Here is a 120,231-nt window from a genome sequence, read left to right on the forward strand (position 1 = left end):
TGATTCCCAGGATGCTCCCAGGCCAAGCCCACTGGGGACAGCTGGGGGCCCTAGGGGAGGGAGGCAGGTTTCTACCATGTCTTTCCTGGGGATGGAGTTCTGGAAAAACAGCCCCTTTTCCCATCTCCCTTCCCAACGCCAGCTCTGGGCTGGGATTTACTTTGTCCGGATAGACCGAGCCCATGTGTCGCCAACATACACACGTCCCAGGTCAGACTGGGGTCAGAAAGGTGGGTGGGCTCCTGGGGGTCCCTCCCTGCTCCCCTGCTCCCGGCACCCTTCATATCCAGCCGTCCTACCTCTGCGGGTGGGGTGGCGTGATCCCTCGAGGATACCAAGGGCCAGGCTGGGTCTGCACATCTGCTCCCTCCTGCCCCCTCCTTCTCTGGGGCTCTCAGGACCCTCGCTGGCATTGCCTCCACTCTTCCTTGGGTGTCTTCTTGCTGGGAAGTGAGAGTGCCTGGCCTTGAGCCCACTGGGGGTTGTCTCTGAGGCCAGAAGCAATTTCTGGGGATTTCTGGGAGGGGGCCCCCTCCAAAGGCCTCTGAACTCCCCAGATTCTGCCCCCAGGTCCCTAGAGCAGTTCTATGAGGTAGGTCGACTAAGGAAGCTGCAGGGAAAATGCAGTCTGGGGAATTTATATTTGGCTACACTGAGACGCCATGTTGGATGAACCTTTCCTCGGGCATTGCGCGGTCAGGGATGGGGAGAAGGTGGGGCAAATTCCGGAATATGGGCTCCTGGTTTCTTTCTTCTACCTCCAGGGCTTGGCATTGGATTGCCGATGAGGTTGTACTGGCCTAACGTGTGGTGGGGGTGAAAAGGGGGTTGGAATTGGGGGTGAAGATCCAGACTCCTGGGACCCCACCCTGCTTCTGATGACTGTGAGAATCTGGGTGCATTTCTTCCCCTCTGGGGCCCTGAAGAGTGCAAGTTATCACCTCCCAGGCAGTCTGGCGGTGGGACCCACGGATTTCTCTGCTCATTTGCAGAGTGAGCTGCCTGGAGGCCGTCTCCCCAGCCCCGGAACCCACCACCCAAGCTTGGTCTAAAAGGAGCCGAACTCTGAGGTATTTTTACGCCATACCCAGTCTTTTTATTTTATAAATTTATTTTACTTGAAAGTCGGAGTTACAGAGAGAGGAGAAAAGACAGAGAGAGAGAGAGAGGGAGAGGGAGGGGTAGAGAGAGAGAGAAGGAGAGGGAGAGAGGGAGAGAGAGGTCTCACATCCGCTGGCTCCCTCCCCAAATGGCCACAACAGCCAGGGCTGGGCCAGGCTGAAGCCAGGAGCTTCTTCCAGGTCTCCCACGTGGGTACAGCAGCATAAGCCCTTGGGCCACTTTCCACTGCTTTCCCAGGTGCATTAGCAGTGAGCTGGATTGAAAGTGGAGCAGGTGGGACTTGAGCCAGAGCCCATATGGGATGCTGCTGTCACAGGGTGCGGATGAACCTGTAGCGCCACAGTGAGGCCCCGCCATGCTGTCTTTGGAAGGTGGAAAGCTGTCACTGGTGCACTTTTCCTCACGTCTGGAGCCTTTAGGATGAGCCGTCAAGTTTCCCTGCAGAGATGAGATGTTTTCACTGCCTTCCTTGCATTTTCATGCCCTCACTTTATGTTCATTTCGCTCCCCGCCTTCCCAGAGCGTTCCCTTAACTGTTCCTACCCTCACCACGGCACTCCCTCCCTCACCACTGTGCTCCCTCCCTCACCACTGCGCTCCCTCCCTCACCACTGCACTCCCTCCCTCACCACTGCGCTCCCTCCCTCACCACGGCACTCCCTCCCTCACCCGTGCACTCCCTCCCTCTCCACTGTGCTCATCCCCTCACCACTGCACTCCCTCCCTCACCACTGCGCTCCCTCCCTCACCACTGCACTCACCCCCTCACCACTGGGCTCCCTCCCTCACCACTGCACTCCCTTCCTCACCACTGCACTCCCTCCCTCACCACTGCGCTCCCTCCCTCTCCACTGCGCTCATCCCCTCACCACTGTGCTCCCTCCCTCACCACTGCACTCCCTCCCTCACCACTGCGCTCCCTCCCTCACCACTGCACTCCCTCCCTCACCACTGCACTCATCCCCTCACCACTGCGCTCCCTCCCTCACCACTGCGCTCCCTCCCTCACCACTGCACTCCCTCCCTCACCACTGCGCTCATCCCCTCACCACTGTGCTCCCTCCCTCACCACTGCACTCCCTCCCTCACCACTGCGCTCCCTCCCTCACCACTGCACTCCCTCCCTCACCACTGTGCTCATCCCCTCACCACTGCGCTCCCTCCCTCACCACTGCACTCCCTCCCTCTCCACTGCGCTCATCCCCTCACCACTGTGCTCCCTCCCTCACCACTGCACTCCCTCCCTCACCACTGCGCTCCCTCCCTCACCACTGCGCTCCCTCCCTCACCACTGCACTCCCTCCCTCACCACTGCACTCATCCCCTCACCACTGCGCTCCCTCCCTCACCACTGCGCTCCCTCCCTCACCACTGCACTCCCTCCCTCACCACTGCGCTCCCTCCCTCACCACTGCACTCCCTCCCTCTCCACTGCACTCACCCCCTCACCACTGCGCTCCCTCCCTCACCACTGCACTCCCTCCCTCACCACTGCACTCCCTCCCTCACCACTGTGCTCCCTCCCTCACCACTGCACTCCCTCCCTCTCCACTGCACTCACCCCCTCACCACTGCACTCCCTCCCTCACCACTGCACTCATCCCCTCACCACTGCGCTCCCTCCCTCACCACTGCGCTCCCTCCCTCACCACTGCGCTCCCTCCCTCACCACAGCGCTCCCTCCCTCACCACTGCACTCCCTCCCTCACCACTGCGCTCCCTCCCTCACCACTGCGCTCCCTCCCTCACCACTGCACTCATCCCCTCACCACTGCGCTCCCTCCCTCACCACTGCACTCATCCCCTCACCACTGCGCTCCCTCCCTCACCACTGCGCTCCCTCCCTCACCACTGCACTCCCTCCCTCACCACTGCACTCATCCCCTCACCACTGCGCTCCCTCCCTCACCACTGCACTCCCTCCCTCACCACTGCGCTCCCTCCCTCACCACTGCACTCCCTTCCTCACCACTGCGCTCATCCCCTCACCACTGCACTCCCTCCCTCACCACTGCACTCCCTCCCTTAAAAAAAAAAAAGGAGAAGACACAGAGTGAAGCAAGGGATTGAGGCTCCTGGGGAGGGGTAGCATGGAACGCTTGGACTCTCGAGGGGTGCAGGGGTGGAGAGGGTGAGAATGAGATTTTCTGAAGGTCAAGAGTGTGAGGAGTCAGGATGACAGGATGATTGGCAGATCCATGAACCAATTGGAGCAGCAGGTAGACAGCTGTTTGTAAAAGTCTGGGTAGATCCAGGCTGGAGATGAGGGGCCAGATGAGCTTCTGTGCGGGGGTCCCAAGGTCACCTCACGCCCAGTGACGTGCTAGGATTCAGACCCATCACTTAGACCCACAGCTTTGGCTTGGTTCAGCAGGACAGGGTGAGGGGAAGGGCGCCTGGGGGGAGCCCAGATGCTGGGATGAAGCACTGCCAGCCAGGGAGGCTTGCCCAAGTGTGGGTGCCCAGGGCTTTTCTAGTGGGGAAGTCACATCGGCGTACACCGCCTGCCTGTGTGGTGACCTCAGGAACTGAAGCTGCCCCACCCCACCCCGGGGTTAGTAACACTGATGAGCAGGCGCACGGTGGCTCAGGCACAGGTCTGCAGATGGCCACACCACAGTTCGGTGCTCAGGAGCCTGCCGAGGCTCGGTCATGAAAATAGACCTTTCCTGGGAGCGTGCAGAGTTGGAGCAATGGTGCCCTGCTCCAGGACCTTCAAAGACGGGGTGAAGACAGAGTCGGGGCTGACGGTTGAGTCCTGGGTCCCTCTGACGCTGATGGCAGGGGTCAAGTAAAGGAGCAGGCAGGATGGCAAGACTGTGTCCTTACAGCTGGGAGGCTGTAGTGATGATACTAACGCAGATTTTTAAAGAAGATTTATTTATATATTTGAAAAGTTACACAGATAGAGAAGGAGAGGCAGAGATAGAGAGAGAGAGAGAGAGGTCTTCCATCCACTGGTTCACTCTCCAGTTGGCCGCAATGGCCGGAGCTGCGCTGATCTGAAGCCAGGAGCCAGGATTCTTTTCCAGGTCTTCCACGCGGGTCCAGGGGCCCAAGCACTTGGGCCATCTTCCACTGCTTTCCCAGGTCACAGCAGAGAGCTGGATCGGAAGAGGAGCAGCCAGGACTCGAACTGGCACCCATATGGGATGCCGGCACTGCAGGCAGTGGCTTTACCCGGTATGCCACAGCACTGGCCCCCTAACTCAGATTTAAAGAAAGCAATCAGTATATACGGTGTAGCAGACCAGTGTAAAAATACTTTTTCTTCCCAAACATGGATTTATTTATAAAGAGTTTATTTACAAAGAGTTACAGAGAGAGATCTTCAATCCACTGGTTCACTCCCCACATATGGCTGCATTAGCCAGCACTGGACCAGGTTGAAGCCAAGAGCTTCATCCGGGTCTCCTAGGTGGGTGCAGGGGCCCAAACACTTGGGCCATCTCCTGCTGCTTTTCCCAGGCCATTAGCAGGGAGCTGGATGAGAAGTGGAGCAGCCAGGACATTAACCGGTGCCTATATGGGATGCTGGCATTGTAGGCAGCGGCAGTACCCAAGTCACAACGCCGGCCCCCAGTGTTAAGATCTTAAATGCTGTATTCAACAATGCCCTGAGTCAACACAGTTTATTCCCCAATTTCACTTTCACCTGGGACGAGCGTGGGGTGGGGGTTGGAGGAAACAGGTGCCCTTTGGGCGCCAGGACCCCTGGGCCGGCAGGGCAGGGGAGGAGCAGGGGGCGTTAGGCTGTGCACTCTTCACGTGGTTGAGCACAGCGAGCCAGCTGTCACACATAAATGCGGACGAGGGATGTGCCTCACAAAAAATAAAGCTCAATCTCAACTACGCCCAGCATGGGACCCCTGGGGAGGGACCCCTGAAGGGCTCCTGGCCGTGGATGGGGTACAGATCTGCCTGCCCCGGCAGCCGTAGCCCCTCAGCCAGTCCCACCCTGGCCCGTGCACTTGGCTCTTTACTGCCCTTCCTTCTCCAGGTGGGCAACCTTAGGGCTCCCACAGCTGCCTGCAGGAAGTGAGGCCGCTGAGGCCACAAGCAAGTAGACAGCTGCTCCTGTCTTGGGTCCAGCTGGTCCCGGGAGCCAGGGGAGGGGAGGGGAGGGCCTCCCTCTGTCTGGGAGTGCAGCTCCAGTTCCCCCCTGCCTGGTGCGGGGGGGGGGGGGGCTTGGCCTTGGTTCTCCCTCCCAGGCAGCCTGAACGCCTTGTCCAATGGTTCTTGGGGGCTGGAATGGAAGGAAGGAGGCCCAGGGTCAGGGGAATCAGAAATGGTCATCTCCGACATCACAAGCACCAAAACAAGCAGTCCAGGGGAGGGCGCCATGGCGCATGGGTTAAAGCCCCCGCCTGCAGCGCCCGCATCCCCTTTGGGCGCCGGTTTGAGCCCCGGCTGCTCCACTTCCAGTCCGACTCCCTGTTAATGTGCCTAGGAAAGCAGTGGAGGATGGCCCAAGTCCTTGGTCCTCTGCACCCGCGTGGGAGATGTGGAAGAAGCTCCTGGCTCCTGGCTTCGGATCAGCTCAGCTCGAGCCGCTGCAGCTTATTTGGGGAGTGAACCAGCGGTTGGAAGACCTCCCTCTCTGTAACTCTGCCTTTCAAATAAATAAAATAAATCTTAAAAAAAAAAAAAAAGTGCAATCCAGTCTCTTGGGCTGGGCTGAGTTCTGACGTTTCCAGCTCCCTGGAGGAAAAGCTTTCTTAGAGGGACCAGCACGGCTAGCGGCTAGCGAGGCGGCAGCCCCCCGGCCCAGCCACACCCGCCAGCCTGCACAGCGCAGACCGTGGGGGAAGCTTTATGAATTCCGAGGCCAAGATAGGAAACGCATTGCAGGGGACAGGTCCAGGCTCAACCCTGTGAGGAGGGCGGGGGTGGGCGGTTCTCGTGGCTGCACAGGGGCAGGGGGGAGCGGGGTGACAGTGGTCACTTCCCAGCTGGACAGCGAGCCCAGGAGAGCCACTGCCCGCCACGATCAGGCAGCGGCTGGAGGACTCGCGGCCCTCCCGGCGGTTCCCGCAGACTCCCCCACTGCCACCCCCGCGCAGGTTTCCGATAGCAGTGATTCTCAACCAAGGTCCGCACGCCTGCAGGTCTGAGCCCTGGGGGCGTCCCTCAGACGATCCACCTGCTCCAACATCCTGGGCGCCGCTGCCTCCCGGTTCTGCAGCAAACGGGCTCCCCGCTCCTCTCTCCGATTCGCTGGTGTCAAGCCGGCCTGGGACTGGCCTAGCTCAAGCCGCCAACGCCACGCGTCGCCGCCCCGCCTCGGCCTCGGCTGCTCCTGTCTCCCGGGGCCGGGACACCATCTCTGACAGCTCGCTCCGGCCCGGCGCCCGCCTAAGCGCCGCCGCGCCGCGGAGGCTTCTGGGACTTGTAGTTCTGGCTCGCCGAACTCAGGCCCACTTCCGGGTTCGGCCTGAAGCGCCGCCATTGTCCAGCGCGCCGACGCTCGCTGCCGCCCCGACCCGCGGCCCTTCGTAGTTGGTCCGGAGCAGTGTCGCGGATGCAGACGAGGGGAAGGGACCGGCCTAGCCTAGCCCGAGTCGGTCGTGCTGCAGAGTCCTGGCGGGGCATCTCTTAACCCGGGTTCGTCCTGCTGCAGAGCCGCGCTGGGCACCGCGGCGGGGATAGGCCCAGCCTGGGCTGCGAGCCCAGGGACGCCCAGGTTGGTGGGGCGGGGGGCGGGTGCGCGCATGCGCAGCGTCTGGGCGGGAAGCGGGAAGCGGTGGCCAGCGTGGGTGGGCGACTTGGCTTCGGAGTGGACGGCCTCTTTACCTCGGGTCACCGGGCTCGGTGCACCAGGGAGCTGCGGAGTCCGCGACTGTGCTTTGAGCGCGTGCGCGGATGTCCGGTCCGGTCAGGTCCGGTCGTGCGCTTGCCCGGGGCCTGAGGTTGCTCCACCTTGGCGGAAGACTGGGCACCTGCACGGAGGTGCGGGAGGTCCCGGGAATCCCCCTTCTCCAGGCCCCTTTAGTGGAGGGCTGGGGCCGTGCCACTGTCCCTGCACCGTTGAGCGAGTGCCCCTGGCCGGTGGGGAGACCAGGCTGCAGGTGCAGGGCGTGCCCGAGGGGAGGCGGTTCCCCTTGGAGGCAGGGCGGGCAGGGCTGCAGCTCCCTGCACATCGCTGCCGTCGGGGGAGGAGCGGGTCGCTGTGAACGTGTAGGTGTTTCTAGGGCCTTTGCTTGGGCTCCTGTGATCGCGGGCACGAGCGTGCTCGGGTTGGGAGAGAGAGACAGAGGCTGGGTCTCAGCTCTGGGCCTGAAAGGGGCAAACTCTGGACGCCCAGGGCCTCGTGTCTGGGCAGGAGCGGGTGGAACAGCCCACTTCCCCCAGGGGCGTCTCTGCCATGGGTCTGAGGGCCTGCAGGCTGGGCGTGCCCTGTGCTGAGGTTCCGGTGTTCTGGCTGCAGGCAGGCAGTGGGACAAGCGCCCCTCCCCTCCCGGGCCTGGGCGGAGGCTCGCGGGTGCCTGAGGTGTCCTGGGTAGGTTGATGGGTAGAGTGAGGGCTGCACATTCTTGTCTCAGGAGCAGAGACTGCGCGAGGTGTCCAGGCTGGCAGAGGGCACAGCCCCTGGGTGCAGAATCTGAGCGTGGACTTGGTCTCTATGTGAGCCTGGGCCAGTGGGAGTGGCCAGCCTGGGCAGGTGGCCCCTGGGTAGTGGCTGCTGGCCGAGAGGCCTGGGGGCTCCGATTTGCCCCTGCAGGCTCTGGTCTTAGGAAGCACGGGGTTGTTACAGCCGCGCTCTGCACACGCGCTGGCATCGAGGGGGGTGGAGCATGGCACGGACCATTCTGCGACCTGGATGCCCGGGTGTGTGTGGGGGAGCAGCTGCAGATTCAGGGCTGTGCACACGCCCAGGAGGCTGGGGTGGGCGGGTGTTAGACTGAGGGTGCCGAGGCCTTTGTGTGAGTGTCGCCCAGACCGCAGCCTGATGAGGCCCGGGTTGGTGGAAAGACGGGACGCCTTGAGCCGCAGGTATTCCAGGTGGGGTTAGGCAGGGGTCCGGGCAGGTGCAGCTCAGGTAGGGGCCTGTGCAGGTTCATGGCGGAAGCAGGCTTGGTGCAGGTTCAGTGTACAGCTGCCTTGTGAAGCCCCACTGTGCGCCTTGAGTGAGAATCTGGTTGAGGCAGGGCGGGAGGGAAGAGGGAGAGGGGGCCGCAGAGCGGGAGGTGCATGGGGTGGGCTTTGCCAGGGCCACCCTGCTCGGTGCACAGTCTGCTAAGCGTCGAGGCTCGTGGCAGGCACAGCCTCTGTCTAGCGTCTGCCGGCGTCGTTGGAGGCCCCCAGTCCTGGGCAGCTTCAGGCCTGAGGACAGCCAAGGTGGTCGAAGAACCTGATCCGAGCTACAAACGGAGGGCCCAGGCGGGTGCTGGGGTGGCTCTGGAGGGGGCCAGGAGGCCCCAGGGCCTGGGTACGGTGGCTCTGTGTGTGCTTGGCTCCTGGAGCGGGCTGTGGGAGGCCATCCGTGCTGCGTGGCTGCAGGCGCAGGCCTGGTTGCTGGGAGGGCGGGGTGAGCCAGTCCGTTCCTGGGCGTGCAGTGGGGCAGTCGATGGCTGTGACTGGGGCCCGCTGGCCAGAGCCAGGGAGAGGTCCAGCTTTGGGACTGCAGGTGCAGGCTGGCAGAACGGCCTGTACTGGGGGGCCTCCCTGTGCCGGGGGTTTGTGGGGGTCCCAGGACCCGGTGGAGTAGGGCAGGAGCTGCTAGGTGCTCTGGATTTTGGTGGTAGGCTGAAGGCCTGGTCTGCGGCCCAGGATAGTGGAGGAATGAGGTTGGGGCTGCAGTCTCGGCTGGGGTGGTGGTGGGGAGTGTGGGGCTCTCGGCATGTGCACAGGTGTTTGGGCAGGGGTCTGGGCAGGAAGAGGCATACTTGCCGTGGGCAGTGCATGTTAGGAGCAGAGACTCCTGCAGGGGCTGGGGGCGCAGGCTGGTGGCAGGGCCACTGCAGTGCCTATGGACCTGCCTGAGAGCCGTCCTCGGGGCCTGTCCACTCGGTGCAGCCCGTGGCCCTGCCCGAGAGCTGTCTTTGGGGCCTGTCCCCTCGGTGTAGTCCATGGCCTGCCTGAGAGCCGTCCTCGGGGCCCGTCCCCTTGGTGTAGCCCATGGCCTGCCCGAGAGCCGTCCTCGGGGCCCGTCCCCTTGGTGTAGCCCATGGCCTGCCCGAGAGCCGTCCTCGGGCCCGTGCCCTCAGTGCACCTGTGGACCTGTCTGAGAGCCGTCCTCAGGGCCCGTCCCCTCAGTGCAGCCCGTCCTGCCCGAGAGCCGTCCTCGGCCCGTGCCCTCAGTGCGGCCCGCCCTGCCCGAGAGCCGTCCTCAGGGCCCGTGCCCTCAGTGCATCCTGTCCTGCCCGAGAGCCGTCCTCGGGGCCCGTGCCCTCAGTGCAGCCCGTCCTGCCTGAGAGCCGTCCTCGGGCCCGTCCCCTCGGTGCAGCCCGTCCTGCCCGAGAGCCGTCCTCGGGCCCGTCCCCTCGGTGTAGCCTGTCCTGCCCGAGAGCCGTCCTCGGGGCCCATGCCCTCAGTGCAGCCCGTCCTGCCTGAGAGCCGTCCTCGGGCCCGTCCCCTGAGTGCAGCCCGTCCTGCCCGAGAGCCGTCCTCGGGCCCGTCCCCTCAGTGCAGCCCGTCCTGCCCGAGAGCCGTCCTCGGGCCTGTCCCCTGAGTGCAGTGCAGGCCCTCAGCACCCTGCGTGCCTGGAGGAGAGCATGGAGGAGCAGGATGGGAAGGCCCTGGGCCCCCTAAGGCCTCCGCACAGGTGAGTGGAGCCGCCCTTGCCCCGCGGGAACCCGGGCCTGCTCTCACGCAGCTGCACCACCCGACCCTGGGCCCCGCGCCCAGGCTCTCTGGGTCCTGGCCACAGGACCACATTCTGTGCTGCACACTGCAGGCCCCGGCTGTGTTCCGTCGGGGTTCAGCCCAGGGCGTCGTGGTTCAGGAGGCCTCTGAGTACTGACTCGCTCTTGCCAGCGATCCGCGGCTTGGCTGGGGAACGGACAGTTGGAAATACTGGGAGTGTGCGGTGAATTGGGGCTCGGTAGTGTGCACAGTGCGGCTGAATGAACCGCGGGGAGATCAGGAAGTGGCCACCGAGACTGATCCGCTAATGCATTCTCACTGGCATCAAAAGATCTTCAAGATCTGTGCTGAGGGAGGAGCGTTTAGAAACCCTGGCCTTTGAAAACAGGCACGCAGTTTGTGTGTGTGTAGAAAATTGGTAGGGGACATACCACACATTAACAACGGTTACCTGTGAGTTACGTTATAAATGATTTTTAAAAATTACTTATCCATGGGGCCGGTGCTATGGTGCAGCGGGTTAACGCCCTGGCCTAAGCGCTGGTTCTAGTCCCAGCTGCTCCTCTTCCAATCCAGCTCTCTGCTATGGCCTGGGAAAGCAGTGGAAGATGGCCCAAGTCCTTGGGCCCCTGCACCCATGTGGGAGACCCACAAGAAGCTCCTGACTCCTGGCTTCAGATCGGTGCAGCTCTGGCCGTTGCGCCCAATTGGGGAGTGAACCAGTGGATGGAAGACTTTCTCTGTCTCTACCTCTCTCTGTAACTCTGTTTCTCAAAATGATTAAAATAAATTAAAAAAAAATTATTTACCCAGGGACCAGCGCTGTGGTGTAGTAGGCTAATAAGCCTCTGCCTGCAGTGCTGGCATCCCATATGGGCGCTGGTTCTAGTCCCGGCTGCTCTTCTTCCGATCCAGCTCTCTGCCATGGGAAAGCAGTGGACGATGGCCTGAGTGCTTGGGCCCCTGCACCCACATGGGAGACCCAGAGGAAGCTCCTGGCTCCTGGCTTCGGATCAGCTCAGCTCTGGCCATTGTGGCCATTTGGGGAGTGAACCAGCAGATGCAAGACCTCTCTGTAACTCTACTTCTCAAATAAATAAATAAAATCCCTAAAAAAATAACTTATCCAAATTTTCATATTTTTGTACAGTGCATTTTAAGGTTAAAGAAACCCAACAATTTAAAGCATTTTGCTACAGCAGGTGTTCTTTGAAAGCATTTAATCAGGTAAAAAAATGTGAAATGAGAGCTCTCGTGTCCCCTTCCTGGCCAGTTCAGTCCTGAAGCCAGCAGGTGGGGCTGCCTGCGGTGGGGTCGCGGGCTGGCCAGGGTGAGGAGGACCCCGGGTGGGGGAGTCGGTGTCTGTACAGTGTGGCCGGCGGGCATGAGTGGCAGAGCCCAGGTGGAGTGGAGACGTTACTCGTGCAGGCGGACAGCCTGGACAGCGTTAGAACGCGTCAGGGCCGAGGAGAGGGGCTCAATGAGGTGGTCGCCTGATGTGGGCTGTGGAGGGTGTCTGGAGCCGGAGCCCAGGGCAACGTCCGGTGGTGGAGAGGGTGTGGTCTGAGCGGGTGTCTGGGGAGGGGGTGCCCCAGTGTGGGCAGCCTGAGCGCCAGTGCAGTGAGCGTGGGCTGAGCCAGAGCAGTGAGCCGTGGCCCTGAGGGTGCCCATGCGGCGGGCAGACCTCACGTGGGCTGTCCAGGAGTCAGCCTGGGCCAGGCTAGGAGGGCCCCTGGGCAGAGGAGGCTTCCAGCAAGGGGTGGCCGCGCCCACTTGGGCCGGGAGGAGCGTCTGTGGGGGAGCGGGCGTGGCCGCGGCGCTGAGTCAGCTGTACAGGAGGGCTGGTGGGGCCAGCGGTAGGAAAGGACATCACGGAGCTGGCCGGAGCGAGCAGTTCTTCGTTGCTGTAATGAAATGCCTGAGGCGGCCTAGCTTCCAAAGAAAGGAGGTCTACCAGCGCCGCGGCTCACTAGGCTAATCCTCTGCCTGCGGCACTGGCACCTCGGGTTCTAGTCCCGGTTGGGGCGCCGGATTCTATCCCGGTTGCTCCTCTTCCAGGCCAGCTCTCTGCTGTGGCCTGGGAAGGCAGTGGAGGATGGCCCAGGTCCTTGGGCCCTGCACCCCATGGGAGACCAGGAGAAGCACCTGGCTCCTGCCATCGGATCAGCGCGGCGCGCTGGCCGCAGCGGCCATTGGAGGGTGAACCAACGGCAAAGGAAGACCTTTCTCTCTGTATCTCTCTCACTGTCCACTCTGCCTGTCAAAAAAAAAAAAAAAAAAAACAAACAAACAAAAAGAAAGGAGGTCTAGTTAGCTCACGGTTTCTGAGGCTAACAGCGTGGCGCAGGCTCAGGCAGGGGCCTCCTGGACCGGTCACCTCATGGTGGGTTGCAGTGGCCAGGGTGCGTGTGGGAGGAGGGGTCACGTCTAGATGCCAGAAGCCAGAGAGATTGGGTGACTTTGTAAAAGTCCTCTTGAGAGCTCCCCAGGGTCCAGGAAAGACAGGTGGCCTAAGAACCTCCCACTAGCACCTCTTCAAGGTTCCACATCCTCTCCTAACACCACTGCCCTGGGGACCCAGCACCCAACACTGGAACCGTGGCTGGGGGAGGGCCCACGACGCCCCAACCGTAACACCAGGTGTCTCAGGTCAGAGCAGGGCTGCCGGCGGGGGCCGGGGGAACACTCAGGTGCATGCTGGCAACAGGCCCTTAGGTCGTCAGGGGCAGTGCCCTCTGAGGGGGAAGTTACTGTAGGAGTGAGCCTGACCCCTGCGTCCCCCTCTGCCTTGCTGGCCCAAGAAGTGGTTTCTTACCTCGCGTCCTCCTGCCGTGGTGCCATCTGCTGATGACCCGCACCAGAGGCTGAGCCAGTGGTGCTGACCGACCCTGGACGCCAGCCACCGGAACTGCGAGTGAGGTGGACTTTTCTTTCCCAGGAGCCGCCTCCGTGCGGTGTGACAGTCATGAGAAAGGGATTGGCACGGCACCCCTGGGAAGCGCAGAGTGTGCGCGCTGTCGTATTCTGGGAGGAGCCGGAGAGTAAGGCGGGGGTGGGTGCTGGAGGCCGGTGCTCAGTTTTCTGTGGAGCGCGGGCACCAACAGAGGCTTCCTGTGGCCCGAGCAGGGACTCGCTCGGCAATGGTTGGCAGCCGTCAGGGACCACGGAAGCCAATGGGAAGGACAGGAGCACATGCTCTGGCCCTTTGCCCGTGGTCGTTTCTTTTCACAGGCAGCACACATGACACATGTTTCACAGCACGGATCACACACGTTTCACAGGCAGCACACATGACACACGTGTCACAGCACGGATCACACACGTTTCACAGGCAGCACACATGACACACGTGTCACAGCACGGATCACACACGTTTCACAGGCAGCACACATGACACACGTGTCACAGCACGGATCACACACGTTTCACAGCCAGCACACATGACACACACGTCAAGGCAGCACACATGACACACACGTCAAGGCAGCACACATGACACACACGTGTCACAGCACGGATCACACACGTTTCACAGCCAGCACACATGACACGTGTCACAGCACAGATCACACATGTTTCATAGGCAGCACACATGACACACGTGTCACAGCACAGATCACACATGTGTCACAGGCAGCACACATGACACACGTTTCACAGCACAGATCACACATGTTTCACAGGCAGCACACATGACACACGTGTCACAGCACGGATCACACACGTTTCACAGGCAGCACACATGACACACGTTTCACAGGCAGCACACATCAGGACACGCCTCCTGTGTGACAGCTGCAGCCTTCTGCATCCTGATCGTTTACTGCAGTGCCGGCATCCCATATGGGTGCCAGTTCGAGTCCCGGCTGCTCCACTTCCAATCCAGTTCTCTGCTGATGACCTGGGAAAGCAGTGGAAGCTGGCCCAAATCCTTGGGCCCCTGCACCCACGTGGGAGACCTGGAAGAAGCTCCTGGCTCCTGGCTTCGGATCAGCTCGGCTCTGGCCATTGAGGCCATTTGGGGAGTGAACCACTGGGTGGAAGACCTTTTTCTCTGTCTCTTTCTGTCTCTCTCTGCCTCTGTGTTACTCTGCATTTCAAATAAATAAATAAATATATTTTTTAAAAAAAAGTAGAGAGGATAATGGGAGCCAGAGAAAGATGTACGAAGCAGGAGGTGTAGCATAAAGTGTGTGTTGATTGTGAATGGAGGTATCAGTGTGAATTGATGGTCTCTAACACACAGATAGTTACCGTAATAGATGAATGACTACATCAATGACTATAAAAGAGGTCACCATCTCCTTGTGTATTCACTGTTTTATTTCTTCTTGGTTAAGTTGCACGTTCATTTTCTTTTGTCTGTTTTTCTACTGAGACTACTTTTTTTCTTACGGATTTAGAAGTCTTAATGCTGGTTGACCATCTCTAATCTGAAAATGCCAAAATCTGAACTGTTACAAAAATTTAAAAGTTTTTAGGCGCTGATATACCAGGAGTGGATAATTCTGCATTTGACTTCACGTGATAGATTGCAATCAAAATGCACGTCACTGAAACTATTGGATACAATTAGCTTCTGGTTATGTGTTATAGATGTGAGACATAGCTGAGTTTTGAGTGTAGACTTGGGTCATTGTGTATGTGCAGCTATTCCAGACTCTGGAAAACATCTGAACCACCTGCAGGCTTGGACAAGGGCTGTTTGACATTTCATACAGATTCTGACTAATGGTGCCTTTAGCCTGGAGTTTTCCGTTTTATTTGCTTATAATTCTGTGATGGGTGTAATGTAGGCAGGACCAGCCTCGCTAGACAGTTCTTGCACTCCACATAGTACCTGGGTCGTTTCCTCGGCTGGCAGCCAGGCTAGCCGGGGGCCGCAGGGAAGCCGGCTGCCCAGGAGCAGGGTAATGCAGGTGCTGGTTAGCGTGAGAGGATCGTTCAGAGTGACCGCTGGTTTACAAGGAAGGGTCACGAAGACCTCCGTGCCGTCTGGCGCTGCAGTCCTCCCTAGCCGTGCGCGAGAGCCACGTTGGTGGGCAGGAGATGTGAAAACGCAGGCCGTCAGAGCCCACGCGCTCCCTGGGGGCTTGGGGTGTGGCTCAGCTCCCTGCTGATTCTGTCCTGTCCGTTTTGCCTTCACAGGACCCTCTCTTTCCTGAAGCAGCTCTCATCAAGGCAGAGGGAGAGGACGGGGGTCCCTGGCCACCCCCCCGCAGGTGAGCTGGGCGGTCTCTTTGCTTACACGGAGAACTCTGGGTGTCTGGCTGGCGGCAGGCCAGCTGGGGGGGGAGTGGAAAGTGGGGAAGTGGGGACGAGCTGCCAACCTTCCCGACAAACACGTGCTTCGTGTGAAGACTAGGGAGAGAGTCCTCTCTCTCTCTCTCTCTCTCTCTCTCTCTTTAAAGTAGCTATTGGCAGGAGTTAGTGGAGAAAAGAAGTTCAAGGTGAAGCATAAAGCAGAGGAATTTACTTGGCTCTCTCTCGAGGAAGAGTGAAGCTGAGGGGGTACGTGAGGGCGTGGATGTTTCTCTGTGAGTGCAGGTGGGCTTGGCATGGGAAGGTGTTTGACGAGGGTGGAGAAGGCTACAGTGCTGATTCCGGATTTTAATAGCTGCTGGCTGGGCTGCAAGGATCCTCCGAGACCGGGCTGGTTCACCCTGCTGTCAGCTGTGGCACCGGCTGCTTCCCCCGCCCCGCCCCCGTGACGTCCTCCAGCTGCTCTCTGTAGGTGGCGGGTTCACAGAGCAGTGCGTGTTTGTAACGCGCCAGGCCCAGGCAGGTGCGGCGGCTGCTCCATCAGTCAGGGGAATATTTGACAGAATTTTTCAGGTGAGTAACTACTCGAGTGAGTGAGTTAGATGGAAACGATAGGAGGGCTCTGAGTAGGAAGGAAAAGAATACGGAGTGGCTGGGAGACATCGCAGCAGCCGGTCACGGACGAGCGAGAGCGAGGTAGAGTGGAGTGGTGTGATGTGGTCAGAGAGGCCGGAATGGCCCCTGCCGTGTGGCACGTGGGCTTCCAGGGCTGGGGTGTCCTGGGGGGCTGCTGAGGGTGGGGCCGGTCCTGGGAACGGGTCACTGGGGACACCGGCCCTGATGCCGTGCACACGTGAGGGTGCGCCCGGGCTTCCAGCCCAGGCGCGCGTCTGCAGTTTCTCTCCCTTCGCGTCCTTCGTACGACAAGCCGTGCTGCTAACGGGAGCCGGCTGAGAATTAAACAAGCAACAGCCCGCACGACGCGTTAGCACACTGCTCGTTCCTAAGTGCTTCTTCGAGTCAGGTCCTTCGTCTCATCAGAGCCCATACAAGCAGTTGCTGTAACCAGAGCTGGGGAACCTTTTCTTCTGCCCAGGGCCGTGTGGGTATTTATAACGTCATTTGCGGGCCGTGCAGAGTTGTCAGCTTAGAATTAGCCTGCTGCAGATTTGTTCCATTTCGAGTCCCGCCCACAGTTGCCTTGGCAGGGCTGTGTATGGCCCGTGGGCGGGATGTTCCCCATCCCTGCCGCAGACAACGCGAGGAGAGGCCGGCAGGTTCTCGTATTAGAGGATGCATCCCAGGCGCTAGGTCCCCTGGAGGTGGGGCTGGTGGCTCCGGGCGGTGAGTAGGACAAAGCTCCGGGAAGCGAGGTAGCCGGCACGAGGCTCATTGCTCATGCCGAGATCCCTGGCACGGGGCCGCGTGGCAGTCCCTGCCTCTGTGGGCTTGAGGAGAGGCTGACCCAGGGCCCAGCGGGGCCTGTCTGGTGAAGGGCGGGGACGCTGTGGGCCTTTGTCCTTAGGAAAGGCGGCCTGAGGGCACCTTCCTGAGGGGTGGACAGAAGTGTGAGGAGCGGGGAGTCTTCGACAGAGGAGGAAGAATGCGGGGGTTGGGGGAAGCTCAGAAAGCCAGCATCCACGGGTCAGAGGACACTCAGGAAGGCCAGCGTCCACCCGCCGGGGGACACTCAGGAAAGCCTCCGTCCACGCTTGCCCGCCCTTGTTCTGTTACTCTCTGGGGAATTAGAAGGGGAGTCCTAAGTGGGAATTCCATGGTCATCAGAATAAGCATTTCCTTTAAGGTGGACAGAAAGCTTAGGTCAGGTCTTACCTGGAGCTCCCCTTGGGGTCGGACAGAGAGGGCTGGCATCCAGAACCCGAGGGGCTCGCCTGGGAGGCGCCGCGCACCTTGGCCGGAGGAGTCCGGATGCTGGCCGTCTCGGGCTGCCTGCCGCGACATCTGCCACGTGTCTCCTCCTCCGTGACGCTGCGGGGAAACGGTGGCCACGCGAGCAGGACTGCGCGTTGTGTTCCAGGGAGGACTGGGCGGCCGAGTCCTGACTGTGGACTTCACCCAGGAGCCCCGGGGCACTCGCAGTCGTGCTCAGAGGACCCCGGGCAGAGGCCCGGTCCTGGAGGACCGCGGAGACCGGAGTCTTTGGGTGAGAGCGCAGGTCTGTCTCCTGAAGCGGCTTTGCAGTCCTGCTCGTTAACCGCCGGGGCGCCAGCAGCCAGCAGGGCTCGGGTCACACAGAGGTTGTGTTTGTGCGTTTTACTCCCCGGTGAAGATTAGTTTAAGCGTGGGATAAAACCAGTTTGGTTTCCTGGGCTTGAGCTGTTCAGTCTTCGTGGTTCCTAAAGGCCAAAGGCTGGGACCACATTCGGCAGGGATTTTCTTGTATCTCAGCCTGAATACTCAAAGTTTATATCTTTCCCCATCAGCTTTTCAAACCAGACACATTCCTCTATTTTTTTTTTCAGTGTACAAAGTTTTTCTTTTTTCTTTTTCTTTTTTTTTTTTTTGACAGGCAGAGTGGATAGTGAGAGAGAGACAGAGAGAAAGGTCTTCCTTTGCCGTTGGTTCACCCTCCAATGGCTGCTGCAGCCAGCGCATCTCGCTGATCCGAAGCCAGGAGCCAGGTGCTTCTCCTGGTCTCCCATGGGGTGCAGGGCCCAAGGACTTGGGCCATCCTCCACTGCCCTCCCGGGCCATAGCAGAGAGCTGGACTGGAAGAGGAGCAACCGGGATAGAATCTGGCACCCCAACCGGGACTAGAACCCGGTGTGCCGGCGCCGCAAGGCGGAGGATTAGCCTGTTAAGCCACGGCGCTGGCCCAAAGTTTTTCTTTTTTTCTTCCTTCCTTCCTTTCGCAGAGTTATGCAGAGGCAGAAAGAGAGAGCAAGCAGGAGAGGGCTTCCAGGTCTCCCACATGGGTGCAGGGGCCCAAGGACTTGGGCCATCTTCTACTGCTTTCCCAGGCCATAACAGAGAGCTGGATCGGAAGTGGAGCAGCCAGGACTTGAACTGTAGCTTCTATGGGATGCCGGCACTGTGGCAGCGGCTTTACCTGCACACTGTGCCACAGCGCCGGCCCCCACATTCCTGTATTTTGAGCTAGGGGAAAAGCATACAAAGAATTTCCTGTGGCAGGCAGTGCGGCGCAGTGGGTTAAGCCGCTGCCTAGGGTGCCCGCCTTCCATACTGGAATGCAGTTCAAGTCCTGGCATCTCCACTGCTGACCCAGCTTCCTGCTGGCGCACCGGGAAGGCCCCGGAGAGTGGTGGCCAAGTGCTTGGGTTCCTGTCACCTGCGTGGGAGACTCAGACGGCGTTCCTGGCTCCGGGCCTTGGCCTGGCCCAGCTTGGGCTGTTGCTGGCTTTTGGGTAGTGACCCAGCAAATGGAAGACACCTCTCTCTCTCCCTCCCCATTCCTCCCCTCTCCCTGTCTGTCCCTTTCAAAGAAACAGATAAATGTTTTTAAAACTCCCCAATGAACATGGCCTGCTGAGGACCAGACATGGAGGGGTCATTTCTAGTGTTGGTTTGTTGGACAGATCTCCGCAGAAGCCCTGTCTCAGCATCCCCCGTCTCCTGCTGGACTGTGTACGTTACCACTTTCCAGGTGTATTGTTTGACTTAGCGGCCATTCAGGCTTCTGCCTCTGAGCAAACCTCCACTGTCCCGAGTGGGGATCACAGGAGTCCGTGGGGCGGTTTTAGCCTGTAAGTGTCTGGGTAATTGGGATAAACGTGCCCACTCTGTTCACTAATGCGTGTGCTCACGTCTTGCCGATACAGACTGCCAGCAAGTTTCATTCATCCGGGAACTCCTAGAAATGTAGCCACTGGTCTCTTTGAATGAACACAGGTCCAGTGCTGAAGAGGGTGGGAAGGCCCTCGTGTTTCTGAACTGGGGTGAAGGTCTGTAGGCTCTGCATAGGTGATCGTTTGTGGAATGTGCAGGTGCCTGGCACTCAGTCTCCTTACTCACCCAAGCTAAGGTTGAAGTAGTTCCACGTTAACGCCTGCTGTGCTGTCGAGCTGCAGTAGTTTTGTACCTACGGCTTCATCTCGTCTTCTGGTTTCTCACAGACTATAAGGCCCATAGGTGAAGACGAGCCAACAGACATTTGCATACTTTGAGTTTTACCCCACTGTGCCAATTCTATTGCTATTTTTTTAAAAGACTTATTTATTTGAAAGGCAGAATTACAGAGAGGCAGAGTCAGAGAGAGAGAGAGAGAGAGAGAGAGAGAGAGAGAGGTCTTCCATCCGCTGGTTCACCCCCAGAGGGAACACAATGGATAGAGCTGCATCAATCTGAAGCCAGAAGCCAGACGCTTGCTCCTGGTCTCCCATGCAGGTGCAGGGGCCCAAGGACTTGGGCCATCGTCTACTGCTTTCCCAGACCACAGCAGAGAGCTGGATCGGAAGTGGGGTCTCGAACCGGCTCCCATATGGGATGCTGGCACCACAGGCAGAGGCTTAGCCCACCGCGCCACAGCGCCGGCCCCTCTCTATTGCCTTCGTTGACCAGGACGCCTTCGTTTGCTTTTTTCCAGATTTGGCAACTGCACTTGGCAGAAGAGACTCCATGTCGGAGCAGAGCACATCTGACGCAGAGCCGCCCGGTGCCGTGAAGACAGGACGGCTGACGAGGGAGGACCCCTGGGCGTCTGTGGGTGGAGAGGCCCGGGATGGCTCGGCCCCGCTGCAGGAGCGCCAGGAAAAGCAGGAGAGACTTTCGCGGGAAGTGGCGCTCACCCAGCGGAAAGCCGTCACCCACGCAGGAGGCTGCGAGCCTGCCAAAGTCGGCGAGCGCGGGCTGGAGTCCCGGCTGCTTCCGCTGCCAGGGCTGCCTGTAGGAAACCGTTTCCGTAAACACGTGTCGTGTGACACAGACGTGCATCCTGGTTCTGTTGCAGACGGTTACCGGGAGAGTAATGACAGCGAGACCCTGTGTGAGCAGAGTGAGTGGGGCAAACACGCCGAGGGCATTCATGTCATCCAGTTTACAAGAACGCCAGCAAAATGTGAAGCCCGTGGGTTTAGGGACAGCTTTCAGTGTCTTAGCCACGCTGTGCCCCTACACAGGCAGGAGAAAATCCACGCGGGAGGGGAAACCTTGAGTTCCCAGGAATGTGGGCAAGTTTTGAACCACAGCCCACCCCGCTGTGAACAACGGGGAGTTCCTGGGGAAGGGAGTCGGCGTGCGTGTGGTCAGGTCTCCCCGAGCTCACCTCCTGCTCAGCACGTGAGGAGTCATTCGGACGAGAAGCCTTTTGAGTGTGGCCAGTGCGGCAAGAACTTCAGCTGGAGCTCGCACCTGGTGGCGCACCAGCGGACGCACACCGGGGAGAAGCCCTACGCGTGCGGCCAGTGCGGCAAGGCCTTCAGCCGCAGCTCGCACCTCGTGTCCCATCAGAGGACTCACACGGGCGAGAAGCCTTACCGCTGTCCCCAGTGCGGCAAGGCGTTCAGCCAGAGCTACGTGCTCGTCGTGCATCAGAGGACGCACAGCGGAGAGCGGCCGTACGAGTGCGGCCAGTGCGGCAAGTCCTTCCGGCAGAGCTACAAGCTCACCGCGCACCAGAGAACTCACACGGGCGAGAAGCCCTACGAGTGCGGCCAGTGCGGGAAGTCCTTCATCCAGAGCTACAAGCTGATCGCGCACCAGAGAGTGCACACCGGGGAGAAGCCCTACGCGTGCGGCCAGTGCGGCAAGGCCTTCAGCCAGAGCTACAAGCTCGTGGCGCACCAGAGGACACACACGGGGGAGAGGCCCTTTGAGTGCAACGAGTGCGGCAAGAACTTCAGCTGGAGCTCCCAGCTCGTGGCGCACCAGCGGACGCACACCGGCGAGAAGCCCTACGCGTGCGGCCAGTGCGGCAAGGCCTTCAACCGCAGCTCTCACCTCGTCATGCACCAGCGGACGCACACCGGCGAGAAGCCCTACGCGTGCGGCCAGTGCGGCAAGGCCTTCAGCCAGAGCTACGTCCTCGTGGTCCATCAGAGGACGCACACGGGGGAGAAGCCCTACGCGTGCGGCCAGTGCGGCAAAGCCTTCAGGCAGAGTTCCTGCCTCACCCAGCACCAGCGGACGCACACCGGCGAGAAGCCCTACGCGTGCGGCCAGTGCGGGAAGACGTTCAGCCTGAGCGCCCGCCTCATCGTGCACCAGAGGACGCACACCGGCGAGAAGCCGTTCACCTGCGGTCGGTGCGGGAGGGCGTTCATCAACAGCTCCAAGCTGCTGCGGCACCAGGCGACACACACGGAAGAGAAAGCCCCCGGCTGACTAGTTGGGGCGGTGTCAGCCCGAGTTCGTTCCTTCCTCAACACCTGTTCTAAGGGGGTGCACCTCGTGGAAGGAAGGGGATAAAAGCAGCGTGTGGTAAACACGCAGTGTCCTCTGTGACTGGTGTCTGGGAGCTCACATGAAGAAGGGCAAAGCCTACCAAGTGCGGATTTTAATGCAGCAATTCCACGTAGAAAATCACACGTGGCCCGTGACACATCCCTACAAGAGCGATACATAGCGGCGCTCCTCCTTGCCGAGAGCCCTCTGCCTGACCCGAGAGAGAACCGGCTGGCGTGCGGTGGTGGCCAGCGGGGCAGGAGTGAGATGCTCGCCCTGCCGGGCTGGCTGGGAACCACGGGAGAGTGCTGCGGTCCGTAGCACTTAGGCTGGGAAACCGCATCTCAGTGCGGCGTTCCCATGGCTTCCTGTCCTAGGTGAAGATGTTGTAAAATGCAAGACAGGGATCTAGAAATAGTAGTCATCCCGGGAACCATTATGTGAAAATGGTTGTGGACCACAATTGAAAGCGGTTATAGGTGTACGTTTTTGTTTGTTTTATGTCGGGTCTGTCGTTTGGGAATGTATGCTGTTTTTGCGAAAATAACTGGTGTGGTTAGTAAAAAAAATTAGTTTAAAACAAAAAGGAAATACAGAGATTTCTGTCTTGCTTGAGCACTTAGTAACGAGATCGCAGAGGTCTGAGACTTCTGTTGGGGTCGGTGCGAGCAGCTCATCTTGTTTTGATTTGATTTAACTTAAGCGAGAGGCAGAGGTACAGGGAGGGACGCTCTGGGACTGCTCCCTGATGAAGGGGCGGTCTGGGAGACAGTGGGAGGCGAGGCCCCGCCGTAGTCTCCTCACCTACGTTTAGCTGGCGAGAAGACTGAGTGCGGCCAGCTGTGTCCCTGTTCTGTGACTACGACCCGGCTCACTGGCCCGCCGGATCTTTTTCTCTATGTTATGAATTCTGGTTGTGGATGACCGTGTGCTCGAAGCTGCAGTCCCAGACAGCTGATCGCTGAGAGCGGAGCAGAGGAACCAGAGAACAGAGGTACATTCCCTAGAGGAAAGGACCGCCCCAGATGACATCTGATCGGGGTTACCCCAGGGAATTCTGTGCCGGGGAATGATCCTAGTGCAGCTGTCTCTTTGAAGCTGAAGCCAGAAGCTGTGTTACTCCTGGCCGTGACGAAAGTCTGGGGAACGGTTGCTGACGGCTGGAAATTGGCTCCTCCATCCTAGGAGTTTCCACTCGGCTCAAGAATGAGCAGGGGATCTGCATGTGCTGGCTTTTAGAGAGGGCATAAAATTGTGAAAAACGCTAATTTCACAATGAGACCAAAACAGCCTTTGCCTAAGATACCACGAGCGCCAGTGCTAGGTACACTAGCTGGTTTGCACCGAATGCGGTACATTTCACTGAGACCACGAGGAACCATGGTTGTACGCATGGGCATAAAAGCAACTGGGCTAAAAATGACGGCTCGAGGTTTCAGGTTTCGGAGGTGGCTTGTCACCAAGGATTTCTTCAGTAAGTGTTGAGAACGAGTCACTGACAGCATGAGGCTGGTAAAACTGAAAATGTGTGTGTGTGTGTGTGTGTTTCTGGCTAGGCTGTGTGAGGTGTCTGTAGTGAGTCCTGACTACGTATGTGAATACCTGGGTGATTATTTAGGATTTAAGTGTGTTGAAGTACAATCGATTCAGTACCTAAACAAAAATGTTGATTTCTCTTGGCAGGAAAGGTGTTTTAATTAAAAAAAAAAGTTCTACCAAATATAAAAAGTTAAACAGAAGCAACATGCCAAGAGTATGTAAATTAAGTGGCTGAGACTGAGTTTTAGGATTCAAAAAGAAACCACTAGAACAATACTTCATCGCTGGTAGCCGCATGTAGTCCGCGGTTGGGATCTAATTCGTTGCAGGCCCTCCTGGAGACCTAAAATCTGGGTGCCGGAGTCCCTTTATAAACCAGCGTCATGGCGTAGTGGGTTAATTCACTGCCTGCAATGCTGGCTTCCCATATGGGCATGGGTTCAAGTCTTGGCTGTTCTTCTCCTTTTCCTTCTTATTTATTTATTTATTTATTTACTTTGAAAGAGTTACACAGAAAAGGAGAGGCAGAAAGAGAGAGAGAGAGAGAGAAACAGAGAGAGAGAGAGAGAGAGCTCCTCCATCCGCTGGTTCACTCCCCAACTGGCCACATGGTTGAAGCTGAGCCGATCTGAAGCCAGGAGCCAGGAGCTTCTTCCAGGTCTCCATGCAGGTGCAGGGGCCCAAGAACCTGGGCCATCTTCTACTGCTTTCCCAGGTCATAACAGAGAACCGGATTGGAAATGGAGCAGCCAGGACTTGAATTGGTGCCCATATAGGACAATGGCCCTGCAGGCGGTAGCTTGAGCCACTATGCCACGGCGCCGGCCCTGGCTGCTCCACTTCCAATCCTGGAGGATGCAGAAGCTCCTAGCTTAGACCTGGCTCAGCCTTGGCTGTAGCTGCCATCCAGGAAGTGAACCAGCAGATGGAAGATCTGTCTCCCTCTCTGTCTCTCCCTCTCTCTCTGTGTAACTCTGACTTTGACATAAATAACTAAAGCTTTTTTACAAAGTGGTATAGCATGAAGGTACTTTCGAAAGTTCATGAAAACACGAATAAGCTTAAACATTTTCTGCACCAAAATAAATTTATCTGAATTGTTTTCCTGTACTCTCGTATTTCATGTGGGCTCTACACGTTCTCCTGTCTTCTTGGAATCCTGTCTAAATTACCTAACACGGTGGCAATGTTACGTTGGTGGGTGGTAGGCTGTCTCTAGGGAATAGTGAGAAGGAGGAGTGCGTAGGTGTTCAGGCAGGTGCAGCCATCTGAAGCCCGACCCTGTCGTACCCTTCAGTGACGGGGTGGGGTTTTCTTTGCACACTGACACAGGATCGCTCTGTCATTCTGCACACGCTTCATTCCTGTGGATTCAGCGAGTGCTCTGGGGACAGCAAACTCAAGTTCTACTTTTTGAAACTTTCTGAAGTTTGTTTTCCAAAGACATCTTTAAAGATTTATTTATTAATGTTGAAAGAGTTACAGAGAGAAAGAGATCTTTCTTCCGCTGGTTCACTCCCCAAGTGGTCACAATGGCCAGGGCTGGGCCAGACCAAAGCCAGGAGCCAGGAGCTTCTTCCAGGTCTCCCAGGTGGGTGGCAGGGGCTGAAATGTGGGCCATCCTCCGCTGCTTTTCCCAGGCCCTTAGCAGGGAGCTGGATTGGAAGAGGGACAGCTGGGACGCGAACCAGCTCCCATATGGGATGTTGGCATCTCAGGCAGGGGCTGTCCCTGCTGTGTCACAACGCTGGCCCCTTAGATGTTTCTGATCTGCTGTTGGCTAGATCCTTGGTTGTGGAACCTGTGGATACAGAGGACTAGCTAGATATGACACGAATATGTTTGACGTAGAAATTATTGTGTAAAAATCACAAAACCTAAATTGTATTTTGCTATATAAAACAGGTTTTCAAGTTTCCTTCATACTCCAATAAACTTGGAAATAAAGGTGGCCAAAATGATTTTTTAATACCTATAGGTTAAGAAATACTCCCTTAGAACCAGATTTTGAAAAAGCAAATCACAGCTTGATTTTTAAAACCATCTAGGAAGCATTGCATGAGACCATGTAATGCCCAAACCCATGGAACCCAGAAAAGCTATTAGAATAGAGAGTTGGCCGGCTCTGCGGCTCAATAGGCTAATCCTCCACCTAGCGGTGCTGGCACACCGGGTTCTAGTCCCGGTTGGGGCGCTGGATTCTGTCCCGGTTGCCCCTCTTCCAGGCCAGCTGTCTGCTGTGGCCCGGGAGTGCAGTGGAGGATGGCCCAAGAGCTTGGGCCCTGCACCCCATGGGAGACCAGGAGAAGCACCTGGCTCCTGGCATCGGATCAGCGCAGTGCGCCAGCCATAGCGGCCATTTGGGGGGTGAACCAACGGAAAAGGAAGACCTTTCTCTCTCTCTCACTCACTGTCCACTCTGCCTGTCAAAAAAAAAAAAATAGAGAGTTTCCTGCTCTACGTGACTAAGTTTTGAATCAAAGGAGAAAGCATGAAGACAAACATGAAGGTGGTTGTGGCGGGGGCTCTGGTTAAGCCGCCACCTGTGCCCCCGGCCTCCCGTATCAGAGTAACAGTTTGAGTCCTGGTGTCTCTGCTTCAGTCCAGCCCCCTGCTAATGTACCAGGGAAGGCAGCAGAACGCTCGGGTCCCTGCATCCATGTTGGAAGCCAGGATGGAGTTCCCGGCTCCTGGCCCTGGCCTGGCCCAGCGCTGGCTGTTGTGACCATTTGGAGAATGAACCAGTGGATGGAAGATTGATCTCTCTGTCTGTCCCTCTCCCCCCACCCCTTTCTTCACTCTGCCTTTCGAATAAATAAGAAAGATAAACACGAGACTTGCGCTTTAGCATAGTGGGTAAAGCCGCTGCCTGTGGTGCTGGCATCCCATTGTGGGTGCCAGTCTGAGTCCCAGCTGCTCTGTTTCCAATCCAGCTCCCTGCTAATGTGCCTAGGAAAGCAGTGGAAGATGGCTCAAGTCCTTGGGTCCCCGCATTCACTCCAGGCTGGGGCTTTAACCAGCTGAGGTACAGCACCAGCCCCTGCCACATCCACTCAGCCCCTATCCACTCAGCTCTGGCCATTGTGGCCATCTGGGGAGTGAACTAGCGGATGGAGGACTTCTCTCTCTCTCTGTCTCTCTCCTCTCTCTCTCTGTAACTCTGATTTTCAAGTAAACAAATTTTAAATAAAAAAAGAATTCTAAAAGAAAATGAGTTCCAAGGTGAAAGGCAATGAAAATATTAATTAAACGTATGACAGGATGACAGCAGCGAGTTAGGGGATGCCACCAAAATTTATCCCAGTTGCGAATGTTTGGAAAGCGGCATTGAAAAAGGCTTCACTCCTCAGGAGGCTGGGAAGAGGAGGGGGAACTGGAAAGGCAAGGGGCACGGAGGGGGCGTCTGATGTCCCCGTCTGTCAGTCCCGAAGACTTGGACAGAAACCACCCCGGGCAGCGCCCAGGGCTGACCCAAATGCACCCGAGCACTCGCGAGCAGAATTTAAAAAGTAATTTCGAGGCCGGCGCCGCGGCTCAACAGGCTAATCCTCCACCTGCAGTGCCGGCACACCGGGTTCTAGTCCCGGTCGGGGCGCCGGATTCTGTCCCAGTTGCCCCTCTTCCAGGCCAGCTCTCTGCTGTGGCCCGGGAAGGCAGTGGAGGATGGCCCAAGTGCTTGGGCCCTGCACCCGCATGGGAGACCAGGAGAAGCACCTGGCTCCTGCCTTCTGATCAGCGCAGTGCGCCGGCCGCGGCGGCCATTGGAGGGTGAACCAACGGCAAAGGAAGACCTTTCTCCCTGTCTCTCTCTCTCACTGTCCACTCTGCCTGTCAAAAAAAAAAAAATTAAAAAAAAAAAAGTAATTTCGAATGTGAGGTCCTAGTAGATGATCCAATCTCGTCGCGACCGCTCACCCTAACCCAGCCAGCTCCCGCTGACGCGGCCGGCCGGCCCGAGAGCCCACAGCGCGGCCCGTCTCCCACGGCCTACGACGCGGGCCGCGGCCTGCGATCCACGGGGGCGTTGCACCGTGCGGGCGTCAGCATTAGGGAGACACGCTCAGAACCCGGATGGCGGAGCCCCCGGGCTCCCGGGCTTCGCTGCCGCCGCCCGGCCTAGCACAGCACCGGCTTTGCACCCGGGTGACCGCGGAAGTGCTACACTCCCGCCTCGGCGTGGGCCAATCCGCCCAGAGCGGCAGCTGTGCGGAGGGCGTGGCCGAGGGAGGCCCCGCCCCTTCCGCGCCCAGGCCCCGCCCCCGCGGGTATTTAAGCCGGCGCGCGGGGCGGGGCGTCGCCTCAGGAGCGCGGCGTTGGCATCTGTCGGCCCGGGCGGCGTCCGCGCCGGCCTGGCCTCGGTTCCGCCGCCGGAGGGACGCTCGCCTGGGTAAGGGACTCCGCCTGTCTGCCTCCTCTGCCAGCTGCTGCCTGGTGGCCAGGGCACGCCCCTCGCCCACCCCCGCGCCCGCGTTCCTGCGGGGTCTGGGCGCCTCATGGCTGCCCTGGAGGGGACGGGGCTCCCCGCCGACCCCCACGAGGGCCGCTCCCGGCCCCCGGCGCAGCCCTGGTGCGCCGACGCGTGCTCGCTCGGGCTCTTCTCCGAGGCCGCGGCGGCGTCCACCGTCTACCACGTGTTCCTCCTGCCCTCGTCGCCCGGCCTGGCCGCCGCCCCTGCGCGGGGTCGCTGCCCCTCGCCCCCGCCGCTCAGGCTGCCCCCCGCCGCACCCCGCTACTCCCCGCCCAGCCCCGGCCGGCGGTGGCCGGCAGCCCGCCCAGCTCGGGGCGCCCCCGGCTTCCCAGGGACACCCCGGGGCTCCTTCCCCTCCCGCCCGCCCCGCCGGGCTTCTCCCCTGTCCCCCAGCTACTCCCCACCCACCCCCAGATTTCCGCAGGTGCAGGCACCACCTAGATACCCACGAACTCCGCCAGGGGCCCGCGTCCCTTCTCCCCCACCCTTAAGGCGCGCTCCCGTGAGGCCCCGCTACGCCCCGGCCACCCCTGAGTACCTGGGGGAGTCAGCTCACCTGACCCCAAGGACACCTGAGAACCCAGGGACCTTCCCGTGTTTCACCCCCCCATCACGCGTCTCCGCTCCCCCGCCCTTCAGGCGCGCTCCCGTGAGACCCCGCTACGCCCCGGCCACCCCTGGGTACCTGGGGGAGTCAGCTCACCTGACCCCGAGGACACCTGAGAACTCGGGGACCTTCCGGTGTTTCACCCCCCCGTCCCGCGTCCCTTCTCCCCCGCCCTTCAGGCGCGCTCTCGTGAGACCCCGCTATGCCCCAGCCACCCCTGGGTACCTGGGGGAGTCAGCTCACCTGACCCTTGAGAACTCGGGGACCTTCCGGTGTTTCACCCCCCCATCACGCGTCTCCCCTCCCCCACCCTTAAGGCGTGCTCCCATGAGATCCCGCTACTTCCCGGCCACCCCTAGGTACCTGGGGGAGTCAGCTCACCTGACCCCGAGGACACCTGAGAACTCGGGGACCTTCCGGTGTTTCACCCCCCCATCCCGCGTCCCTTCTCCCCCACCCTTAAGGCGCGCTCACTTGAGACCCGGCTATGCCCAGACCACCCCCAGATTCATTCCACATGGTGGCCGCCAGACACAGTCTACATCTAGTGACTCCCGGCCCTCCTCGTGTACTGGCCGCGTCTCCCCCACTTCTCCAGCCACCCCTAGATCTCTGCGGGAGTCTGCTCAGCAGACACAGGGAAGGCCTTGTAACTTAGAGGGCCCCCCAGGCCCCTCCCCCAGGTCTTCTCTCACTCCATCCGGAAGCATCAGGACCACTCCTCTGTCTTCCGGCTACTGCTCAGTCATCCCCAGACTTAAGCGGAAGTTAGCCAGACACACTGGGGCAGCATGTGGAGACTCACAAACTCCAGCACGGGCCCCTCCTGTGCCCCTCATTTCCACTCCCCCAGGCCCCAGGGATTCTCCCGTGTCTCGCAGCTGCTCCCCAGCCATCCCCAGATCGAGTCAGGAGCCTGACCAAGAGACCCAGGCAACAGCTAGTGGTGACTCACAGGTCTCATATGTTACCGCTGGGTCTCCTTCCTCTCCCGCAGCCCTCGGGGACGCTTCTGTGTCACCCAGTCACTCTCCAGACACCCCCAGGTCTCAGCGAGACTCAGCCCAGCAGACACAGGGAACGCGCAGTAGCTCACAGTCTTCGCCAGGCGCCTCCAGCGAGTCCTCTGTCTCATTTTATGTGACATTCAACAACTGTCCCATGTCACCCAGTCACTCTCCACCCTCCCCCAGGTTTCAAGAGTCAGCCCACTATACCCCCGAAAGTCCTGGTAACTCACAGGGGTCTCCACACTCCCCTGCGTCACCAGTCTCCTCACCCCTGGCCCACGGGGTCTTTGCTGAGTCACCTAGCTACTCCACCTTCCCTAGATCGCTGGGGGAGACTGACCGCCTGACACAGGAAACACCTATGCGCCGCTACACCTCACTGAGCCCCTTTCCCATGTCTGATCTCTTGCCCAGAGTCCTCAGGGACTCTCCCAGACCACCCGGCTACTCTCATACCACCCGTCGGTGTGTGCCAGAATCAGCCCATCACCCTGGGGAAGCTCCCCATGACTCTCAGACCGCCCCTGATGATTCCCCTCTGCCCGTCACCTGCATAGTAACAGCTCCCGCATGTGCCCTCGTGGCCATACCCTCATCTTCTGCCTCACTGGGACACCCTCAGGGTGGCCAAGCTACTGCGCCCCGTGACCCTGTGTCTTATTCCTCTCTCCATGTCTCTGATCAGAGTCACAGACTCACCTGCAGAAGAGACCCTCTTAGCTTTCGTCCTCACCCTCGTGCCTGCCCTTCTAGTTGCTACTGTCACTCAGTGGCTCACAGAAGAGGCACCTACAATGGCCAGCATCATCACCCAGGCCCTTGTCCTCCTCAGTGGGGCAGGGTCATGTCCCCGCCTGCCAATGCCAGGATGCACCCGGCTGCCTTCATGCCTGCAGACCACACCGCCAGTGACAGGGCTGGCATGACCTGCCCTGCCTGGTGGTGACACTGTTGGTGTGAGCACCCGGCGAAAGATCTCTGGCTTATAAATAAGGCCATTTCCTGATCTTTATATTTCTGCCATCCACACTGGTTCTTTCTGCCTTGGTATAGAATTTTTTCCTACTCTCTGCCCCCAACTTAGTGCAGCTGCAGTTCATCGCTGATGCCCTCCATGCAATTAATCAATGCATTTGAAGGGCACGATTCAGAGGTGCTCAGTGTATTCCCACCATTGTACAACCATAGCCACAGTCAATTTTTGAGTTTTTTCATACCCCCAAAAGAAACCCTGTGTGCATTAGCAGTTGCTACTTACTCTATCTTTAACTACCACCTCTACCCTCAGTCCTAGGTCACAAGGAATCTACTCTCCATTTCTGTAGATTGCCTGTTCTTACCAATGGAGTTTATAAATGGAATTCTAGGTTGTGAATTTTTGGGACTGACCCTCTCTCACTTAGCACAGTGTTTTCAAGTCACCCTCATTGGTGTATGGACCACAGCTTCATTCGTTTTTCTGGCAGAATGACATCCCATTTTATGAATATGCCACTCGTTGTTACCCATTTAGCCACTGGCAGACACTAGGTTGCTTCTGCTTTTTGGCTGCTGTGGGTATTCATGTCCAAGATTTCATGTGGGCGCATATTTTTCTCCTGGTACTTACTGGGGAGTGGAATTGCGAGTCACATGGAAACCCTGCATTTAACTTTTTAAGGAATTTGCAGACTGTTTCACAGAAGGACTGCAGCAACTGGTGTTTCCACCAGCCCTGTATGAAGGTTGCAGCTTCTCCATTTCCTAGCCAAGGCACAATACTATCTTTTTTGTTGTTGTTGTTATATCCATTCTAGTGAGTTTGAAGTGGTATCAGTATTTTTCACTTGTAGTTTCTGATTCTAATGACGCTGAACATCATTTCATGTGCTTGGTGTTCATTTATTTAACTTTGGAAAATGTTTATTCAAATCCATAGCACAATTTAAAAATTGGGTTGTCTTTATTATTGAATTGTAAGAATTTATATATATATATATATATATATATTCTAAATACAAATTGTATGTCAGATACATGATTTGCAAGTATTTTCTCCCATTCTGTGGTTGTCATGTCACTTTTTTGTTGGTATCATTTTAAACACAAACATTCTAAGTTTTGATAATATATAAATTTTTTTGACAGGCAGAGTGGACAGTGAGAGAGAGAGAGAGACAGAGAGAAAGGTCTTCCTTTTGCCGTTGGTTCACCTTCCAATGGCTGCCACGGTCTGGCGCACCGCGCTGATCAGAAGGCAGGAGCCAGGTGCTTCTCCTGGTCTCCCATGGGGTGCAGGGCCCAAGCACTTGGGCCATCCTCCACTGCACTCCCGGGCCATAGCAGAGAGCTGGCCTGGAAGAGGGGCAACTGGGACAGAATCCGGCGCCCTGACTGGGACTAGAACCCGGTGTGCCGGCGCCACAAGTAGCCTGTTGAGTCACGGTGCCGGCCTATAATTTGTTTTTTTATCTCTTGTTTCTTGGTGTCATATCCTAAAGAGGCTTTTATTTAACTCAAGGTTACTAAGATTTATTCCCATATTTTCTTCTAAGATTTTTATCTTTTGAAGTTTTACATTGATTCACAGTTCATTTTGAGTTAATTTGGTGTGTGGTTTGAGCAAGGTATCCAATGTTATTCTTTTACATGAAGGTATCCAGTTCTCCCAGTATGATTTGTTAAAAAGATAGTCCCTTCTTTTATTTAATTGTCTCAGCACACTCTGAAAATCAATTGAATATAAATGTAAGAACTTAATTTTGAACTCTCAGTTTTATCCCATTCATCTGTGGCTCTTTATCTCGGTACCACATGGTCATGTCTATTGTCTTTTACTGCTAGGGTACTTCAAAAATTCATGGAGAGTGGAATTAAACCATATTTATTTTGGTGCAAAATGGAAATCCATGCTTAGTTTCTTCATAGCTTCATTTCCAGGAGCCTTTTGAAGTCCTCTCATTTGTTTAAAAACAGGAAGTCTGTGCCATCCAATTCCATTCTTGTTTTGCAAGATTGTTTCAGTTATTTGAGGTCCATTGGATTTCCATATGAACTTAAGGATTAGTTTGTCAATTTCTGCAAAATTTCCAGGTAGGATTTTGATCGGAATGTGTAGATTGCTTGGGGAATTATTGCCATCTTAGCAAATTAAGTGTTCTTTTTCATGAACATGGTATGTCTTTCCATTTATTTATGTCATGTATAATTTCACCAATATTTTATACTTTTCATAGTATACACAGTACATTTTTTGGTCAAATTTATTTCTAAGTATTTTTTTGTTTTTTATTTTATTGTAAACCAGATTGTTCTCTTTTAAAACTTTAATTTAAATGTAATAATTATATATATTTATGGCATATAGTATGATAATTTAATTTGATACATGTATACACTGTGTAGTGGTCTCTGTCAAATCAAGGTAATTAGAATTTCCATCTCCTCAAATGTTTATCACTTCCTTGTGTTTAGGAATCTTATTAGAGCTTTCTTAATTTCACTTTTAGATTGTTCAGTGTTACTGTATATAAATACGATTTATTTTTGTGTATTATCTTATACCTGGAAACCTTGCGGGACTTGATTTTTAGTTCAAATTGTTGTTATAATGGGTTCTTTAAGGTTGTCTCTATGCAGAATATTCGAGACTCACAGCCTTCCCCAGGTTCCTCTCCCGGATTCCCCCGGATTCTCTCCTGTGTCTCAGCTACTCTCCAGTCATCCCCTGGCGTCTTTGGATTCCCCTGGAATCAGCCGGGTAGACACAGAAAACACTTGGTAACTCATTCTTCACGGTTTCTGCCCCCAGGCTCCTCTCAGTGTTTGTGGCACCCAGTTACTCTTCACCTTCCCTGGGGTTTCTTCAAGATTCAGCCCACTACACCCACAAAACTGCTCGTTAGCCAGAGGTTAGGGTTAGGGCTGTTGTCAGAGTTCCTATGTGTATTTCCACTTCTCTTCTTTTTCAAGGAAGGGGAGGTGTACCAGGTGACCCCAAGCTGAACACAGGAACATGGCTCACACCCACCTCCATCTGGACTGTGGGCTGACCCCAAAGGAGACCTCGCACCACAGAGACCTTTGGGAAATGTAGTCTGAGACCCTGGGTCTCTACTTCTGCTTCCATTGTTTCTTAGGAGTGGTGGTTTCTTAGGAGATGGTGAGGTGCATTGGAGGACCCTAAGAATCAGAGTCATCTTTAGGTCCTGGTGGGGAAGGGTGGCGTGTGGCAGAGGGTTGGAGCCAGGGGATTTCAACGTTCTGGGCCTGGCTGAGATACGGTTTCTGGAGGTTGAAGCATCCCAGGTTGATGGGGACGGGCTTGGGCCCCTGCACCTGACACCTGCAGGCCTGGAGCTATTAGGTTGAGGCCTGTGGCTCTGGCGTTGAGACAGACTGGCTGTCTTGGATCCGTGATACCTTGAATTCTTTTGGGGTAGCTGCCCACCCTCCACTATACTAATTCCAGCATTTTCTGTCCCCGAAGTCATTTGTGTAAGCAGCTGCAGAAGTTGATTTTCCTGTTCTCTGTGTATCCCTTTGAAAGGCATTAAGCCCTGTAGAAGCTGTAAGATGCTTTGATGTAATGTCGCTGGCTGTGTTGCTGTAGTGTCTAGGGCACACACTGGTTGATGTCCACTCTTCTGTATTTTTTTGAAAGAGTTAGAGGAAGAGACAGATCTTCCATCTGCTGTTTCACTCTCCAAATGACCACAATGGCCAGGGCTGAGCCAGACCAAAGCCAGGAGCTTCTTCTGGGTCTCCCATGTGGCTGCAGGGGCCCAAGCACTTGAGCATCTTCAGCTTTGCCAGGTGCATTACCAGGAAGTTGAGCAGCTGGGACTCAAACCGCTGCCCATGTAGGGTGCCAGTGTTGCAGGCGGCAGCTTAATTCGCTGCACCACAATGCTGGTCTTGATGTCCACTCTTCCGCATCATACAGCACGTGAGAATCACAGCTCTGAGCTCAAAGTCTTGGAGTGTGTCGTGCTTCCCATGGCCTCCTGGAAACTGCAGCGAATGTATGTGGGTTTGTAGACAGGTGGCTTTGGGCAGCTGCAGTGGTGTGTGCCTTTCTCTCAGCTCTGTAATGAGGGAGCTCTCTTTGAATTTGAAGGTATTTGTTGATGAATTGGACATAGTGAATGAAAAAGAGAAAAACTAAGGATCACTCCAAAGTATTTAGCTTGTTCATTTGAAAGAAGAGAAGTTCTCCTAGCGGTAAATCTGGAGTTTGGTGTTGAGCTACCAAGTTTGAGATGCTTTTTAGACGTACAAGTGGAGGTGTCAAGTTGGCATTGAGTCATCAGCGTATAGATGCTACTTGAAGCTGACACTAGATGTGTTCACCCAGGGGTTGAATGACCACAGAAAAAGAACTGCATGGACTGAATCTTGAGGCAGTCCTGACTTACAGAGAGCAGGCATGTGAGCGCCCCCTGTGCCAGTCCCATGCCCGGTGGAGGAAGTAAATAAGACAAACCAGCTCAATTCCCATGCTGGTTCCCAGGTCTTGGCAAGGGAGGCGCTGTGGAAGGTGGTAACCAGCAACTTAAACCAACTGTTCCTGGATGCCAGAGTGAGTAATTTAATGAAGGGGTGGCGGGAGAGGTTTCATTTAGAAAATAAGTCCTTGAAATGAGTCCAGGGTCATAATTCAGCAGGTCCATGAACTTGAATGGGAAGAATATTTTTACATGGTCTAAACTTTAAGTATTTCCGTTAATTATAATATAGTCAACCAACCACAGTAATAGGAGTACTTGTGATTTGTTACCCATATATATTGTAGACATTTTTATGCCATGTTGTTGTTGAGTGGTATTGCAGACTATTTATATTTTAGACTCTTGTTTTTATATGTTTTAAAAGATTTATTTATTTGAAAGGCAGAAATACAGAGAGAGAAGTTGGGGGAGAGACGGGGAGGGAGAGGGAGAGAGAGTTATCTATCTTGCATTTGCTGGTTCATTCCCATTCCCCAGGTGGCTGTAATGACAGACTGGACCAGGCCAAAGTCAGGAGTCAGGAATTTCTTCTGGGTCACCCACGTAGGTGCAGGGGCCCAAGCACTTGGTTCATCTTCTGCTGCTTTCCCAGGTTCATTAGCAGGGAGCTGGGTTGGAAGTGGAGCAGCTGGGATTCAAACCCATGCCCATATGGAATGCCAGCACTGCAGGTGGGGGCTTCACTGTCTAGGCCCCAGCACTGGCCCCTGTTTATATTACAGCAGCTAAATTCATATTTCATATATAAGTGTTGATACAGACGCACACACTTGGTCCTTTAATAATTCTGAAGATTATATTTTAGTAATTAGCTTTCTGCAAAGTCCTGCATGTTTCATTTTCATTTAAAGCATTTGTTTTGGAGTAGGCATTTGTCCCAGTGGTTGAGATGCCACTTGGAAAGCCCATGTCCCATATTGGAACCCTTGGGTCTGAGAAGGGCCCTGTGTCTCCCTGAGACGTCAGCCACCAGGCCCTCTGCAGACACTTCCAGGGCCTTCCCCTGCCCTCTGCCACACTCGTGGCTCTCGGCAGCGGTTGTCCAGCACAGCTTCTCAGGAAGCGCCCCAAAACCACTGAGCGATGGCATTCAGAGGAGGTGAAGCGTGCGGAGACTGGAGCTCTGGGCCTCGGACTTGAGCACTTGAGGTCCTTGGAACACAAGTGATCGGGCTGCGAACAGTGAAGGTGGACGCAGGGCCTCTGCCCTCCTGTGTCCCTTGGAGTTTGCCCGAGTTTGGAGGCTGTGGAAATGAAGAAGGCCTGCGTCTTCTGCCTTGGAGCTTCGGGTGATCGGAATAAAGTGAAGCTGCTCCTGAGCTAGATGGGACGAGGAGGACTTTGGCCTCAAGGCCTGCCAGAGAGGTAAGAGTTAATGAGGTGGAGAATCCGAGGTGAGTGTGGAGAGAGAAAAAGCTGGGTGGATGAGGAGTTGCTTGGGGTGAGAAGAAACCAGTGGGTAAAGGGGCACAGCTTCCCGCGGTCCAGGCAGGGGGTCTGAGAGTGCCAGGCCGGCACCACCACCTCCTCCTCATGGCTGTTTTCTCCTCTCCCAGCTCTCATTCTCAGGCCTCCACCCCTTGCCAAGACAGAGAAGACAAGACCGGGTTTCAGGCAGATCAAGCTTTCTTGTCTCCCCGTAAGTACTGCCTCATGCTTCAGGGAGGAAACACGTCCTCCTCCTCGGGGAAAGGAAGAGGAGAAGGCGGTGTGTTCTGTGAGGACAGCACAGTTCTCTTCACTTTATCCACGAAAGAGCTCCGTGAGACAGAGGGTGTGGTCCGGTTTTAGAGAGGAAGAAGTGAGTGCGGAGTTGAAGTCGGGTCAGGAGGGCTCTGTGTTCTGTCTGCCATTCCGCTTGCACACGCTGCCTGGCAGTAATGCCATTCTGTGGGAGCTTGAGGGGACCCTGAGCCCCGGCCATGGAACAGGGCCTCTCCACCTGAGGGACCCTCCTTCTCTTCCTGGGATGTTCTACTCCATGGGACAATGCACTTACTCATTTATAGATGTAATATTCTTCGTGTCCAAAGTACAGCCTGAACAGTTAAGAGTTAACACATTGGAGGCCAAGTGTTATCTGCAGCACATTTTTAATATTCTTATTTTAAACAAAGGAGTACAAATAAAGACCTAAGCATTTTTGTTTAGAAAGGGAAACAAGAAAACACAGTGGTTGATAATCACATGAAAAGATGATCAGCCTCTATGATCAAATCAATGGAGATTGAAACAAGGTTAAGTGGGATTCTCTCTCTAGCACAGGGACAAAGGCTGGACGACCAGGGTTTCCTGCTGGCCAGGGTGTGGGGAAATGCATACCCTTTCCAGGTGCTCTGTATGCCTGGTCCAGTATTTCCCACTCCAAGAATTTATTCTTAGAACAAGTGCTCAAAGGGTAATTGGTGCAGCCTCATTTAGAATAGCTGCAGTGGCTAGCACTGGCTAGGCGGAAGCCAGGAGCCAAGAGCTTCAAGCAGATCTCCCATGCGGCTGGCAGTCCAAACATTTGGGCCATCTTCTGTTGCTTTCCCCAGGCCATTAGCAGGGAGCTGGATCAGAAGTGAAGCAGCCAGGACCCAACTAGCACTCATTTGGGATGCTGGCATCACAGGTGGCGGATTTACCCACTGTGCCACCTCGATGGCCTCATCTTTTTTTTTTTTTAATTTATTTATATGAAAGGCAGCATGACAGAGGGAAAGAGAGAAAAGAGTTCTTCCATCTGCTGGATCACTCCCCAAATAGCCCCAATGACTGGTGCTGGGCCAGACCAGAGCCGGGAGCCTGGAACTCCATCTTTGTCTCCCACGGGGGTATAGGAGCCCAAGCACTTGAGCAATTTTCTGCTGCTTTCTCTGTGCATTAGCAGGGAGCTGGATTGGAAGGGGAGCAGCTGGGACCAGAACTGGCCCATTACACCACAATGCTGGTCCTTTCTTGCTTGCTTGTCTAGTTTTCTTAATGATACAATTTATCTTTCGTGGAGTGGATTTCATGCTGATGCTTTTCATTTTAGGAGCCATTGACCTTCCAGGACGTGGCTGTGGTCCTCACTGAGGCAGAGCTGGGGCTGCTGGACTCTGCCCAGAGGAGGCTGTGCCAGGCTGTGATGCTGGAGAACTTCTGGAACCTGCTCTCCGCGGGTGAGGGAAACCTTTACAGGAAAGAGTACAGATCGGTGCCGCCTCACATGGGGCACCAGAATGTAAGGGAAAGAGGTGCAGACAGAGAGGAGGCAGGGCACAAATCTATAGCCAGACCGAGTTTATTCAGAGAAAATAAATCCTCAGAGGTGACCAACTGCCCATGTGCACATCTGTTAGTAAAATGGCACAGTCTTATCTGTGGCGCTGCCTATGCCCCGTACGCCATCTTAGGCTCTAGCCATTGTAAAAGCCAGGTGACCACATGGCCACCACAGGTGTCAGCTTTACCCCCAACCTAGTGGGATTTGCTGCTCCTACTTCCCTGCTTGCCCTCTGGCAAAGGTTTAACAGAACCTGTTCCCAAACACGTGCCCTCTCTCACTCTCTCACCCTCCACCCCTGGCCCATCGGGCTCCCCCCACCCAACAGTAAATCTTCCCGCTAACTCCAGTGTTTTGTGGCAGCCTTACAACATTGACAGAATATGCAGCAGGAGACCCGACCCCAGGGGCTGCTGGGCCTTTTTATATCTTAGGTGGGCTAGGGGTGGGGTGGGGGTAGCGGGCAGCAGGTGGAGGTGAGTTCCTCCATACTGGTCTTTCAAGTGGCCACCTAAGGGCGTCAGTCCCATTCGAGACCTAGTGACCTCCCAGAGACCCACCTCCTGTACCTCCACATGGGGGCAGGATTGGGAACTTTGAGGGCACTCTGAAATTCAGATTTGCATTGTTGGAAAGCGGCTGCGTTTGGCTGGTCCTGTGTTTGCCTTGTATGTCTTCAGACCTTACTGCTCTAACTTTCAGAGGTGTGACGGTCAGGGGATTGGGACTGCATTTTCAGATGATTTTTTTTTTTGCATCTTCTCGCATTTTCAGGGCAGCGCCCCTTCAAGCTTCGTAAGCTGCTGCGTTCAAAACAGGACAGTGAGTGGATGAGCAGGACGTGCCCCCGCAGCCTGGTGTCTGGTGAGTGCCTGCCTTCTCCACAGTGCCTCCATGCTTTGAGAGAGTGATACACCAGAGGGAGTGAGGCGTCGCTGACCTTTCCTTGGCCATTGTAAGGCAAGCCAATAGTAGAGAGAATGTTCTAGAATATTTGAAGTCCTGTGGTGAATTTCCCACTTCAGTATCCTGCAAGTGCTTAGTTATAAACAGATTATGCTTACTTGAGTCCTAAAAAGAAAAATGTTTAATAAAAAAGACCAGCAAACATGGACAGATTTTTGAAGTCATCTGGAACTATATGGTAAATAGGACAATTAGGTTGCAGCCAGGCAAGCTGAATATATACATTTAAAAAATGTATTTATTTATTTGAAAGACAGAGATAGAAAATCCACTGGTTCACTTCCCAGTTGGCCGCCATTTCTGGGGCCGGGCCAAGCTGAAGCCAGGAGCCAGGAGTTCCATCCTGTCTCCCATACGTGTGGCAGGGACCCAAGCACTTGGGCCATCCTCCGCTGCACATCACTAGGGAGCTGGATCAGATATTGGGGTGCCAGTTCTGATCCTGACTGCTCTACTTCTGACCCAGCTCCCTGCTAATGTGGGAAAGCAGTGGTAGGTGGACCAAGTACCTGGGCCCCTGACACAGACTGGAGACCCAGATGGAGTTCCTTTAGCTGAGACCGCTGGCCATTGAGCCATCTGGGGAGTGGACCGATGGATGGAGGTTCTGTTTCCCCTCCCCGCCTTTCCTTCACAATAAACCTGAGAAAGCAATGCCTGTTCCTGTATCCGAGAGCCTGCGTTTGACTCCTGCTGAGCAGGCTCTGGGAGGCAGGGGCCGTCTCAAGTGGCTGTGGGAGGCCTGGCCTGGGATTCTCACCTCTGACTTCGACCTGGCCCAGCCCCGCTACTGCAGGCCTCCGGGCAGTGAACCAGCAGATGGGAGCTGCCTTTCTCTCTGTCTTCTGTCTCTGAAACAAGTAAACAAAAACCTGCCCCCCCAAAAAATGTTCCTGATAGCTAAGATACATGAAACTCATTTTTCCTCTAGGCTGTTATTATTTGTCCAACTGTAAAAGCACGCCTCTTGAGCATCTCTGAATTACCTTTAACCCCGTAGGAGACACGGATGCATAGGATATGAAGTGCCTTCATGACATAGAATCAGGACCGGCGCTGTGGTGTGGCAGGCAAAACCGCCGCCTGCAGTGCCGCCATCCCGTTTGGGCACTGGTTCGAGACCCGGCAGCTCAACTTCTGACCTAGATCTCTGCTGTGGCCTGGGAAAGCAGTAGAAGATGGCCCAAGTCCTTCAGTCCCTACACCCGCGTGGGAGACCTGGAAGAAGCTCCTGGCTCCTGGCTTCGGATTGGTGCAGCTCCAACAGTTGCAACCAACTGGGGAGTGAAGCAGTGGAACCAGTGGATGGAAGACCTCTCTCTCTCTCTCTCTCTCTCTCTCTCTCTCTCTCTCTCTCTCTCTCTGTAACTCTGCCTTTCAAATAAATAATAAATATTAAAAAGAAAAAGAATCAAGGTTCCTTTCACACAGGGCCCTGCAGAGATGGCTTTAGAAGTCCTGAGTGTGCAGATGGCCTCAGGGACAGTTCCAACCTTCCCGCTCGTCCACGAGTGCCCGTGAACGAGAAACCCTGGCAGTATCATGGGATTGCCAGGGGCTGAGGCCTGGCACCTGTCTCGATGGAACCCCCTCCCCTAGAAATCCCATGACAAATCCTTTAGGGATCTGGAGTGTGGCCGGGGCTTCAGGCAGAGCACACACAGGCGGCCTTGTCCCAGAGTCCTGGAGGCGGAGGGCCCTGCTGCTGCGACCCCTGTGGGAAGGGGTTCAGGTATAAATCAGTTCTTAGTCATCCAGGGGTGCCTGTGGGGAGAAAACGTACATCTGAGGCGTGTGGGCAGGTCCATCAGAGGGCACACCTGGTGAGAAGCCGTGGGAATGTGGTGAGTGGTCAGGGCTTCAGGTCCGCCAGAGGCTACAGGTGGGGCAGGAGCCCACAGGTGCAGGGAGTGTGGCCGGGGCATCAGCGGGTCCTCCTGGGAGAGAAGCCCCCCAGCTGTGGCCAGTGTGGGACAGGGTTCGGCTGCAGCTGCACCGCGGTGGCCGTCAGGACACACACGCCTAAGAGGCCCTCCCGGTGTGACGGATGTGGGAGAGGTTGGAGTCACCACTTGTTCCTGCAGTCCATCAGTGCGCTCACCAGGCAGTGCCTCTGTGAGTCCCACTCAGAGCCCAAGGCTCCTCCCACACCGGACTGCACACGGCGGGACACCCTGCAAATGCCGCTGCAGGAAGGACCTGGGCTGCAGCGCTCCGTGTCCAGCAGGTCCACGCCGGCGAGAACCCTCACCTGCAGCGACTGTGGGAAAGGCTTCTGGCGGGACTGAGCTTTGCGGTCACAGATGCTGCGCCCTGAGCCTTCGTCAACAAGTGCACTGGGACAGAATCCCGAGGCCTGTGATGAGTGAGGCAGGGGATTCAGTTTCCACTCCAACCTTCGCACCCACCCGAGGCTGGCCGCAGGAGAAAAACCCTACACGCATGGGGAATGTGGAAAGGGCGTCTCGTAGGGCTCCGGTCTCCTTAGTCATGAGTCCACGGTGGCGGGACACCACTCAGATAGGCTGTGTGCTGGAAGGTCTACAGGCCGAGGGCCCACCTTCAAGGTCAGCAGAAGGTCCACACTGGGGAGGAGCCCTGTAGGCGAGGGGCACGTGGCCAGGGCCTCAGTTACAGCTCCTGAGAGCTCGGGCGAGCCTGCGTGGGCAGGGCAGACGGGCAGTCTGATGAACTGGGTCAGCACGCCAGTCACTAGGATGCGTCTGCAAGTCTCGCCCAGCAGGACGGTCCTCAAAGGAATGACCCCCTCGCTTGCGGTGATGGCCCAGGCCGCTGGGGCCCTGCCACCCGGGTGGGAGACCTGGATTGAGTTCCCGGCTCTCGGTGCTGGGGGGTGGGCCGCAGATGGGAGCTGAGACAAGTAAAACAGAATGTATTCATACATGAATACTTAAACGGGGGGGGGGGGGCACAGGGTGTCAATCCAAACACACGGACAGTAAGCTCACTGAGGCGCTAGGACTGAGTGACTGTTTCCTCCCGTTTCCATCAAGTTGGGGTGAGAAGCTTCCCCTTGCTGCTCTCCCTCTGCCCTGCTCAGGCCGGGGCTGCCATGGGCAAAGACCCCCAAGGCCAGGGCGCAGCGGGGCGGACGTGGAGCGCCAGCCACGGTCCGCACAGCTCGCCCACCAAGGCTCTCTGGTCCCCACGCAGACCCGACTCGCTCTCCCCACGCAGACCCGACTCGCTCTCGTGAACAACGTCTAGTGTTGTTTTAATGCCGTGGCGACTGTCGTTGGAGGAGCGCTTCACAGCGCAGAGGCCTCACCGGAAGCCGTCCCTGCCGCGCAGAGGCTCCTGGGAGTTGTAGTCCCAGGCTTTCTTGCGCATGCGTCTTAGTTCCAGGCGCGCTCTGGACGAAATCGGGCTGCGGAGGTGAGTGAGCTGTCTACCTGTCCTGTGCACGCACAATTTTTTTTGTTCCAAATGATTTTTTTTTTTTTTTGACAGGCAGAGTGGATAGTGAGAGAGAGAGAAAGGTCTTCCTTTTTGCCGTTGGTTCACCCTCCAATGGCTGCTGCGGCCGGCTCATTGCGCTGATCCGAAGCCAGGAGCCAGGTGCTTCTCCTGGTCTCCCATGCGGGTGCAGGGCCCAAGCACTTGGGCCATCCTCCACTGCCTTCCCGGGCCATAGCAGAGAGCTGGCCTGGAAGAGGGGCAACCGGGACAGAATCCAGTGCCCCAACCGGGACTAGAACCCGGCGTGCCGGCGCCGCAGGTGGAGGGTTAGCCCGTTAAGCCACGGCGCTGGCCAAATGATTTTGATCCACCGTTCGTTAACTCTGGATTGACTGCATGTTTGCAACTCGCCCCAACGTGTTCCAGCTGTCTCTTCTAAGAACAAGGGCGTTGTCCGGTATTTGCACATTGCTATCATCACACTCAGGAGACTGCACATCCATACCCAGATGTTTAAACACTTGGGGTCCAAGTGTTCCCACTTGTCCCAATAATTTCCGTTTTACCTTAAAAAAAAAAAAAAAAACCAGGAGCCCACGTCTTCAGTTACCTAGTTTTAGTACCTTTAAAATTTTTTTCATAATTTGAAAGACAGAGTGACAGAGACAGAAAGAGAGAGAGACTCTTCCGTCTGCTGGCTCACTCCCCAGATGGCCATAATGGCCAGGGCTGGGCCAGGCTGAAACCAGGAGCCAGGAGCTCCATCGGCTCTCCCATGTGAGTGGCAGGGGCACAAGCACTTAGGCCATCTTCTGTTGCTTTCCCAATCATATTGGCAGGGTGCGGCACTGGAAGTGGAGCAGCTGGGACTCGAACCTGTGGTCAAATGCGACCCTGACGTTGTAGGTGGCAGCTTAACGCGCTGCACGAGGCCGGCCCCTCTTAGTTCCTTTAAATGTGACTGCAGGAAATCAGTGTGCCATGAAAAAGCGAAAAGGCTGAGCCTTGGTGGGTGATGGGAAAAGAATTCCCAGACAGCAGTGGGCTTGTGAATTGGCAGCGTCTACAGGGGGCGCTTTGGACAATATCCTCGGGTTATAAAATGTGCATATGCAAGCCAGGAAGGCTTGTCTGTGCGAGGTGCTTTCTGTAGAAAGCTTCCTGCCAGCACTCAGCGGGTGTTCGCGGATGGGGACTGGGAGGTGCTTTGTGTGACCACGGGTGGTGCACCAGGTGGGTGGTGCACCAGGTGGGTGGTGCACCGAGTGGCACAGACCCCACCAGGAATGTCCTCCGTGCTTCTCCTTTCTTCTGCCCCAGGTAGGATCTGTCCGGGAGAAGGCAAGGCAAGGCCAGCTGTTTGAACAGGGAGAATGCAGTACAGAGAACTGCTAACCAGGGAAAGCTGTTAGCCACAGACTGAAAGGGTAGAGAACTCTGGGGCATGGCAGAAGTGGCCCTCAGCCTGGTGGAGACCGAATTCCCGGAGCTCAGGCACTGTGGGGAGGGCCCCGTGGACGTGGAGCTGAGAGACCCAGGAGGAGCGGCATGCTGGCCGGCTGGGGTGGCTGGGGTCGGAGGAGGAGCCCCGGGGGCTGCTGTGTGCTGAGGGGCCCCTCCCTGGCTGGTGCCGGGTGTGCGAGGTGGGCTCCGTGAGAAGGCGGCCGCAAGGATCTACCAGGGAAAGGAGCTGTGGCTGCCGCCGCCCGGGTGAACCTGATGATCCTGGGGTGGTGAGAGGATAGGGAGCAAACCCCAAGGAGGAAGCCCCTCCTCTGTTCCCTAGCCTAGCAGAGAGCCTGCTGGTGCCCAGGGGTCGGAGCTGCCTGGCAAAGCAGACACGTGGCTTGCAAAGCCCGGGGTTCCAGCACTACAGGCGTGGCTTCACCTGGAGGTTTGGAGCAGAGAGACAGGCTCATCTCCCAGCAGTCAGAGGTTGCCCCCCCCCAACTCCCAGAGTGCCTGCATTTGGAGGTGGAGCCTTCGTGGAGGGAAATGAGGTTCAATAAGGGTGCATCCGTGATCCGTGGGGTTAGTGTCCTCACAAAGAGAGACGCACGGAGGGCGGGCTTGCTTCTCTCTCCCGGTGAAACCTGAGACCGCTCAGGGCCCTCGTGGGTGCTGCACCTGCTGGGGATCAGCTGCACACTGGGCAGACTCCCCGACGAGCACAAGGAAAAGCTTTGGCTGCTGAGAGACGCACGGGCAGGCAACAGGCTGCAGCCGATGAGGTTTACAGGGAAGGGCGAGTGTGTGGCTCCCACAGCCCCTGGCCAGAGGGCATCCGATGCAGCCAGTGAGCCTCCCCTCCTGCCCCTTCCCTTCTCGAACATTCTGGCCCTCACTCTTTCCTTCTGTTTGTCAGCGTGAGATTATGAAGTTCACTTGATCCCTTGATTGCTTCTTGAGAAGATTCACTGTTTTGGATAAACTAGAGCGAAAGGAACCAAGGAGAGCTATACAGAGGATTCTGGGAAGTCAGTCTCAGAACTTCCGCCCCAAGGGGGCTTGGCCTTCCTGCCCCCAGGGGAGACTCCAGTCCCAGAGGCCTCTGTGTCCCTTCAGCCTGGAGGCGGGACCAACGAAAGCCCCGCCCTTCGCCTCGAGGGGAGGGGGGAGCTGTAGGTGTTTGCCGTTCCCTCCGGCTGTGCTGCTGTGGGGGGGGGGGCTGGTAGAGGGAGGGCCCCGGGGGTGAGCTGCTGGGTGTGATGGATTCTTGGGTTCCCCTGGCCCTTTAGTTGGGTCCGAGAATCAGCACTGCCCTTCCTAGCTGTGTAGTGTTGGACGAGTTACTTACTCTGTCAATCAGTTTCCAGGGTGCACTTGTATGGCTGGCCTAGAGCAGTTGTGAGTTAAATGAAGTCGTGACTTTTAAAATGCTTAGAACAGCGATGACCCAGGGAAACACTGGTTGTTTTAGTGGGTGCACAAGGCCGCAGCCAAGGCAGCTGCAGTAATGAGCAAGTCTAGACAAACGTCGACTGCCCTACGCTGAAGTCACCGTAATAAAGATAGAGAAGACACACAGCAAACGGGGCTGACAACGCTATGCTTAAAGTCCTTAATATGAATCCTGGAAGATCGTGGATAATGAAACCCCGATAGGAATGTGGGTGTGAATGCAACAGGGAATAAGAGCAGGTGCAAAAAGAAGCAATAGGTATAGCAAGTAAGTGTATGGAAATGTGATTACGAATTATCAAGTTGAATGATAAGTTGGGGCCGGTGTTGTGGTGTAGTAGGTAAAGCCGCTGCCTATCATGTCTGCGGCAAAGGGGCTTTGAGTCCTGGCTGCTCCACTTTCAATCCGGCTCTCTGGTATGGCCTGGGAAAGCAGCAGAGGACGGCTGCCCAAGTGCTTGGGCCCCTGCACCCATGTGAGAAACCTGGAAGAAGCTCCTGGGTCCTGGCTTCAGCCTGGCCCATTCCTGGCTGTTGGGGCCATCTGGGGAGTGAACCAGTCATGGAAAATCTCTCTCTCTCTCTCTCTCTCTCTCTCTCTGCCTCTTCCTCTCTCTGTAACTCTGTTTTAAAAAAACCTTACAAATAAAAAATTACATGTAATCTTGAAAAAATTTACTGGAAATATATGGTGTTAATCATGGTGTAGAGAAAGGACTACTTTGTACAGTCTTGATAGAAGAGCAAATAGGAAACTTTTGGTAAGGAAATTATAAACTTGGCAATATTTAGAGGAATCAAGCAGGGTAAGGAGTGAAAATTGACAGAGTTGAAAGGTGGTTTGGAAAGGCTTGCTAGATGATAGTGAATGCATGGTGTATCTGAGCAGAGCCCTCAGGAGATGGGGGAGTAGGAGGAAGTTTCCTGAAGAAACTTTTTTTTTATTTTATAAGGTTTACTTGTGTATCTGAGTTACAGAGAGAGAGGGAGACAGATCTTCCATCTTCTGGTTCACTCCCCAAATGGACTCAGCAGCCGGGGATGGGCCGGGGCCAAAGCCAGGAGCTAGGAGCTTCTAACAGGTCTCCCACGGGGGTGCAGGGGCCCAAACGCCTTGCCCATCTTCCAGTGCTTTCCCAGAGCATAGCAAGGAGCTGGATGGGAAGTAGAGCAGCCGGGACACAAACCGGCACCCGTACGGGATGTCCCACTGCGTCAGCACTGCCCCGTTTGTTCCTTTTCCTTGTTGGCTAGCACTCCCAGTAGCTGTCTGGAGGAGAAACAGCTTGGGAAGGGGAAAAAACAAACAGAGCACGATGCAAAGTTTTGACGCCAGTCCTGGAAACGGAGGGCTGTCTTCTACCTTTAAAAAGGCTTCTGGCTGGCGTGGGGCTTAGCAGATCCAGTTACCTCTGTGAGTGTGGAATGGGGCAAGTAGCTTTTTAAAAAATATTTATTTATTTGAAAGGCAGAGTTACGTAGAGACAGAGAGAGAGAGAGAGGTCTTCCATCCACTGGCTCACTCCCCAGATGGCCGCAATGACCAGAGCTGCACTGATCCGAAGCCAGGAGCTTCTTCTGGGTCTCCCACGCTGGTGCAGGGGCCCAAGCACTTGGGCCATCTTCTATTGTCTTCCCAGGCCACAGAAATGAGCTGGATCGGAAGTGGAGCAGCTGGGACTTGAACCAGCACACATTTGGGATGCCCGCCCTGCAGCTGAGGCCACAGCAGTGGCCCCGCCTATTGTATTTTTACATTTTCTGTCCAAAAGTTTCACCTATTGTCAGATTGATCCTCTTTTAATAATATATAAACTGTAAGATAATTATTAAAAACAGCTACTCCACAGTGTTGTTAGCATGGTTTCTCCTCATAATCATTGAGCATTTTCACATAATGGCTGCTGTACCTTTTTCTCTTACCCCTCGGCGAGAGTACCTGCCCAGAACTTGAGAGGACCCCAGGGGGAGCTTTCGTGTGACCTTGCCCAGCCACTTCCAGCATCGGATGTGCCGTATTCGTGGCAAACATTCAGTCTCTAGACTGAGCTTCTCGTTTACAGAAAGTATGGAGGTTTCAGTACAACATGGAAGCCATCAGACCAATCCAGAACCGTGAGAAATCCGGCCCGACAGTGGCCTGGGTGCTTCGGCAGGGCACGGCGGGCTTGTGAGAGCCGCAGACGACACCCACCACAGCTAACTTGTCAGTGTGACGGGACCAATCATCCGGGTATTTGGCGCCCAGCAGAGAAGTGGGCACTTCACCTTTCTCTTTCCTTTTCTCCCTGTTGAAGGTTGCTGGGTTGAGCCGTCACCTTTCCCACTTCCCTCCCTCCACAAGACACCGGTGATGCCACCGCAGCTCAGAGGTTTCACGCAGGATCCCCGCTCCCCATACTGGAGCTCTGTCTCCGGTCAATGCTGTCCCCCTCGGCCGCAGCGCCCACATTCATATTCAGCAGCGAAAGCCACGGAGAGGCGGGCACACGGGCTGCTCCTCTGGGAGCCGGCTCCGGCTCCGGCGTCCATTCACTTGCGGTCCCGGAAGGAATCCCCTGTGGTAGTAGAGGTGGCGCTTGTCAGAGTTCTAGAAGCATCCGCACCCAAGGAGAATAAAGCCAGAGCCGAGGTGTGCCGTCAGCGCACGGTCGGCTGGGAAAGACGCGGGAATGCTGCGAATTCCGGCGCGCCCTGCCGCACGAAGGCGGAGTTTCGGAATTCGTTCCCAGCGGGAATGTAGATAAACACAACCCAGGCGTGCAGCATGGCTGCCGGCACTTCCGCCCTAGGAAGGTCTGGGAATTCTGGGAAATGTAGTCCGGGAGCCTTGCGCCCTAGGCTCACTTCCGCCGCGGAAGCCGCAGGCCTGGTGCCCGCTCCCGTCGGGAATTCTGGGAAATGTAGTCCGGGACCTTTGCGCCCTAGGCTCACTTCCGCCACGGGTGCCCGCTCCCGAAGGGAATTCTGGGAAGCGGAGTCCCGGCGGCCGCTGTGGGCAGAGTCACTTCCGCCCCAGGTGTGCGAGGCCGCGGCCTCGGCTCCTCTCAGAAAGGTGAGCCCTGCCCTGCCGGGTCTCCGTGTCCGCGCGCCCACGCCGCTCCGTCCTCGTCTTGCTGTGAGCCCGGAGCGGCCAGGCCGGCGACCTGGGGGAGGAGAACCCGCCCAGGGCGAAGGGCGGGCTCGGGTCCCCGTTGAATGAGCCGCCTCAGGTGTGGCGCGTCCCTGGCCGGGCCGGGGTCCCGCGGGTTCTGTCCGCCGCCGCCCGCCCTGCCCGGCCGCTGTGAGCCGAGCCTCCTGGTCTCGTTTGGGTTTAAGAGGATTGCGCCAGCGAGGGGCTGGGGTTGCCGTTATAGTTCCACTTCCCCCAGCCTCCTTGGGGAGTTGTGGGCCTGAGCCATGAAGGAAACACGCAGTGACACGCATGTTATTCTAGTAGTTGTATGCGAATTAGCGAGAGCCGTAGGAGGGCCTCGCGGCTCCGGCATCCCCGCGTTACAGGCGGGAAGACCGAGGCGCGGTGTACGTTACTCCAGGCCGGGAGCTGCCGTTCGAATCCGGGTAGTTTCATTGGGCTGCGTTAGTTCTTAATGTGTTTGCGATCAGGCAGAGAAGGCGTTGTTTGCGTCTTCGTAGAGGACCATGAACGCTGTGAATACGCTTTGACACTTTGAAAAGTGTTTGTAGACATCTGCGGCTTTTTAAAAGATATTTATTTATTTGAAAGTAAGAGTTATTGGGGGCATGGATATATATATATATACACACACATATATATACATATACATATTATATATGTAGAGAGAGAGAGAGAGAGCCATCTCCAGATGGCTGCAACGGCCGGGGCTGTGCCCGGCTGAAGCCAGGAGCCGGGAGCTGCCTGCGGGCCTCCCGTGTGGGTTGGCAGGGGCCCGAACACTTGGTCTGTCTTCCGCTGCTTTTCCCGCATGCGTTGGTAGGGAGCTGGGCCAGGCGGTGGAGCAGCCCGGACACCAGTTGGCGCCCAGATGGGACACCGGCACCACAGGTGCACCTTGGCCCGCTGCTTCACAGCGCGGCCCCGTCATCTGCAGCGTGGCTGGATTCTATCTGAAACACTTAAGTTCATGTTTGGGCTTTGGAAATGATTGCGGATTATAGAGGATTAAGAAAACCTATAAAGAGAAATCATCGTTATCGCAGGACGTAGCAATAACATTGTTACTTTTGTTTTCTTTTTCAGTAGATTTATTTTTACCTGAGTTTTTTTTTTTTTTTGACAGAGTGGACAGTGAGAGAGAGAGAGACAGAGAGAAAGGTCTTCCTTTTGCCGTTGGTTCACCCTCCAATGGCCGCCGCGGTAGCGCACTGCGGCCGGCGCACCGCGCTGTTCCGATGGCAGGAGCCAGGTGCTTCTCCTGGTCTCCCATGGGGTGCAGGACCCAAGGACTTGGGCCATCCTCCACTGCACTCCCTAGCCACAGCAGAGAGCTGGCCTGGAAGAGGGGCAACCGGGACAGGATCGGTGCCCCAACCGGGACTAGAACCCGGTGTGCCGGCGCCGCAAGGAGGAGGATTAGCCTGTTGAGCCACGGCGCCGGCCCTTTACCTGAGTTTTAAAGCCTTGGTTTCATAGGTTTTGTTTCTCCTTTTTTTTTTTTTTTTTTAAAGATTTATTTATTTATTTGAAAGTCCGGTTCTCCCACGTGGGTGCAGGGGCCAAGGACTTGGGCCATCTTCCACTGCTTTCCCAGGCCACAGCAGAGAGCTGGATTGGAAGTGGAGCAGCCGGGACTCGAACCGGCGCCCATGTGGGATGCCAGCGCCGCAGGCCCTGCCTCACCCACAGTTGCCGCTGAGCTTTTCCCTCTCTCCCTTCTCAGTCCTTTCCCTTCCACAGCTGGCCTGGGGGTTTCCCAGGAGCAGTGAACAAGGGACCAAGCCTCGAGGAAGACCCCTCAAAGGGAAACTGCAGGTTTCCGAGTCTCCCCAGGCGGCGTGCGCACATTCAGCCCCACCAGAGCCCTGCCAGGCAGGCGTTCCCGTCACCAGGGAGATCCCGGCGGGCCGCGGCCCCACTGGGACGAGAGCAGAAGAACCTTGTCTGCGATTCCGCAGCCGGGCCCCGGCCGGGTGCCCGGATGTGAGGCCGCGCCGCTGCCCAGAGCTGTGCCTGTGAGTGTGTGTGTGAGTGTGTGTGAGAGTGTGTGTGAGTGTGTGTGTGAGTGTGTGTGTGAGCTCTCCTGGGGCCGAAGAGCAGCATGAGTAACAGGGCCGACATGGTAGCCCAGGAGGCAGGGACTCGCTGCAGGGGGCGGAGTGCTGACAGGGGGCGGCCATTGAAAGAGCGGCCCTGGGGGGAGGGGGTGGAATTAGCATCCCGGGAGGTGCGCAGGCGGCAGCAGACGGCTTCCCACCCTGTGGCTCGTGCTTGCTGCCCTAGGCGATGGTGACCTTCCAGGACGTGGCCGTGGTCTTCAGCGAGGAGGAGCTGGGGCTGCTGGACGCCGCGCAGAGGGAGCTGTACCGGGCTGTGATGCTGGAGAACTTCCGGAACCTGCTCTCCGTGGGTGAGGACGGCGCCCTTCGGGTCTCAGCGGCAGCCGCCTGGCGGGGTGTGTGTGTGTGTGTGTGTGCTCGTTTTTGGGGGTCGTTCTCTGAGGGTGGGGGGCTGAGAGTCTCGTGACCGTGTGCGGCACAGGCGGAGGTAGGCGTATTGGGGCCCCGCCCCCTTCGCGGTTTGTCTCGAAGTGGGTTTAGTAAAGTCACTGCCACTTTCTTACAGTGTTAATAGTTATTAACTCGAGTTTTGAGAGGCATTTTTAAAAAAGATTTATTTTATTTATTTGAAAGGCAGAGTTAGAAGGAGAAGTAGAGAGAGAGAGAGATCTTCCATCTGCTGATTAACTCCCCAAATGGCTGCAGATGGCCAGGGCAGGGTCAGGCAGGAGCCAGGAGCTTCCTCTGGGTCTCCCACATGGGCGCAGGGGCCCAAGGATCCTCCACTGCCTTCCCAGGCACGTCAACAGGGAGTTGGATTGGAAGTGGAGCAGCTGAGACTCGAACTGGCGCCCAGTGCTGGTGCTGCAGATGGCAGCTTTACCCGTTACGCCGCAGCGCTGGCCCCTTGTCTTGTTGCTTTAACAGTATATTTGTAAGTAATGTGAAACTCACAGAAAGCTGCAGAAGTAAAAGAAGCTCTAGACGTGACTGTATGGATAAAGATGTATCTTTAGGAAGATGCTTTTCCAAACCACTGCAGGGTCATTTGCATAAGCCTGGCCCCTTCTTTCTGAGAGTCTCCGGAGGCATTGCCAGCCAGGCGGGCTCACCCGGGCCTTGGCGTCCAGAGCTTTGACTAAGACTCAGCGGCACAGGGTGGGTGACTCCTGCGTGGCTGACCGGACATGCCGGCTCCTCTAGAGGGGAGGCGATAACACGAGGCCCCAGGCCCCCACCGGAAATCCCAGTCAGCGTCTGCCCTGGACCGAGGCCTTGGCGGGAACAAGGACCCTCCTGTCCGAGCCGGGCTTTGGGATCACCTCCCAGGAGCCGAGGTGAAGGCCAGAGCTGCCTTTGCGTGTGCGTAGTCCTCCACTGCGAAGTCTGTGTTGTGGAAACGCGAATGTCCTGTTAGATACCCGGCACAGGTAGCAGTACTCTGTCTGATCCGTGAGTTGTGCTCTAACTTACCCATAGAGCCAATTACGAGGCACCCGAAAGTCCAGCGAAGGTGTGCGTTATCTTTAGATTCCATTTGCCATGAACTTTTGGAAATCCGTTTATACGTTCCTTAGAGCGCATCTTTCTCCCTTGAGAACAACCTGTAGTCTGGAGTCTAAGCCATTGTCCTGTCTCTTTAGCCTCCCTTAATCTGGAATATTTCCATGGTGTTTGTCTTTTACAGCAGTGACGTGTTCTGAATACTGTTACCCTTTTCTCTATTTAAAAAATTTTAAATTTATTTTCCTTATTTGAAAGGCAGAGAGAGGGGCCAGCGTTGTGGTTAAGCCACTGCCTGCGATGCCAGCATCTCATGTGGGTGCTGGATCGAGACCTGGCTGCTCCACTTCCGATCCAGCTCCCTGCTAATGCACCTGGGAAAGCAATGTAAGATGGTCCAACTCCTTGGGCCCGAGTACTCACGTGGGAGACCCTGAAGAAGCTCCTGGCTCCTGGCTTCAGCCTGGCCCCTGGCTTCAGCCTGGCCCAGCCATGGCTTATTGTGGCCATTTGGGGGGTGAGCCAATGGATGGAAGATTTCTCTCCTTGTATCTCCTTCTCTCTGTCTAACTCTGCCTTTCAAATAAATAAAATCTTAAACAAAAAAATGCAGAGAGAGAGGTCTTCCTTCTTCTGGTTCACTCCTCTAATGTCCGCAGCAGCCAGGGGTGCCAGGCTGAAGCCAGGAGCCGGAAACCGAGAGTCTCTCACGTTGGTAGCCAGGACCCCAGCACATGAGCCATCACCCGCTGCCTCCCAGGGTGCGCATAGCAGGAAGCTGGAATCGGGGGTGGAGCCAGGACCTGAATCCAGGCCCTCAGATATGGGGTTTAAGGGTCTCAGGTTGCATCCTAACTTTTATGCACCCCCCAATTTTAATTGGCCACTCCTAATGTTTCCCCGTAATTAGATCCGCACGAGCCATTCAGATGGGCGCTTCAGAGCTGCAGTGTGTCCCTTGAGGGTGCTGTGTCTGGACGCACGGTGGCCGTTCCTGCTTCACAGGCCGTGTGAATTTTGATCACCCAGTCAAGAGGTCGTTTCTCTTCTGTGTCGTTACTGCTTCTCCCCTCCTGCAGTGGCCGGGGGGCATCCCAAGTGTCCCCCTGTAGAGCCAGTATCCAAGGCTGACTCTCAGCTGCCGGGCTCTCTACCGGGGTAGTTGCAAAATGAACTGTGTAGGGTTTATTGCTGCAGTTATTTCAGTGTTAAAGTTGTCCCAGTTTGGGCTCCTTTGAGCCGGCCCCTGTGCCCTCGTGCCTTGGGGTGTGCCCCCAACATTCTTCTGAGCGCGCCCTTCCTTTGTGGTCCGGCCCCGTGTGCTGCACCTTAGCCCAGCTCTGGCCTCAGCCGTTTCTCTTATTGGGGACTGTGTCTTCATGGCGAGGTCTGGCTGCTGGGTGTGGGCGTGGCCACGATGGCGGCTTTGCTTGTTGGTGTCAGGGAGTAGAGCTGGCCGTGTGTGTGTGTGTGTGTGTGCAAGTGCGCATGCATATAAATATGTGCGCACCTGAAGAAATGGTCAGTTTCATGGAAAATGAAATCTTAATTAAAGCTATCCTCAAATTCCATTTCTCACCCATGAGACTGGCAGAGAATTCAAAACCTGGACAAGGCCGTGAGGAATAACACACTCTCCGACACCATAGCTAAGAATGAATGCAAGATGATGGCACCGCTCGGGGGCGGGGGGTTGACCGTGGCTCAGAGAACTGTGGGCCTGCTCCTCCGCCGTGTCCATCCCCGGGCCTGCTCCCTACAGGCAGCCGTGTGCAGGAGCGTGGACGGTGCCCTGCAGCCTGCTCGTGTGGGGGAGCGGGAGGAGAGGTCCGTGTGTGTGCAGAGCTGCTGGTGCTGGGAGGAGATGCGGGCAGGGAAATCGTGAAGGCGGGGGAGGGGAGGGCTGGGAGGGAGGTGTCTGTGTCTGGTGGTGACGGATTGTGACAAAGCTTGCACGTCCCCAAACTTCAAACCCTTTACCCTCACCTTTTGCACAGCACACCAGCCCTTCAAACCTGACCTGATAGCCCAGCTGGAGCAAGAGGAGATGGTCTTGCTGGTGGCGACAGGAGCCCAGTGCGACGGGCGCTCAGGTGAGAGCCGTGCACAGGCGCCCAGCTGCATTTCTCTGTCCCCGCCCGCCAGGGGCTCCCGCTCCACTGAGAGCACATTTGAGTATTGAATGTGGCCTGGCAGGCCCGGAAGGATCCGTCCCATGAGCCCCTCGGGCGGCCAGTGTCCACCTGCCGTGGTCGTGGTCCTTGGGTCCCTTCCGGCTTGTCGGTTGTGCTTATCCCGCGGGTTCCCGGGCTCCTCTGGGTGAACGAACTTTGTTTGTGCACGATGAGCGGCTTCGCACATCTGCAGCTGCCACGAGACTTGACCGTGGTCACCCCCTCGGCGCTAATGTTTCCTCAGATCCTTGGACTGAAATCTGCCCAGGTGTCTCCCGCGCGCGCCGTGGCCGGCAGAGGCTGTGGAATAGCTTTAGGGACAGTTAGGGCTTGGAGGGCCCGGGGGTGCTTTCTGTTCTCGTGAGGAGAAGCCGCTCCTCAGACAGGCCAGCGGGTGTCGCAGTGTGGATTGGAGTCTGCATTACCTCCGCGCAGCGTTCACCCCGCAGGCTTATGGTGCAGCCATGGCTGAGCCCGGCGCTAGAGAGCAGGGGTGTGTGTGTGCACGTGCACGCGTGTGTATGTGGGTATGTGTGTGTGCACGTGTGTGTAATAGCACAGAAGCCCATGTGTGTGCGTGTGTGTGTAATAGCACAGAAGCCCGTGTGTGTGTGCGTGTGTGCGCGTGTGCGCGTGTGTGTGATATTAGGACAGAAGCCCGTGTGTGTATGTGTGTGTGTGATATTAGGACAGAAGCCCGTGTGTGTATGTGTGTGTGTGTGTGTGATATTAGGACAGAAACCCGTGTGTGTGTGTGTGTGATATTAGGACAGAAGCCCGTGTGTGTGTGTGTGTGTGTGATATTAGGACAGAAGCCCGTGTGTGTGTGTGTATGTGTGTGTGATATTAGGACAGAAGCCTGTGTGCATGTGTGTGTGTGATATTAGGACAGAAGCCCGTGTGTATGTGTGTGTGTATGTGTGTGTGTGAGATATTAGGAGAGAAGCCCGTGTGTGTGTGTGTATGTGTGTGTGATATTAGGACAGAAGCCCGTGTGTGTGTATGTGTGTGTGTGTGTGATATTAGGAGAGAAGCCCGTGTGTGTGTGCGTGTGTGTGTGAGAGATATTAGGAGAGAAGCCCGTGTGTGTGTGTGTATGTGTGTGTGATATTAGGACAGAAGCCCGTGTGTGTGTATGTGTGTGTGTGTGTGATATTAGGACAGAAGCCTGTGTGTGTATGTGTGTGTGTGTGATATTAGGACAGAAGCCTGTGTGTGTATGTGTGTGTGTGTGTGATATTAGGACAGAAGCCCGTGTGTGTGTATGTGCGTGTGTGTGTGTGTGTGATATTAGGTCAGAAGCCCATGTGTGTGTAGTGCGTGTGTGTATGTGTATGTGTGTGATATTAGTACAGAAGCCCGTGTGTTTGTGTGCATGTGTGTGTGCATATGTAATATTAGGACAGAAGCCGTGTCCACTGCAGCCGTGATCTTTGTGAAGTGAGGAGCTCCCATTTGCCTTTCCCCTGGGGATCTGCAGCGGACCAGTGAGAGAGCCCTGAGAACCCATGTGAACAGGCCCCTTCCTTGTCCAGGCTGAGTGAGGCGCACTTGCATGGACGGCCTTCGTTAGGAGGCTCCTACGATAGCTGATGGAGCTGAAGCGAGGGGTTCTGTCGGGGTTCTTAGAACTAGTGCCACGAAGTTTGCCCTGCTGGCCCGAGGTGCGTGCCATGATCTAGGTGTGAAGTCTGAAATCGCTGGGTAGAGCAGTCACTCGTGCACATTTCTGAATCCTCATCCTTACAGGAGGCACGAACCAGCACACACTGGGACGGACCCAAGACCTGGGATTTAGCTCTCGTCCTCCCGAAGAGCTCTCCTGCCAGACCTGGCGACCGGGTGCGGGCGAACTACCCAAGTGTCAGGAGTCCGTGGAAAATTTTCAAGGGAAGGATTTCCAGTCCCAGGAACGAAGTGACTGCGTCTGCCGGGTCTGGGCAGGAGCACCGATTCAGATCTCTGAAGACGGGAGCTACGTATTGACTCACACAGGGCCTGGTTCCTGCGGTACCAAAAATCAAGGGCTTTCACCTTTGCAATCCCAGCATCCTTGGAGGGAAATAGGTCTGGCAGGGTCACATGACCACGGGTGTAAGTGTCAGCGGATTCCCATGAAGAAGAATTTGGGCGAGTGTCCCAGCGCCCCTTGGACGCTGCATCACAGTGATCATCTGGGCGTGTGCAGAAATGGGGAAAGCCACGGGTGCCGTGACCGTGGAGGAGACATCCTGATGGCATCGCTCCTGGACCAGGGCTCAGGTCGCACAGGACAGAAGCCCTGCGTGTGCACGGAGTGTGCGCAAGGCCTCGGTGAGAACGGTGGCTCCGCAGCTCAGCCGCAGCCCCATGCGTGCAGGTCGTGTGGGGAGGACTGCAGGTGTCGTTCCGTTCCCGCTCACCCACGCATTCAGAGGGGAGACGAGGGAGGTGCGGAGAGTCCCTGTCTGCCACCTCCATGGAGCACGTGTCCCGAGGACAAGTCGTGCAGGCGTGCTGAGTGTGGAGGCGGCCTCGGTCAGGACCCCTCTCGGAGTGCTTGGCCACATCTCCACGCAGGAGGCGCATCCTGTAGGTGCCGCGTGTCTGAGAAGGCCTGCGGCCACGACTTCCACAACAGTAGTGTTTTTAGGGTCCCCACGGCAGAGGGACCCCACGAACACGAGGAGAGTGGGAGTGTGTTTAGTCTGAGGTCACATCCTCGCGTCCATCAGCAAACTGACAGCGAAGTGAAGGCGTCCCCAGCTGTGGAGTGTGGACGGGGTTGCACGCGTGGCTCAGACGTTTGTGTGCAGCGTCTCGGGCACGTGGGGGCGGACCCCTGTCATCCCGAGGAGCGTGGTGCGGGCTTGGGGCTGGCCTCGCCCTTGCAGGATCTTCCAGCGGCCTGCCCTAGGGAGCCGCTGTACCCGTACTATGTGTGCAGTTGCAGCCTCGGCTGGAATTCCTATTCTCAAGGCCATGAGGAAGGTCACACTGCAGACAAGCCTTCCAGGGAGTGTGGCAATGGCTTCAGCTGGCGTGCAGAGCCCGGAGATCGGCCAGGAGTGCACGCTGGCCGGAAGCCTTACAGCTGCTCGGCGTGTGGCAAAGGCTTCAGCCACCGGTCTGTCCTGAGCGTCCACCAGAGAGTGCACACCGGGGAGAAGCCGTACAAGTGTGCCGCGTGTGCGAAGGAGTTCAGCCGGAGCTCGTACCTGCAGGCGCACCAGCGGGTGCACACCGGGGAGAAGCCCTACACGTGCGGGGAGTGCGGGAAGGGCTTCAGCCGGAACGCCTACCTGCAGGGCCACCGGCGCGTGCACACTGGGGAGAAGCCGTACACGTGCGCCGAGTGCGGCAAGCGCTTCAGCCGGAGTTCGCACCTGCAGGGCCACCAGCGCGTGCACACCGGGGAGAAGCCGTTCACGTGCTCCCAGTGTGGCAAGGGCTTCAGCTGGAGCTTCAACCTGCAGATCCACCAGCGCGTGCACACGGGGGAGAGGCCCCACAAGTGCGAGGAGTGCGGCAAGGCCTTCAGCAAGGCCGCCACACTGCTGGCCCACCAGCGCGTGCACACCGGGGAGAAGCCGTACCCCTGTGCCGAGTGCGGCAAGCGCTTCAGCCAGAGGTCCTACCTGCAGTGCCACCAGAGCGTGCACTCCGGGGAGAGGCCCCACGTCTGCGACGTGTGCGGGAAGGGCTTCAGCCAGCGAGCGTACCTGCAGGGGCACCGGCGCGTGCACACGAGGGTGAAGCCCTACACCTGCGGGCTGTGTGGGAAGGGCTTCAGTCAGAGCGCCCGGCTCGAGGCGCACCGCAGGGGCCACGCCGCGGGGAAGCCCTACCGGTGTGCCGTGTGCACCAAGGGTTTCAGCGAGAGCGCGCGCCTGCAGGCGCACCAGAGGGTGCACGCGGAAGGGCGGCCCTACAAGTGCGAGCAGTGTGGCAAGGGCTTCAGCGGCTATTCGAGTCTGCAGGCCCACCACAGGGTGCACACCGGGGAGAAGCCCTACACGTGCGAGGCGTGCGGCAAGGGCTTCAGCCAGAGGTCCAACCTGCAGGCGCACCAGCGCGTGCACACTGGGGAGAAGCCGTACACATGCGATGCCTGTGGCAAGGGCTTCCGTTGGAGCTCGGGGCTTCTGATCCATCAGAGGGTCCACAGTGGCGAGAAACTCTACCCTGGCGGAGAACGCGGCCAGGGCCTGCCTCCCTCTGAGGGTCTGTAAAATGCTGTTCCGTTTTGCAGCCCTCAACTGGGGGATGGCGGCTCCTGTAGGAGAAAGAATTTTTTTTTTTTTTTTTGGTAATGAAAACGTGATGTTTTCTTTCCCGCTTCAGCACTCAGGATGGGCAGGCCACCAGCCATGGCGCTCTCTGACGGGGGCCCGTGAGGAATCCTGCCGGCACCTTTACTTGAGTCACTGCATAGGAGCCAGAGCCTACAGAACGCAGCTCTGGTCAGGGATTTGACAGAAGGACGGCCCACGGGCCCACGCCCGCCTGATGAGGGGAGGGCTTCCAATCCCTGCTGGGCTGCCAAACCATGACATTCCGTGACTCCATGCAGATCAGTATTTGCTAAATGAATTAAAGAGCATAAAATACATGTGTAATGTTTGAAAATTTTCTGAAGCTCACTTAAAACTTAAAATTAATTTGGAGGAGAACTGTAAGTTCTTAATATAACTTCAGATACATAAGCATCATTCGAAAGGTAGAAATAAAAAAAAAAAATGTGCGTCTGAAATCACAGGGGTTTGGTTACGGCCCGGTCGGAGTTGGTTCCCGGCCGTGGGTAGGGGTGTGCAGGCTCGCTCCCCACCTGGCCTCTTTCTGTCCAGTATAGCATCTGTCCGTTCCAGTTTAGCTTTGTGTACCTGTGTGCATACACGTGTGGGCACTTTAAATGACAGTGGAAACGGATCATGTTTCTGGGTAACTTTGCAAAAACGGAGCACCACACTTTGCATCATTGACTTTTTGCTCCTGCTCTGTGTGTTAAGGCAGAGTTTTGCGGTAACATTTGGAAAGTGTTGGAAACGATTCATGACAACAAATACTTTGAAATAAACATTGAAGTGATAATATTGGGTCATTTTCGTCTCCGTTTGATGAGTTTGAAGAACTTTACTTTTGTTTGCTTCTTCCATGCACACCAAAGAGAGGAACCATTTGGAATTTTTCTAAGTATTTTATGAGATAATTTGAGTATGAAGAGGGTTGCTGTGTACTTGCTAGTCTCTATCTTAAAGGCAATACATTTTGCTGATGACAAAACTGCAGGCTTACTGTCTGATAGACATCAAACTCTCCCTGCGGTTCCGCATACGGAGCAGGGCGTGAGCTGTGCGTAGCCGTCTGGACATCGCGGCACACTTTGTGATTAAGCAGTTTTAACAGAGGATTGTGCAGTTATGGTCACGTTTTAAAACTGGAAATAAATGCCCATCCAAAGGAGTTGGGGTAAGTTTCTCTGTTCCTGTATTGTGGAGCTACACAAAGTGTGGAACGGATCAAAAATGACAGGACAGAACCAGGGACACTGTGTAGTGGGGATGAGGATTGTGTCTGCGTAGTATTTCCTTCATTTCAGTCCATACTCGTGGTCAAATACAGGATTGTGGAGAATGGGAGAAAGCCTGCTCGTTTTCTATCCAGTCATTTTCTCTAGCGAGCAGAATTGTGGCTGGGTTTTTTTGTACTTCATTTAACATTCTATAATGAACACTTAACCAATTTTACCAGAGCAATGAACAGATAGTCAGGTATTACCCCCTTCACTTAAGCACTCAGGAGAATGATGGCTTTATTTCATTGTAAGACAGTTTGGCCAAGTGACAGACTAAGAGCCCCGAAGTTCATTGTCAAGACCGTTTTCAAATGGGGTTCCTTTTTTGAGTCCTCGGGCTGTCTCCTGTCTGCAGGTCTGGCCACAGGTCCTTTACTGCAGATGTTGGTGCCGGCTGTGGCCGGCTCCTCTGCCTTCTCGGCACTGTCTTTGGAGGAGCAGCACTGTTAATTCTGGTGAAGTCCAGTTTGTCCATTTGTTTAGATTGGGTGACTAGGAACACTGTTTCTCTTCTAGAAGTGTCACTGTTTTGGATTTACACTCTGGTCCAAGAACAATTTTAATATTTTATACCGCACCGTGTGTAGGCTCAGAGTCAGTCATTTGCATGTGGATGTTAAATCATTCTTGCATATTTTGTTGAAAGGCTGTTCTTACTGGGTTGCCTTGGCTCTTTTCTCAAAAACCAGCTGCCTCTGTGTGCGTGTGCACGCGTGTGCGTGTGTGTGCATGCATGTTGCACATGTGTGCGTGTTTCTATTCCTGCACTCTTGATCACGTTCCACTGCTCTCAGTGTTATCCTCTCTAACCCTGTGCTAATTAAAGCACTCTCAATCTTGAGATCGGATAGTGTGTCTTCCAACGCTGTTCTTAATTTGGCTCTTTCTAAGGCTGCGTTAGTTCTTTTACGGTTTGCAGTGAACCAACCAGACAGCAAGACTTGGTAATAAAATCCTCGAGGCGAGAGGTCTAAGCTGCGGGTAAAAGGTGTCCCCCCCACCCCCAGGTTCCTGAAGGCGAGAACGTTGTGACGATACTTCACGGGGAGTGCTCCCGTGAGCTCCAAAATCAAGAGTCCGTCTAGAACCAGCTGGGATTTCGGACATGAAGGCTGTCCGAGAGTCTGGGAATCTTCAGAATACGTTCACACAAACACTGCGCCCCTTAACCGTGGCCATTGTGCACAAAAGAAAGGACACTTGTAGCCACGTAGCTGTGGAAAAGGGTCAATGCAGAACTCGCAGTGTAGTGTGGTACACTCGGCAGAGCGAAGCTGATGTGAGTGGAGACGGTCTGGGGGCTTGGCTCTAGCCTTGAACTCCGTCAGCAACCACATTTACGTAAAGGAGCCCCCTGCGTAAGCTGAGTGTGGCAAGGGCGTGGGCCCTGGCTCAGCGCTTCCCACGCACCAGGAAAGAAAAGCTTAGAAGAAGAACGGGTAGGTGAGGGCCGCCGTCCGCTGTCGCTCAGAGTCCGCGCTCGAGAGGAGCCCTGCGGGTGTCCTGTGCGCGCTGGGCGACTCGGGGAGACCTGCTCTTCCCGTGCGTGTGCGGTTCCCTCGGGAGCCAGGCTGTGCGCGTGGGCAGGTCGCGTGGAGGGCTTCAGGGACACCGTCACCCAGAGGAGGCACCGTGTGGCCACAGTCGGATGATGTGTGCCATCAAGGCTGCAGTGAGACATCACAACGGGCAGCCCAGCAGAGAGCCCACCCAAGGGACCAGGCACGAAGGCAGGCATGTGACGGGGTCCTGTACCCGAACCCTGAGTTCAGTAATGGAGTTTGCACGGAGGGAGGCCAGGCAGTGATACGGAATGGGGTAAGTAAGGGTTTACACAAGGCCGATCTCCGCGCCCAGCGGAGAGCCCACACGAGAGAAACTGCAGGTGTGAGGAGGGTGGGAGGGGCTTCACGTGGAACCTGATCTCCCTGCTCAGCCACGCAGAGACCCTCTAAACGTGGCGTGTGTGGTAAGCGCTCCAGCCGGACCTCCCTACGGAAAGCCCACCAGCCGTCCGGATGGAGAGAAACCAGACGCCCGTTTGGCCTGTGGCGACGGCTTTAGCAACCATTCTTGTCTTCAGGTTTACAGGCGAGTCCATATGATGATAAACCCAGTGCCTGTGATGAGTGCGCGAAGGTGTTTTCAGGAATGGGTCTTCTCATTTGCCTCTGAAACACGCCACAGAGCAAACATGCTAAAATGTTGTATTCTAGGAACGTATGGGTAGGGCTGGCATTTGGTACAAGAGGTAAGCCGCCGCCTGCAGTGCCGGCTGCCCACATCAGAGTGCTGGTTCCAGTCCTGGTGCTCCACTCCTGATCCAGCTCCCTGCTAACGTGCCTGGGGAGCCAGCAGAGGAGGGTCCAAGGACTGCACCCACATAGGAGAGTAGGATGGAGCTCCTGGCTTTGGCCTGGCCCAGTCCTGGCTGTTGTAGCCACTGGCAGAGTGGACCAGAGGGTGGAAGATGGATCAGTCTCTCTCTGCCGCTCTGCCTTTCAAATGCAGACATAAACAAAGCTTTCACAAATGATAATTAGGTCCTGGAGTATAATGACCAAAGGGACAAAATTCACGTGCCCTAGAATGTAAGCCCCGGGGAGGCAGGGGTTTGTTTACTGCTGTGTGACCCTGACCTTGTTCCAGTGCCTGATAATTGGTGGTTGCTCTGGAATTAACTTGATAAAGAGGAAATCTATTAGAAATAGGAATATTTGAGAATTTTAGTGAACTCAGCCCCAATTAGTGATAATTTTACAAGGGGGAAGGATTCCTGTAACAAGCCTTAAAAATGACTTCAGGGAAATTGTTAATAAAAATACATAAAATTGTGAAATCTAAAGTTTAAGATTTTTTTTTTCAGTTGACGCCTGTTCTCTGATTCAAGCAGTCGTGCCCTGCAGTTTTGGCCTTTCCGTGTGAAACTTGTACCGTATGAGACTTGTACCGCCAGTTACGCAGGGCACGGGTTTTCCTGTCTGTTGTGACAGGAACAGAATGATAACAAAACCCGAAGAACTGGTTTTCTGTCCCCTAAAGCTTCATGAGAAATGGCTGTGCCAAGAGAGGGGACCTCAATCGGCTTTGGTGTTGAACTAAGCGGTTAAATGTGGAGAGCATTTTACACCCCATACATCTCAGCCACTGCGTTGGTTTCAGGTCTGCGGGGTGGAAGGCGGCTCAGCCAGGTGTGAAGTTCGGGGCGGAGTGCTGACAGCCATGTCACTGGGGTTGTTGCATGTCTGTACAGAGGGCTGACGACAGTATTCCTTTCTTAGGCTTTTATTGGCTACAGCATCTGTAGTCCAATCCTCCGATTCTCTCTCTTTTTTCTTTAAGATTTATGTATTTATTTGAAAGTCAAAGTTACACAGAGAGAGGAGAGACCGAGAGAGAGAGGTCTTCCATCCGCTGGTTCACTCCCCAATTGGCCACAATGGCCAGAGCTGTGCCGATCCGAAGCCAGGAGCTTCTTCCAGGTCTTCCACATAGGTGCAGGGACCCAAGGACTTGGGCCATCTTCTACTGCTTTCCCATACCATAGCAGAGAGCTGGATCGGAAGTGGAGCAGCCGGGACTCGAACTAGCACTCGTATGGGATGCCGGCACCGCAGGCTGGGGCTTTAACTCACTGCGCCACAGCGCCGGTGAGGATTGCCTTTTAAAAAAAGATGAATAATATTACATTGCATAAACCCGCACGTGGGTACCTCAAAAAGTTCATGGACATGGAGTTAACAGATAAGTTTGGGGGTGAGCAGTATGGTTGGGGAGTTAAGCCACTGTCAGGGATGCCTGCATCTGAAATTGGAGTGCCAGTTAAAGGCCTGCCTTCTCCACTTCTGGTCCAGCTCCCTGCCAATGCACCTGGGAGGCAGTAGAGGATGGCCAGAGTGCGTGGGTCTCTGCCACCCCCACGGGAGACCTGGACGGAGTCCCAGGATTATAGCTTCAGCCTGACCCAGCCCCGGCTGTTGCCAGCATTTGGGGAGTGAACCAGCAGATGGAAGGGCTCTCTCTCTCTCCCACTCATTCTGCCTTTCAAATAAATAATTTTTAAAATAACATTTGGTGCAAAAACTTGAAATCCACACACAGTTCTCCGCGATACACATTTTCCATGAACTCTTTGAAGACCCCTAGTGTGCAAGGGTTTCAAATTTTTTGCACCAGCATAAAATTAGCTTTTAATTCAATTTTCCCATGAACACTTCGAGGCGCCCCGTATGTGACACATTTGCTTTGTCCACTTGTCTGTCAGCGGACTGGAGGCTGCCCTGCGTCTCGGCTGTGGTGGTGACTCTCTCGTGGCCGCGAGAGCACAGTGTCGCTTTCCGGCAGGATTTGCTTTCCTTCGGCTACGCGTCCAGGAGCGAGAGTTCTCTTTAAGAGCAGTCATAGTCATACGCTGTTGAATACACACTCTTACGAGGGTGCCTCAGAGGGGAAGACGGAATCAAAAGATACATTTTGTTTGGTGCAGAGTTTTTAAAAATCCATGCATATTTTTAAATATTTTTTCTTTTAAAGTCATTGTTTATTAATATAGAGAGAACAAATTTGGTGTAGTTCATAGAATTCTAAGAATATAATGATACTTCCCTTCCTCCATCTTCCTTTTTGTAATTTTTGCTGTAACTTTTAAAAAAAAGGTTTATTTATTATTTTATTTGAATGACGAGTTACAGAGAAAGAGAGAGAGAGAGGTCTTCCATCCGCTGGTTCACTCCCCAAATGGCTGCAACAGCCAGAACTGCGCTGATCCAAAGCCAGGAGCCAGGAGCTTCTTCCGGGTCTCCCAAGCGGGTGCAGGGGCCCAAGGACTCGGGCCGTCTTCTACTGCTTTCCCAGGCCACAGCAGAGAGCTGGATCGGAAGAGGAGCAGCCGGGACTTGAACCGGCGTCCACATGGGATGCCAGTATCTCACGCCACAGCGCCGGCCCCCACCCTGGCTTTTCTATACTCCGGGCTGAGAAGGGCTGGGGGCTGCCCTGCGGATGTCTCTGGTGAGGCTGGAGAGGGGCAGAGAAAGCCGGGGACTCAGCACGTGACACTGCCGCTGTCCACGTCTTCTGACCCGGGAGGAAGCATCAGCGCGCAGCCCCCGCGGACCCGCCCTGTCCAGGCCGCTCCTGCGTTGCACCTGCAGGCACTCGCGTGGGGGGGACCGGGCCTCTGCGGACTGGGCGAGCCTCAGCTGACGTGATTTGTTCAGCCTCTGCACCCCCCCCCCCCCAGCGGCTGTCCCAGGGGTTGTGTCCCTTGCTTCTCGCGGTCGCCCCTGGAGATGCCCACAGCCCGATCCCTGGAAGCTGCGAAGGCGCCGCCTCCCGCGGGCACAGGGGAGGCCGCAGGTGTGGGCGCTGCGAGGCTCCTCCCCCGGGGCGGGCGGCGCTGACCCAGGTGGGCCCGGGCAGCCCCGGGGCCTGATGAGCGCAGGCTGGGCTGGGAGGGCGGGGAGCGTGGCCGAGGGAAGGGCCGGGAGCGGCCTCCGGACGATGCGGCCGCCTTGACCCCGCGGAGGACCCAGCCTCGCCGAGCCCTGGCTCGCGTCCTGTGAGCCCGCCTTGTCTCCAGCACGGTGAGAGAGGCTGGGCTGGTTCTCGGCCGCTGAGTCTGTGCGAGCTCTTATAGGAAACTGACCCCCTCCCATCGCGTTTGTCCCGTCCAGGGACGCGGGGAGGGTACAGACTCTGGAGCCGGGCTGGGTGCAGGCTCAGTCAGCCATTTGCAGCCGGGTGACCCGGGAGACTTGATCTCGCCGCCTCCCTTCAGTGGGAGCCCATCGGACCTACACCAAGTCCATGGCTGTGTTAGCGAACGCGCCGGGCTGCGCCAAGCCTTTCCCTGGGCGGCTGAATCCGAGTTCAAGGGAAGTGAAATGGTTAAAAGACGAGTTAATTTTTGGGCAAAAAGTCTTGAAATCCATGCATGTGTGAAATATTTAAACATTTCGTGGAAATGTGTTACGGACAACTGTGTAAGGGCTCCCGGCCGTTTCTGACCCAGGAATGCTTACCGTGTCATTTTCTCTATGGGCTTCCGAAGAGCCTTCATGGATGGGCTCACCCCGTCTCCCAGGCTGCAAGGATTGAAACTGTTCAATGAACCCACACTCCGGGGATGTTTAACCGAGGGAGTACACAAAGGTCGGGGTTCTCCCTAGACTGGGAACACAAAGAGGGGGCACCCAGCGCCTCTTCTGTCTTCAGCCAGGAATAGAAGTTCCTAAGGAAGAGGTAGGCGAAACTGCCAGTCAGAGCCGGCACCTGTTAGAGCCGGCACCTGTTAGAGCCGGCACCTGTTAGAGCCGGCACCTGTTAGAACCGGCACCGGTTAGAGCCGGCACCTGTTAGAGTCGGCACCGGTTAGAGCCGGCACCGGTTAGAGCTGGCACCTGTTAGAGCCGGCACCTGTTAGAGTCGGCACCGGTTAGAGCCGGCACCGGTTAGAGCTGGCACCTGTTAGAGCCGGCACCTGTTAGAGCCGGCACCTGTTAGAGCCGGCACCTGTTAGAGTCGGCACCGGTTAGAGCCGGCACCTGTAGAAGGTGAAAGGCGGTGGCCGGCAGGTGTTGCAACACTGCCAGGGTGGCTTTCAGATGCAGCCTTACCTCCAGGAAACAGTGCCCCCACCCCATAGCGGAGGCGTGGCCCTCCCCTCTGCTCGCCTGTGTGAGCCTCAGACAGCCCAGTGAGGGAGGCGCGCTGAGCCGCAGCAGACAGAACCCAAACGGGATGTGCTCGGGAGCGAGGTCACGATTCCAGCGCAGGCAGGTCCGTCTGAGTGCTGGCTCTGGGGACCACAGCGTCTTCCTGCCTCTCTTCCCCAGGGTCTCCTTTCTGGGGGCTCCAAGGAATGCTCGTGTTGGCCCCATGGAGCACCTGCCGCGTGTCCTCGTCCCAGAGTGACTCAGTGGGAGCTGGGGTGAGCCCACTGCGCTCGCCTGGCCAGGCGTGGCTGCTTGGGGGAAGAAGCACCTCCCCTCCATCGCCCCATTGTAGCTGAGCCGCTGGACAGGCTAGAGCCACCTGGCCTCTTCAAGGCTTTTTTTCCTCTCCAGTTCTGCCTTCTTCTCCCAGAACGAGGAGAAAGTGATCCGGTCCCAGGTGAGTTGCATTTTGCGGCTTATTTTGCAGTGAGTAGGTACATCTGCTCTCTGACTTACTTTCACAAGCAGTAGTTTAAAAAGGAACATGGAATTGTAAAATCTTAACATTACTATGGTGCTTAGAAACCGGCTGTTCTCCGTGCTCGTTCTAGAAAATACTCATTCATACCTGCATTTGCAATAGGAAAGCAGCTACAGTCTGGAAGCGTGATGTCTTAGCTTGTCACAACAGCTTCCTTGAGCGGCTGTCACAGACCACACCACTGGCAAGTGGAGAGGGAGGCAGAGCGTGGCTCAGCTCCCACTGCGCGCAGGCGGTTAGCATTCGCTCGTCGCCCGGAAAAGCAGCCCTGTAGTGGGCAGCTTTCTCGCCCCCACAGCCCATGGCTCCTCCCGCAGTGACTAAGGGCTGTCTGCTTCGATGGCTTTGGCTCTGCATGCGAGTGGAACCCCGTGACACACAGCCTCCCGTGGTGGCGCTCCCGGCAGCGTCGTGTTTACGGGGTTCACTCATCTTGTGAGCGAGTCACGACTTTGTTCCTCTTTGCGGTGACTGCTCGGTGGATGAGAAAACATCTTGTCGATCTACTCGTCATCTGTTGGCCGGTTATGTCTCCACCATTTTGCTGTTACGTACGATACTGGTGTTAATGTGTGCACAGGCTTTTGCGTGGACGCGTCTTTACTTCTCTCGTGTGTGTAGGAGTAGAATTGCATCGTTTGACAGTTCTGTGTCTAATCTTTAGGAAATGGCTGGATTGTTGCTTCCCAGGTGGTGGCACTATTTTGCGTCCACACTCGCAGTGGATTGACGCGGGTTCCAGCTTCTCCCTGTGCTAGCCAACACTTGCTGTGATGTCCCGAGTCTCGCCAGGCTGCCGGGTGTCAAGTGGTGTCTTGTAGTGATTTGGGTTGGTGTTTTTCTAGTGACTGATCTCATTTAAAACAATTTCTGATTTTGAGAGGCGGAGAGAGCTCCCATCTGCTGGTTCATTCCCCAGGTGCTCACAAGGGCTGGGGTTGAGAAAGCCGGAGCCGGGAAGTCCATCCGGGGCTTCCATGTGGGTGGGGGGGACCCAATGACAGGAGCCATCACTGCTGAAATCCCACCAGAGCCGGGGCCTGGAGGCTGGAGTCCAACTCGCCTACGCTTACGTCAGATGCAGGCCTCCTACCCCGCACCACCACTGCTAGACCAAATGCCGGCCCAGTCTGCTTACTTTGAAAATGAGTGGTGTGGCTTTCTATTACTGATTTATATGAGTTATTTATATGTTCCAGATACAAGTTCCTTATCAGACACATGATTCGCAAATACTGTCTCCCTCTGTAGGTTGCGCGTTCACGTTCTTCATAGTGTTAATTGCCCAAAGCATTTAGCTTCGAAAGGTTCTGTGGGACCGGCATTGTGGTATAGTGGCTAAAAGCCGCTGCCTATGATGCCAGCATCTCAAATGGGTGCCGGTTCAAGTCCTGGCTGTTCCTCTTCAGATCTGCTAATGTGCCTGGGAAAGCAGTGGAAGATGACCCCAATGCTTGGGCCCCTGCACCCGCGTGGGAGACCGGGTAGAAGCTCCTGGCTTCACTTGGCCCGGCCTCAGCCATTACAGCCATTTGGAGAGTAAACCAGCAGGTGGAAGATCTCTGTCTCTATCATTCTTCCTTTCAAATAAAATCTTTAAGAAAAAATTTACAGTTTGTCAATTTGAACTATTTATAGTCTGTATAAACATAACATACAGATTACATTTGGACGTGTGTTTTCATTTCTTTTTTTTTTTTTTTTTTTATGACAGGCAGAGTGGATAGTGAGAGAGAGAGAGACAGAGAGAAAGGTCTTCCTTTTGCCGTTGGTTCACCCTCCAATGGCCGCCGCGGTAGCGCGCTGCGGCCGGCGCACCGCGCTGTTCCGATGGCAGGAGCCAGGTGCTTCTCCTGGTCTCCCATGGGGTGCAGGGCCCAAGGACTTGGGCCATCCTCCACTGCACTCCCTGGCCACAGCAGAGAGCTGGCCTGGAAGAGGGGCAACCGGGACAGGATCGGTGCCCCGACCGGGACTAGAACCCGGTGTGCCGGCGCCGCAAGGCGGAGGATTAGCCTGTTGAGCCACGGCGCCGGCCCATTTCTTTTTTTTAAAAAGATTTTATTTGAAAGGCAGAGCTACAGAGAGGCATAGACAGAGAGAGATCCTCCATCCACTGGCCTACTCCCCAGATGGCCACAAGCTGGGTTGATCCTGAGCCAGGAGCTTCTTCCAGGTCTCCCATGTGGGTGCAGGGGCCCAAGGACCTGGGCCATCCTCCAATGCTTTCCCAGCCCACAACAGAGAGCTGGATGGGAAGTGGAGCAGCTGGGACTCGAACCAGCGCCCATATGGGATAGCATCGCTACACCTCAGTGCCAGCCCCTTCATTTCTTTTGCGTATATACTTAGGAGTAAGGTCACTGGGTCTTAGGTAAATTTTAAGTCAGCTTTATAATCTGACAGACTGCTTTCCAAAGTTATGTTCCATTTTGCATGTTTTTTCCCCCAAAGAAACCTTTTACTCAAGGAATACAAACTAGATGCATCTCTTAAGTACAACGCTGGGAATACAGCAATTCTTCCAGCCGTCTGCGCCCTCCCCCCACACTCCCACCTGTCATCTTCCCTCCCCCGTTCCCAGCCCCATTCTCCAGTGTGTGTGTGTAGTCATGGCACACGGTTGTGCTGGTCCCAGTGGGGCTTCTGTTATTCTGCAGTAGGGAACTCCTAGGTTTTAGTTTGTATAGCACAACACACTGGAGAAACCAACCCCCCAGAGTTCCCAAACTGCCTCCAGTGCTCCTCACCTGTGTCTTAGGCACAGAGGGCGGAGTTGCACAGCATGCGTGGGGCTGGCGCCTCTGAGCGGGAAAGCACAGGTCTTGGAGGGCGATCCGAGTCTCGGCGTCTGCTGGATGGTTCGGCTTCAAGCGGGCGGGGTCTCGGCTTGGGGAGTGGGGAGAGCAGGAACTCAACTCCCGGTGGGCGCGGGGCTGGCCGGGAGAATTCTTGCGGGAAGATCTGGATGCGGTGGGAGGACCCGGAGCTTCTGCTCGGCCGCACTCAGAAGAATCGGTTCAGTCGCCACTGGCCTCCTCAGTCCGTGTCTTACGTATTTCTGGGTGGTCTGTGTAGGGTTGATGAGGTCCCCAGGAGGGTGTGCGCAGGCCATGGGTGGCTCTCATCGAGTCCACACAGATCTCCTGTGGTCAGCTTGGCTCTTGATTATTTTGGTTAATATTATGGTGAAGCTGTTTAATTTTCTGCTCCTTACATCTGCTGTGGCCTGGGAAAGCAGTGGAGGATGGCCCAAGTCCTTGTGTCCCTGCACACGTGGGAGACCTGGAAGAAGCTCCTGGCTCTTCAACTGGCTTGGGATCAGCACAGCTCTGGCCATTGCAGCTAATTGGGGAGTGAACCAGCCGATGGAAGACCTCTCTCTCTCTCTCTCTCTCTCTCTCTCTCTCTGTGTGTGTGTGTGTGTGATATTCTCCTCTGTGTAACTCTGAATTTCAAGTAATTAAACAAATCTTTTAAAAAAAATAAAGCTTATGCAACATAAGACTATCCTTTACTTAATACACTAAAACAAAATAAACTGTAAAACCTGTTCTCAAAGATTAACTCTCATGATCCAACTCTTTGAGGACAGAGGTCCTGCACTGGAAGGTGGTGCACAGTGACTCCTGTTGCTAGTTTAACAATTAACACTCATTACGTATGATGTCAGTGATCACCCGAGGCTCTTGACATGAGCTGCCTAGGCTATGGAAGCCTTTGGAATCCACCAACTCCATCAGTATTTAGACAAGGCCAAAGCAAAGTGGAAGTTCTCTCCTCCCTTCGGAGAAAAGCACCTCCTTCTTTGATGACCGCTTCTTTCCAGGGTCTCACCCACTGAAGTCCTTCACATAGGACACTTTTTGACACACTGTCTTGGCTTTCCAGGCCAAGCATGCATCCTTGTGAGATGTGTTTCTTGTAGGCAGAAAATAGATGGGTATTTATTTATTTATTTATTTTTTGACAGGCAGAGTGGATAGAGAGAGAGACAGAGAGAAAGGTCTTCCTTTGCCGTTGGTTCACCCTCCAATGGCTGCTGCAGCCGGCGTTTCATGCTCATCTGAAGCCAGGAGCCAGGTGCTTCTCCTGGTCTCCCATGGGGTGCAGGGTCCAAGCACTTGGGCCATCCTCCACTGCCTTCCCGGGCCATAGCAGAGAGCTGGCCTGGAAGAGGGGCAACCGGGATAGAATCCGACCCCCCAACCGGGACTAGAACCCAGTGTGCCAGCGCCGCAAGGCGGAGGATTAGCCTATTAAGCCACGGTGCCGGCCGGGTTTTGTTTTTAAATCCATTTAGCCAGTCTATCTTTTAACTGGAGAGGTGAGGCCATTTATATTCAAAGTGATGATTGATAATTAATGACTTTGCCCTGCCATTTTTCCATAAATATTCCTATTTTTCACTTCGGATTTCCTTTGTACTTTTTTTTTTTTTAAAGTGGGAGGAATTTGGGTTCCCTCCTTTTTTTTTTTTTTTTTTTTTGACAGAGTGGACAGTGAGAGAGACAGAGAGAAAGGTTTTCTTTTTCGTTGGTTCACCCTCAATGGCTGCTGCGGCCAGTGCACCGTGCTGATCCGAAGCCAGGAGCCAGGTGCTTCTCCTGGTCTCCCATGCTGGTGCAGGGCCCAAGCACTTGGGCCATCCTCCACTGCACTCCTGGGCCACAGCAGAGAGCTGGACTGGAAGAGGAGCAACCGGGACAGAATCCGGCTCCCCAACTGGGACTAGAACCCGGGGTGCTGACGCCACAGGCAGAGGATTAGCCTAGTGAGCCGCGGCACCGGCCTCCTTTGTACTTTTACTGGGAGATTTTCTTCCTTTACTTTTCTTTCATAGTGCTGGCCATGTTTCTGTGTGTGGCACATCCTTAAGCGTCTTCTGCATGGCTGGACGGGTGATGACAAATTCTTTCAATTTCTGTTTGCTAAGGAAGGTCTTCATTTCATCTTTATTCATAGGAGAGAGCTTTGCAGGGTACAGTATTCTCGGTTGACAGTTCTTTTCTGTTTAAACTTGGACTATGTCTCACCATTCTCTCCTAGCCTGCAGGGTTTCTAATGAGAAATCCGCTGTGAGTCCAACTGGAGATCCTTTGAGAGTAACCTGATGTTTCTCTCATGCACATTTTAGAATCTTTTCTTTATGTTTTACTGTGGAGAGTTTGATTACAATGTGTCATGGTGAAGATCTTTTCTGGTCATGTCTTTTAGGAGTTCTGGGTGCTTCCTGTACTTGGATATCCCTTTCTTCAAATTGGGGAAATTTTCTGTTATTATTTCACTAAAAAGGGTCTTGTAATTCTTTCTCTCTTTCCACGCCCTCAGGAACTCCTAGAACCCGTATATTGGGTTGTTTGATAGGATCCTGTAGATTACCAACAGTGTCTTTAGTTTCCTAATTTCTTCTTGTTTTTATCTGACTGTATAATTTCCTGTGCTATGTCTTCTGAGGTTGGATATTCTTTCTTTTGCTTCCCTGATTCTGTTAAGGCTTTCCACTGCATTTTTCATTTGTTCTATTGAAATCTTCACTTCCAAGATTTCATTTTGATTTCTCTTTAAGATCTCAATTTTGTGGGGGAAATTTTTCTTTTATGTCATGTACAGATTTCATTAGTTCATGCATTTACTTCTGATTCCTTCTAAGTGATCTATCAATCTAGTATTGAAATGTTGTGTTTTTGGTGATGTCATGTTGTCTTCCTCATTCTTGTTTCTTGAATTGCTGCATTTATTTGGCATTTGCGGAGATAACCGTTGGTTTCTTTGTTTTTTCACTGCTGTGGCTTTTATTTTTGGACTGGTCCTCTGTGGATTAGTGGAGTGTCTACTTTTTCAGTGTATACCTAGAGGCGTGTGGTGGGTGTGGCCAGGGAGATCTGTCCAGAGTGAAGGGAGTGTCCAAGGTGACACCCAGGTTGGATGTGGTCAAGATTTGTTCTGGTCTGTTGGTAATTAGCTCACCTCCTCTCCTCAAAGGACACCAGTGCCTGGGCGCCAGCCCTAATGGGTATAATATTTGTACGTTCTGCCATAAGGACCACACAAAGGATCTGTGCAGTCCTTGGTGTGAGCACAGATCTAGCAGCAGTGTCCCTCACCAGAGAACCAGGAAGCCCTGAGTGTGTGGAGCCTCCCACAGTGACTGCCTGGAGTTCCAGCCACACCCTGAGTCCTCCCATGAAACCTCAGTGTCTTCACGGTCCTGGCACACAAGCCTCTCACAGTCATGAGTACCCAGCTCTGTCAGTTCTCCCTACTAGACTTGGGAGTCTCAGCTCAGCTGTGTTGTTGGGCGCAGACAAGAGCTGGCTCAGCTATTATCTATGTCCAAGATAGCACCTGCTTGGCCAGTGCCACAGCTCACTAGGCTAATCTTCTACCTGAATGAGAATGCTGGAACTGGACGTCCTTGACTTTGGTTTCAGGTTTCAGGGGAACAGCTTTTCCCTGTTCAACTTCATGCTGCTTGTGGGTTTCTTACATACCAATTTTATTATATTAAGGCACATTCCTTGTATACCTAACTTTAAAAAAATATTTATTATGTGAAAGGCAGAGAGAGAGGAAGGAGATAGAATGAGCGAGCTTCCATCTGCTGGTTTGCTCCCCAGATGACCACAACGGCTGGAGCTATGCTGGACTGAAGCTAGGAGCTGCTGCTTCCAGGTCTCCCACATGGGTGCTGTGGCTCAAGTTCTTAAGCCATCCTTTGCTGCTTTCCCAGACACATTTTTTGAACTGTATGAGAAGTAGAGCAGCTAGGTGCTGTGGCATAATGGGTAAAGCCTCCGCCTGCAGTGCTGGCATGCCATATGGGCGCCAGTTCAAGACCAGGCTGCTCCTCTTCCGATCCGGCTCTGTTCTGTGGCCTGGGAAAGCAGTAGAAAATGGCCCAAGTCCTTGGGCCCCTTCACCCATGTGGGAGACCCGGAGGAGGCTCCTGGCTTCGGATCGGCACAGCTCTGGCCGTTGCAGCCAACTGGGGAGTGAACCAGCGGATGGAAGATCAATCAGTCTCCCTCTCCTTCTCTCTCTGTGTAACTCCGACTTTCAAATAAATCAAAATTTAAAAAATGGAGCAGCCAGGATTTGAACTGGTGTCCATATGGGATGCCAGTATTGTAGGCAGCAACTTAATCCATTACATTGCAATGCCAGTTCTATATACCTAATTTTTTAATGTTGTATTTTGTTTGTTTTTGGCATGACAAGATATTGAAGTTTACCAAATGTTTTTGTCCATCTGCTGAGGTGTTCAGTTGCTTTTTGTTTCCATTCTGTTGCTGTGACGTATCACATTTATTTGGGTATGTTGAACCATCCTTGCACCCCTGGGATAAATCCCATTTGATCAGGATGTGGAATTCTTTTGATGTGGTTTTCTAGTATTTTCTTGGGAATTTTGCATTTATGTTCATCAGGATGTTAGTGTAGTTTTTTCTTGTTGTCTCCTTGTCTGGTTTTGGCATAAAGGTAAGGCTGCCTTTGTAAATTAAGTTCAGGAGAGTCCCCTCTCTTCCTGTTTACTGGAATGAATAACTGGCATGGCGACGCCAAGGCAGCTTGGGCGGGCTGACAGGTCACAGCAGAAGGGTGTCTCAGCAAGGCGAGAGGACGGCTGCGCCCTCTTGGTGGTTCTAGGTTTTCTGGGAACTACACTCTGCATAAGAAAGCCAGAGCCTCCTGGTGGTCCCGCTAATGATCGCTGCATTTCTAATATTAAGGAAGAGCACTTAGTCCCATAATCCCCAAAATGTCCATCGCTTTGTAGGATTTTAACCAAGCAGAATGTTAGTGTAGGAGAAGGGGTTGATGCTTTGCGCATGGTTGAGCTGTCTGTGGGAAAGAATTAAAAGGCAACAGGCTCCCTGGTATATACTTCCCACTAGAATAAAGAGAAATGTTATTAAAGCTTTAATTCAATAAATACTACAATGGTTAGGATGCCAAAACTGTAGATCTCAGTGAATCGTTAGATAAGTACAATAAAGGCATTAGAGTTACAGAAAGAACTGCAAACAGGGGGTACATTTTAAAAAGGGCCTGTTTTGAACACTGGGGCTTCTAGTAAAGATAGATTAGGAAGGTACTATTCCAGCCTGTGTAGCCAATTTCTGCGTAGCTCCACAGCACTCCGGGCCTTGGCTTGAGTGGGCAGCCCGTTATCTCACACCTGTCTGTGATAGTGACCCATGCTCTGAACGTGCCCTTGAAAAATCAGCCGGCGCCGCGGCTCACTAGGCTAATCCTCTGCCTTGCGGCGCCGGCACACCGGGTTCTAGTCTCGGTCGGGGCACCGATCCTGTCCCGGTTGCCCCTCTTCCAGGCCAGCTCTCTGCTGTGGCCAGGGAGTGCAGTGGAGGATGGTCCAAGTTCTTGGGCCCTGCATCCCATGGGAGACCAGGAGAAGCACCTGGCTCCTGCCATCGGAACAGCGCGGTGCGCCGGCCGCAGCGCGCCTACCGCGGCGGCCATTGGAGGGTGAACCAACGGCAAAAGGAAGACCTTTCTCTCTGTCTCTCTCTCACTGTCCACTCTGCCTGTCAAAAAAATTAAAAAAAAAAAAAAAAGAAAAATCAAAGAAATTGTGACTGGTTGTAAACATAGAACCTAGAAGCAACGTAAAATACAAGGCCAATGGTTCTAAGAAAATGGACAACAGACTTGTTATTGTGAGAAAAAAAGAATCATTATGTGACTTATGCTATAAAAATACTCTGGTGCTCGGGAGCCAGAGCCGCACCTTCAGCCTTGCTGTGAGTGCGTCTCTCGTTTCTTCCTGTGCCGACCCCTCCCACACCTTTGGGAACCCTGGACTGGCTGGAGCTGGACTCCGGCAGTGTTGGTTCTTCTAAAGTTTAATAAAACTCCTAACTGAGGGCTGGCGCTGGGGCACAGTGGGTTAAGCTGCCGTGTGCAGCACCAGCATCCTGTGTGGGCGCCAGTTCCAGTCCTGGCTGCTCCACTTCTGATTGAGCTCCCTGCTAATGCGCCTCGGAAAGCAGTAGAGGATGGCCCAAGTGCTTGGGCTCCTGTCACTCGAGTGGAAAATGTGGAGGAAGCTGTAGGCTCCCGGTTTTGGCCTGGCCCAGCCTTAGCTGTTGTGGCCATTTGGGGAGTGAACCAGCCAGTAGAAGATCTCTCTCTCTCTCTAATCTCTCGTCCTCTCTCTCTCTCTCTCTCTCTCTCTCTCTCTGGCTTTCAAATAAATAAAATAAATCTTAAAAGCAATTCAGAAGGGAAGCTACCAAGTCTTCGTCTTGTCTTTGCTGTCACTGGTCTTCTCAGGCTTCTGTCTTTGCGGTTCAATTTCGGTAGGATTATGTGCCTGGAGACGAGCCCACATCTGCTAGGTTGTCAACTTGTTAGTGTGTGAGTGTTCAGAACAGTCGCCAGTGGTACTGTGTGTTTCTGTGGTGACAGGTTTAACGTTCTCTTAATCTCTGGTTGTGCTTGTGTCTTCTCTTTTTTTATTGGTTAGTCTAGCTAAACAACCTTTTTTTTTTGACAGGCAGAGTGGATAGTGAGAGAGAGAGACAGACAGAAAGGTCTTCCTTTGCCGTTGGTTCACCCTCCAATGGCTGCTGCGGCTGGTGCGCCGCGCTGATCCGAAGCCAGGAGCCAGGTGCTTCTCCTGGTCTCCCATGCGGGTGCAGGGCCCAAGCACTTGGGCCATCCTCCACTGCCTTCCCGGGCCATAGCAGAGAGCTGGCCTGGAAGAGGAGCAACTGGGACAGAACTTGGTGCCCCGATGGGACTAGAACCCTGTGTGCCGGTGCCACAGGTGGAGGATTAGCCTGTTGAGCCACGGCGCCGGCCCTATCTAAACAAACTTATTTAAAAATTGTTGCTTTTTGTCTATTTCCTTTGTTTTGATCTTTGTAATTTCTTTTAATTTTGGGTTTGGTTTGATGCTTTTCTATTTCCTTTAGATGCATTGTTAGGTTGTTTCCGTGAAATATTTGTATGTTTAAAAAATTTAGATGCTTATTTTTATCTTTTTTTTTTTGACAGGCAGAGTGGACAGTGAGAGAGAGAGACAGAGAGAAAGGTCTTCCTTTTGCCGTTGGTTCACCCTCCAATGGCCACCGCGGTAGCGCACTGCGGCCGGCGCACCGCGCTGTTCCGATGGCAGGAGCCAGGTGCTTCTCCTGGTCTCCCATGGGGTGCAGGGCCCAAGCACTTGGGCCATCCTCCACTGCACTCCCTGGCCACAGCAGAGAGCTGGCCTGGAAGAGGGGCAACCGGGACAGGATCGGTGCCCCGACCGGGACTAGAACCCGGTGTGCCGGCGCCGCAAGGCGGAGGATTAGCCTGTTGAGCCACGGCGCCAGCCAGATGCTTATTTTTATAAACCTCGTTTTGCTGAATCCCATTGGGATTGGTACATTATGTTTCCATTCTCATTTGTTACAATAAATATTTAGATTTTTGTTGTCATTAATTCCCTGACAACTTCATTTTTCGAGAGCACGTTGGCTTTGTACGTTTTTGCCTTCTCCATGTTTTCTACTTTTATTCCATTGTGATCAGAGAAGTTGCATGAAATGATTTTGACTTCGAATTTTCTGAGACTTGTTTTCTGGCCCAATGTATGGCATCCTGAAGTGTCTTACACTTTGATGTGGTTTCATGATGGTAGTTTTATCCTGTGTTCCTGGACGGAGTACTCTGTTGAACATCTCTTGTAAGGCCGGTCCAGGGGGATGAGTGCCCTCGGGTTTTTCTCATCTGAGACGGACTTTTTCCTTTATTTCTGCAGATGTCTGAGCTGTCTGAGATGTTCTTTGTTGTTGTTGTTGTTAAGCTTTTATTTATTTTGAAAGAGTAAGGAGAGGCAGAAAGAGAGAGAGGTCTTCCATCCGCTAGTTCACTCCCCAACTAACTGCAATGGCCAGAGCCGTGCCAATCTGAAACCAGGAGCCAGGAGCTTCTTCTGGGTCTCCCATGTAGGTGCAGGAGACAAGGACTTGGGCCATCTTCTGCTTTCCCAGGTCATAGCAGAGAGCTGGATGGGAAGAGGAGCAGCTGGGACTCGAACCGCTGCCTGTATGGGACGCTGGCACTGCAGGCAGCGGCTTTACCTGCTGTGCCACAGCGCCGGGTCCTGGGTGTGATGTTCTTGACAGGTAGTATCTTTTCTGTCCGCAGTCTGAATCCGTAACCCCCTCCCTCCACCTTGCGAGGATTCTGCTGAGAGATACGCTGTTCGTCTGATGGGGATTCCTTATCTGTGACTTGTTTTTCCCTTCTTTTAGAATTCTCTTTGCCTTTGACCATTCTCCCCATTTAATAAAGTCATCCTTTTCTAGATTACAGTTAGTTGGACCTGTTGATGCAGGTAGGAGCCAGGTACATGATTTTTACACAACCATGCTGTACCGAAGTGTCGCCAACCCTGCGAATCTCGGGAAAATGTTTAACCTGGAAGATGAGACATTTAAGCGCAGTACCAACAATGCTTTACTGGATGAACGTGAGTATTTGAGGGTCACGTTGTGGACGGCAGGAGACTTGAGCTAGTCCTGACGTGCAGTGGCTCAGCAGTGACGGCGTCTTGGGGAGCAGAGCAGGGTTCACAGACCTGCAGATCAAGCAGTGCAGAATTGGAGCGCTCCGTAGTTTCACAAGCCCCGTCCTGACGATCGGACAACAGAGGAGTTTTTTTTTTTTTTTGACAGGCAGAGTTAGACAGTGAGAGAGAGAGAGAGACAGAGAGAAAGGTCTTCCTTTGCTGTTGGTTCACCCTCCAATGGCTGCCATGGCCAGCGTGTTGCGGCTGGTGCACCGCGCTGATCCGAAGCCAGGAGCCAGGTGCTTCCTCCTGGTCTCCCATGGGGTGCAGGGCCCAAGTACTTGGGCCATCCTCCAGTGCCTTCCCAGGCCATAGCAGAGAGCTGGACTGGAAGAGGGGCAACCGGGACAGAATCCAGCGCCCCAACTGGGACTAGAACCCAGGGTGCCGGCACTGCAGGCGGAGGATTAGCCTAGTGAGCCGTGGCGCTGGCCTGGACTCTTAAACAGGTGGGCAGAGAAACTTGCGTATAACTCGGCGAGTGAGGAAGTGTGAACTCTGGTGCCCACCCTGGCGAGTCCAGGAGGACTAGGAATCGCAGCTCTGCAGAGTCGGCTCGTTGGAGAAACCGCAGCTTAACAGGAGCCCCGCCGTGGGGAGTCCTTGCCAGTGTCTCCTGCCACTGGTGACGGGGGAGGTGGGAGAGTGAGACGCGTGGCACCCTCGAGCAGGGAGGGCCGGGTGAGACAGGTGCTGGGCTGAACACATGCAATGTCTCCTCCCCCGCCCACAGAGACACTCGCAGACACACACCCACATACTCGTGCACACACAGACACACACTCACGCACACACACACACTCTTCCCGACATGTGATACACAGCAGAGCAGTGAACAGAGCCTGGGCAGATCGGGCAAGCCAAGGTCAGGCGGGCCTAGGTAGAGTCTGACGGAGAGTAAGTTGGCCCAAGATAATTGGAAGCTCTCCCTCTAGCCCGAGTGTGCCAAGAGGCTTTGGCCAAAAGCGAGGGTTTTGTCTTCCCACGAGAAAGGGTTTGGACGTGAGGCTGAGAGTAGCCGTGGGCGGGGAGCAAGGCGTAGGGATTAATGAGGCGCAGACCTGTGCTGATCCCCATTCGCCCTCGGGCTGCTGAGCCCCTGGAACTGGAGTGGTGAGAGCCCCCACACCGTGGTCGTCTGCTGTGGCTCTCGGTCTTTCCCCAGTCTCGGGCTTTAATGGACGTTGTCTGTGAGGGGACGGCAGGACGGGTGTTCACGCTGAGCCCGCACAGATGGGCTGAGCGGCTGTAGCCCCCCAGCCTTGCCCTGGGCACTGCAAACTTCGGGATGGAGGTCCGTCTGTGTCCGAGGCAGGCGTCGCGTCTCCCTGCTCCCGTGAGCACTGTGGTGTTCCTCTGAGCCAGGAGGTCCCGACCTAGGAACGGCGCTGGGCTCCCTGGGGCGACTGAGCGGACGCTGGATCATTCCAGAACGGCTCGCAGTTTGGGTGACACAGTAACCTGGGGGTGTCCCGAGACACCTTTATGGTCGCTGTATGAGAAGAGAGGGGGCCAAGGCTGGAACAGAGAACAGAGGAGTTGCTCTGGCTTTCCCTCCACCATGAGAAGCACCCGGGGCTCCTGGGTGCCGATCTGGTGTTGCCGGAGCCTGTGAGCAGGGCCTGGGCCCCTACCGTCCCACGTGGGAGGTGGATCGGAGAAGCCTGACCCAGCGTCCATGGTCACCGGGGGGGGGGGGGCAGTACGACCTCAGCGGTCCCCTGGGGGTCTTTTGGTGAAGCATCCATTGTCTTTGCAGCGAACACACTTGGAAGGCCCCAGGGGTCTCGTTGGAGCTGAGACCTCCCCAGGAGCGCACCCCTCCTCTTACCCCTTTGCTCCTGCTGTCAGGGCCCCCTGCTGCTCTGTTCTAAACGACCGCGGTGGCCGGCTTCCAGCTCTCGGAGCTGTCCAGGATGCTCTCTGATCCCACGGCAGGGCTCTGCGGCTTGTTTCCCAATGTCTGGGGTAGCCTGGCTTAGGAATCTGTCTACACTGCCTGCCCTTCCACAGTTGGTATCTAATGGAGTGTGTTTCTTTAAAGGCTCCCTCAAACATTCTAAGGCAGCAGGAGAGTTTTCCTGCAGCCCTGACCTCTCGGGGACAGTTCAACAGAAAGACTGGACGTAAGGGACCTCCGCTGGCCTGACTTTGTCCATCCTCTGGCTGTGCCCAGGCCCGGCGGGTGCAGGAAGAGATCGGGCATTTTTGCTTGAGCTCTGGGGCTCACGAGATCCCCACTGAGGAGGCAGCCAAGGGAAGGCCCGCAGCAGGCGCTCTGCGCCCCGTCCGGAACGGAGGGTAAAGTCGGAAGCGGCCTCCAGCGCTGACCTCTGGTGAGGTCGGGACGGCTCTCAGAACTCGCTCGCTGTCCGTGGCATCCCGACGTGCACCGAAGCCCCCAGCGAAGGGTGGAAGGTGCAGGTGGCCACGTGTGTCGCCGCTCTCGCTCGCCTCCCACGCCCGTCACACCGAGGATGTCTGTCTGTCTGTCGGCACGGAGGGAGTGATCGGTTCCCGTGACTGCCGGCGCCCTTGAACTGGGCCTCTGCCTGGGCGGACTTGCACCATCACTTTGCTCCCTCACGTGCGGAGAAATAGTTGTTCTACGCCTCTTAACCTGGAGCTTTATTTTTTTTTAAGGTTTTTATATATTTATTTGAGAGGTAGAGTTACACAGAGGCAGAGAGAGAGTGACAGTGAGTTCTTTTTTTAAAAATTTTTTATTTTTTATTTTTTTTTGGACAGGCAGAGTGGACAGTGAGAGAGAGACAGAGAGAAAGGTCTTCCTTTTGCCATTGGTTCACCCTCCAATGGCCGCCGCGGTAGGCGTGCTGCGGCCGGCGCACCGCGCTGATCCGTTGGCAGGAGCCAGGTGCTTCTCCTGGTCTCCCATGGGGTGCAGGGCCCAAGGACTTGGGCCATCCTCCACTGCACTCCCTGGCCACAGCAGAGAGCTGGCCTGGAAGAGGGGCAACCGGGACAGGATCGGTGCCCCGACCGGGACTAGAACCCGGTGTGCCGGCGCCGCAAGGCGGAGGATTAGCCTAGTGAGCCGCGGCGCCGGCTGACAGTGAGTTCTTTAATCCCTGGTTCATTTCCCAGATGGCCTCAATGGCTGAAGCTCGGCTGAGCCAGGAGCTTCTTCTGGGTTTCCCATGTGGGTGCAGGGGCCCAAGGGCTTGGGTCATCCTCCACTGCTTTCCCAGGCCACAGCAGAGAGCTGGATCAGAAGTGGAGCAGCCGGGACGCGAACCGGCGCCCATATGGGTTGTCGGCGCTGCAGGTGGAGGATTAGCCTGTGCCACAGCGCCGGCCCCAAGCTTGTTCTTAGGGGCCTAATTTTGACAGGGCACCTTCACGGGCGCCTTGGCAGAGGTGTTGAGAGCTAGAGTTTGGAGCGGCGGCAGCAGTCCTGGCCGCCGCTTGGGCTGGTGACGAGGCGGGAGCGGACAGAGGAGCATGGTGGAGAAGAGACGTTCTCCCCAGTGACCTTCTCCGAGGCAGGACTACATCGCAAGGGCCTGGCACAGAGGACCCAAAAGAGGGCGAGACCTGACGAGGAAGGAGGGGGACCCCGGGGCACAGGCTGGAGGACCGGCTCCCCCCGCCCCGGGCACGCCGGGAACTACGCCCGGTGAGGAGTCCCAGCAGAAAAGCCGCCCGTCTGTGGAAGGGACGCCTAGACTCGCCCAGAACCTGGAAACACCAACGGACAGGACCAGGAATTGGAGATTGGGCGGGGCACGCAGAAAAAGATGGAGATCTCCTCAGGGTCTGGGGTAGAGAAAGGACCCACTGGGGCCGGCGTTGTGACGTAGGGGGCTAGGTCTCCACCTCCGGTGCTGGAATCCCACAGGGATGCTGGTTCAAATCCCAGTGGCTCTAATTCCTATCCAGCTCTCTGCTCTGGCCTGGGAAAGCAGCGGAAGGTGGCCCAGGTGTTTGGACCCCTGTGTCCACACGGGAGACCCAGAAGAAGCTCCTGGTTTCAAATCGGCTCAGCTCTGGCCATTGTGACAATTTGGGGAGTGAACCAGCAGATGGAAGACCTTTCTGTCTCTCCCTCTCAAATAAATAAAATAAAAAATCTTGTGGCCAGTGCTGTGGTGCAGTGGGTTAAAGCCCTGGCCTGCAGTGCCAGCATCCTATATGGGCACCGGTTCAAGTCCCAGCTGCTCCTCTTCCAATCCAGCTCTCTGCTATGGCCTGGGATAGCAGAAGATGACCCAAGTGCTTGGGCTCCTGCACCTGCATGGGAAACCCAGAGGAAGCTCCTGACTCCTGGCTTCGGATCGGCACAGCTCTGGCCATTGCGGCATCTGGGGAGTGAACCAGTGGATGGAAAACCTCTCTCTCTCTCTCTCTCTCTACTTCTCTCTCTACCTCTCTCTGTAACTCTTTCAAATAAATAATAAATCTTAAAAAACAAAAACAAAAACTTACCCCCTCCAAAAAAAAAAGGACCCGTTGGGGCATGGAGCCCGTGGCCTCGCTCCAAACCTCGCCCAGTCTTGCCGACAAACACATCCCTGAGGAAGGAAGGCCGGAGTACGGTTTTCAGCCGGACACCCTCGTGGGCTGTCGGAGACTGGTTTCCAGTCTGGAAGCTTCTGGAGAAACAGCAGAGTGTTGCCCTGGCCTGAATTTCAGTTACTCCAAGACCTCCCAGTCACGCATGGGCCAATCCCCGTGAAGAGTGGGGCAGGGCCAGTACTCCCAGAGCTGAGATGAGAGGGAGGAAGGGCCGAGCCTCTAAGGTGTGTGAGGACTCCCAGAGAGCAGCCAGTGAGCCCTGCAGGCGCTGGGCCACGGAGCCACGGCCCTGCTCCAAACCACGATGCTCTCAATAGTGTCGCTCCCTGCCCCACGGCCCGGCGCCCAAAGGGGCTTGTTGAAGACTAGGGTCCAGCCAAGAGATTTTTTGGAAAACACTGGGGTGTGCCCTGGCCAGAATTCCTTGGTCATCTTGGGGCCTTCTCCCAGTCCCTTGCGAAGGGCAAATCAGAGAGTGGGAGAGAGGGAGAGGGAATGGGAAGGCGGCCTGACCCCCGAGTCTTAAGACCGGCAGCCCCGCGAGCTGCTCTGATGGGGGACAGGGACCCGGTGTCCCAGGTGAGGGAGCTGCCGTGGAGGTGGGCGAGATTCTCCAAGGAAACAGGAGCAGGAGTCATTGCGTGCTCACCTGTGGGATGGGGTGGTCGGATGCTGGCTGGAGTAGAATTCGCATCGAATCCAAGTCCAGTTGGAGCTGGATTCGAGTCTCAGTGCCAGGCTGTTACAGGTGAGGACGACCTCCGTTCTCGTCTCACGTGGGAGGATTCCACGGGGACAGGACAGTGAGCAAAGCAAGGCTAATCTAAGTCCACGACCTCCGGCCACTGCGCCAGGAGCAGGGCTCGGGAGAGGGGAGCCCTCTTGGTTTTTCCTCCTGACTTGATTTGGTCAAAGGTCTTGAAGCCCAGAAATTCATTTGGCTCATCCTGTTACTGTGGTTGGCCTACACAGTCCTTGAGTTCTTCATCTGCAAGGTTTCTGTTTGGTTCTTTTTCAATGATATGAATTGGTTTCCTGATCTTTTTTTTAATCTCACTGGATTTTCCTTAAGATCATCATGTTGGATTCCTTTTCAGGCACTTCGTAAATTTCCTTTGCTCTGGAGTCTGTTGCTAAAGAATCATTGTGTTCCCTTTTGAGGGTCATTTTTCCTTTTTTTTTATGTTTCTTTGTGTTCCTATGTAATCTGTCATCTAATTCAACAGTTTTTTAACTTGATGGAGTTACGGGTGTTTTTTCCTTGGATGGGGCTGGCGAGAGTTCGCACCTGTGGCTGGGGGCTGGGGTGTCCGTCGGCGGTCGTGTGTTAGTTTTGATTCTGATGGGCTCAGAAGTGTCGTTTTCGTCCTTGCAGGAGGCAGGTTGGGCTGTCACCTCCTCATCTGTCTGCAGTAGCCTCGGCTGTAGGTACCTGAGACCCCAGTGGCGTGGTGCGGTTTTCCTGGGCGTGGGGCTGCCACCTGGCTGGCTCACGGCGGAGTGTGGGCACTGCAGAATGGCCCTGTCTGCCCAGCCCACAACACCCACACGCGCCCGGCAGCCAACCGGGAGGCTGGGTGTTGAGCTGGGCTCAGGTACACATGGGTGCTGTGTGCCGGCTGGTGTGGTTTCTCTGGGGGAGGGGCCAACATTCTGCTGGCTGCCGCCTATCCAGGCACAGGTGCACACAAGCTTCCGGCAATATGTCCGCTTCTCTGTGCAAGTCCACGTGTTTCCCAGGGAAGGAAGTACCATAGGATTTTTTTTTTTTTTGACAGGCAGAGTGGACAGGGAGAGAGAGACACAGAGAAAGGTCTTCCTTTGCTGTTGGTTCACCCTCCAATGGCTGCCGTGGCCGGTGCACTGCGCTGATCTGAAGCCACGAGCCAGGTGCTTCTCCTGGTCTCCCATGGGGTGCAGGGCCCAAGGACTTGGGCCATCCTCCACTGCCCTCCTGGGCCACAGCAGAGAGCTGGCCTGGAAGAGGGGCAACCGGGACAGAATCCGGCTCCCCAACCAGGACTAGAACCCGGTGTGCTGGCGCCGCAGGTGGAGGATTAGCCTATTGAGTCGTGGCGCCGGCCAAGGATTTTTTTTTTAAAGATTTATTTTTATTTATTTGAAAGTCAGTTACAGAGAGAAGGCAAGAGAGAGAGAGAGCTCCTATCTGCTGGTTTCACTCCCCAAATGGCTACAATGGCCAGGGCTGGGCAAGACTGGAGCCAGGAGCTTCTTCCAGTTCTCCTATGTAGGTGCAGGGGCTCAAGCACTTGAGCCATCTTCTGCTTTCCCAGGCGCATCAGCAGGGAGCTGGAAGTGGAGCAGTCAGGACTCGAACCAGCGCCCGTATGAGATGCCAGCGCCTTTACCCACTACACCACTACACCGCCGCCCCCGGCCCCGCCCCCGGGATTTTTTTTTTAACTGGGTTCTTGCTCTTTCTGCTGGGCGCCTGGGGCTGTGGTGGTGCCAATGCCCTGTGAGTGAGGTGGCGTGAAGGCAGAATGTCAGCAGTGGAAACCTGGCCCCCGCACGCGACCTACTCTGACGTGGGCCTGCGTCGAAGGTACCGTGGAGCGTAGGGCTGTGCGGTATGGGCTCTTACTCTGGGGTGACGCCACCACGTGAAACTTAGGCTGCAGCTGGATGAGAAGTGGAGCAGCCGGAACTAGAACCGGCGCCCATATGGGATGCCAGCGCCACAGGTGGAGGATCAACCCACTGCGCCATGGCACAGCGCCCCCCCCCCCCCATCGCACTTTTACCTTCCACTCTTGAATGCTTGCTGTGGTTCTGGTTGAGCATTTTGTCTAACCACATTTCCTCTTGTTTCGTAGTGTATCAATTGTACATTTTTTATAAAGTGGTTCTCTAGCGTTTAAAACACACATTTACAACTAATCCAAGCCCTCTTTCGGATAACACAGTACCACTTTGAGTCTTGTAAATACCTACTAATAACAAAATCCTATTTCTCTTTTTTCTATCATTACTATGTAATTTATTTACGTATAAAAGGTCTTCCAGAAGTTCATGGACATGCATGCTATGAAAAAGCTGTATGGGCTTCAAAAATTTTTGCACCAAAATCAATTTCCCTTTTGATCCCTCTTTTTTTTTTCCCTTTTGGAAGTACCCTCATATAAGCATATATAAGCTGTGTGTGCATGTATGTGTGTGTGTGCATATCAATAATATCAAATATTATTTTGAACCCACTTAATAGATCAATTAATAAGAAAAAAGCTTAGCATTCCTCTTGTGATGCTCGTTCTTTTTTTAAAAGATTTATTTTATTTGAAAGCCAGAGTTACAGAGAGGTAGAGACAGTCTTCCATCCGCTGGTTCACTCCCCAAGTGACTGCAACGGCCAGAACTGCACCGATCCAAAGCCAGGAGCCAGGAGCTTCTTCTGGTCTCCCCTGTGGGTTCAGGGGCCCAAGGACTTGGGCCATCCTCCACTGCTTTCCCAGGCCACAGCAGAGAGCTGGATCGGAAGTGGAGCAGCCAGGACTAGACCCGGTGCCCTTATGGGATGCCGGTGGCACTGCAGGTGGCGACTTTACCCCCTGCACCAAAGCGCCAGCCCCTAAGTAAGTTACATCTTTTGTAGATCTCACGTTCTTGGATATCCTGTTCTGGGTTTTTTTTTTTTTTCCTTCAGTCTGGGAAGTCTACTTTTATTTTCTCAAGCCCAAAAATTCCTTCCTCAGCTGAATCCAGTCTGCTAATATGCCCGGCAGGTGCAGTACCTCTGTTCTAGTGTTTTTAGCTCTTTCTTGGGACTTCCGTCTTCCGGCTTCTACTGCCCGAATGGTCTCGCCTGCTGTGCACTGTGTCCGTGAGGGCCCTTAGCATGTTGATCACGGTGGCTTACAATTCTTGGACAGTTCCAACGTCCTTTCCATGTTTGTTTCCGACTCTTCACAACGGTGTGTGTGTTTGCCATCGGTGTCTTGTAAGCTGACGTGGTGTCTGTACAAAGGGACTGTGGTAGACAGGCGTTGCCATGCAGTGGAGGGGGTGAGGCTACGGCTCTCGGGGGGAGCGTCACACGTTTCTTCTCGTTCCCCCTTGGGTAGCGCGCCACAGCTGCCCTGGGCTGACGTTTCTTCCGCCTTCACTTACGGTTCAGGTGGCGACATCCACGCCTCCTACACTTGGAACCGGAAAGCACAATTTCCCAGCTTCCTGTTTAACACTGGATTTTTATGCTCTGCTTTTTTTTTTGACAGGCAGAGTGGATAGTGAGAGAGAGACAGAGAGAAAGGTCTTCCTTTTTGCTGTTGGTTCACCCTCCAATGGCCGCTGCGGCCGGCACACCGCGCTGGTCCAAAAGCAGGAGCCAGGCGCTTCTCCTGGTCTCCCATGGGGTGCAGGGCCCAAGCACTTGGGCCATCCTCCACTGCCTTCCCGGGCCACAGCAGAGAGCTGGCCTGGAAGAGGAACAACCAGGACAGAATCTCTAAGTGCTTTTATCTTGGGAACCGCGAAAACGTAGCTGTATAGAGACACGACAGTTCCCAGCTGTTGAAACTCAGTATTGAGTCTCCCGGTTCTCTGCTGGCTGTTAGCTGGCCGGCTCCTTCCTGACCCGGTGCCCCTCTGTCCCCAAAAAGGGAGACCCTTTCTTGCGCTTCGGGTGCTACCTAAGGCCCCTCCCTGACGCCAGCAGGTGCATTGTTCCCTGTTTTGTTATTCAGAGGCAGGTTAGCTCACTGAGGCTGGGGCCCAGGGGTCAGCTTGGCCAGAAGAGCAGCAGGAAGCAGTTCCGGGCTGGGCGCGACTCCCTCCCACAGCCCTGCCACCCTCGGTTCCTAAGCCAGACGCGAGTCCCCGCCGCCCACCCGTACAGCTCCCCTGAGCCCCGGAGGGTGGGGACACACGGAGTGGTAGCGGCTGAGCTGTGGGTCCCTCCCCGCCTCCCTGAACACACTCGGTGGCTGCTGAATTCATCCCCACTTGGACATCTTGTGGCAGAGGTGATGCTCGCTTTGCCGACTTACACGGAGTTCTGTGCCCCCGTGGGTTATGTGGGTGACACTCGCTTGATGCGTGCCTGGCCTCACATACCTGCCATCTTCCCGCCCAGGGACCGGCACCGCGCCCCGGCGGAGGCCTTGCCGGTCGGCTGCGTCCCTCTGAGCAGGCTGTACAAACCCTTCCGCTGTCCTTCGTTTCTGTGTGCTCGGGGGAAGTCGAATGTCTGTGGAGTCGCTGGCGTCCGTAGCTTGGGTCACGTGTTCTTTCTGCTTCTAAGATTTTTTTACTTTGATCATAGTGTTGTACCTGAGCGAGTATGAACAGAGGCGCTCCACACATTGATAAAACGTGATGGTCCTTTATTGCCGGCGGTGGAGAGTGGGCTCACGCCCTAAAGAACTCTCGACCCTGAAGCCCAAAGCAACAGGGTTTATAAAGGCAAAAACCACAAAATCGGGAGGGGAACTCATGGTTGCTAGGACCGGGGGGAATACATGGTTACCGGGTCAAGCTGACCTAAAACCTATGCGAAACTAGTATCAATTATAATCTTGACAACACCAGTTACCATCTTATAATCCTGACATCAATCCAGGTATTGGTTTCAATTATATGTAGGACATAGACAAATTACATTTTTATCATTAACCCAGGTGCAACCTTTCTACTTTCAAGCTTGAACAATGATGCTAGGGGGTTTCTGTGCTCTGCCAAGTGTGATGTAGTGGACTGCTATTGTTCTACTGTTTTAGATCATAGTTTCAGACCAGAGTCTCACGGTGTGTGTGGGGGGGTGCTTTCCCAGAGTGGAGTCTCAGGTGCTCCAAGATGCAGTCCCTACTGTCAAGGTGCTACTTCAGTAGGATTACGGGGTCCTGCCAGGATGTGCCCGAGTGGATATTTTTCTTATCAGTCCAGCCAGGACCTCAGAGACTTAAGGACGGCTTCTCTTCAGATCAGGGTTGTTCTTCCGTTATCTAATACTTGCTCTTTTCTGTCTTTTGGAAGTCCTCTCTCTCACCTGCTAGGTTTTTAGGACATACCCATCAAATCTCCTCTTTCCCTCCCCATCATGATATCCAACGACTGTACTTCTCCAACGACCTACTCACTCATTGGAAAGGCAGAGACAGGAGGGAAGAGAGATTCCATCCGATGGCTGCAGTGGCTGCGCCTGGGCCAGAAGGAAGCCAGGAGCCCGAGACTCCGCCCTGGTCTCCCGCGTGGCTAGCAGGGCCCCCAGGTGCTTGCACCGACCAAGGCCAACACAATTGCAGGAACTGACACACAAGAGCACTTTGTCTCCCAGCCAAGTACTAACCAGGCCCGACCCGGCTTAGCTCCTCAGATCAGACGAGATCGGGTGCGCTCAGGATGGTGTGGCCGTAGGCAGCACAAGAGCACTTGGTAAGGAGCTGCAAACCCTCTGTCTATGAGCTACTGAGGCCCAGTATCAGGGTTGGGCTAAAGCTAAGTCTTTGTTGAAACAACGCCACGGTCCTGTCTCCCAGCCCTGTTTCAGGTGTGAACGTATCTCTGCTTGTACTATAAACTGGTTGCCATCTTCATGAAGCATATCAAAGCAGAGTGACTAAATTCTTTTTTTTTTTTTTTGACAGGCAGAGTGGATAGTGAGAGAGAGAGAGACAGAGAGAAAGGTCTTCCTTTTTGCTGTTGGTTCACCGTCCAATGGCCGCCGTATCTTGCTGATCCGAAGCCAGGAGCCAGGTGCTTCTCCTGGTCTCCCATGCAGGTGCAGGGTCCAAGCACTTGGGCCATCCTCCACTGCACTCCCTGGCCACAGCAGAGAGCTGGCCTGGAAGAGGGGCAACCGGGACAGAATCCGGTGTGCCGGCACTGCAAAACAGAAGATTAGCCTGTTAAGCCACGGCGCCGGCCAAAATTCTTTTAAAGACATATCAGCTAGAGAGTGAGTGAGCCCACGCTGCCGTCTGCTGGCTCGCTCCCCTGACGCTCACAACACTTGCAGCTGGGCCAGGGATGAAGCTGGAGAGACGGGAACACAGCCCGGATCCCTCTCAGGGGTGGCCAGGACTGGTCAGCGGGGTCATTGCCGCGCCTCTTGGGATCTGCTTTGGCAGGAAGCTGGAGTCGGAAGCTGGTGGTGGGAGCTGAGAGGCGGTGCTGCGGTGGGGTGGTGCTGTAACCCCTGGGCCAAGTGCCTGCTGGGCCTGTGAGTCTTTACGAAGGCGCAGGGCCAAGGCTTCCTCACCTAAGGCCGCCTCTGTTCCCTTGGCTCAGGGTTGGGCAGGGTTGGGCGGGAGGTGATCAGGATGCCCCGGGACACTCCGGCGGGGGAGAAGATGGTGTTGACTGTGGAGTTCAGGCTCCCAAGCGCTGAGCTCTCCCCAGGGTGTGGCCCCTCTGCAGGCTGTGCTCAAGACCCCGACTGGGGCCAAGCATTGTTGGCACAGATCCCACCCGCTGTGGGCGGGCTCAGAACACACGAGTCACTAGGAATCATGGGTAGAGAAAAGAGGAGGACGCTTCGGGCCATCCTGCTTGTGTAATGAGCTTTTTGAAGTCTCACCTGTTTTTCTGTTGGCATGCTTTTTTTTTTCTTCTTCTTATTGATTGTTGTAACAGTTCTTTTTCTTTTTAAGATTTTATTTGAGAGGTAGAGTTACAGAAAGGTCTTCCATCCACTGGTTCACTCCCCAAATAACAGCAACAGTTGGAGCTGGGCCAATCCAAAGCCAGGAGCCAGGAGCTTCTTCCAGGTCTCCCACACATGTGCAGGGGCCCAGGCACTTGGGCCATCCTCTACTGATTTCCCAGGCCACAGCAGAGAGCTGGATCAGAAGTGCAGCAGCTGGGACTAGAACTGGCTCTCATATGGGACACTGGTGCCGCAGGTGGAGTCTTAGCCTACCATGCCACAGCACCCCCGATGCAACGGTTCTTTATCTAATCTGAATGTAAGCCCCTTGTCGGTATTTAAGGGCTCTTCAAAAAGTTCATGGAAAATGCATATTATGAAAAAAGCTATGGTGATTTCAAATTTCTTTGCATCAAAGTAAACTTTTTTCTGTGAACTTTTTGAAATATCCTTATATATTCTACAGATATCTCCTCCCACATTGATTTACCTTTTCACGGCTTTATGACTTAAAATTGTACACATGTATTTAATGTGTGAAGATCAAATCAGTTTAATTCACATTTCTGTCTCCTTATACATTAAAGTTTTATTTTATTTTATTTTTATTTATTTGACAGAGAGAGACAGACAGAGAGAAAGGTCTTCCTTCCGTTGGTTCACTTCCCAAATGGCCGCTACGGCCAGAACTACGTTGATCTGAAGCCAGGAGTTTCTTCCTGGTCTCCCATGCAGGTGCAGGGGCCCAAGTACTTGGACCATCCTCCACTGCCCTCCCAGGCCACAGCAGAGAGCTGGACTGGAAGAAGAGCAGCTAGAACTAGAACCCAGCACCCATGTAGGATGCCAGCACTGCAGGCGGAGGATTAACCAAGTGAGCCACGGTGCCAGCCCCATAAAGTTTTTATTAACTTGTAATAATCATTTACTCCTGTGGGGTACAGTGTGATGGTTGGGTAACTGCACTGATCAGATCGGGGTGACGAACCTCTCTCCTCGTCCTAACTCGCTTGGGCCCTTGAGTGCCCCTCTTCCGTCACTCGTAAGATGTACACTTGGTTCTCGGGAACCCACTGTGCTGCCGCCACTAGAATGTGTTTATTCTGTGTGAGTTGTTGTTGATTAGAATTCCAAATGTGTAAGTAGCAGAATCGTGAACCGTCATTTACTTACAGAGTTTGGTATTGAACTACTCATGGTCACCCTAGCTTATCTGTCCCCTCACCTGATTTTCCCATCCCTTAATTATTTTGAAGCCATTTCCATACATCTCACCTGTATGCACCCCATAATTACACCTCCTCCCTCTCTCCCTTCCTCTGCTGTCTCTCTCATACACATAGATATGCCATGACATCATCACATGTCCAGTTAATATTCACATTTTCTCAAGCCTTAGAATTTTTAAAAAGTTGCTCTCTCTTAAAAAAGAGGTCTCGTTAAGGTATCTTGTGATAAAGAAATGTGTTAATTTGAATAGTCAAATTATTCAATTTTCCTTTCATGATTAGGGATTTTGTGTTCCTATTAAAACAAATTTTCCTAAGCCGAGGCCATGAACGTATTCCCCTGTATGAGTTGTAGGTGGGAACCCCGGGCCGGTTCCCCACGGTCGGATCCGGACCCCAGCTTACACAGTCCTCACAAGACTTCCCCCACTTCACACTGCACGGGGTCCCAGTGCCACTGCGGCTTCCGCCCAGCTGAACTTGGAACTTGGGAAGGCACTGCTTCTGTGACTTGTAGTCCTTATGACAGCAGAAGGATACAGGTTAAAACCAGCCAAAGACAGACACAGAGGGCGAGGTCTTGGGGGGCTTCAGATCCAAAGCTTCCCGGTCCTCTCTGGACTCGGGACACGTCACCCTGCCAGCACCTGGGGGTGGGACAGTACTTGCTAATCAAGAGGCTCAATTGAGAGTACACAGCTTTCCCGGGGGCCTCGCTGCGCAGGCATGGTCCATGAATAGTCCCCAGAGACTCGGTCCCCAGCCTCCTCTCCCTCGGGGGCTCGAAGTGCCCGCTCCCTGCTCCTGGGGCCGGTCTGTGGCGGGAGCAGCACCCACCCTGTGTCCTTATTAGCCAGAACCACCTGAAGCCCACCACGCGTGGCAGGACACTGCTGTCCCCCAGGACACTCGGGGTTCGCAGGCCGTGTCCCGGGGCCTGGGGGAGACGTCTAGAGTGTGAAACATCAAGACAGCCGCCCTGATTCTGCCCACGGTCAGGGTCACCACGTGGCAAAGTGGTCGAGTTTAAGAACAAACGCATAGAAGTAAATAAAGTGAACGGGCTAGGTACTGATGCGAACAGACCGGGGAGGGGCTTTTTGGTGGTTTTTTTGTTTTTTGGTTTTTTTTAGGTGATGAGGAAAATTTGAACGGGAATTGAGTGTGAAGCATTGAGGAGTTGTGGTTTGGAAAGAAGATGTTTCTATCTTTAAAAATAGTGGAGTCTTTAGCAGTTGGCACGGCTGCTCTGTTTAACCTTTAGCCCCGAAATCTCCCGCCCAAATATCTTGATGGATCGCTACAGAGCTTCCACAGAGACTCGTCGACCTTCAGTCTTCCCCAAAGAAGCTGCAGATGCGCGGCCTCAGAAGTCCTGGTCAGGGCGCAGGAAGGGGACCCGCTGCCTCCTCATGGCGCCTGCAGGCCGGCTCCCCCGGCGGGTTCCGACCTTGGCCCCTGCAGCCCGCAGCCAGCCCCGCCTCTGGCTCAGGCTCAGGCTCCTGAAGTTTGCTGTCCACCGCGGCTCAGCCTGTCTCTGTCAGATCTGCGAATTTTTTCCCCCTCCATTTTGTTGTTTTAACTTATTTTCATAATGCAAACTTCGCCTCTCTATGTGGATGAATTTTTTAAAATTCGCCGTTATGTTCTGATGAGCTTTGAAAAAAGGAACAGAAACAAAAGGAATCTGACAGCCAAGGGCAGCACAGCTCAAAGGAATTGCGCTTAAAACAGAAGCCACGCGGTGCAAGTGCTGCCCGCGAGCATTCTGGGAAATGTAGTCCTACAGGCGCGTGAACGCCGAGGCACTTCCGCTCGGGCATTCTGGGAAATGTAGTCCCGCAGGCGTGTGAACGCCGAGGCACTTCCGCTCGGGCATTCTGGGAAGTGGAGTCCAGGAGCTGTGCAGCCGGAGGCACTTCCGCTCCTGGAAGGCGAGCTCCGCTCTGGGGTTGCTCCCGCGGAGGTGAGTCCACCTGCGGTCCCCGCGACCTTTCGGAGCCCCTGGGGCCTGGGCGTGGGGCCCACGGTGACCAGGTCCGCGGCCCGGGGAGGCGGAGTCCGAGGCCGCAGGGGCAGCGCCTGCTCCGCGCGTCTCTGGTGGGGTCGGGGGTCTCCTGCCCTCCGGGGCCGGCCCAGCCCTGCCGCTGCTTGGGGCAAACACTGGGCAAGTTAGTCTATCTGCGGGCGTGTGCCCCCCAGGGGCGTTACAGGACACGTCCTGTACACAGGACGCTCGGAAGAGTACTGGCGCCCGGGGAAGTGCTGGTTGCTACCCCAAATTCCGTGCCCCAGGTGGGCTTGGGGCCGCTGCTCTCCGCCTGGTCCTCGCCGCCCTGGAGCCGCGGACTGGTGTGTAGCCTCCAGGTCTAGGGAGAGGGGATAGGGCTCCTGCGTCACGTTAACCCGCGACGCCACTTCCCGGAGAGGTTTGGGTGCTCGGCGGTGCAGGGTCTCCCAGGCGCACGTTTGCAGGGAGCGGCCGGCCTTCCCCGGGGGCTCCGGGGCTCTCCGGGGCTTTGTGGAAAGCGCACGCGTGTCCGGAGCCGCCGGAGGTGGAGCGCACGGGGCAGCGTCCCCGTCCGCTGGTGACCGAATTGGGAGTGGAGGTTCCGCTGCAGAAACCAGTGGAGACGCGGGACTCGGAAGCCCCACGTTGGCTGTGGGGCCAGGCTCGGGAGGAGCGCGCTGGGGGCCAGGGGAGCCCGTGGGTGGGGTATGCGCAGGGGGTCCGCGCCTCTGTCCTCGCTGAGCCGGGACACCTGCGAGCCGGGACACCTGCGTCGCGTCGCCCTAGAGAGGGGGGTGGCTCTGTCCCACGAGGCACGCGTGGACTCACGGCCCCCTCCCCTGTTTCCCGTCCCCAGTTTGGCCTTGGAAGAACGCTGCCCTTCCTCGGGGGGAGGAGGAGGAGGAGGAGGAAGATGACCAGGCTCCGGGTGAGTTGGGTTTGCCTCCCGTCTTCCCCCGGCCTGGGAAGCGTTAGAGGTAGCAGAGGCACTGGAGGTGGACGCAGGCTTCTGCCTTGATTTCCAAAGGTGGAGTAAAACCTGCCCCGTGGGGAGGGAGGGGGCAGCTAGCCTGGCCGCGAAGCCGCCCAGCTCCCAGTCCCCTGCTCCCTGCTGGTGTGGGCCCGGGCCGGCGGTTGTGACCGAGCAGCCACATGGCGGACTTGGAGCTCCAGCCCTGGCTGTGGGGGCGCCGTCGTCGGAGTGAACCAGTGAAGGGGAACTCGCTCCCTCTGTCCACCTGTTTCTGAGATCAATTTAATAAGAAAAACAAAGGAACTAAATTTTTTTTTCTAAATGAAAAACCACCCCTACCTATAAACGTGTTCACGAGTCATTTGCAATAGCAGGTGTGTATTTGACATTTGATTGACATTTTAAATGGGACATCATTTCCATAGTTCGCCTGATCTTTTTCCTCATCTTCCACATTTCTGTGGTTTGTGAATCTTGCCATTTTAAAGACATTGACAGTGCATTTTTCCTACATGCAACTTCTCTGAGGATTTGCCCATTTTTGTCCTTAATGTCGCGGCCTCTCTGTGTGCCAAGAGTGAAGTGTGACCTGATGAGGTCGGATCCAGCTGGGGTTGAATTCAGAGGGAATTGGAGTTGTTTCAGTCAAGAGCTAGATTTTTAAATTTTAAGGTCAACAGCCATGTGTTATGTTTTATTAACATGTTAGTATTTTTAAAAGTACTACATAGTTTTAAAAATCTGAGAACTCTGTGGTGGAGTAGGTAAATCTGCTGCCTGCAGTGCTGGCATCCCATATGGGCACCGGCTCCAGTCCCAGCTGCTCCACTTCTGATCCAGCTCTCTGCTGTGTCCTGGGAAAGCAGCAGAAGATGGCCCAAGTCCTTGGGCCCCTGCACCCACATGGGAGACCCAGAAGAAATTCTTGGCTTTGTGTTGGTACAGCTCTGGCTTTTGCGGCCATCTGGGGAGTGAACCAGCGGATGGAAGACCTCTCTCTCTCTCTGTGCTCTCTGTCAGTCTGCCTTTCAAATAAATAAATCTTTTTTTTTTTTTTTAATCTGATAGCCCTAGAATCCTGCCAAGTATTTACTCTATGTGACGGCACCCAAGTGAGGATTGAGATGGTCTTAGCTATGGATAGATTTTTTTTTTCCCTTAAAGATTTATTTATTTGAAAGAGTTATACAGAGAGAGAAGGAGAGACAGAGAGAGAGAGGGAGGGAGAGAGGGAGTGAGGGAGTGAGGGGTCTTCATCTGCTGGTTCACTCTCCAATTGGCTGCAACAGCTAGAGCTGGGCTGACCCGAAGCCAGGAGACAGGGGCTTCTTCTGGGTCTCCCACACGGGTATAGGGGCCCAAGGAATTAGGCCATCCTCCATTGCTTTCCCAGGCCATAGCAGAGAGCTGGATGGGAAGAGGAGCAGCCGGGACTCGAACCGCTGCCTGTATGGGATGCCGGCACTGCAGGCTAGGTGGGGCTTTACTCACTATGCCACAGCGCCGGCTGGCTTACCTTACCGTTCTTGATGGGACTCTTTGCTGATGCGTGTCGTACTCCAGTCAGGTTGAGTAAAGGAGTCGCACCCGCAGTATTCGGGGGATGTGGTCTCGTGACATGTTTACATTTGAGAAGTAGAGCAGCAGACAGCCTCAGAGAGCTCTGACCTGCTGGTTCACTCCCCAAGTGCCCAGGGCTGGGGCCGGGAATACAGTCCAGGTCTCCCTCCGGAGTTTCGGCAACAGTTACTTCGCCATCGCCGCTGCCTCCCAGGATCTGCGCTGGTGGGAAGTGGAGTCGGGGGCCGGAGCTGGGAATTGAACTCGGGTACTCTGGTGTGCGATGTGGGCATTGTAACCTTGGGCATTGTAACACTTGCTCCATGGTCTCTTAAAAAATAAACCAAATAAGGTAATGCCCACTAATAATCGCCTATCAGAAGAGTTAGTTGGGGAAATTGCCAAGATGTTAGTAAAATAAGTGAAGTTGACAGTGCGGTGGGCCTCTCTGGGACTCAACCGGCTTGTCAGGTTATCTCCTAGCGGAAGGCAAGTCTTTTTGGCAGCTTTGACTTTAACCTTTAAGTGATCAAACTGCACATCACTTGCATGGTTAAACACAGGTCATCGCTTCCATGGAGTGCCGCCAGAGTGGGCTGAAATCGACGACGTGCTTGGCAGTGTTTAGTGAGCGATAACTACGTGAGGCACTGGGAAAAGTCCTGAAAGAGGGGTATTACCCCCCCCCCCCATGAGACCCATGTTTCCATGAACTTCTAGAAGCCCTCATGTATCCACTCATTGGATCCTTTCAGGGACCCTAGAAGTTTGGCGACTTGTCCAAGGTCATGAAGTTAATGAACAGAGCTTTGGAATGTGAACCAAGGCAGTCAGCTTCCAGGGTGTGTGCTCCTGACCCTGACCCTGACCGCCGCTGCCTCTGCCGGACATGGCTATTCCTGGACCCGGAGAATGAGCAGCACGCCCCAGAGGGTGGCCGGAGGCTTGCTGGAGTGGCAAGCGTGGCTGAGCAGGTGCTAGAGCAGGTCGTGTGGCTAGGAAACGAACACGGTGCCGAGTTTTGCAAAGTTCTATCCATGTAGAGCGTGGACCCCGTGACGGGGCAGTGATAGTTGGAGAGGCTGTGTACCACGTGGAAGGTGTTTTCTTTTCCTTCTCCCCCGGCAGCATTTTGATGTTTTTATGGGAGGGAAAGAGTAGGAACTCTACTAAGAGATGCTCGGGTCCCTTTTGCCATTGGTCCCATGATGGAGGTTACATGCGCTCCACGCCGTAAGAGGCGGTGAGGTTATATGTGCATCGTGTGGGAGGAGGTGGCAGGGGTTATGTGTGCATCATGTGGGAGGAGGTGGTGAGGTTATGTGTGCATCGTGTGGGAGGAGGTGGCAGGGGTTATGTGTGCATCATGTGGGAGGAGGTGGTGAGGTTATGTGTGCATCGTGTGGGAGGAGGTGGCAGGGGTTATGTGTGCATCATGTGGGAGGAGGTGGTGAGGTTATGTGTGCATCGTGTGGGAGGAGGCGGTGAGGTTACGTGTGCATCGTGTGGGAGGAGGCGGTGAGGTTACGTGTGCATCATGTGGGAGGAGGCGGCAGGGGTCCACGTGTATCATGTGGGAGGAGGTGGCGGGGGTCCACGTGTATCGTGTGGGAGGAGGCGGTGGGGGTCCACGTGTATCATGTGGGAGGAGGCGGTGAGGTTACGTGTGCATCGTGTGGGAGGAGGCGGCGGGGTCCACGTGTATCGTGGGAGGAGGCGGTGAGGTTATGTGTGCATCGTGTGGGAGGAGGCGGCGGGGGTCCATGTGTATCATGTGGGAGGAGTCGGTGAGGTTATGTGTGCATCATGTGGGAGGAGGCGGTGAGGGTCCATGCGCGTCACATCGTAGGGGGCAGTGGGGGTCCGCGCTATCATGTTGTAGGGGGGCGGTGAGGTTACGTGTGCTTGGTGTCGCAGGAGGCGGTGACCTTCCAGGACGTGGCCGTGGTCTTCAGCGAGGAGGAGCTGGGGCTGCTGGACGCTGCGCAGAGGGAGCTGTACCGGGCTGTGATGCTGGAGAACTTCCGGAACCTGCTGTCCGTGGGTGAGTGCGCCCCCTGTAATGTGGGTGCCGGCAGTGTTTCCAGGCACACGTGCCTCCCGGGAGCACTCGGGCTTGGCTGCTCCTGGCTCCTTCCTGTTTCCCTGTTGCTGGTGGGCGGGCCCCGGGGACGGGTCAGCACCAGCGCTCTGGGAGTGAGGTGTTGCAGTACGCGAGATGGCCGGCAGGCCTGGGGCAAGGCGGAGCAGTTAGGCGGTGCCTGCCTTGTCTGTGCACGGACGTTGCCTGGAAACGAGCCACCGCATCTTCTGTTTTGGTGGCCTTTGGGCACCAGTGAAGCATTCCTGATGTATTTCCTCCAGCCGGTCACGGCACGGCCCCGGGTTTGAGAAACACTGCTGGGGGGGGGGGGGGCAGGAGGGGTGGAGCTTACATTGCGGGATTGGGGCTAAAATTTTCTTAATACCTTCCCCCTTGTTTTTCCACAGGGCATCAGTCCTTCAAGCCAGATGTGATCTCCCGGTTGGAGAGAGAGGAAAGGCTTCGGGTGCAGGAGATCCACACCCAAAGAGGTAGGCTGCAGCGGGAGCTGCTGTGGTAGACGGCAGCCCTGCTCCCCTGCGTGGTCCACAGCCCGGAGGCTCTGAAAACACGGGCGCCATCGCGTTTCTGTCTCGCGTCCCCGTTGCTCGTGTCCTCCAGGTTCCGACGGAAGGCGCCGGGGGCCGCGCAGCTGGGCTCGCCGGCCAGGCCCTCGCTGATCCTCCCTTGCGAGCGTGTGGTCCCGCGTCAGAGCCTCTTAGCTTCTCTCCCTCTGAAGTGCGCTCGCCCAGCTCCCTTCCTGAGGGGCGTCCTGCGGCCAGGCCAGCCCCTGCGTGGCCTTCCGCGCCTGTTTCTGTCACAGCACCGCACCCCCAGGCTCAGTTTCCTGTGTCTGTTAATTGTGAAACGTTACCACGTTGCAGAGCGCACCCGCTCGTTGTTAGTCGACGGTGGCCGTGTGCAGGACTCGCCTCCAGCACCTGCCAGCTGCTGCGGCCTGACGCAGGGACTCCCCGCTCTCCGCTCCCTCACCCGTCCCTGTTGTGCCTGCTGCCTGCGGCAATCTGATTGTTTCAGCTGCTTCTTGTCGGGGGACCCGGGTGATACTGTCACTTGACCTCATCGAGGTTCACCTGCGTGGCGGCGCGCGTGGGAGTCCCCTTTAAGGCTGACGTTCCATTGCCGTACACACGTGCCTTACGTTCCTTCGAAAATGTGGACGTCTGCTTGTTTGTGTTTTCACCGTTGTGAGTAGTGCTGCCTGGACCTTTGCTGTCCGAATGGCTGAGTCCCTGCTTGGCAGTTTGTTGGGGGCATGGGGGTGTGTGTGTGTGCGCGCGTGCGCAGACTTGCTGGGCGACACGGGAATTAGGTGTTGAGGAGCAGCCGCCCCATCTGACGTTCCCACCAGCCGTGCACAGGGGCTCCCGATCCCCCCATCCCTTGCCAGCACTACTTCCTGCTTTGGTGCAGTGGCCACGTGGTCGCTGTGAAGTCTCCTTCATCATGGTTTTGATTGCATTTTTCTAATGACTGGCGTGTTTTTTGTCATGTGCTTGTTGGCCATTTGTATAGAAATGTTGACGTTCCTTGCCTGTTTTATTTTTTGGAGCTGACACTTTAAATTTACATTATAGTCATAGGCTTAGTGGCTCTGCTAAATAAAGAGTTCAACAAGTGAAAGGTAGGGAGACCGTGGTCCACTGGGAAAACAGACAAAGGCTGTGGACGGCAGTGAGGATGTTCAACTTCACTCTCACAAAGGGGATTTTCAGATAGTCACAGAAACGGTGATACTACAGTGACGGATAATCCCGATCAGTTCGTTAGACAAATACGTCAGCGTTTTGCTAAACACTGTATTTCATTTCATTTCTGTATTTCTTGCTAACTTGGGGTTTGATTTGTTCTTGAAGTGCATTGTTAGGTTACGTAGAATCTACTTTTGTGATGCGAGGGAGGGCTTATTACTACAAATTTCCCTTACTACTACTGCTTTTGCCCCATCCCATGCCTTTCAGCATGTTATGTTTCTAACTGTTTCAAGAAATGGTGATAGTTTCCTTTGAGTTTGTTTTGTTTTTGTTCAGTTGTAGTCAGACGAATGTGTGTGATGAGAGGAACGTGTAGAGGTCTGCCCGGTCTTATGGTGTGCAGCGTGGCTGAACTCTGTCCTTTGCTAAAAGAGGGGTGAAGTCCTGGGCTGCTGCACCTGTCTGCCGTGAGCTACAGTGGAGCGGGGGCTGTGGCGTGAGGCGCCTGTGCCATTACTGTCGAGTGGCTTGGCCGTTACACTAACTTGTCTGTCTGGTCTGGCTTAGGTGTCGATACCCCCAGTCTTTGTCTTCACTGGGAGGGTCTCTTACCGCAGCACGGTTTTCCATACAGGCAGCCAGTCTGTGTGTCGTCCTGGGGGATCTAGAGCGCTGACATTCATGGTTCTTACTGAGAACCGGAGACGCGCGTCCTGTCGCTCGTGAGCTTCGGTGAGCTCTGCTGCTCCTGGCATTTGCCGGGGCCGTGGTCACTGTAGCCCTGACTGCTGTCCCGCGCTGCCGGTCCTTTCCCTGCCGGCTCCTCCCTCCCGGGTGAACCCCCGAGCCGTCCGGAGCGGTGCTGGTGGGTTCCCGTGGATTTTCTTGGGGAAAGGGCTGTGCCTCTGCGTTCCTGGAGGACTCCGCTGGCGTCCTGTCCCCGTCGGCAGTGCTGTTCTAGGGACTGGAACGTACGCCTCGTTCCCTACTGTCAGGTTCCTGAGATAGCTGGCTGGAGTTCCCTGCCCGGCCCAGACCTGGTGCTTTCCTAGTAACGTGTGGCGTCCTCGTGTACTGCTGACAGTCTGATCACGTGATGTGTGGAGTCCTCGTGTACTGCTGACAATCTGATCATGTAATGTGTAGCGAACTGCTGACAACCTGATCACGTGGCCTGGTGGCGATCTTTGGGTCTGGGTCTGTGGGCCTCTTGCGCCTGCGTGATCAGCTCTGTGTCTGGACTGGGGGTCCTCAGCTGCTATTTCTTGGAATAGACTTTGTATACCCTTTCCTTTTTCCTATGCACTTCAAATACTGGCTCATCTGATGGTGAGCCCGAGGTCTCGGAAGCTGGGTTCTAAAGCCCCCCCCCCCCCCCCCCGCCTTCTGGGGTTCCCAGGATGTATACATTTATCCACTTGATGTCCTGTACATCCCGTAAGCTTGTTCACTTCCCTTTTCTCCTCAATTAGATCATTTCACATGGCCTGGCCTCAGCTTTGCAATTCAGTTACTTTATCTCTAAGCTTGAGAATTTCATCTGATTCTTTATATATTTTCTTTCTGTTGATTTTTCTCATTCACTTCATGCATTATTTATAATAATTTTAAAAAGCTATAGGAGGCCAGCATTATGGCACAGCGGAAGATGGCCCAAGTGCTTGGGCCCCTGCTAACCCCATGGGAGACTTGGAAGAAGCTCCTGGCTTTGGCCTGGTGCAGCCCTCTGGGGAGTGAACCAGTGGATGGAAGATCTCTGTCTCTCCCTCTCTGTAACTTTCAAACAAATAAGTAACTGTTTAGTCTCCCTATCCTTTTTTTTTTTTTTAACACTACAGAGTCTAACCAGAACTAAATTCAAAGTGGTCTATCATTCTCCTAATTTGGTTTAAAATGGTTTTTAAATCTTAAGTCAGAGTCCTGTGTTTCCGTAGACGTTGTTCCTTTGAACGACTTCTCTCTTCGGTTCTTAGTGCGCCTGAAGTGTTGGCCAGGCTCTTCACTCTTGCTCCTTATCAGGAGAGAGCTTCCCAGGGTAAGAGGTCATCTAAGACCCCTCAGGTCGCAAGTCCCTCATCCAGACAGATGCCTTCAAGGTCTTCATTACCCAGAGTCCCCCGGCTTCTCGGGACCTTCACTGTCTGGGGAGTCCCTGCACTGTGGAGCCGTCTCCGGGCCCCTGCGGCCCACGTGTGGTCACTGCTTTTCCCTCTCTTGGCCCCAGGCAAAGCCAAACAATCCCTCGTTCATGTAGCTCCTGGACAGGATGTTCGGAATAAGGTCTGCTCCACCGCCCCGGGCCGTGCCGAGCTCCATGGGAATGGCTCTGACAGCCCGCGGGACGCCGCGTCTCCGCCGTGACCAGCGGAGTTCTCTGGCACAGGCCTCCACGGGTGCGCGGGCAGTCTGCTGTCGGTGCTCTCGCGGCCTTGGGCCTCCCGGCTCACCCCAGGGATGTCCTCCTCTCGCTGATTCCTCTTTCTCTGTCCTGTCAGGAAGCAAGAATGAAAACAAGATGGGGCCATGTCATGATGCAGCATCGAGGTGCCTGGCTCTGGGGGACCTTTCATGCTGGCGCATGGAGCGACGTCCTGGAAGCCAGTTATCCGGAAGTCAGGACTCCGTGGTAGACGTGCGTGAAGGGAGCTCTCGGCTCCCCAGGCCAGACCGCGGCCCCTGTCGGCTGGGAACAGGACAGTCCCCTCGGGCGTCTGAAGACGGCGGCTGTGTAGGGGATCTTCCAGGGGACCTTTCTGCTATTGGAGACCCGCAGTTTGTCCCCGGGGGCGCTTGCAATTCCCGGACCAAAATCTCCCCGGGTGAGATGCACAATTGCCAGACGAGGCGTCCTCAGACACAGGGGAGGAGCGGAGGACGCACATTGGCTCCGCGTGTCGACCTCTTGAGTTGCATTTCACGCCACCACGCCGACAGCCACGACGGCGAGGAGGCCCGCGGCCTGCAGGGCCCACCCCCCAGCCAGCATGGTATTCGCTCAGGACAGAAACCCCACCCGCGTGAGGAGTGCGGGAAAGCCTTCAGCGAGAGCCCGAGCCTGGCCCTCCGGCAGCAGGTGCCCGTGGCGACCGAGTCCCCAGCCTGCTGCAAACCAGAGAAGGGTGCCGGCTCCGCCTCCGCCACGCCCCTTCAGGCCAACGTGTGCGCGGGGAGAAAGCGCTACTGGTGCCACGAGTGCGGGAAGGGCTTCAGTCAGAGCTCGAACCTGCAGACGCATCAGCGCGTGCACACCGGGGAGAAGCCCTACACGTGCCACGCGTGCGGGAAGAGCTTTAACCAGAGCTCCCACCTCTACGCCCACCTGCCCATCCACACGGGCGAGAAGCCCTACCGGTGCGAGAGCTGCGGGAAGGGCTTCAGTAGGAGCACGGACCTCAACATCCACTGCCGCGTGCACACCGGGGAGAAGCCCTACACGTGTGGGGTGTGCGGGAAGGGCTTCACGCAGCGGTCGCACCTGCAGGCGCACGAGAGGATCCACACCGGGGAGAAGCCCTACAGGTGCGGGGACTGCGGCAAGGGCTTCAGCTGCAGCTCCAACCTGCACACGCACCAGCGCGTGCACACCGAGGAGAAGCCCTACCGCTGCGAGCAGTGCGGCAAGTGCTTTAGCCTGAGCTTCAACCTGCACAGCCACCAGCGCGTGCACACGGGCGAGAAGCCCTACCGCTGTGATGAGTGCGGCAAGGGCTTCAGCTCGGCCTCCAGCTTCCAGAGCCACCAGCGCGTGCACACTGGCGAGAAGCCCTTCCGGTGCGGCGTGTGCGGCAAGGGCTTCAGCCAGAGTTCGTACTTCCAGGCCCACCAGCGGGTCCACACCGGGGAGAAACCCTACAAGTGCGAGGTGTGCGGGAAGCGCTTCAACTGGAGCCTGAACCTGCACAACCATCAGCGCGTGCACACCGGGGAGAAGCCCTACAAGTGCGAGGAGTGCGGCAAGGGCTTCAGCCAGGCCTCCAACCTTCAGGCGCACCAGAGCGTCCACACCGGGGAGAAGCCGTTCAAGTGTGGTGCGTGTCAGAAGCGGTTCAGTCAGGCCTCGCACCTCCAGGCCCATCAGAGAGTCCACACCGGGGAAAAGCCCTACACGTGCGACACCTGTGGCAAGGCCTTCAGCCAGAGGTCAAACCTTCAAGTGCACCAGATCATCCACACGGGGGAGAAGCCGTTCAAGTGTGAGGAGTGCGGGAAGGAGTTCAGCTGGAGCGCCGGCCTCAGTGCGCATCAGCGCGTGCACACGGGAGAGAAGCCCTACACGTGCCAGCAGTGCGGCAAGGGCTTCAGCCAGGCCTCGCACTTCCACACGCACCAGCGGGTCCACACCGGGGAGAGGCCGTACATCTGTGATGTGTGCTGCAAGGGCTTCAGCCAGCGGTCACACCTCGTGTACCACCAGCGGGTCCACGCGGGGCCCTGAAGTGTGGCGCGGGGGTGTGGTGACGGGACGCCGGTCGGTCGTGGAGCGTTCCTGCAGCACCGTGAAGTGTTGGAGCCCTCGGGAAGAAACTCAATGCTGCATTTCAGGCACTGTGTTGAGATGAATTCTTCGCAAACATCCGATTTCACAGATGACAGAAACTTGGTTTTAGCAATGTGATGTCTTAATCAAGTGTCCACATTCTCAAGATACATAGGGCAGAGGCATCCTAACACTGTCAAGCCTACCCAGGAGAGGGGCCTTATAAGTAAAGACTATGGGCAAGGACTTCAATGATTGACAAAGCCGATGTCAACTAAAATGTAACTTCCGTGTAGGGAAAGGATTCTCACCGCTGTGCCTCTACCATGTAGAATTGTGCTTGGCTTCTAATACAGCCGGCAATTCCTGAGGAAGGTGAAGGAAGGCCCCAAGTATTCAAAAACTCCAGTCCAGCCCCTACCCTAAGTTCACATCTGTATTCAAAAGAAAGCCTGCAAGTAGCCTTAACAATTTCAGGAAATATTAAACTATAGGAAATCTTGTAATAACACCAGAAATAACAAATCTGGACCGAAGACTTGTGGCTGACTCCCTTCCTTCCAGCCTTGGTTCTTTGTAGAGTGTATCATCAATTACACAGAATGAATTTTAATATTCATTTGTATCTTATAGAAACACTTTTAAATATAATTTGGCACTACAATTTATATGAGTGGCATTTTTGGACCCTAATTCATTAAAGGTAGGATGTTACTATAACTTTTAAAGTGTTATAAGTAGTTACTGATGACAGAGTTTCTTAGTAAACTTCAATTGTTAGGAATTCGTGCCTTCTCATTATTTCTATTCAGCTTGGCTCCTATAACCTTCCTAGAAGTCCTTGCTCCAGGACCTTCTGAGTGAGAAGGGGTCTTGGCGGAGTTGAAGGGCATGGATTCTGTCCCATTCCTCACTCCTATGACCATTCTTCCCCTAAAGGGGAGGGAGGGAGACAGGACACCCGTTGGATTTGAATGGAAATGTCAGTTAAATATAGAAAGGTACAGCCATTAAAGCGACGGCGCAAAACTCTAACAGGAAAAGGACTCACGTGATGAAAAAGCCAAGATGTGGCCATACGCATGGGGATAGTGCGTGGAAGAATGTTAATATTAATAATAATTAATTGCTAACAACGGTTGAACAGGGAGGGCTGAATTTTTTCAAGAAATTACTTACAGGGACTGTTAACAGCTGGGCCAAAGCAGTGTGTAAGTGAAAGCCCTTGCACATCTGTACCGTAACGGCGTTCTCTCCCATGCCACGTGAACGTGTACGGACGCTCACTGTGGCGTTTCTGACAGCCAGCGATTGACAGACTGTATGGCGGACTCAGCTGAGGGAAGGGAGGATGGTCACTGTTGACCTGGTTAGGTACTAAGAATATGCTTACAAGGTCAGGCAGGGAGGACTTTCTATGATCACATATGTGATAAATGTATACGGTACTGTTAAAGGACTAACTTTTTATGCTCCTAAATCTTGATTTTCAGTGCATTCTAGCCGTCAGAACAGAAAGAACAACATGAAGAATTCCCATGTATACTTGGGGTCTCTAATGTGATCGGCAAGATCTGCCTGTTTGCACCTACAGCTGTTTCAGCTCCAATGTTTTATCTTCCACTTGCAGACGGCTGCAGTGCTGGTCAAAGCAGGGCTGTCGAGGCCGGAATGCCAACACTGCTTCTTAGACGTCCCAGAAGCGGCAGGCTTCAGAATCGGCCAGTTGCTGCAGGAAGGCATCTGAAGCAGTTGGGGACACTGTTGTACAGATTCTTTACTCCGTAGAAAGGACCTATGAGGGCAGCTTTAAAAGTTTATGGAAATGATGGCATGAAAGCACTTTGGTACAAGAAATTTTGAAATTCATGCATAGTTTTTATTGTGCGTTTCCATGAACTTTCTGAAGACTGTTCAAGTGTCTAGAGAGTGTAAGAACATTGGGAATATTTTAAGTGTGCTTTGAAATAGGGAATCCCACTTCTGATAGGTGAGCAGTTTTAGTTCCCATTGTACCAGAATTCCAGCTGACATAAAACGAACTCCAGACCAAATATTAAATGTTTCGCATATTTGCAGTTTGATACGTATATATTGATGTGATATAGGAACCACACGTACATTTTCCTACGTCTGTGTGCTCATCCTGCAGCTCCTCCATGGGACTGGTTCCAGGACCACGTCCTCCTGTGTACTTGGAGTCTTTTCTAAAACCTCGGGTGCTACAAATACTGTGTAACCAGTTGTTTATACAGAGGAAAAGAAGATGAGGCCTGTACTGGTATCGTACAGAGCATTTTTTTTTTTTAATTGAGTGGTAGAGTTATAAACAGGGCAAGAGAAAAGGGACTTCCATGTACTTGTTCACTCCCCAAAGGGGTGCAACACCCAGAACTGAGCCGATCTGGAGCCAGGAACCTCTTCTAGGTCTCCCATGTGGGTGCAGGGGCCCAGCCCCTTGGGCCATCTTCCACTACTTTCCCATACCATAGCAGAGAGTGGGATGGGAAGAGGAATGGCTGGGACATGAACCAGTGCCCATATGAGTTGCCGGCACCACAGGTGGAGGCTTAGCCTACTCTGCCACAGCACTGCCCCAATACAGACCATTAAAAGAAAAACTCATCCATGGGTGCAGAACCTGTGGACCCACAGGATCCAGAGGCCCACCAGTCTCTCTGAAGGCACTGGTGAGCCAGCAGAGGCAGGCAAATGCTGGAGGTGGTTTCAGTACTGTGCAAGGAATGACGCGGGGCCAGTTTGCTGGTTTTTACGGCTTTTAGTCTACGAGCAAGTCCCAGTCTATACCGTTCAGGGCAGTTAAAGCTGATGGAAAACTTGCAGTTTGCTGGTTCAGAAAGCTGGAAGAGTTCAAGGCCTACAGCAACACTGCTGGAAAATAGAAATGCTCCGAGGAGACGCCACAAGTCAGATGTGAGTGCTGACCGAATGTGTGACTGACCCTTCAACACGGGGCAGGGCGACTTAGCCAACCCAGCCAGCACTCAGTGAGCTGGAGTGTCAGCCATCACCCACAGGAAAGCAGCATCTACCCGGGTCCAGCTCGGTGTCCGACAGCCTTTTAATAACTGATCTCTGGAGGAACACAACAGAACATGATATCCAGGATCCAATCCTAAGTCACCTGAGAGGAAAACATGAGCCATTCTCAAAGGGAGAAAAAAATCGGTGGAAGTCAACTTTGAAGCAATCCCGATGTTGGAATCAGTAAGCAAAGATTCTTAAGAGTTACAGCTCTGTTTTAAAATGCAAAGTACACCTGTAAAAATGATAGGAAATAGCTGAGAAACAGAAGCTGAGAAGGCAACCCAATGGAAATTCCAGAACTGAAAAATGTGATACTGAGATAAAGTCACTACTTAATGGCATGGCAATGAGAGAGCAGCGTCCGTGAACATGAAGATGCCTTAGAGGAAGCACCAGTCATCTGAAAGACTGCCAGAGCTCTATGTGATCCAAACGGATGGGTGTTGAACCAGTAACTCCAAAAAGAACACACTTGACCCACATGGCTTCAAAGGAACAGTCTACCAAACATTTAAGGAAGCAGTGAAGCCAACGCTCCATAATATCTTCCAGAAAATAAAAGCAGAATGAGCATGCTTCATCTCAAAGCCAGACACAGTAGAGATTAATCTACACCCTCCTTAACTAATGAATCGAGATAAAAACTCCTAGAATGTCCACAAATTGAGTCCAAGAGTGTATAGAGCATTACATGCCATAACCAAGAGGGAATTATCTCAAATTGGAAATTCGTGCAACCCATCACATCAGTAGGCGACAGAAAAATCACATGATCAAAGCAATAGAAAAATCAGCGCAAAGTCTAGCAGCAGGAGGACTTTCTCACCTTGAGGAAAGCCATTAAACGAAGCCTGTAGGCAGCACAATACTTAATGGTGCCAAGAGGCTTCCCCCTTCCCCCAAGTCAAACAGCAAGGCTGTCCCCTACACAATTCCTATTCAGTACTGTGCTAGAAGTACCAGCTAATGCACTAAGACAAGGGAATTAAAGAAACAATGATCGGGTAGGAAGAAACTAAGCTACCATTGTTCACAGGTAACATGACTGTTAGTGGAGAAGAGCCCAACAAACAAGGAACCAAAACTTGCAGCTAATAAGTAGTCGGAAGACTGTTAAAACAAGCCAGTTGCTAGCAGTGGGCATGTTGGGGCAGCGGTCCAGCCGCTGTTTGGGCTGCCTGCATTCCATACTGGAGTGCCCAGGCTGTATTCCTGACTCTACTTCCTATTCTGCTTCCTGCTAATGCACACACTGGAAGACCGCAGGTGCTGGCTCTAAGGACTTGAGTCCCTGCAGCCTGTGTGGGAGACCTGAATAGAGCTGCTAATGCCTCACTTCAGCCTGACCCAGCTGTGGTGGGCATTTGGGGAGTGGACCAGTGGACAGCAGATCTCTAGCTCTCAAGTAAAACTCAGTTTGCACTACTACATAGCAGCAATGAACAACTGGAATGCAGAATCAAAACCAATACTCCACGTTCACGGACAGAATCGATGTTGACAAGATGGCCGTTCTCGCAGTTTGATCCAAAGATGGAATGTAATCCCAGTAAGTTATCTTGTGGTTATTGACAAACTGATGCTAGAGCTCATGAGCATGGAGAAACCAAAGGCCCAGAATAGCAGCACATGGCGGGGAAAGCAGCTTAGCACCACCGGACCTCAAGACGCACTTCTGAAGCCACAGTAATCAAGACCCAGTAGTACTGGTGAAAGGGTACACAGGCAACTTAAGCAAGCAGGGCCTTCTGCCCAGGGCCACTTAGATATTTTGCACATCAATCACAGGCCATACGGAATCATCAACTTCAACTTCACCCTGCTATAGATTTATTGAATTTTGAGTCCCATATGTGGTTGCCTTGCCAGGATCAGACCAAGTGACTTCTGGGTCTTAACATGGCCCACAGGCCAGATGTTCCCCACCCCTGGATGGAACAGAAGCCAACTGACCTGTAACAGTGGAGCAAAACCAATACCGCAGAGCAAAGGTGGCTTTTCAGTGAACAGCTGAACAAACTGGACATGCAAAATGAAGGGGGAAAATGTAGACCTAGACCTTAAACCACTCACAATCAATCAGAATGAGTAAAAATTAAAACCCTGCCCATAGAAGACACTATGAAGAGAAGGAGAAGGGGCTGGCGTTGTGCTGTAACAGCTTAAGCCACAACCTGCAATGCTGGCTTCTACTATGGGCACCAGTTCAAGCCCTGGCTGCTCCACTTCCAATCCGGTTCCCTGCTAATGTGACTGGGAAAGCAGTGGAAGATGGCCCAAGTGCTTGGGCCCCTGCACCATGTGGGAGACCTGGATAGAGCTCCTGGCTTCAGCCTGACCCAGCCCCGGTTGTTGCAGCCATCTGGGGGAGTAAGCCTGTGGATAGAAGACCTCTCAGTCTCTCCTATCTTTCAAGTAAATAATTTTTTTTTAAAAAAAGAGCTATATGTCATCTTCAAGAGGTATACCTTAAATATAAAGACATAGCTAGGTCTAAAGTACATAGTTGGGGCTGGCGCTGTGGCGTAGCAGATAAAGCCGCAACCAGCAGTGCTGGCCTCCCGTATGGGTGCCAGTTCTAGTCCCAGCTGCTCCACTTCCGATCCAGCTCTCTACTATGGCTTGGGAAAGCAGAAGATGGCCCAAGTTCTTGGGCCCCTGCACCTGTGTGGGAGACCCGGAAGAAACTCCTGGCTCCTGGCTTTGGATCGGCACAGCTCTGGCCGTTGTGGCCAATTGGGAGGTGAACCAGCAGATGGAAGACCTCTCTGTGTAACTCTTTCAAATAAATAAATACATCTTTTAAAAAAAAGAAAGTTCAGGCCGGCGCCGTGGCTTAACAGGCTAATCCTCCGCCTTGTGGCGCCGGCACACCGGGTTCTAGTCCCGGTTGGGGCGCCGGATTCTATCCAGGTTGCCCCTCTTCCAGTCCAGCTCTCTGCTATGGCCTGGGAAGGCAGTGGAGGATGGCCCAAGTGCTTGGGCCCTGCACCCCATGGGAGACCAGGAGAAGCACCTGGCTTCTGGCTTTGGATCACCGAGGTGTGCCGGCCGCAGCAGCCATTGGAGGGTGAACCAACGGCAAAAAGGAAGACCTTTCTTTCTGTCTCTCTCTCACTATCCACTCTGCCTGTCCAAAAAAAAAAATAAAATAAGTTCATAGTTTAAAAAGTCCACATGAAGAGTCAGCACCGGTGGCTGTGAGTGCGTCGGGCAGGCTTCTTCAGGATTCTGCCCAATGTGACGAGTTTTACAAAGATGCGAGGGCTGGTACTCCAGCAGCAACTAGGAATGTCTGTGCCAATGCAGAGTTTCAACATATGAGAAGCCTCCCTTGGGAAACTACAGCGAGAAATGGGGAATCCAGAAAGGTAGAGGTTGTAGCTGCTCTCCCAGGAACTGTTAGAACAACCAGCCCCAAATCAGGAAGGTCTAGCGTGGGTATCAGCCCCTGGGCCTGCTGGAGATTTGGGGAGCGCTACACCAAGAACAACGGAGTACGGTTCACTCAACTGGGCGCTTACACAGTGATCTGGAAACTCCTAGTCTGCATTTTACAGAAACCCAAGTTGTAGATTCATCCCCTCAGTACGTAACTCATAGGGATTTGCAGCTTATACCTCTTCTAAACCACGTGACAGGCTATCTGGACTCTATCAGGATTTTGAAGACCAATCCTAAGTTTCACCAGGTGGTGTGGGGTGGGGTGGGGGGAGGGATGACCATGGGAGACCCAGAAGAAGCTCCTGGCTTCTGGCTTTGGATAGGCGCAGCTCTGGCCATTGTGGCCAACTGGGGAGTGAACCATCGGATGGAAGATGCCCCCCCAGCACGTCCTGCCTCTCTCTGTAAAAAAAAGGCACTCTAGAAAGCAGATACACAGCTTCTTTAAAAGCCAAAGTGAGGGGATGGCATCGTGGGGTGGCGAGTTAAGCCACAGCGTGTGACACTGGCACCCAGCATTGAACATCGGTTCCTGCCCCGGCTGCTCTGCTTCTGACCCAGCCCCCTGCTGATGCACCCAGGAAGGAGCAGAAGACAGCCCGAGTGCTCAGGGCCCTGCACCCACACGAGGGATCCAGATGGAGTCCTGGCTCCTGGCTTCAGCTCGACCCAGAACTACTGCTGCAGCCCAGTGGGGCGTCAACCAGTAGACGATCTCTCTCTCGTGTGTGTGTGCCCACACACACACACACACACACACCACTCTTTCAAATAAAGAAATTTAAAAAACTAAACATGAAACTATCATATTGACTTGGCAACTGCAGTCCTGGGTATTCATCTGGGAAAAATGAAACCCTATCTGTACAAAACCTACATCCAAGTGTTTGTAGTTGCTACAATTTTGGATATTGCAAATATATAGCTGAGAATAATTTTGTGGCTTCCCAGGTTAGGGTTGGGGAGCAGGGCCTGGCTGCACTGGGGTGACATAAGGAGTTTCTTTGTAGTTGCCAAAATCTACACAGGGGCCAGAATTGCATGGTATCTCACATACATACCTACGTACATGTAAACTCTATAAACTAGGATACATGCAACTAAAATCTGACCAGCGACTGCAGTCCCAGGCACTTGTCCCAGAGGGGGAAATGTTTACCAAAACCCCGCACACACGTGCTCTAGTGGCTTTATGTGTAAAAGCCAAAAACCACAGTCACCTCCGACGTCCTTCAACAGTGAAAGGTCACACACCCTGGGAACACCACGCAGTCAGGAAAAGGTAGGGACTGTCGAGACGGCGCAGATGAACAGCCGGGGGAGTTTGTGTTCATCAGGACAGACCAACTCCATGGGTCATAAAGGAACCCGGGGCCCGTGTAGTGGGTGAAGCCGCTGCCTGCAATGCTGTCATCCCGTACAGGTGCCAGTCCAAGTCCCGGCTGCTCCGCTTCTGATCCAGCTCCCTGCTAATGTGCCTGGAGACACAGAGGAAGACAGCCCAGGTGCTTGGCCCACATGCAAGACCTGGAGGAAGCTCCTGGCCATTCTGGGGGTGAACCAGCCGATGGAAGATCTCCATCTCAGATCTCTCTCTCTCCTTAGCTCTCTGTCACTCTGCCTTCAAATAAATTTTTTAAAAAACCTTAACACATTTGAAATAATTTAAATCCTACATGATATATTCTCAGGCCATAAGAGAAACTAGAGATGAGCAACAGAGAGCAGAAATATTTCCAAATATTAGCAATTAAATAATGCAATTCTAAATAATACATCGGTTAGAGAGGGAGACACAAAGGAAACCAGAAAATGCTCTGAACGGATCCAAACTAGAAAAAAGAGAAAAATGGTATGCAAGGAAGCTAAATGACCTCATCAATGTAAGCTTCTAATTTATGGGGGGAAAAAACCAGAACACATGTGCAACTCCCACAAACAAAAATTCCATTTGAGAAGAAAGGAAATAAAAATCAGATGTCAAGAAACCCAACAGTTTTCTCTAAAGAGATCCATGAACTTGATAAGCATCCAAGCAAGAATAGTGAGAGAGAAGTCAGAGACCAAGCAGCTAGGGGTTGAAACGTTCATGTCCACATCGAAGCACCTGGGTTTGGTATCCGAGCTCCTGACTCCAGCTGCTGGCCCCTAACTTGAAAAGGTTCCTAACTATCAAATAAGTTGCAAACAGAACTAACCCCCGCCCCCCATCACGATGCTGAAATGACTTTACTGGTAAATTCTACAAGGCATCTTTTCAAATTTTTAAAGTTGTATTTCTAATTTATTAGAGAGTGGGTTGGGGCGGGGAGAGTAGACTCCCATCTATCCCATCAGCTGACTGGTTCCCGCCCCAGATGTCCGCCACAGCTGGGGCTGAGCCAGGGCCACAGCTGGATCGCAGTCCAGGTCTCTCACGTGGGCAGCAGGAACTCTGATGCGTGAGCCGTCATCGCTGCTCCCACCTCTACAGTAGCCAGAGCTGGGACCTGAGCCCGGGCATGCAGTGTGGGGTGCAGGCAGGTGCCTCACCTACCGGACAAAGCGCCTGTTCCCTCTACAAATGAGACACAGCCCCAGTTCTCTACAGTCTCTCCCTGGAAAATAGAAGGTGAGGAGACACACTCTAACCTAGGTTAGGAAGCCAGCACTTCCCAAAGCCAGATAAAAACAAACTACAGATCAACACCCTTCACGATCAAAAGTACTGATAGGACCTGGCAATGCGTAACAGTCTGGCACTACAGAGAAGCCGTAACAGAGCCTAAGAAATTCGTTTTTCTCATGTAGGCAAGGCTGGCTCAATATTTGGAAATTTTGTAACCATCTTAATGCAAGCATTTACAGACCATTGCCTGCAAACCAAATCCACCCGACTGGTTTTAAACTACTCTGTGTGGTTTATCACTCGGAGCCACGCAGGCCCCTCTCCCCCCTCGGCGCCCCCCCCCCCCCCGGTGCCCGCCTCCCTGGCCGGCGCCCAGGCGGATCACTCTCTGCCTAATGGGGACTCTGCGTCCCACAGTGACCAGGCACTGAACAGCGGCGTCACAGCGCCTGCCTCCTGCCACCCGCCACGCTGGGGAGGTCTGCGTTCTCGGGGAGAATGAAGGAGACGCTGGCATCCGCTGTCACCTGGGGACAAAGTACAACTGCCACCTAGCCCACCAGGCCACCCCTGCACAGGCCAGACTGCTCTATATCCCGAGGGCGCCCCCAGCCACCGGCAGCTGGGCACACGGGGCACCCACCACCCGGGAAGCCCACCCAGGCCGGGAGGGCGGGTGGATCCTCTCTCCTCTACTGTGTGTACTGCCTACAGAACAACGCCTTCCGTTTGCACTCACAGCCCGCAAGGTCTGACTCGTTCACTATCACCCCTTTTTCCAACATCGTTCAAGAAATGTTTGGTAAGAGGAATCGGTGCACCCAGAGCATCTTGTGAAACACAGTGCCCAGTGGTGATGACAGCTCCCAGCAACCAGGAAAAGAAACCCCCTCAACCTGACTGCACAGCACCTCGCCAAGGCCGCCGTGCGCCACGCTTACCAGGGAAAAGCGCCCGTCTGCCACCATGTGGCGGGAACCAAGCCACCATGTCCACTCCTAGCACCTCTACTCAGATCGTACCAGAAGGCCTGGGACTCCAAAGCCACAAGCAAAAGGTACACAGATTGGAAGGGAAGAGACAATGATTTCTCTAGAAAATTGTAAGGAATGTGAAAATGCTTAGAGTTTATGAGTAACTTATCAAGGTCATTCAACACAGGACAGACGCACAAAAGGTCAAGTGCATCCACTTCCTGGCAATGGGCGATTTTCCTATACCCTAGGCACAGACAATATTCCTATGCCCCAGCAAAGGGCAAACGTTTTCAATAATGCCATTTACAATTGTGCTAAAGAATTAAAGGTGTTGGGGTAAACGGAACAGATACACAATTCTTTACGCAAAACACATCAAAGACAAATTGACACTAAGTCTGCACAAACCCTGGAGAGCCGAGGAGGAAGGAATCCCTCCCCTTTCCGTTGGTGGAGCTGGCATTCCCTTGAGGCTGGAACCAGGCAAAGACACTGCAAAGAAGAACTGTGGACTCAAACATCTCATTAATGCACGTAGAAACCCAAACCAAAACTCTCGTAAATGACTCCTAGCAGTTCTTACAAAGGCAAACGTCACAACCAAGTTTGGCTCATCAGAGAGCGCCACGCCGACTTGACATGTGAAAATAAAACAGTGTAATTCACCGTATTCATGGGACTGAAAACAGCAGGGAAAGCCACCACCCACAGTGCCCGCATCCCATATGGGCGCCAGCCTGGCTGCTCCACTTCCCATCCCGCTCCCTGCTATGGCCTGGGAAAGCAGTGGAGGATGGCCCAGGTCCTTGGGCCCCTGCACCTGCGTGGGAGACCTGGAAGAAGCTCCTGGCTCCTGGCTTCAGATGGGTATGGCTGCAGCCATTGAGGCCAGTTGGGAAGTGAACTAGCAGATACAAGTCTCTCTGTCTCTGCCTCTCTAATAAATCTTCGAAAAAATTAAAAAAATAAAGAGATCCTGTATGACGCTTTCCGTGGGGAGGAGCAGAGGAGGCGGGGCAAGCAGGCTCAGGATCGGTACCTGAGCCTTGGGCGAGGAGGGCAGATGTATAGCTGCCCAGAGCAGGGGCGCTTGCTACAGAAGGTGGTTGGAGGTGTGGACTCTGGACTGGTCGTTCTGTATTTGCAAAGCCCACTCCCGAGAGCAGCGCTCCCGCCATGGAGGCAGCAGGGTGGGACCGGGAAGCAGGTGGCCCGGGCCGAGTGACTCAGCACATCCTCTCCAGGCCGCCCAGGACACGGCATGGCCACCTCCACCCATGAGGCCGGTGTCAAAGCTCCACGTTTACAGAGGCTGGGAGCACGGCCAGGGATGAAGGAAACCTCGGCGGCGAGGCGAGAGGAGAGGACTGTGCGTCTGTGTCCCCGGAGACGCAGGAAACATCTCGTGAGAATAACAAGCATCGCAAACACAAGGAGTTCCTGCAGGCTGACATACGGGAAAGCTCCCACTGACACGGCACCAACCAAGAACGCAGCTCTGAAACCCCTGGGATCGTCCGCAGGTCTCAGTAGGGCTGTAAAACGCATTGAAAGCACAAGTTGGGGGAGAGAGAGAGAGAGACAGAGACCAGAGCCGAGCCAACAGCACCTTGGTGTATTTCTTGGGTCCAGGTGGCAGGTGCGTGGTCTTGTTGCCGAAGGACGTAAGTGGGCAGTTCGGTTAGGTCAAGGTGAATGGTATTTGGGTGCAAGTGCAGGACAGACATCGCGTCACAGACAGATCTTCAGTCACAGGCCCGATCTGGGGGCACGCTACCACCAGCACGTCAGGTGTCTGCCGATCCAGACGCCCGTGGCCGAGGCTGGAGCGGCAGCGTTCGCCTGCGGGAAGACCCTCTCACGTCGAAAGCCCTTGACCTCAGTTGCGGGATTGGTTGCTAAGGGGTGAGCAGCGAGGTGTTGGGTCCTAGGATTCGTATCAGCCAAACCCAAGGACACGAGGCCCTGGAGGGTTGCCACGCTGAGCTGACACAGCTCACCTGGAAGCTTGCGGCTTCCACACCACTCACCAAGGCAAGCGCTCCGGCCAGCAGCAGTGAGGCTGACGACCCCCACTGCAGCACCGGGGCAGCCTCCTTACTCGCTCTGCCCCCAGCCCTGTGGGAAGAGGGCAACACTGCAAATGTGCACAAACAGGGGGGAGACGTCGCCACAGGGCCTCTTGGATAACAAACCTTTTGTACACGGCGGCGAGACGGAGCCCTCTGCGGGCACATGGAAAGCGACGGGGAAGCGAAACGTTGCTGGAAGCCGCTGGAAGCGCCTTCGATGGGAGAAGAGTAAGACGGATCAGCGCGGGGCCCACTCGGCGCCTGGGCGACGGGGCGGGGTCGTGACGGGGCTCCGCAGAACGACCCACCTGGGGCTTCCAGGACACGGATTTTCCATTGAGTCTCTCTTCTAAGAGCCCAGCGCTGTGCATTCTGGGAAGTGAACTGTGGGCCTTGACTATCAATGCGGATAACCCAAAGGGGCCCAGGGTACCCCGGCCAGGCCTTTATCACATCCCTGGGGTGATTCTCATGGACGTCGTGGGTGTCTGTGTGGGCAGAGGCTCCCAGACTCCCTTACTCTGAAGGGGACAGCCTTAGGCACTAAGACGTCCAGACGGGTCCCTCTGTTGGCCAAGCTCACACAGTGCGTGAGCTCCCTCTGCTGTGTGCGTGGTCTGCCCCAGGGAGCTAAAGGGTCTGGGGCAGGCGTGGCTTCCCCCGGCCCTACGGCATTGTGGGAAGGGGCTGCCGGTGGGAGGTGATGGAGGGCCCAGCGTGGCTCCAGTCCGTGTTAAGGAGGCCTCAGCGTGGGCTGTGCTGTTTCCACGACCTCATGCCTGGGGGGCAGCTGGGCAGGGGGGGTCGCAGCCCCGGGTCCGAGGGCCTCTGCCTGCAGGAGAGCCCGCATGGAGCCTGCAACGTTTGTTTTACTGGAATATAACACAGGGGGGAAGAGAGGCGCTTTGTTGATCAATTTTTCTAAAAGATTATTTCCGTTATTTGGAAAGTCAGAGTCACGGGGAGTGGTGGTGGTGGGGGCGGGGGGGACAGAGAGAGCTCTTCCATCCACGGCTTCACTCCCCAGAGGCCCACAATGGCCAGGCTGAAGCCAGGAGCTTCATTTGGGTCTCCCACGTGGGTGCAGGGGCTCAAGCACTTGGGCCATCCTCCATTGCTTTCCCAAGTGCATTAGCAGGGAGCTGGATTGGAAGTGGAGCAGCCGGCGCCACAGACACCAGCTGTAGCCGCTACACCACAACACCAGCCCCAGCTGGCTGATGGCTTACTGGCCAGTGAACGGTCCAGAGAGCCCTGGGGTAGGAGAGGGCATGGCCGAAGTCCCCACAGTGAGAGCCGATTGGCGCCAGCTGCGTACGTAGGATTACGTGACATTTGTCTGACTGTGCTCAGGAGCACCAACAGGGCTGAAAGACGCTGCCGAGTGGGGGAGGAGCGGCATCCATGGACCCCACCCCTGCCGCGGAGAACACGGTGAGGTTGATGGTCTCCGGGAAGATTGAGGTGGGAGGCACTGAATCCTCCTGCAGTTAAAGCCAATCTGTGGCTCAGGGACTGTTAAGAGAGGCACTGAGGGGCCGGCGCTGTGGCGCAGCGGGTTAAACCCTGGCCTGCAGCACTGGCATCCCATATGGGCACTGGTTCAAGTCCTGGCTGCTCCACTTCCCATCCAGCTCTCTGCTGTGGCCTGGGAAAGCACTGGAAGATGGCCCAAGTGCTTGGGCCCCTACACCCTGTGGGAGACTCAGAAGAAGCTCCTGGCTCCTGGCTCCGGATTGGCGCAGCTCTGGCCGTTGTGGCCATCTGGGGAGTGAACCAGCGGATGGAAGACCTCTCGCTCGCTCTCTCTGCCTGTAACTCTGCCTTTAAATAAGTAAATCAGAAAGAGAGAGAAAGAGAGGGAGAAACCAACAAACTAGCGTCCCAGGAGTGCCATCCTGGAGTCCAGACATCTAACTCAGACTAGGGGAGGACTCGGCTTTACAAACTTACTGTTGCTTAGGAGGCAAACAGCCTCCTGGGTGACAGACAGGTCCCATCTGCCGGCTCCCCCCTGAGTGCTCCCAGTAGCCGAAGCCGGGACAAGCTGAAGCCGGAAGCTGGGAACCAGGCCTCCCACGGGGGTGGCAGGGACCAACTACACGAGCCATGGTCAGTAGTTTGAGGCTCTCTGGGCAGATGGGCCAGGAGGCGGCCACACCTCCCAGGCAGTCCACACAGCTGGTCAGAGCACACAGAATGATCTACTGGTGTGAAATCCAGTCTGAAGCCACCCTACCCCGCACAGCTAAAAATGTGGTGTGCACGAGAGAAAATGTGAGGCAGGGGCTCGGGAGAAGTGGGCTAAGTGGGGATTTTCCATCAATGAGCCCCCGCAGTCCAGCACAGAGCCCAGGGGCCGGCACCGTGGCTCACTTGGGTAATCCTCTGCCTATGGCACCAGCATCCCATATGGGTGCCAGGTTCTAGTCCCTGTTGCTCCTTTTCCAGTCCAGCTCTCTGCTGTGGCCCGGGAGGGCAGTGGAGGATGCCCAAGTGCTTGGGCCCCTGCACTCACGTGGGAGACCAGGAGGAAGCACCTGGCTCCTGGCTTCGGATCAGCACAGCTCTGGCCATTGCAGCCAATTAGGGAGTGAACCATTGGATGGAAGACCTCTCTCCCTTTCTCCCTCTCCCGCTCCCGCTCCCACTTCCGCCCTCTGCCTCTCCCGCTCTCGCTCTCTGCCTCTCCTCTATGTAACTTTGGCTTTCAAATAAATAAATAAATCTTTAAAAAAAGAAAAAAATAAACCCTTCAAATTAGGTAAAGAGGGAGAGTGTCTCCACGCAACAAAAGCCATACGCGACAAACCCACAGCCAACGTCGTGGGACTGGAGAGATGTCGAAGGCTTTTCCTCTAAGATCGGGAACGAGACGAGGCCGTCCGCCTTCACATTTCTCTTTACCAGGTGCCGGGAAGTCCTGGCTGGAGCAGTTCAGCAGAGAAAAGAAAATAAAACCCTGAGGAGAATCCAGATTGGAAAGGAGGAAGTCAAGTGGTCTCTGTATTCAGATGACCGGTCGTGTGTATGTGTGTGTGTGCACGCGTGTGTGTGTGCATGTGTGTGTGTGTGTAAATCATAAAGCCCTCCCCACACATCTGTTAGGATAAATTGACTCACTGCAGTTGCAGGACACAAAAACCAACACATGAGCACACAAGTCAGTAATAGCTCTGTATGCCCATCGTGAACTAGCCGAACATAACTTACAGCAACCCTTTGTACAATATCTGTGGGAAAAGACTTAGGAATAAATTAAAACAAGAAGTGAACCATCTCTACAATAAAAAAATTCTAAGCTCCTGATGGACTGAATTGAAGCAAAAACAAAAAAAGCAATCCATGTTTACAGGCTGGAAGCATTGGTACTGCTAAAATGGCAATCCGTATCAAAATATCAGTCTCATATACACAACAGTCACACACAGCCAAAGAAATCCTGAACAACATGAGTGATGTTGGCGGCATCACTCTACCTGACT

At 54.7% G+C, this 120,231-nt stretch overlaps 2 protein-coding genes across 6 annotated transcripts; both read left to right on the top strand.

Annotated features, from left to right (window-relative positions):
* The first annotated feature begins 662 nt into the window (after positions 1–662).
* On the top strand, positions 663–24,263 carry ZNF180 (zinc finger protein 180). The gene is made up of 4 exons (XM_062175953.1): positions 663–713; positions 6,678–6,805; positions 15,076–15,149; positions 19,754–24,263. The coding sequence occupies exons 1-4, from the start codon at positions 663–665 to the stop codon at positions 21,487–21,489; spliced, it is 1,989 nt and encodes a 662-aa protein (XP_062031937.1). The 3' UTR covers positions 21,490–24,263.
* A 23,917-nt stretch (positions 24,264–48,180) lies between these two features.
* Positions 48,181–109,945, top strand: LOC133747790 (zinc finger protein 235-like). 5 transcript variants are annotated; one of them, XM_062176114.1, is made up of 5 exons: positions 93,673–93,744; positions 94,646–94,717; positions 98,240–98,366; positions 98,813–98,896; positions 102,616–109,945. In XM_062176114.1, the coding sequence occupies exons 2-5, from the start codon at positions 94,703–94,705 to the stop codon at positions 104,553–104,555; spliced, it is 2,166 nt and encodes a 721-aa protein (XP_062032098.1). In that variant the 5' UTR covers positions 93,673–93,744; positions 94,646–94,702; the 3' UTR covers positions 104,556–109,945. The 5 variants fall into 5 exon arrangements, with proteins under 5 accessions (XP_062032099.1, XP_062032095.1, XP_062032096.1 ...); XM_062176115.1 differs by lacking the exons at positions 93,673–93,744; positions 94,646–94,717; positions 98,240–98,366 and adding exons at positions 48,181–48,254; positions 50,622–50,748; XM_062176111.1 differs by lacking the exons at positions 93,673–93,744; positions 94,646–94,717; positions 98,240–98,366; positions 98,813–98,896; positions 102,616–109,945 and adding exons at positions 48,181–48,254; positions 50,622–50,793; positions 53,899–53,994; positions 55,825–59,171.
* The last annotated feature ends 10,286 nt before the right edge of the window (positions 109,946–120,231 follow it).

The sequence above is a fragment of the Lepus europaeus genome, chromosome 19 (assembly GCF_033115175.1).
Source record: "Lepus europaeus isolate LE1 chromosome 19, mLepTim1.pri, whole genome shotgun sequence".
Lineage (NCBI taxonomy): Eukaryota > Metazoa > Chordata > Mammalia > Lagomorpha > Leporidae > Lepus > Lepus europaeus.

Bases quoted from the DNA above. Each gene is read 5' to 3' on its own strand.
- ZNF180 (XM_062175953.1), top strand. From the start codon at position 663: ATGTTGGATGAACCTTTCCTCGGGCATTGCGCGGTCAGGGATGGGGAG. The intron at 714-6,677 runs GTGGGGCAAATT...GGCCTAGCCTAG, and splicing joins CGGTCAGGGATGGGGAGAAG to CCCGAGTCGGTCGTGCTGCA. The intron at 15,150-19,753 runs GTGAGCTGGGCG...GCTTTTTTCCAG, and splicing joins CCCTGGCCACCCCCCCGCAG to ATTTGGCAACTGCACTTGGC.
- LOC133747790 (XM_062176111.1), top strand. From the start codon at position 50,625: ATGGTGACCTTCCAGGACGTGGCCGTGGTCTTCAGCGAGGAGGAGCTG. The intron at 50,794-53,898 runs GTGTGTGTGTGT...CCTTTTGCACAG, and splicing joins AGCGGCAGCCGCCTGGCGGG to CACACCAGCCCTTCAAACCT. The intron at 53,995-55,824 runs GTGAGAGCCGTG...TCATCCTTACAG, and splicing joins CCAGTGCGACGGGCGCTCAG to GAGGCACGAACCAGCACACA.